We start from the raw sequence: 144179 nt of genomic DNA, 5'->3' as shown, positions 1-144179 counted from the left end.
TTGTATTATAGTGGGTAAAAAAAATTCTTAGTTGTAGAAATATAAATAAGCTGGCTTACCTTTTAATATGAAAAAGTCATGCTATTACACTGAGATCCTGTTTCTCCTAAAATTTTGTGTTGCAAAGCAGTTTAAAGAGCATAAAGGGACAATGAAGTCCCTGTCTAGAAAAAATAGATTAGTCAGTCGACAAAAATAAAATGCTAAGCTTGACTGTCTCTCTTTGTGTTCCAAATAACCAGTTGTTTGTTTGTTTATTTATTTATTTTAATTTTTTTTGCATGGTCTTAAACAATGGCATAAGCAAACAATTAAGTGAGATTTATTGACTTTGCACCATGGAAGTCCCAGCTTCCATGTTATCAGCTCCCATTATTTATTTTCCTTTTTTATTTCTGCAGATGTTGCCTTTATCACAACTGTGACCTTCCTGTGGAAAGTGTCAGCAATCACTGTTGTAAGCTGTCTTCCACTTTACATTCTCAAGTACTTGAAGCGCAAATTTTCTCCTCCAAGTTACTCCAAGCTTACCTCGTAAAAGTGAACATATTCCTATGGTTTTTCACACATGCCAGTCTACATATTGCACATTCACTGTGCTTTTGTGTCTATAGATTTATGGTGGACTAACAAAATAAAAGTCAAAAGTAATAGAGTGAATGGAGCACAAAAAGAGGAAACAGCTGACAGATACTATAACAGAGAAGTACACTAATAAGACTACCAGAAATAAACTACATTTTCTTCATGTTGGTTTTTTTTTACTTTCAGTCGCTATGATTATAAAATAAAATTGAATTTTCTTTGAGTTGACAATGCTTCTGAATGATTTCATTGCTACTGTAAAGGAATTTTTCCTATTGCACTAATCTTCTGCAAGTTGAACTGAAAGCTGCTTTAATTATTACATAACTTCCTAATGAATTCAAGTCCTTTCCTTTAATGTTTATATATAGAAAAGTTCATTCCTCCATACTTACTGTAACAAACCTAGTAGCTGTAAATGCCATTGTCTGTATTAGCTGCTAAATATTATTCATCATCAGACATTGATTAATATGCACTATTTGAATTATGTACAGATGCCTGCATAGCACAGTATTACTTTAGGAGCTGTTGTCCTTTTCTGTACTCTCCATTTCTGGCATCAGTAAATATAACAGATCTGTGATGTTGACAGCAGTTCTTTAAATGCACATTAAAGCCAGGTTGCACAAAATCTGTTCAAAAAATTAAATGATAAAAAATTTCTGTACATAATTCCACTGCACCTTTTGATTTGTACAGAATGTCAAAGACATGGCTGCTCAGTAAATATGTTTAAAAATTCTTATTCATTTTGTATTTGTAAAACTGCAAATAGTGTCAAAGTACATTTCTATATATCAGAAGTCCAGTAAATCTTGTATTAGCTAATATGTTTAAATTGCCTTGTAATCTGTTTACTTAGGTTACTCAGGTAAAAGGAAACAAGATGAACACATGAGCATTATGGTAGGAGAATCTATCATCTTCTAAATTGTAAATGTTATGTTTTTATAACTCAGTTTGTCAGGTACAAACTTGCTTAAAAAATATCAAACAGTTTTTGCTTGTTGTAAGCTGTCAGAGCTAGGTGTCTTCACTGAGTTATAACACTTTACAACAGTTGAATGTTTGTCCCAGAAAGTGATATTCTCCGATCTGATACAATCTGAAGGATCCAAATCTTAGATACTGTACTGGGATAAAGGATATATTACTTTAATTTCCCATTCTGATATAAATTTGCTTTCTCAAGAAGTATATATAACAAATTAGGCATAGTCTGTTAATTGGTGGAAAGGAAAGGCATAATTATCCATGCTTTATTTATTATATATTTATATATGTGTTTTTAAGCACTTAATACAGATGTCACTTTTAAGTTTGACTGTATGCCTTTACAGCATAATTCTTTGTTTAGTCTCTTACGGCTTTTCCCTTATACCATTATTATATTGGATGAGTCATATATATAATGAGAAACATAACTACTTCCTGGGAGAGCAGAGGGAACTGCTGCGGAGCTATTTGGACTACACTCCACTCCATTAATTTTGTTTTGGAAGTTTTTCTTACTAGCTGTTTATCTGCTTTTTATTTTTAAAATTTTCATTCCTCATTATAAAAGCAATAAAGCCTAGTTTCTACCAAATATTATTAATGACACATGTATTGAACTATAGTAGTGTTTCTTTTAATTGTTTAACGTTGCAGTAATGAGACTAGTTTGCTCTGCCCCTCTGCAAGCTCACTTCTGTAAAATCCCCACAAGATGTCACTATTCTTTTGTACTAGCAGAAGCGTTTCTTCATTTTAGGTAGTTTTTTGCAAGGTATCATTCGTTTATATTTTTAGCTTAATCCTGTGATCTCCTTTGTTGCTGATTTGCTTTAATTTTCTGTTTTTCCCAGTAAGTGGTAATTTCTTTGGACCAATTAATGTACTTAATAGGCATGCTAACTAAGAAAAGTCAACAGTGTGCAGTTCTGAGACGTTAATGAAGTTTTCTTCAGACCTTTTTGTCTTATTGGCTGTGAACTCACAACCGTATGGGTAAGATTCAGTGGGTAAGCAAGCGTTTAAAGAGAACTGGTCATCCTTCATCTAAACACCCCATCTTTGACATTAGCCAGAAAATGAGAAAAATCAGAAATCAAATTAGCAATATGAAAGAGATATTACTATCTTAATACAGCTGTATGAGATAGTCATATCCATGTGTACGGAATTTATAGTGTACATACTAATCTTCAGCATTAAAACTGTGAGGTTAATGTGATGGCAAATGTATAGATCCTACACGCAGATACAAGGCTTTCAGAAGTGGGGTCAATTCTCTAGAGTGCCTGCTTAGAGCATTTTCAGGATACAGCAAAGGTCTAGTTTCAGCTAGCACTTTATTTTGAACACTGTGCAGAAGTCTGACTCAGGTGACTTACCTTGCTTTTGAGGGTCAGTCAGTGCAAAACTATCTATACCAGGAGAGTTTGTTTTATATTCATTCATGTCACTCAGCCACAGCCCCATAATGGGGTAGCATTACCTTACCACAGTGGTTTACAGGTAGCAGTATCAACACCGAATTTAAGCATTGTAATATGATATCTTTGAATAGAAAGCTTTAATGTATCATGGATTTGAGTACAAAGTAAATTAAGTACCATTGCAATGCCTGGCTCTCCAAAGAGAATAGGATGGTAACAGGTCTGGTATGCAGGTGAATAAATGATTTCTTGAGAATCTCATTCTGTTGTCAGTTCACATCAGTATATATCAGGAATAAGTCTGTGGAACCATATCAGCATACATAAACAGAGATTTAAGCCTTGAATCTGCAAGTTACACCCATAAGGACCTTAGTTTTATTTGGTATTAAATAAATGTTTACTTTTGTGAGCTGCTATATCCTTTTTTTGTTGTTGTTGGAATGGTAATCATCAATTTGAAAACATATTTAGAAAACAGTTTCAGAATTGGGATAGAAAGAGCGAGATGTGAACAGGAAATACTTCTTCACTAAAATAACATATTTGACGATATCAATCTGTTTAGACCATGTTAATAAGCTTATGAGCTAAACCTTGTCTGGACTTCCTGTGTATTTTGTTGGGAGAACGCAGGAGGAGAGAAGAGATCCTGCAAACATGAGTACTGATAATGATATGCCATTTCTTCTGACACTATTCTAAACTGATGTGTTCCTGTAACTGCTGGAAAACATTTTACTGAAGAAAGTATTAGTTTGCAAATGGAAGCCAAAAATGGAAGCCTTGCATACTTAACATTAAATCTGTGGCGCTTTTCCATGAATGTGAGTGTTTACAGCAGTGTTTTTATGTTCCAGCTGAGCTTTTTGACACATACCATCAAAGTTCAACTGTGTGATGTCTTCCACTTTCTTCCTAAAATTTCTCATAGTGGTTGTCCAAACACATGCCCTTGCTTTTGTATGTACACATGAAGTGTGTGTTATTTTGATTGAAGGCATCCACTTGAGCCAGCCTGTGCTGTAAATGTCCCCTTACCGTGTATCTGTAAAATAGTATGGGCCTAACCATTTTTCAGTCTCCTTTCAAAACACCTCTGCAAGAGGGAACTCTGCAATCGGGAACAGTTTCAGACTGGATACCAGTTCTACAAGTATTTAAGCAAGAATTTTAATATTCAACCATGTAGTTAGACAACTGTTAGTCATGGAGGTCAACCTCTATAGACAAGGAGGAGATAGTTTCCTTATATACTGCTCTTACTGAGCAGTTTGTATGCATTAGAGAGTAGACCTAAGCAGTGTAGTCCCTGTACTCCTTTGCAACCATATTGCTGTGTCAAGGCATTCAAATTACGTTGAGGAAGAACTAGCCTCAGCTTTTCTGCTGGTGAACTAGACAGTGCGTTCCTAGGATCATCCTCCAGCTCCACATGAACATGAACCTCAGCCTGTGCCAGCGTGCAGTGCACTGGTGGCTTCCTTCTCAAACGTCGCCAGAGTTTGAGGCTGTTTGTGCCTGATCACCTTTATACCTGCGTATTGCCAACATGAATGATGGTGAGTCAGGTCTGGGGAAGGGCTCACTGTTTAACTGACATTACAGGCATTCCTAAGAGCCTTTGCAGATGTGCTGTTAAAGTTTCTCTGATGTGACCTCTTTTTCCCACTGTCACAGAGCTCTATCCCTGGGTTTTATATTGGCAAGAGAACATGAAGGAGGTTTGCATCTGCTTTGCACTTGCATCCCTTCATGTTCAAAGGTATTAATGTGGCTCCAACAGCCCCTGCAGGCCAAAGGAATTTAACTTAGAGTTTGTGTAAACTGACAGCAGCGTCTGGGCAGACAGTGTCCCTTGAAAAGTGTCGGCTACAGAAGGCCAAGTGGCCGTTCTGCTCACGCTACTGATGCAGAACCTGCTTTTGTAGGTCCTGCTTTGCCTGGCGTCCATTCCAGCTTTAGCTTAGGTGAAGTTTCTCCTTATTTTTGCCAGTTAGAGCAAAGAATTTGGCCAGCAGTCTCTTATTACACTTCATTTAATAACCTTTCTGTATCTAGGCTGTTATTATTATAACTCAATTGAAACTTGAAGGCAATCAAAAAAGCCCTTCAATGTTAGCCCCCTGTAGGGAGGCAAATCAGTACAAGTGAACAAAGACAACACAGATCGAACATTATATGTAAACAAACAGGAGGCACAATATCTTTAACACTGTGTTAAAAAGCATAGGAATTTCTTTTGTAAACAAAACACACTTAAAGTGAGATACTTCCCAACAAGTATTAACTACCCAGCAGATGCCCTCAGCAGGGTTCACAGCTGTTACTGTGAGTGGGAATTTGCTCAGCCAATTACCAACACAATCTTTCTCAAATAGGGAATCGCACTGAAAGACCCATTTGCTACTCCATCGACCAAAAACATAGTTTCGATCAAGAGGTTTTAAAGCAGAGGTTGTGCAAACTGATGCCTTGAACAGCCTAATGAGAGAGAGCACTTTGCAGTTGCATGTTCTCAAATTCTTTATTCTTCCATTCCTGACCAGGTTTTAGCAAAACTGCAGCTGAGATTCCTCCTTATTGTAGTCCCCTCTTGCCCTCCAGCATCCTTTCAATTTTAGATTGTGATCTGTGACGCTGAACCTCAACTTGGCTAGGAAAAGGCTGGTTCTAGGAACACTTAGTTTTTTTGCATTACTGAGTTCTAAGAAAGGTCATCTGCTTCAAGAAGAGGTGACATTATTTTCCAGAGCTGCTAAGTGTGATAAGTATTTATGGCCTGGCCTTTATTCCTCTAGCAGCAAACTAACAAGGTTTGTTTCCTTTTCTATGGAGAAAAGTACCAATGATTACAAGGACTTTGGTTACAGTATTCCTGTAGCTTTAAGCAAGCGGTATACAAAATAGACCATCGAAATTCTTATTTGTGGAACTACTTTCCATTGTTTCTCTATAATGTACACATTTAGTTTTTCCCTGGTCCCTCTGTGTTTTGTGGTGTTTCGCTCTGGGTTACAAGCATGAATTTGATTTTGCAAAGTAAACACACATTGTGTGGAAGCAAATTATAGATAACTACTTCAAAAGGCTGTTGAAAATTAATTCCTGGCCATTTGGGCTTGGAGGGTGGGGGTGCTAATGGATGTTTTCTGAGTCAACCTAAAAGGGCTAAGAGCATCCCCATATGTTATGTATTTATGATGATCATCTATTGCCTATTTGAAGGAAAGATCTGAGAATTCTCCATCAAGATGCTCCCCTGGGGAAAACCTCTGTGTCACATGTGCTCAGTAGACGAAAATGAGCTGTTGTCTCCCCTACATGTAATCACTGGCTGCTGCCTTCTTTTGCCATTGAATTCCAAGTTTGCCTGCAAGAACAACACTGCTATACACGCACTTGTGTTTCCACCCATGGGCTCTGGCTCCCAAAGTACCTTGTCCTTTTGTCAGGATATTGATTCTTCCATATGATAGTCCTTTGAATAGAATTGCTTATCTTGATCCCAGCCAACTGGAGTTTAACCTAGCTGTAGGAGGTAAGTTTTCTGAGTGTTAGAGGCAAGATAGGTAACACAGATGTGGTCTAGTATGTACTTACCCCTATCCAAATGCAACCAAAGCAATCCTATTGGCAATCCAAAAAATGTCACCTGCTGCTCACAATAACTTAGGTTTGTGATGCCCTTAACTTGTGCAGATTAAGAGAAAAAATAAAAAAAGAAGTGGAAATCCTACCAAAAAAAAAGCCATTTGATAACATTTTCAGAAAATAAGTTTGCCTAAAGAGTGTTTTAAGTTTATGCATATCCCAAGGGAGTAGAACTACTGAGGGAAATCGTTTGTTACAACCAAACTCAGGCACACGAGCCTGAAAGAAACAAACTCAAATGGTCTAAATACTATACCTTTTTGACTAGCTCTACTATCAAGTCTGCCCCTGCTTATGTTATAAGACTGTACATAGACATTTTTCCTAAATCAGAAACAGAGTATGCTCTGCCAGCATTGTCAAACAGAATCCCCACAAATTTGCCTGTTGCAGCACTGCATAGGCATTGTCACGTTATCTTTAGAATAGCAACTGTATAAACGCGTCTTAGCATTTTGGTCCAGCTGCACCCACTCGCATGTCAAGAGACATAGGTGTAAGTAGTCCCTAGCCACAGAACTTTTCCTGTTGTTGAAACAATCAGGTGCTACGTAAACAGGTTTGTAATGCTGGATTGGAAGCAGGGCAAAGAAAAATAAGCTATCTCTATGTAGCCTGAAGCAGATTTCTTTTGACAGGGAGCGGGAAGAAAGCCAAGTTGCTAGTCACATAAGCACACTGCTAGCGTACCATCTGTCCAAAAGCAATTACTTGGAAATGGCAGGTGAGGTGGGAGAAAGAGGTTATACCTCAGTGGTAATGCAGAGCCAGCTGGAGTCACTGATCTACTCAGTAGGGCGAGTCTCTCTTCTTGACATGCAGGTAACTCATTCTGCCATTTCAGACATATGAGCATGGTGAGTGATGGAATTCACTGCTGGAGAATTGGGGAAAGGCTTATTAAAGGAAAGCCCGTCATACAGGCAGCTCTGTCAGGGTACGGGGGCTGTGATGGTGGAAACTGCAGTGCTTCACATGGCTTCTGACCAGCCCCAGGAAATGCTTTCAGAAGCAAAAGGCTGGAGGAGGAAAAAGAAGCATGTGGGAAAACTTAATTTTGCTCTTGACACACAGCAAAAAAATCCCCCCAAAATACTGCATTGCCCCATGTGGTGGAAAATCAAAAATTTTCTATGCCTCTGTATCAGTTCAGCTCTCCACAGCTTCCACCTCAGGTTTGCCAATGTGGAAAGAAAGGATTTACTACTTGGAGGCACTGAATTCCTGCTCTCTTTGGTTACCTTGTACCTTACTACTTAACTCTCAGCCATGGTTAGCAGAGGGAGCAAGCAACTCCTAATCCAGTGGAAAGAAATCTTGCCGTTGCTTGCAGTTATGGTGGAAGAACCCTCAGCCAAGTCCATGCAGTTTGTCTGCGTGCTCCTGCGCTACCCAACACTCAGCATGGAGGTGCAGTCCCCTAAGCGCAACATGCTGCTTTGACCCAAGCAGAAGCCAAACCCAGCACTCATAGCATGCCACCTGGAGCCACCCTGGGCACACTGCGAGGTCTCCCTTGTGAGCTGGACTTACTGCAAGATGTCTAGATCATTTCACTGCCCCTAGACATTCCTTGGCACCTTCTACTGTTTCTACTTCTTTGTTCTCCTGCTCTCTGAGTAATCTGGGTGTCTACATCCTCTTTGAAATTGCAGCCTGCTGATCTGGTAGCTGTTGACTCAAGCATAGTCATATCTGCATGTGGGTCAGCGTTGGTGACTATAGTCAAGACTTAATTTTATTTTTATTGTATTTATTTTTAAAGATGGAACACAAAAATTCCATAAGAGAGAGACTCATCTGATGATCATGTGAAGACAGTGACTGAGCAGCTGCTTGTGGATGATTTTTGGGGGGAGCTGAATTCAGCACATGCACTGCCCATTCAGTCGCTGCAGAAATTTTGGAAGGGAGGGCATCAGGTAAAGAGCCCTCTAGCAGCTTGGGGAAAAACAAAAAACAAATGCCTCTCTATAGCCTTCTTGTTACCTGCCATTCCTGTTTGAATCCCAGACATCTCCTAGCTCTTCTACTTTGCATCCCTCCTTTTCTGGTTTGATAGTGTTCAAAGGTTTGAAAAGTGTGGGAACTTACCTATCCTCAAGAGAGGGAAAAGGTGAGAGCTGCTTGAAAGTCTGGAAGACAGCAGAATTAATCAGCTTCATAGCAGGCAAGTTTCAAAGAGAGTATCAAAACTCTAGGCAGGAACTAAGACCTTAGAAACATGAGGCAGGTTAAGGGGGAAGAGTGTAATAATTTCCATATTCTCTCAAATACAGCAATTGTCATTACTAGTTGGAGGGTTGTCCACTAGAAATGACTGGAGATTTTGAATGCTGCTCTTTTTAAGATGTTCACTTTTAAGTAGGAGTCTGATTTCCAGAAAATGCCAAGCACTCACTTTACTCACTCCAGTCTTTTAAGGGATTTCATGTTGGTCAGCCAAAACTTTCAGTCAGAAGGGAATAGAAAGAAGAGGATGGGAGCAACAAATAAATAATCTTTATTGGAATCACGTTAGGTACAGGCCTTGAGAAGCATGCTGGAGAAGAAGCTACAGGTTATTGAGAGAGAGGGAAACAGCCACGTTATCCATTAAGAGAGTTAGTTACAAGGGAAAAGTTTCTGCCTTCATCGAGAACGGATGAAAGTGGGGAAAGATGAAGAAGAGTCACAGGAATGGGGAGGGTGGGGAGAAGTGGAATTACAAAGCACTTTCAAGCTGAAGTCAGGCAGGTGAAATGAGGCAGTGAGATGGGAGTAGAGAGATAGGTGAGAAGGAGGGTCCTAGGAGCTCCTCTAAGTGACCTTGGAGGAAAGAAATGGAGCCTCTTTCTTACAAGGAGGCAGAGTCTTCATCAAGATGTTAAACCTGTTAACTTAAAATCTTTGGGTGAAGAGGGGAAGGCTGATGTTTAACTTGATAGTGTCATTTACACAAAGTATTGAGCCTTTGCTTTTAACCTGGGACTTTTTCATCTCCCATTTGTTTGAGTGGCACTTTACCTTAGAGATTGCTTCAGCTTTAATTTAACCTTTTTGTGAAAATACAGCGTGGTTTTTGGCTGTGCTTGGGGGTGGACACACTAGAAGTTATTCAGTCAAACTTAGACTCCATACCCGTCACTACATTTTTTTCTCATCTTTCTGATGACTACAACCTTAGGAATAAACACATGAGTCTCTGAGCGTAGGAAATCGGCGTGCAGGGACTTCTGCCCTACTCAGAGCCCTGAGGCCCTGTGGCTTGGTACTGGTGTGAGTGCTCCCGTCTCCTCCTCTTGCCCCCTTACGCTGCCCCATAGAGCTCCCCTCCAGACCCTGATAATCCATTCGCTGCTTTGCCTTTCTGCCAGCGTGTGAACAGTTTAAAAGTCTGTTCCTAATCCTATCAATGGAAAACATGGTCATGCTGTCAGACCTGACTAACACGGACGTAACTGACAGACCTGAAATTTCTCAGCACAATATTATGATTGCAATAGCTGTAAATTACTGCTGGAGAGCAGCGAAAGGGAGGAAAACCTTACAATTCTGCAAACTAGCATGGTTTCATATGCCCATGGGCCTTTCAGCCTAGCCAGGAGTAGCATTCCTACCTCCCTGCAAACTCCTTTCCCTTCTAATTCAGCATTCGCATTTTCAGAAAATGGGGTCAGTTTCTGTATGAATGACTGATACATTTAAGTGGGTCAGAGTGAAAATAAATACACTTTTTTTTGCCTTGCTGTTTTATTTCTAGGAGGCAATTCCAGGAAGTTTCTCGTTAAACCTGAGTTTTTAACAGAAACCAGAAGAGGGCAGTGGAAGCTAACAAATAACTATAAAATCCTGCCATCAGTGTAGTAATAGACTTCTCAATAAGCAACAAAAACTCCCCTTGTTGCAAGGTGCTCGGTACTTGTTTTAGGAAATTGTGTTTCAGTAGCATAGGAAAGAAGAGTCTTTTTTAATCTTAGTCTTAAATCTTTCAGCTGAGGCAGAAATCACTATGATGAGAAGGATTCTTTCCAATATAGTCATGGTCAAACTAGATCATCTCAATACCTACAAACTGAGGTGTGTTCTCTGCATGACAGACTATTTTAAAACAGTGCAGGTGTTGAAACGTGGTGGCGTTTCTGACAGTGGTCTGTCCGGGCTGGGTTCAAACTAAAGTCTTGGGTGTTTGGCACCTTCGCTGTCTGAAGAGAGGCTGTAGTTTCTATCATCAGGTTCATTTGGGGTGAAAGGAGGGGAAAAAAAGCTCTTAGCACAAAGCTATCACAGGTAATATTTACTGCAATCATCTATGGAGAGGGCTTCAGCAGCCATGGAGACAGCTAGGCTGTCAGAGTCTGGAGAGTTAATGTCGAGGCCTGCTTTTAACAGCTTTTTGCCAGATTTGCCAGACAGTAGTGGCTGAAGTCAAAAGAAATGGATTCCCATGTGTGTTGAATCTTAGTTAAAGCTGTTGCCCATGCTCTGCTGTAGGATGGAGATGGGCTAGCAGGGCAGCATGTTTCATGTCAGCAGGATGTTCCCCTCCCTGTCACTTCTGAGTCATCAAAATCCACATGACTGCTTTGCCAGACCTAGCCATGTGGTCAGGTCTGTGAAACCATGTCCTGCCAGCCCTTCCCCTATCTACTCCAACCCTCCTCCACATCACCTCATTAACACCCCCCAAAACACCCTCGGAGAGCCTAATGTTCCCCAAAGACCCTCATGACTGAATTGGGAGTTCATGCTTTGGCCTCTCCACGCTTATCCTAAGCTGGCCTCTTAATACCCTGCCTTTACCCTCCTCTGATCTACCAATGATACCAGCCTTAATGCCTGCCCTGGCTCTTTCATCCACCCCAGGAGAAGCAGCATCTTTTACTGGGCTTTTTGCCCCAGGAACTCTGAACCATTTTCAAATTCCTCCTCAAGACAAATTTTCACTGCGAGGCCACTGAGACTTGCGAACCATGAACTCCAAATGGAGGAGATGGCTCTGTGCGTGTGCAATTTCTGGGGCCTCTTTCCATCTAATCCCCTGCTGTTGGCATTTCAAGAGGTGAGGCTGGATACAGGAGCCTCCAGACGAAGGTGTTACAGAGCTCCCTACAGCCCTGGTCCTCTGCAGCCAGCGTCAAGTGGAGGGGCTTGCAGGGGCGAGAGCAGAGGCTACGCGGGGGTGAGCATGGCCTTGCTTAGTCCTGCTGGAGACTGCTGGCCACTTCTGTAAAATCAGTCTGCGTTTACTTATTGGAGTGCAGCCAGCAGAACCCGGAGCCAGATCCCAGACTTCCAGACTTGACAGTTTTGACTCATGTAACTTGAGAAACACTAAGTGTTTCATTGTGGCACAGGTCTTAGGGACTGCTCTGAGCACTAATGCTGGGCAGCTGAGCAGCAGCCCTTCAGCTAGCAGCAATAAGTGCAAGTGGCTCTGAGCCCCCAGACGCACCTCTGCCTGTGGATTTTCTAGACCCCAGCAGAAGTCTGAAAGTGTCCCATGAACCAGCCTTCATGTTTGGTCTCTCCTTTCATAGCTCTCTTTCCCAGAATAAGGTCTTAGACTCTCATTTTCCATCTTATTTTGGTAAAGGTCAGCTTTTTTTCTTTTTCTTTTCTAGTTTTCTCCCATGTTACTGCTTGGTGGATAGCTTCAGCCTGCATCAGTCGGTATGAGAGGCTGTTCTTTCTCTGCTGTACCTCATAGTTTGCTTAACAGAGGTGTTATTGCCCTGGGCAGCATTTGCATTATCTGGGCTGTTTGGTTTTGCACACAACGTGCACATTTGTGGGGAGCCTTCTTCTCACACAGTTGAGAGGCTTCTTTAATTTTGTAATTTGCTTAGTGTACTTAAAAAGCATCCCAAAGATAAACTAAACTGGACTCTTAGGTGAACAGGAGAGTCCTGAAAGTGAAGAAAAGGAAAGGCTTCTTTTGTATGATCTTCATGGTGTCTCTTCAACTGTTGCAGGGCTTGCATTTTATATATCTGCATTAGCTTGAGAAGCAATGGCCTGCTGATGAGCCCTCAGCTGCAGAGCAGCCCGAGTGTTTGGTGTCATGGTGTTGTGTTGTTTCATAACGCTTGTAGTGTTGTTGCACTGGAGCACAGTTTAGAGCAGAAGAACCAAGAGGGGTCGGCAAGGTGCTTGCTTTCTGGTGTTTTCCTTATGATGAGAAAAATGATTCGTGGGCTTTGCAAAGCTGAGAGTCTGATGCTTAAAATGCTGAGGCTAAGGAGTTCATCCTGAAAAATTTTTGTGGGGCCTTTGAAAAGTTCTGCTTTGCAAATGGTGCTTGCCAAGCAAATGCAATGACTTCATACACTTGTTTTTCAGAGGCTTGACTGAAGGATCCTAGATATAAGTCTGACCCTGCTAATGTTTGCAAATATACTTTGTTCTAGTTGCTAGTGAATTCTGGCTCTCACATGCAGCAACAGATGCAACAGAAAAGATGGGGATCTTCCTGAGACTTTCTAGTTCTGCATGCTCATTTGGAAATCAATTTAATGCATTTTAATTGCCTATTTTTCTCCTTGGTTTTCTCTTTACAGCTACACACCAGAAAAAAATAATAAGCTAGAGTCTAGCCAGGCAGGCTGCTAATGAGGAAGCTTGACTCGAGAAGATTTTAATTTCCAGCATTTGTTCTTCAAGATGGCTATTTCAGCATACAGGGGTGTCACAAAACAGGAATTCTGCCATTAGCTAATGGAACAAAAGCTTTGGGCTTATATGCCATTTTGCTACACGAAGAACTAAACACTTTTAGATCCTTGCCCAAATTACAGAGGCTTGGCAATCCTTTTCAGGATGCTGGTCCCCTTAGCCAAATCATCCCTATAGAGAAAACACCTATTGTACATGAACTATGGTGTGAAAAGAGTCAGGGAGAAAAGATTTAAGGTGTGAAGAGGTAAAGGGATATGTTAAGTGCTCAATCTTTTGGCAGCCTTTCACAATTCCCCTTGGTAAAGGGAAATTTCTGTCCCTCCCAAGCTGATGGAGGGGCTTCGCAGAAACTCCTCATCAGCAGGGCATTTCTCTGAGAAGCAGGATTTAGCCAAGGTCCATGGCATCCCTGGACAGCTAGAACCAGCAGGGTTGCACAGAGCTGTGCTGGGAGCTAGGATCAGAGCCAGCCCGCCACGGAGGCACCCCCTGGCTCCGTGGCTGCTGTGAGTCAGGCACCACCTGAATATCGTATCCAAAAGACTGCCTTCGCTGCTGAAGGAGTATGCTGCTGGAGACAGCCGAGCTCAGGGTCTCCGTCATAACCCCTTTGTTTCCAACAGCACACAGTTTTCTATAACTTTCATCTTTTAGGCTGAAAAGTTACAAGTTTCATCCCTGTCCAAGGCCATTCACTTTGGAAAGACTGAGCAGCTCAATATTTGGTGAAAATAGAGGCAGGTATTCTGCTTTCTACCATTAGGCTGTAGTTGCTCATTACCTAGTTTAAATGTAAAGGATGCTCCTCAACAGTGCGTAGCCCCAGATAAGTGAAAAAAACCCTTGATACCTCATTTCACCACCTGGAAAATGTTCCCTTTCTCCCCCAGTTTCCCACATCCCCTGGGCTGTCCTATGATGCTGAAAGTACTGGGGAAAATTGGGGGGGTTGGTGGGGAGGTTTAAGTATGAACTGGTGTTTGCAAGTATCTGGCACAAGGGACCATGGTCAAAATTGTTGCTACAGAAGTCCAAATCCTAACTATTCATGAAGTTCATGAAGGTGAGCCCAGAAAAGTTTAAAGCGATGATTTTGTGTTTCACGGAGTTTAACAAGGTTAGTGATCATGCATCAGAAAAATGAGGTCAGTAAAAAGTATACAAGTACTGGAGTATCAATATTAGAAGGATAAAAACTTGGGTAGGGAAGAAAGAAGTACAATAAATAGGACCATGCACATGCAGAGAGCTAACAGGCAGGCTCTCCCCAGGCTCAGTGCTGGGACTTGCTCTGTTCAAGAGTTTTATATAAATGAGCCGGAGGTTGGATCGAGTTGCTGTGTGTCCAGACACCGATGACATCATGATAGGAGGGGAGGCTGCTGATAAATTTGAGGAATGCACCAGACCACAGGAGGATTTGGAGCCACTGGGGAAAGGGGCTAATACAAAGGAATTCAATATTACACAATGGAAGGTTATTCATTTGGGGAGAACCAATAGTGCATTTAAATGCAAGTTTAATAAAATAGAACAGGAGGAAACTAATGCAGAAAGAGGCTTGGGTTTGCGGTGAGGACCGGCAGCTGCCTGACAAGTGAAGAGGCGCGCAGCTGAGATTTTGGAAAAGATGGCTCACGCTGCAGCAGCGGAGCTCAGGGCTCCCCATCGGGTCATGCAACTGGGATGCTCCCAGCATTGAACTGGGAGTCCAAAACAGGCCAGTACCTGATTGCAGGGAGGGATGTTACGAAGGACACTTAACCATCACCAGACCCGTTCTGTGAGCAAGGACTTGGAGCCTTGGCACCAAAAGGAGATGGTACAGTAGCACGTGTGTGTTTGACAGAGATGGCCTCAGGTTTGTTTGGGCCCCTGAGGCAGCACCGGGTAATGAGCATGGCTCGACACACGACGCCTTTGGTCTGATTGGCTTGATCTGGGCATCATCTGGCTCAAGGAGGAGATGCGCTCGGGGCCCAACTCCGGGGAGAGGAGCAGGGGGCTGTCACTAAAAGCAGACTTTCCAGGGGAAGCTTACGGGCTTGCCAAGAGGGAAGGGAGCTGCCGTCACGGTGGGAGAGCCGCGCATGGCCCTTCCTAATCGCCGACGAGCACAAGTTCACGCACCGGCACCGGGGCTGCCGGGTGACGTGGTGCCCCGCGCTGCGTCCCCTAGGACTCCCTACCACCGCCCCGGCTCTCGCAGCTGTCCCCCCTCACAGCTGAATCACAGACACCTGGAAAAAAAGTGCTTTGCACAGCCTGAAAACAGAGGTGTGCTCCCTGTGCCTCCGAGGAGGAATGAGGCACAAGCAGCCACCCGCACAGCGTGCAGGAATCAATACGTACCCCAGGCTTCAGCTGCCAGCAGACATCATAAATTTTACGTTTCCATTCCCCCGGGGAAGGAGCTGCTCTGCTGCCAGGCTGAATCCCTGTTTTTCGGTGTACCCAGTCAGGCTTTGCTTGATTAAATATTTTTAGGCGAGGCAAAAGTCTCGTTGCCACCCTCTGCACCAGCAACTGGAGAAGTCTGAAACACATGAAATACTGCTGGAGCTAAAGTGTGTGGTCTGGTAGGAAGCTTTATCACTGCTCCTTTATAAGTCTGCCCATACTGTACAAGTACTAAAAATTGCCAAATGTTTAGTAATATTTTACAAACAAAACCAATAAATGCATGTGTTCTTGTTTGGTTTTTTTTTTAACCGCCCACTGTATTGCATATTTCATTTATAGTGCTCAGGAGGAACAGCAGAAGAGAGTATCAGTATGTTTTAATTTGACAGTCATTGCGCTGTGTAAACGGAGACCCTGAATCTCAGCGGGGGGACCCCAAGGTCATGCGAGAGCGCCCCAAACACGGAGCCAGGATTTCGCCTTCCCACACCCTGTACCGCCACCTTCGGCCAGATCAGACGCTAAGCAGAGCCGCCAGGAACGAGTCCCCGCTTGCCAGCGCACAGGCAAAGCCCCGGGAGCTGCAGCACCCACAAACCGCTCGGCGCACCGCGCTTGCAGGGAGTCACTTCCTCTTCGTGGAAGGAGCACCCTGCCCGGGACTCCGCTTTTTCGATGAGGCAAAAGCAAAGTAAAAGACAGGAGCGCCAACGCCATGTATACTGTTATGGATTTACTTCCCAGAACTGACATCTTTGTTTAATTCAGTCTCAGCTTTCTGCATACGGGCCTGGTGTTGGCTGTCTGATGTCTGTCTTTATTTTAAAAAGTCAGTGTCTGAACAGGTGGCTGTAGCTCCAAAAGGGTTTAAGGTCTTTTGCCTGCAGTCCTTGGCTGGGTTCCTAAATAGTCGTTTAAAAAGAGTCCACTAAATCAAAAGCCAGGTAAATCAACAGAGCACTCAAAGTCGTAATGAGACTGGTTATAAGGTAAATTACAACATTATTCAAGCACACAAAATTCCTCCTCTGGCATTTGTCCTGCTAAGTGTAATGTACCTTAAAAGTGGTGAAATGATTTCTGGCAGCCTCTGAAAGAGGCTGTGTCGGGGGGATGGGAGGCTGCGCCGAGTCCCTGCCTTCTCACCATCTCTTTACTTTTGGGGACGTACTGCAGCGGTTGGCCATTGCTAGCGTGTTTTCTGTGGCTCGTTTGAAAGGTTGATGCACTTTTGCAGTGGTGTGGTACCAGCCACAAACACTGGCCATGTGCTCTCTCAATTTCCCGCAAATCTTGTTACAATTTTCAAAGCGGAGCATTAGAAAGACTTTAATTAGGGACTTGGTTAGGGAGGCTTGAAACTTATAAATCTTTTGTTACAATGAATGAAATTCTGAACAGATGCTGATGCTTTTGAAGCAGCCAAGACCCAAAAGATGGGAGCACAGACCCTAAGAAGATGGCCGACATTATATGTACCAAATACAAAAGGCAGTTTTGTATTTGTAAGGGCAAGACACCCAAAACAGAATGAAATGTCTGTGCATGACACAGGTAGCTTCTTCTGATCAGTGTCTTGGATTATGGGATTCTGCATATTCATTGTAAGAAAATATTTGCTATTGGGACACCGTTGAGACAGTGGTGAATTGGCATCTACTTGTCACGGTAATTAGCAGTTTGTTCAGACGGTGACAGGTGTTAGGTTGCCGCAAACGTGGAACTTGGGTGCAAACCAGTCTGCAAGGTGGGAACAGCAGCCCCATGTGCTGCATGCTGCCACACTAACCTGCAGCCTCCCGTGAAGAGGCAACGGCAGCGTTTCGGCTGAACAAAGAAGGGTGCCCTGAGAAATACTGTAGCCGCTGAACTACTGAACTACTCTGAAGTGCCAGACAAACCGTCCCTCTCGACCTGCTGAGGCCCAAAAGAAAAGGACAGGAAAGTAAAAGGAGGGGATACACACACACTCACACATACACACACACACACGCATGCACGACACAATATATTGTGAAGGTAATCTAATGTGTATGAATCACTCTCTTCTTTGATTAAAACATCCTGTACAAATACTCCACAGTTTGGGTTTTTTTAAGGATAACAGTACATTTGCATGCAAGAGCTGAGGATAGAGGGCGAATTTACAGCTTTACTTGCAAAGATGTACAAAAGGAGTAAGAGCTATCAAAAAGCACATATTTACCCTCGTGGCGGTTGCCTCCTCCCCTCCGCAGGAGAGGGGTGCATGTGGTTGGGGGGGGAGCGCCTGGTGGGCAGCCACACTGCGCGGGGAAAGCCCAGAGCATCTCCGGGGCCTCCGGCAGCTCTGGCAACGGAGGGGAGCAGCCCTGTGGCCGCCCGCCGGCCCAGGCTGCAGGAAAGGCCGCGGCAGCACAAGGCATCCGATAGCTGGGTGGGAAGAGGGAGAGCCAGCGCCTCAGCCCCGGCCCAGGGCCCAGGCCTGGCCGAGGCTGGCTCCTGTCTCGGCGCGTCTACGCGAAGTGGGAAGACTTCTCCTCCGCTCCTGCTGACCTTCCTTCTGTGATTTTTTTTTCCCCTGTGATTTCTCAAATTGTCCTCCCGGCAGTGTCGCATCTAACAGAAAACCAGCCCCCAAAGGCTATGCCATACGATAGAGGCTGCAGTGCCAGCTCCATTCCCTGCTGTGGTGTATCGCCTTCTCCCCAAACCCCTCAGCTCTGGTCAGGTCGTTTTCCCAGGGACAGGAAAGTCATGCCGTACCGCCTCTGCCCCTTTTTCCACCAGCATCACCTTAAAGGCTCAGTCACACAGTCAAGTTTTTCCATGTTATGGGGACTGTGCAGACTGTGCTCAGCCTCATTGAAGGCAAAAAGGTGGAGCAAAGCGGCCAAACTCTCCCTGGCATTTAACCGAATCACTGGCTAAAAGCAGCAAATGCTCTGTTTTGGAGCCTGGCTGTGTTTGCTTACACTCGGTGGGGAGTGAGCACACTGCCTTTGCATAGGAGGGGACGGGAGCGCCCGCTCACCCTGGGACACGGGGAGGCAGAGGAGCTACCCAGGGGAGCCCCTGTAGCGCTCCGTCGTAGAGACAGCGACAACGCAGGGGCTGACACGAGGAAAGCCGGAAAAAGCTTGCTGCACAGAGGTGAAGGAAACGCCTGGGCTAAAAGCCATGACAAGGGAGGGTTTCTGACTGTGGTGCGTGGCCGCTGCCTGCCCCGGCTCTCTGCTCGGCCTTGCACATCAGCTGAGCAGCTCCGCTGCAGCCCAACTGCAAGGGATCAGGGCTGGCCTTTGAATGACCGGCCCGTACCCATGAGGTCAGAGCAGCTGCGTGCAGTGGTCCCTCACATCCAGGCGCAGGCCAGCGGTGTGCAGCTGCACGGCAATTCCCACACCGCCAGGGCGTCTGCGCATCCCCGTCATGCTGTTGCCCTGCAGCCCCGGGCTCCGCTGGAGCTAAAAGCAGAGACTTCCCTCTTTCACTGAGCACTGGGGAGATGAAAAAGTCCTGCAGAAGAGCTAGACGTGACTCCAAAGGCATGGGAGATCTGATCTCAGTTTCCCACTGACCTAGTGCTGGAGGTCACTGCAAATTGCTGCAAATGCTCCGAGGCTGTCTTTAGCCCCCCCTTTTTTTTTTTCTGTGGAAAGAGTCGTAGGTTTGTGTATTGGAAACTCAGAATTAATTAAGACCTATTGTAGCCATAGCAATTACGGGTAGGGTTTAGCCATTAGATTTAGGAAAATGAAGAAAACAATGACTCCACGCCAGCTGCAGGGGCCGGCCAGGCGTGCGCACCTCTGTGGCAAGCGCAGAAGAAAGGACTTGGCGTCTGGGAAGTGGCTTTTAAAAATGGCCAGGGCGCATTTGCTACAATAATCCACTGAAACAACAGCCGTCTAAAAATAGGGTTGTTTTCTGCACTAAGCTCCTTTTAACTTCGTTAGTCATCACCAACTCCTAAAATAAGCCCCGTGTAACAGTCTCTCCTAGTAGCGGCTGTAAACAAACTCGGGGCGGAGGGAGGCGCAGGGGAAGGGGAAGAGGAGCGGCGGCGGCCGTAGCGGGGCGGCCCCGGGCGGCCGCTTGCGCGGGCGGCGGCGGCGGCGAGGCCGGGCCGGGCCGGGCCGGGCCGGGCCGGGGGGGCGGCGGCGGGGCCGGGCTGGGCGGGCGGCGGGGGCGGCCCCGGGAGCCCGCGCTGCGCCGCCGGCTGCCCGCGCAAGCGGCAGGGGCCTTGGAGCCGCGCCACGGTGGTCCGGGCAACGGCATTAAACAGGAGGAAACAGACGGGGGATTCCGTCATTTCAGTGGGGAGCGGGGGAAGCGCGGGGAGCAGGGCAGGAGAGTCCCGGGGGGGGGGGGCGGGATAACCCCCGCCGCCGCCGCCGCCGCCGCCGCCGCCGCCGCCGCCGCGCAGCTCCCAGGGCCGCTGCGGGGCCGCGACGGCTCAAGCTCCGCAGGTGGCGGCGGCGCGGCCCCGCCCGCCCCCGCCGCCCCGCGGGCCGCCCCGTCGGAGGGGCCGCCCCCGCCGCGCCGCGCCCCCTGGCGGCTGCCCCCGGCCCTGCGCCCCCCCCCCGGCGGCGGCGGCGGCGGCGGCCGGGGCTCCGCGCTCGCCGCGGCCGGGCGAAACCCTTGGGATGCCCGCGGGGAGGCTCTAACGTAGGGGGTTGAGGCGCCTGAGGGTTTTCTCTCTCTCTTTTTCAGTTTTCCTTGAAAGACAAGTGTCTGCGTTTTTGCTTCTGTTTTTCCCTACCTGAGCGAGTCTGGCCTTGCTTGGGGAGGGGATAGGTTCCTCGCCGAGCTCGCTGAACTTTTTTTCTGCGATGACTTAGTACAAGAACTTACCCCGAAGAATCAGCTACGGCCTCCTGCTCCCCAGGAGCAGGCAGGATTTCGTTTGTATTGGGTTTATTTTCAACCACATATGGGTGTCATGCACTAGATTTATGATTTCTTTTTTTCACACACCACATACGCTAACCACCCTAACTCTCCGTTTGCTGCCGTCCAATTCCAACAAGAAAGTATGGTCCCCCTCTGCCAGCTGGGGGGGCAGAGGGAAGACGGAGGGGGAGAGAGGGGAGCGGGGGGCGAAGTGGCGAAGCTGGCAGCAGCACGGCCCTTTTCCGCAGCCCCCCCGCTCCGCCCGGGCGGCTCCCGCCTGTGCCGGGGTGTCACGGCCCCGTCGGGGGCCGGGCCGGGGCATCCCGGAGGTGGGAGGTGGGAGGAGGAATCGCTGGGCGCTGGAAACCTCTCCTCCCCCCCGCTATGAAGTGATGAGACACAACTGTGTTGCTGAGATATTTACAGAATAATAATAAATAAAATAATAATAATAAATCTGGAGCGACTGAAACCAAGTCCACCGAGTCTGTTAGTAATTTAGCAGAATGGGATTTTCCTTTCTCTCGCCTGCCAGTTGATGATCTTTTCCAAATTTCCACAGCGGGGGAAGCCTGCGATTTTTTACATAATGATTTCAGCATGCACGGCTGCCTTTTCTCTCTCTCTCTCTCTCTCTCTCTCCTTCTTCTTCTTCGCTTTCTTCTCTCTCCCTGCCTCCCTCTTTCGCCCCAGTCTCCCCCCTCCCGTCGCTCCGTCGCTGCCCGACCCCAACGCGCCGCCCGCTCCCTCGAGCCGGGCACCCGGCGCGGGCGGGCAGGCGGGGGGCGCCCCGCGGGCGGGGGGGGCCGGGCCGGGCCGGGCCGGGCGGCCGCCTTGCCCCCGCGGCGCGGAGCGGCGCGGCGCGGGGCCGCGGCGGCCGGGCCCGTCGGTGCCCGCCGGTGCCCGCCTCCCGCTGGCCGCCCGCCGGCCCGGCTGACATCACGGGGCGCGGGGCGGGGAGAGGGGCTGGGAGGGGGAGGGAGGTGTGTGTGTGTGTGTGTGCGGGGGGGTGTTTTCCAGCTTTAAAAAGGCGGCGCCGGGCGCGCAGCCCTGCGTCAGAGCGAGACTCCGCAGGCTCCGCGCCCTCGCGCCTCCTGTGCAGCCCGGCCGCGGGCACCGCGGGCACCGCGGCACCCCGGGCCGGCGGGCGGCGCGCCGGGCCCGGCGCCCCGTCCCCGCGCCCGCCGCGGGGCGCGGGCAGTGCCGCCGCAGTCCCCACGCACACCCGCCCTCCTCTCCATGACCCCGCCGCGGGCGGGCGGCAGCGGCGAGCTCCGGCGTCTCCGCGGGCGCGGCGCCCTTGCCGGGGGCGGCGCGGCCCCGGCGCCGTCGGCGTGAAGGCGGGCGGGGGGCGCGGGCGCGGGGCAGGCGGCGAGGGGCCGGCAGCGGCCCCAGCCCCGGCAGCGGCGCCGGCAGCGGCGCCGGGGCTCCCCCGCGCCGCCGGGTGGATGCCAAGCGCTGCCCCGCCGGCCGCCGCCGCTCCGCCGTCGCGGGACGCAGCCAGCGGGAGAGAGGGGCCGGCGGCGGCCCCGCGGCGCGGCGGCGCCCGCCCGCCCGGCGGCACCATGAAGGCGGCGGAGGAAGGTAAAAGGGGGCCGCGTTGCGGGCTGGGCGGGCGGCGGGAGGCGGTGTCCCCCGGTGTTTCCCCGCGGCGGCCTGAGGTTTGCCGGCGGCCGCCTGCCAATAGGTGTCTCCTGCGCCGCCGCCGCCGCCCCTGGCGCCTCCCGCCGGCCTGTCCCGGCCCCGGCCCCGGCCCCGGCCCCGGCCCCGGCGGGCTGCAGCCCGGGACCGAGTCGGGAGGAGACGCTGCAAAGTGCCTCAGGGGCTCCCCCCTTCCCCCCTTGCTTTTTTTTGGAGGGGGGCAAAATACGCGCTGTAATCAGGAACGCCCCTCGCTGCTGGCAAAATTGGGGACCTTGCCTCAGGAGCCGGCGGGGGGCGCGGGGCAGCCCCGGCGCGGCGGCAGCGGCGCCCCGGGCCGCGCGGGGCTGCGCCGCCGCGTCCCCGCCGCCCCCGCCGCCCCCGGGGCTCCCTGGGCTCCCCCCGCCTCAGCACCGCTCGCTCGAGTCGGGGTTTGCCCCTTCTTTGGGTGATGCCCTGTGGTAGCCCCGCTCCAAAAAGTGCGCCGCAAACGCACCGGCAAGGTTGCTCGAGAGCGGGACCCCGGGCGCGGGGGCTTGGGAAGTGCTTCGCAGCTTTTTTTTTCGGCAGCAAGGACCCACTTTAGCCTCTTCTGTGCCAGCCGGGACATTTCTCTCTCCCCGAAGCATCGTTACCTGGCACCGCTTTATCCTCTAGTAAAACTTGTGCGCGCACCTTCGCCGAGCCGCAGCCTCTGGGGAGCAGCGCAGCACTTCCCGGGGCGAGCGGGACCTCGGGACCCGGGGGGTCCCCTCAGTCCTGCCCCCCCGGGCTGCTCTCCATCCGGGGGCGTCTTGGCTTTGCCAGGCAGCCAGTGTCCCGCGGGGCGCAGCGAGCCCAAACCCCGTCGGAAGTTGCGCTGGGCTCGGGGTGGGTCGCGCCCCCGCCCGCGGTGCCCCCTTGCCCGAGTTTGCCCCGCGGAGGCTGGACGGGGCGCTCGGTACCCATATTTTCTTTCTTTCCCCCCCCCTTTTCTTTTTTTTCACACAGATGTTTTCACTCCCCGGGTTCATTTCAGTTGACAGGATCTTGCCAATGCAAAAGCTGCAAGTGCTGCTGTGACTGCGGCGCTGCTTTTGGAGCATGCGAGCCCCTTTTGAGATGAAAGTCACTTACTGCTGTTTTATTTAATAGCATTGTCTGAGATGACTTTTTGCGCCTTTCACACGCTTGGACCCTCGAGGACCATACGCACAGTGTTTGCAGCACGCCAGGCTTCAGGCCAGGGAGCGCACCAGCTTATGAAAGTTACACCCAGGGACAGCTCACGCAAAAAGTGTAGTGGGGTCTTTTGTCAAAAAGAGATAACCCCTCTTTATTTTTGTGGCATTTCTGATGCCTGAGTTAAAATCTCGCCAATCCTCCGCGATAGTTCGCTTCAATGTTGATATATTTTGTAAGGGACTAAAAAAATGAGGCCAGCCAGAAAGCGTGACCCAATCCAGGAAACACATAGGGGAGCCCTGCGAGTCAGGATTGCTGTCTGCAAATGAAGGTACCCCTTGATTGCCGCATGCTGACAATCAAAGAAAATACGCTATTTCAGGCTTAGCCCGTGCAGAAACTCCCGCCAGCTGTCCTGGTTGACAACTTACTGAGCGAAGCCTGGTGTATCACAGTCTTTTCTTTGGATCCGGCCAAAATGTGGAGTCCTTTGCGTCAGAAAATAACTGTGGGTTAATGCTACATACAATTTAAATTCTCTTTCAGGCTGCGTGACTAGAGCTGAAGCAGACAGCCTGCTGGGTCAGTTGTCAGACCTGCATTGCAATCAATGGAGTTTCGGCAGTTTAGGTTAACTACGGAGAGATTTGGGGTTGGCTGGAGTTGGGTCGGGAGGCAGGTCGGTTGGCAAAGCAAACGTGCCGCGACCCACGGGGCTTTCCTTTGCCGAAGCGCACCGGTTTCCCCCCAGTACTTTCGCTCTCCCTCAGTTTAACGGCGTTGTTTTAAACCGGATTATTAACTGGCACGACGCTTTTATTCCATCTCCACGTACTGCATCACTCCGGTTTCACATTTCTGTGCATCTTTCCTCTCTCTTCGGGGGAAAGGTGCCAGTCTAAATACTTTATTGACGGCACTAATATTTATGGCATTAGCAAATCAAACCGCCTGCGACCCGCGCTGCTGGGCCCCGACATGGGGAGGAGGAGCAGAAGAGCGCGGCCCAGCGGCGGGGGTATTTCGGTGCTGCTCCCGCCTCTCCCGGGCGCCCCGGCGGGGGCAAACCCCGACGGCCGCGGCCTGCCGTGGGGCTGCGGTGGGTGCAGAGCCGCGGGAAGGCGGGCGCCGGCCCCGCGCCGTCCAGGGCCAAGCCGGGCTGCCCCGTCCCGGGGCAGGGCAGCCGTGGGGCTGCCCCCCGTGGGCCCTGCCGCGGGCTGCCGGCACCCTGCGAGCCGCCGGGGCAGGTCCTGGCTGCAGTGGGGCCCGGCCCTGTGCGGAGGGGAAAAAGCTCTGGCTCTGGCTCTGATGGAAAAAAAATGTGTTTTCCTGGCACTTTGTAATGGAGTTTTCAGCCATAAGCCTGGAAAATGGTATTCCCTGAGTTTATAAGGGAATACCGTTTCCATAACTGCTTTAAAAAAATCATTTCTTCTGAAAATCCGGCCTTAAATTCTGAAAGCTCTACAATTGCAGCGAGCCTTAGCTGCTGCGGCAGTGAGGTCATTTGCAGGCTGGAGACTTTAAAATGGGCTTGTATAATCTGACAGAAGTGTATTTCTAAACAGAGAAAGAGACTGGTTTGTTTGTTTTTTGTTTTCAAGTGATTTTTAAAACAGAAAAACGGTGAAAGGCAGCAGGCTGGGGAAGCGCCCTGATTTCCCTCCCTGCCCGGGAGGGCAGCCCCGGAGGACAGGCCGGGGGTGGGGGGCGCTGCCCCCTGCGCTGCCCCGTGTCATACCTTCTCGGGGGCCGCTGCAAGCCCCCCTCGGGGCAGAGCTCCGGCCGAGGGAGCTTCCCCTCCCCAGCGCACGGGGGACACCGATAGAGTGCCGCTTTACTGCGCTTTTTATAGCAGTTGGCACTAGTGGGTGCTGCAACTAAATCAAATAAATTAATTTTAAAAAAATAAAAAAGCGAAGCCCAGAGCCTCATGGCTCGCAGACGTGAAGCGGCAGGGACCCTCGAAGGAGCGCCGTGCGAGTCAGCGGTATTTCGGAAACTGCGCGGCTCTCCCCTGGGACGAGCCGCAGGCCCGGCCGGGCGGGCTGAGCGCCTCCCGGGGGGCAGAAAGCAGCGCTCCTGCCCCGCGGTGCCCTGCTGCTTCTTGCAGGCGCCCGGCACCTGCGGCGATTGCAATCGCCGCCCGGTGGGAGCAGGTGAAGCCCCATGGCCAGGCTGCCCCCGGGGAGGGGGGGGGGCATGGCCGGCCCCCTCGGCGGGGGGAGCAGCCGGCCGCGGGGCTGCACGCAGCCTCGAGGAGGGGGCTCCCTGCGGCGCTGCTAGAGCAGGAACCGGCCGGGGGGGTGGAGGGGGGTAGGGCATCGCAGTTGTTTGCATCGACCCGGAAACATCAACACAGCGGGGGAGGCGGGTCGGAAGCGGCGGCAGCGAGATAGGCCGGCCGTCGGGGCCGGGGTCACATTACCGCCCGCAGCAGCAGCAGCGGGCCGCCGTGCCGTCCGCGGTCAAGCGCCTGGCAGGGGGCTGCGGGGAGCCCCGGCTCGGCCCGGCGCCGCCGGCAGCAGCAGGTGTCCGGGGCGGCCCGACGGGGCGGGCCGGGGGCTACGCCGCCGCCGGCGGGCGCGCTCGGGGCCGGGCGTTGCTGCGGGCGGCGGGGGAGCCATGACCGGCGTGGAGGGCGAGCAGGAGTTTGATTTCGATTTCCTCTTCGAGTTCAAGCACAGCGACGAGGGCGGCGAAGGTGGGTCGGCGGCGGCCGGGAGCGGGGCCGGCTCCCTCGGGGCCGGCGGGAGCGATGTCCCGGTCGGCGGCGGGGAAGCGCCCGGGAGGTTTTCCCTGCCGCGGGGAAGCCGCCTGCGAGGCGGGGGAGCTCCCCTTCCCCGTGCCCTTGTGAGCACGTCGCAGCAGCTCCTGAAGGGGAAGCGACTCGGGAGGCAGCTCGCGTTTGGTTTTCTTTTTTTTGTGTGTGTGTGTGCGCGTGTGTGTGTGTGGTTGTTTTGTTTGTTTGTTTGCTTGCTTGCTTGTTGGTCGTCCCCCCCTCCCGAGCGCTGGGACTGGTCTGAGCCCTTCAGAAATAGGGCGCTGCCCGCGGGGGCGCCTGGCCTCAACCCGCCCCGTGTCCCCCGAGCTGCTGCGCTGGGACCGGGCGGTCCCCGCGGGCTGGGCAGCGACCCCGCCGCGCTGCCATCGCCCGTTTCTGCCCGGGGCTCGCACGTCCCGGGGCTCCTGTAAAATGTGCACCTGGTGTCTGCTCCCTTACGGAGAAAGGGCAATTCAAAAGCCGCTTCTGTTTTTTTTAAATTATTATTATTTTTTCTCTCTCTCCCCTCCCCCTATAAGTTGGAGCTATTTAGGCTCGGGGTTTTGCTTGAAGGTCATCCCTAAACAAAAATAACGGGCCTGAATTTATCGCAGGTCACACAGTTCCCAGCTCTCGTGTCTGAATTGCTCTCTCTTTCTAACGACTTTTAACAATACTTGAGGTGGAAACGTGGCGCATGAGGCTGAAATTGAGACACGGGGCGGGGGGAAAAAGTTGTTATTGTTTCCTGATATCGGATGGATTGTCACTGCCTCACTGGTGGCTGGTCACCACAGGAAACTTTATATATAAGGAGATGACTTAATGCATTCTTAGAGCTAGCCGGTCTCTGTGTTTTGACGCTTCACCAGAGCTTTTGCCTTTAAATCGCGGGATTTCCCAAATCCTTGCCTGCATATTACAACCTGCCAGGATGTAGCTGAATGTGTAGTGCTCGACTTCCTAATGCTCACCTGTTGCCCTGTTCTCCTGGACATTTTGTGCGTCCAAACAGTTGTCCTAAGCTTCTCAGCTTGGAAAGCATGTGGCTTTAAGAGCTTCGCACCAAGCTTTCAGATGAGTGTCCTGGTAATTAGACACCTGGAAACTGGAGGGACCTAAACAAATTAAGTGCCAATATCCTAATGAGAAAAGTACCTAATTCCATTAGGCGGTTTTGAAAGCGCGAATTTAAACACAGAAGTAGAATTGGCTTCATCTCTGGAAGTGTTAAATAGCCTTTATTTTCTCTAAAGCCCTGGTGAGCCACAGGCGTTCAGCACTCCTATTTAAAGAGAATAAATAGAAGCTGACAGTATTCAGTGCTTTGCAGGATCTGTCCATTAAGGGTAGAAAGGAATGGAACTCTTACCCTGCAAAATTAATTAGGGAAAAAATTATCTGAATTTTTTATGTTGCTACAAAGTGAAATGTAACATGCAAAAGAGTGGCCACAAAGCAAGGGGTCCAGTTTCTGGTCCTAGTTATACATACTGTAAATATGGAATTGTCAGCAGCAGAACTGTTGCAGACCTACGCTATCTGGTACCAGAGTGTGGCTCAAGGTATTAAAATACACCGTTGAAAGTGTGCTGCTAGCAAGCTGTATAAATTAGTGCCTGTTGAACAGCAGCGCAAACATAAGCCCAAGCTTGCAGGCTACGCTGAGCCCGGGGCCTCTGTAGGTCGGAGTCCCAGTAATGTCAGTCAGTCTCTGTATTAGGGAGCAGGGGGAAGGTGTTAGCACCCTTTCATCCCTACTAGTGCTGTCAAAATACTCTGTGTAGCTGCGTTATGTGGTGTCGTTTCATGCCTGTGTAGCTGCCTCTGTCTCCCTTCCCCCTTGAGACTGTCATTTTACTTCTATATGTTTTATTCTGTTTCACCTTTGAGGAAAGGCATCAGCCTGTTGATGAATGCTGAAATGTATGTGTATGATGAATTTCGTAAATACGGAAGTCAGGGGGAAGAATGTGCTTTTTCAGTAGTTGTACTGTGGTTTTTAGCTCACAGACAAAGGACTCGATCCTGTTCCTAGTTCTTGCTTTTGGACGTTTATATTTGGTGGGCGTAATTTCTAAAGGCTGTCTGAAAATCTAAGACACCTAAATATGCTTGGAAGGCTTTGGATCTTACTACTTTTGATTTCCTGTTCGATCGTGTGAGAAGTTGTAGGACACATTGTTTTCCTTTGCCCTTAAAAAGTTGACTTCTTAAAAATATGCATTATTTACGTAGTCCTAAAAGAGCCTATTCTTTGGTACATGCATTAGGAGAGCTTGTTGTTTGGAGCACTGGTAGCTGTCGTTTTGTTTTGTTTTTCCCCCTCCTCTTTTTTAAAACTGGATTCACAAGGCCATTCTGAGGTTTTATATTGCACATTAGGCCCGGGCTGGGATTTTCCAGCAGACTTCAGCACTTGAATTTCACCCTAATTGTGCGATAGATTTCACAGTACCCCTGGGTTCATGATAGTTTTTCATGCAAGTAATAATTACCCCTGATATTTTTGTAATAAATGAAGGGCTTAAGGCAGATCCTGCAATCACACCTAGTCTGGGATGCCCAGCTGGAGCTTGTGCAGTTCTAGGTGGGAGCAGAGCTGGAGCAGCCCCTGGGGCACTGCTGGAGAGGCTTGCTGCGTGGTGGCACCTGCACCTCCTCCATAGCCGGAGGAAGCAGTGAAGGAATCAAGGCTGCTTTGGAGGGATGGGTAGACCCTTGCTGGGCTCATTTCCAAAACGGAGGTGGTACCAGTGCTACCACTGTTGCACCACATTTCTTCCCCCTGCCCATGAGGAGTCAGAGGGCAGGGGTGATGTTTGCGGTGTCTGTGAGTGATGCCACCATGTGGCAGGACAGCCAGAAAAGGGGCCTGATATTGGAAGAAGAGGCCTCTCGCCCTGCAGGCAGATACAGGTCTCCTCACCATCACTACGGTCAGATCACTCTTTTCCAAGCAGCCCTTCTTTTTCCACAGCTCTTATTTCCTGCCTTCCTCATTGTTTGAATAGTGTGTGAAGCTGCAACGTGTTTTGTACAATCCAGTTTCATTTGTGGCGCCTTCTGGTATAATTTAATGAACCTTTCTGGTAAATGCCCAATTTCTGAAGGCAAACCAGAAAGTGAGCGGAAAAGGTGTTGTTTCACATTGGTCATGAATGTTACCTGACATGACGTAAATTGGCTAGAATGTCACAGAGATGCTGTGAAACTGCTTAAAGCAGGTTAATTTTTTTTGTAAGTACCGTTTCTCTTGGAATCGCTGTCAGTGAGAAACACGAGAGGCAAAGGGTGACACCAGAGAGGGCCGAGCCGCTAAACAGCAGAAAGCAAATAGCTGACCGCGCCGGCACAACCCCCTCGGAGGCTTGTTTGCATCCACAGCGCCTGGGGAGCAGGTCGCCTCGGGAGTAACGGCTGTGATCGTGAAGACAGCTTTTCCACATCCCCGCAGGGCAGGTGGGCAGTGGTCACTGCTGAGGGAGTTTCCCTCCACGAGGACAGAGAACCAGCTCTGCGCCTGGAGCTGTGCTGGCTGAGGGGGAGCCGAGCTTCCCTCTGTCCTTGGAGAAGGAGAAAGCGCCCCTGCCGTGACAAAATTCTGGGAGACGATGCGACTTAGAGCAATCTGTGGTTTCAGCCTGACAAAAACCCCCTGCAGAACAGAAATACCCAAACTCAAAGTTCAGCGGCTGTTGTCCTTCATAGAAAGGTTGTGCTGCCTTTCCTTGCAAGAGAGGCTGGCATTAGGGCTCTGACCCATGTGTGCCAGTGCTGCCGAGCCTCCCAGTGGCAGGAAGTGCTTTGGGGGGTGGCTCCCACTCCTGCAGCTGTTCAGAGGACCAAGGGCACGTTGCCCTCCATGAAGGGCAGCACACTTCCCTGCGCGTGGCCCACCAACATCTCTGGACAGCAAAGAGACACCCATGCGTGGTCCCTGGGGTGGGAGGAGTTGAGCTGAAGGGATCCCATGGCACTGGGCAGGCTGGCGGCGGGGGACAGGGAGGGACAGTCTCCTACTGGCCTCGGGACACCAATTCTCCTTAGTGTAGCAGAGGCAGAGGCGCGCGAAGGTCGGGTTGTTCCCCTGCGCTTGTTCAGGGGGACCGTCAGCAACAGTCAGTGATTGATCTGTCACTTTTCAGGGTCTCCACACCATCTGTGTAACTATGCTATTGCTTTAATACGCTCGGAGATGTTACATGGTTACTGTTGGCCAGGAGCGTGCCGGCAGTGCTTAACACAGCATCCGTAATAACCAACAATTTTAATGAAATTTCAGCTGTTACAGAGTAGTAAGACATCCCTGTTTATCCTTCACCTGGTCTCTGCTGGTTAGACTGGAGGATAAGTCATCCCAGAAACCACAGCAGGTCTATAGATCCGTCCTGTTCCAAAATTCTAGTCAACTGGAACCAGTTGGAAACTCGCTGTAATGGAAATTTCAGTTGTGGGGGTTTTTTTTGTTTTGTTTTTTTTAACAGAGTGCAGTTGATCATGTTCTTTGATTTGATCTGCCTCCACTTTTTTTTTTTTCCCCTGCTTTGTGTATTCCAGCTTTGCAGGGAGAGAATTAGGCTCACTTATGTAAAAGTGCATGTCTCTTGGATAGTGCTGCAGTCTCTGAATGCTGAAGCGCTGCTTGAGACTGAGTTTTACTCTTAAGGTCTGCATAAGAAGAGTGCCTTCAAGGCAAACTCATTCCACATACACCCTTCCCCCCCCCCCCCCAAGATAGCTGTGCTGCTAAATTGCCAGCATTTTCAAGGATGATAATCTTGAGCTTCTGATCTAATGCTGCGTGTGCTTGTCTTTTGGGGTGTAAAGGGGCACTATGCTGTTGTCTGTTATGTCTTGTTACTAAGTGAGTATATATGTGCAGCACTTCATATCATTCTTTTTTGTTTGTTTGTTTCTTCCAGAACACTATAATTATACATCTTCAAATGTAAATGCTGGTTTGCCTCTAAGTGTGGCACATTCCTCATTGTCAACTCCATGTCATGGCCTTCAGGCATCAAATCCAGTCATTTCAGTTGTCCCATCAACAAATCATCCTTCTGGATACGGAGGACATATTGACAGCGGGGCCTCTGAATATTATCTGCCTCCAAATATCAGACCTAATGGAGCCCCAGCACTAGAGAGTCCCAGAATTGAGATCACTTCTTACTTGGGACTTCACCATAACAACCAGTTTTTCCATGATGAGGTTGAGGAGGCCATCCCAAACGCGAAGCGACCGCCGTCCACCGCCACGTTGAACTTGCCGAACATCGAGGCATACAGAGACCCATCCTGCCTGAGTCCGGCGAGTAGCTTGTCTTCCAGAAGCTGCAACTCTGAAGCTTCTTCCTATGAGTCCAACTACTCGTATCCATACACTTCACCCCAGACCTCTCCGTGGCAGTCCCCGTGCGTCTCTCCAAAGACCACGGACACCGAGGAAGGCTACCAGCGCAGCATGGTGGCCTGCACTTTGCTTAATTCACCTAGGCACTCTCCATCGACGTCTCCCCGCCCGAGCATCACGGAGGAAAGCTGGCTGGGGGCTCGCAACTCCAGGCCGCCATCTCCTTGCAACAAGAGAAAGTACAGCCTCAACGGCAGGCAGACCTCCTACTCGCCACACCACTCCCCCACACCTTCGCCGCAAAACTCGCCGCGAGTTAGCGTCACGGATGAGACCTGGCTGGGGAGCACCAACCAGTACACCAGCTCCGCTATTGTGGCCGCCATCAATGCCCTCACCACCGACAGCATGATAGATATGAACGATGGGATTCCCATTAAGTCGAGGAAGACCGCCGTCGATCACACCCCCTCCATGACTCTCAAAACTGAACCAGCTGGCGAGGAGCATGGGACCATATCGCCAACTGCTGATTTATCACCAGAAGACTTCTCCAGCTTTCAGCATATCAGGAAAGGAAGCTTCTGTGAGCAGTACCTGTCCGTGCCACAGCACCCGTACCAGTGGGCCAAACCAAAGTCTTTGTCTCCTACATCCTACATGAGGTAAGGCACCCCGAATTTGAGGGGAATCCTGCTAATCTCTTTCTTACTTGGTCTTTCTTCTCCTTCCCATTTCATTCTCTGCTTCCAGCCAAATCTCCCCATCCGCTCACTCCATTTAACTTTTTCTTTTTTTGTGTGTGTGTGATGCTGTCTCTCTTGTTTGTGTGGCGTAACTGTGAGTAAAACCTTGAAGATTAAAAAAAAAAAAAAAAGTGTCAGGAATCTGTCACGTGTGGGTTGTAACAGGCAGCATGGTATCCATTTCTCAGGAGACAAGCCCCAGTCCAGGTGGTCGAGAAATGGTGAATATGGGGCTATTCAGAAACTTGTCAGGCAGCAGGACCATTTGGTACTATCAAACCTTTGGTTTTACTTAAATAGTTCATTATGTCTTAATATTTTTCTTGTTGCAAGCCGAAGAGGTGTTCCTGTTATTGTGGCTGTTACAGGGCCTTTTATATTTCCATTTTAATAGGCAGTGAATACCAACAGAATAGAAATTTGGCTAGCTTGTGCATTACTTCAGCGTTTACTTCACTTCATCTGAAATTCCACTTCATCCAAAAGCTTCGTATCAGTTGTCTTTTCCTATCTGTTGGACAGTGTGTTCCCCCCCCACCCCTTCCCCACCACTTTAATCTCAGTTTGAAAAACAATCAAGCAAAAAAAAACCCCTTTATTGTTAGCTGATAATAAGCAATATATCATTGCATTTATTTATGACACGATGATCCTGCATAGGAAACAACACAGAATAGCCACAATTCGAGTTACATCTTTTACTTTCAGTTTTGGTTCTGGTCTTCATTTTGAAGGCATCCTAAGGCCGTATGGGCAGTGCTGCGTGGCGCGGGAAGAGTTCGGCTTTCCAAAAGTCTGCTGGCCTGTCCCAGAGTCTGATGGCAGCCTCCTTTCCTCTTCCTCCCTGAGCACATCTGCTGTGTTTTTATTTTTATTCTTATTCTTTAAACAAAAAAGCTTTCTTTTTGAAAATTAAAGAAGTGGACACAGAGCTAAAATATTTTCATTATTGACACCTTCCTTGGTGCTCAACCTTGCCCATCCTGCTTCTCTCCAGCCAGCCCCTCTCTGCCACTTGCTGCCTCCAAGGGCTAAAATCGAGTGGTCTGTGGCACTCCACGTTGCAGCACATCATGCTGTGCTGGCTCAGCCCCAGCACTCCTCTTCCTCCCCTTCCTCGCCAGCCCCCTCTTCTCCACCCTGCCTGAGCTCCCTGCAGGATCCTGGCCCTGGGCAGCGCTGGGAAATGCCACGCGCCCTCCTTTGGGAAGTGCTTGCTGCCTTTCACAGCTGCCTTAGAGACTGCCAATGCCAGGCAAATCCTTCAGCGCCTCCCCGCACCTTTAAAAAAGCCTTTTATGTTCTCCCACCAAAGGCATAAAGTAGTCTGAGTTCATTGGAGAGGCGGAAGGTTTTTTTTTTTTTTTTTTTTTTCCGGCTGGTTTTTGCCGAAAACTTCAAGGGAAATAATATGACAGTTTGAGCAAGCGTGCTTTTATCTCTTGGTTACAGAGAGCCACCCTTATGCGCTTTATTGTAGTCGGTGAGAAGGCACCCAGCATTCCTGTGTGGTAACGCAAACACAAAGGTGAAGCGCACAGAACGGAGCCCCAGTATGTTGTGTATTTAACATTTTTTCCACTGTTTTGGTCTTGTATAAAATATGTTTCCTGGTTCGCAATATGTTTCCATGTGATCTCATTAACTCGTGCTCTAGGGCAATTGGAAGTTACTGTAGAAATGTGATTTTAAGTTATTTTACCAATCAGATACACTGACCGTGCTTCCTTCAACCAAAAATACCTCTCATTTTATGTATATGAAAGACTGCTGGGCAACTGAGCACAGACGTCAACAGGATCACAGCCTACGCAACAGAAACTGTTATTTTAAATCTTTCCAAAAAAGCTGGTTAAGAATTTGTCACAACAGATCTGGATTTTTTTCCTGTTATTTTACACATCTGTTCTATTTCAAATGCTAGGATTTTAGGGGTAGGTTCCAACAAACAATTCAGACTCCAAAACCCACCCAGTCATAACGATTTTGAGATAACCATATTTGATTACCTCCTCTGTCTCTTCCTGAATATACATTACAATTTTCATCAAAAGAAAGCATGCCTGGGAAAATCACTGACGCCTTTCCTTGCGTTCCTTTCATGCCACTTTATTTGGGAGCAGGAGAGAATAGGTTCAGGCAGACCATCAGCCAGGTGCATGGCCACGTCCTTTTCCATGGTGTGTGTGTTGTTTGGGTTTTTTTTGGTTGGCCTTTATTTAAAAGGGAAGTGGCGGTTTGTATTGTTTCGAGAATTGATCATGTTTTTCACTTATCGTAATTAAAAGTCAGGTTTAGGCTTTCCAAGTTCTGGAGCAAGGGAACGATAAGAGCAGAGAGTAATGCCCACCTCGACCACAACGGACCCTATCCCATAGGCTTTCTCTGCCTGAGGTTTCTTCTGATTTCTCCTGAGGACAGCAAGATGGGTCCATCCTCAGTTTGAGGCTCTTTGGGGCCAGTCTTGGCTTGCAGATGCCCATGCTGGGCTGTTAACGTCGGGCTTCCTGCCCACGTGGTTTGCTCCAGGGCAGCCCAATGCAGTCGCAGCTTTGGCCTCGGCACTTCTCTTGCAGCCCCAGACCTTGGGCCAAGTCTTTGGGCTGGATGTAGAAAGCACTTAGAAACATGGCTGAGATTTTTCAAGGGAGATTTGGAACAAACTGGGGAGTAGCAATGGGAATCAGACCTTTTCTGGACCAAAATTGGTTACTTTAATGTACTAATCTGCCTCAAAAAAAGCACCAGAGGGTAAATCATTATGCAGAGAGTGAAGAGATGGTCTTGTGAAACTCTGTTCTAGTTGTTTTGCTCCAAGATCTGTTTTATTTCAATATTTTGCTATGCATTGTGTTGTCTTGCCCAAATGTAAAAAGCTTCTGTCAGTAATCCCTCTTCTATAATAAGGGTAGTAAATAGTTTAAGAAGCAGCACTCTATCAACAAGTTATCTCGGGAACAGGTGATATTTCAGTTGTATTCTGTGGATGCTGCTTATAGTTATACATCATTTCTCAGTGTGCTGTAATTTAAAATCTCTTAAGGACAAAAATTCAAAGGCAAAATAGAAACTTGGTTTAAAAAAAATTAAAGGGACTTTCATCCCAAATCATCCTTTTTATAACAAAAAGGATTGGCACTTACGAAAGTGCCGGATTTCTGAAAATCTTGTGCCTGTTTTTTGACTTCCTCTTTAGCTGTTGGATTTGACTAAACACAACTTGAGATTTCCTAGAGGCATTTCTTATTCACTGAAAAGTAACAGCTTCTTTATATGCGTTATAGTTGTTTCAAGTTTAATCAGTTTTATTCAGAAAGTGTGCTGGCCTGTAGCGCTTCAGTTTTCATTAGATGTAGTGTAATTTGGGGGAAGGGGAAGAGAAGAGAGATGGTTAGGTTTCTTGATCAGTTGTATGGCATGTATGAGGTGTACCACACTAAAAAGAGTTTCCAGGAAAAGTCACCCAGTTCCAGGTGGCTTATAAAAGCTCCCTACTGTATTTTCTTGTACAGCTTTTTTTTTTTTTTAATATTTGAAAGCCACATTTTTTCCGCAGTCTCTCTTTCAGCCTCAAAAGCATACATGTATGTTCTTGAACCCACAGATGCAGTGTCATGTATTTTTACATATGGAAGCTATAATTTACATGCAGCAAATGTATGGTTGGATACCTGTCTACCATTTGCAGGAGCGTATTTGGATTCTATCTGCCTCAGTGGGTTTGTTTGTTTATTTTCTGTGGATTTTTTGGATTCCACCTTTGTGACTGTGGCGGTATTGAACTTGAGCATTCAAAAATCATTCATTAACCCCTAAGATTGTAAGATTTTTCTTAAAAATCACAAGATTAAAAAAACATGTTATAGATTTTTTTTTTTTTTATTCCCCCGCACCCCCTTTTGTATTTTTGGTGTGGTTTATTTATTTTAAGAAGTTTGGTCCAAGATTGTGAGATATACAACAACCTTCCTTTGGGGAAGTTGTGTTTCTCACAGAATTGGAGTTTCTGAAGGTGGAAAATGATCATGAGTAGGTAGTCATGAGTGCAGCAACCCCAGATCTGCTGAACTGCATGTTCAAGGTGAACATCTGTATTTCATGGCAAACAAGAGGAAGTTCCTCAGACAAAGCAAACTGGAGCTGTCTGGGCATGACCCCGTAAGCTGGGCACAAGCGGCTGCGCGTGAGTGACCGTCCCCTGGGACCTGTTAGTGTTAATTGGGGTTGGGGATGAGCCCACGGGGCCTCTAACCTTTTTCTCTGTCCCACTAATTTCTTGCCGGATGGGGCATTTTGGTGCTTCACCGAGGTAGGTGGCACACTCCCGGTCACGTTAGGCTGCCCTAGCGCAGGGCTGAGGACTGCTTGGGAGCGTGTCTCCGTAAACTGTATTTTTGTTTGTTTTGATTTCTAAATCCTCCCCACGCTTTCTCCTGCATGTCTTTCAGTTCATTCAAAGTGCCCCGTAAGCTGCTTTTAATACTCCTTCCCTCAACAGCTCATTTTAGCATTGCATAGTACTAAATTTGGGGCAGAGGTGCAATACAAGCCACCTGTTACCTCCATTTCTTGTTCTTTCTGCAAGTCAACAAATGAACCATTTCCTATGCAAATCTACCTTTGAACATTAACTTTTAGGACTGTAGTGTTACGTATTATCTGTGAGCACAAGGATGGCTCACTTTTTTTTTTTAAAGACTTCAACATGAAGGATTTGAAAGGACTTTAATGAGCTAGATAGAGGAGCTACTTGCTCCACGTGCCAACAAAACGCGGCCAAGCCTGGGCTGGGGCGCAGCACCTATTTTAACAGCTCGCAGCCAGATCGCTCAGTTGTCAGATGGGGGTGGGGGGTGGGGGGTGGAATCTCCCTGTGTTTAGCTCGCAGGCCAAGTAGGAAGCTGGTGTATTTCTCCAGCCGCAGCTGGTGGGCGCACCCATACGGATCATCATTGTTTTCTTGCTCTTTAGCAGGCGTTCACTTTAATGCGAGACATAGCTAATAGTAATAAATTGTAACCATATTTGCATTTGGTGCGCAGTTGGAACAGGGGCCAGCAAACTGCCTGGTAAAAGTTTCCACGATGCTGTGGTTTCTCTCATGTATGCGTTTATTTCTTACGGAGCGCTCCCAGTTGGAAAAAAATGAGTTTAGTGCAGGGCGCTGCTGTCATGCAGCTATCTTGGGTCGAGGACAGCGGCACGCGGGAAGGCTCGTTCCCTGCGCTGGCCCAGCAGTCCTCTTGATGCCTTTGTGCACAGCAGCCTGGTTAAGGACAGAAACGTTTGCAAGTCACATTTTTCAAGTGGCCTTGGGTATCTGGTAGTATAAACAGTGAAAGTCTAATGGTAATTTAAATCCTGAATGCACAGCTGCTTTGTGAAAATGGGGCTTGAACACCTTCGCAAAGTTTACTAGTAGTTTTGGGGTTTCTTTCTTGCCAATCTATATTCTAGTGTGCTGCTTAATATCTCTTTTTTTCTTCCTCCTGGTGACTTGATAAATCTTTCTGCTAACAGCAGAAGTCAGCCAGGCTGGATAATCTGTTTTTGATTTAATCATACTGTGTATCTGGTGTATGCAAAATAAATCACTATTCATCTGTTTTGTAATCCGATTTGGGGAGGACTGAGTTATATTGAGTGAGTTTTCTACAGTCTAGCACCAGGTTTTGTGAACTTGCCTTGAAACAACCATCCCTCATTGCTGCATTTAGAAGGATTACAGTAAGATTTTTATTATGGTGTAGAAGGGAATGGGACAGATATTCAGTTGGTGGAAAACTGAATCTAAGGGAAATGCACCAATGTATATTTGATTTGAAAGCTGCTTGAAGATTTCTTCTTGCCCCCCATGGAGGGTCTCTTCTCCCCTCCACGTGATGTTGGCTAGTTGACATAGCTTGGGCGCTTTCAAATTGATAAGGGTTTATTTGCGACAACCAGATTTACAATTTAACGCTACACCATTTGCTTGGGTTTTTTTTTTCCTTTAACCACATTTAGCAGCAGGAAATTAAGTGCATGATGAAGATAACCTAACATAGGAAATAGCTCTGACAGCCCCAGCCCATGACACTGTTAAAGGCATCACTCTGCTTCCTTCATCAGGAAAACTGCCATTAAATGTCAATTTATAATTGGTCAGGTGGTATTTTGGAATTTTGATGATAGATTACAGGCTAACAGCAAACTGTACTTTTATTTTGAGGCTTTATTTGAAAACATGAGTTTTATATCTTAATTGTACTGACACTTTCAGCTGCTCACTTGAAACTTTTTTTTAAAAGATGCGATTATTGCACAGTTCCAGATAGCTTAAAAAAAATAAATAAAAAAATCCCTTTTCACTTGAGGACTACATACTGCTGGTTGGAGTTGTCCTTTTTAATTAAGTGTTAAAAATTTTTAACCTGATATATATTGTGTCCTCAGAAAAAAGATCCATCAAGTGAGAATTTACTTAAAAACAAACATCTGTTTAAAAATGTGTGCTGATCATCACCAGGAGACACAGCTGTTTTGCTCTGCTCTTTGTCATTTATCATTAGTCAAATATGCTTTCTCCAGAAATTTTTTTTGAGAATTTTTCAGACAAAAGGATGTGTACGTAATGAACTAGACAGTGGCTCTATACAGTGGCTGATTGCCTGCAACTTTTAGGTGGTGGCAGAGTGTGCACGAGGTGCTGTTGCCTCTTGTTCTGCACGCTGTTTTGGTTGTGCATGTAAAAACTTGCTTAGACGAATTGCTCCGTATTTGAGGATGCTCCATGTGCTGGAGGCTGGAAAGCAAAGTAACCCAAAACTTGGTGCCTGTGGCTCCCCGAGGGGCGCCCTTGCCGAGGGCTCGTGCTTAGTGGCTCTGGTTGCCCCCCAAAGGCTCCAGCTCACTGTCGTCCAACAGAGTAGCAGTGAGATAATGTCCGTAGTGTCCACTGGGTTGAAGAAGTCACCACTTGTAGGAAGTATAAATGAGTTTAGAAACCCAGAGAGCCATGTTTGTGTAGTGTTTTTCTCATAAAGGGCCCGGTCAATAGCATGGATTCAAGATTTTCTTACAAAAATTGCACATTCTTGTAATGCATGTAGTGTGTGTGCATAGGCATTCAAATTGCGTGTTTCAGTTTGTGGCAAACTTATAAACAAATGAAAGAAGATAATTCATGTAGAAAAAAATCATGAGAGCTATTGGTACCACCTGAAGTCTCACTTGTGTATAGATGCGCTAGCACGTACAAGTGGCTGTGCAACAGGCTGGGGATAAAGGATTCTCCTTCTCTGGAGATATTCAAAAGCCGCCTGGACGCGATCCTGGTCAGTGTGCTCTAGGTGACCCTGCTTGAGCAGGGGGGTTGGACTAGATGATCTCCAGAGGTCCCTTCCAACCTCAGTGATTCTGTGATTCTGTGATTGAATAAAAAAAAAGCCTGTGGTGTTATACCCCGACCTGAAAAGACTTGTGCACTTTTCAACCTTGTGCACCTCAACACTGTAAGACATCTAGCTCTCAGTGGGAGACAGTAGGGATATTTTGGGGGATAGAGTCACAATGCCTGCAGATCTGCAAGTGTCAGGGTAGCAAATGGATCACTGGGTTGGAAAAATGGAGTATTCGGTCTCCAGCTGAACATGTGCTTGTAATAAAGGCATCCAGTGCCGAAGCTCTTTTGCATCCTTTGCCTTCCTTAAAGCCAGCTCACTTCAGCCATGGTTCGCACTGCTCAAATCCTTGTTGCAACAGGGTTATAGCAGCAGGGCAGAGGGCTGGTGAAACCCAGCCAGCCTTTGTACCGACTCGGGCAAGAACTACTTAGCCCTGTAGCCTCCTCATCCATAAAAGGCAGATTGCAAAACCCTCTGTCCACAGCAGGTAATCCTAATCTGCCATACACGTATCGCCGCTGGTATGCCTGCTACTTCAAAGTGATACATGGCCCAATGGGGCTAGGAATGGCGGCTGCTAATAAGTGGCATAAATCACTGCCGTGACTTCTGCAAACAGTGTTGCCTGGCGCTAATGCCTCTGTAAGAGGGAGCACGCAACAGCAGCAACAAAAGGTTTGAGGACCATGATTTTCAGCTTGATCTTCTTCCTCTCCAGGTTGATGGAATAAGTGATAAAGTGCTGTGGAGGTGGGCAGGGTAATATGTTACTGTTGAGCCATTTAACTGGTTGTGAAAGTGTTTGAAGGGCACTCGGTTAGCAGAATTTACTAAGGGAAAGAATATAAGCTAAACATAAAATTAATGTTTTCATCACAAAGCTGTTTGCTTAGATTTTAAAATAAATTTGCATCAGGCCCAACACTGTCTTAACAATGTTTGTTCTTTTATTTTTTTTTTTCCTCTCTCACCCAAACTGTGAGCTTTACATTTCTTACAGCCACACTCTCCCGATGTTATTTTCAAGTGTGGTTTTACTCTGAAAGTGGGTTTCTAAGAATGGCATTTCCCCACCAATGCTTGTTGTCAGGTCTGCTTGCTTTTGCGATAGTAATGAGTCTTTAATATTTTTGTAATTGCAGATTCAATACAGAGCCAGAAGAGTGAGTTGGGTTTTCTTCTGGCTTGTGCATCATTAGTAGGATTTGTAACAGAGTTCTGACTTCAGATCTTTCTTCTTTGGGACACTTGGACCAGAAAAAACCCAGCTTCACTTTGAGAATCTGTGATGTGTTTTCACATTTGGAAGGAAGCTAGGAAATGGCTTTTTTTTTTTGTCCCCCCCCGCCCCCCCCCCATGTAAGCTAAGCAGATTTGTTCAACTCCATTAGATTAATCAAATGCAGAACTTCTCCAGAGCTCACTTGGCATTCACTTGCACAGTGGAAGTACTCTTTCTTAAATTCCTCTGTCTTTCTGCCTACTTCTGTCCTTTTGGTTTGGGATCAATATAATAAGATATTTGTAAGCTGTGCCTTAAATGCTTTACCATTTTGTTTACAAATCTGATAGCATCTGGGCTATCAAATATGCTTGACCCATAAATCTTCATAAAATAACCATTGCCTTCTAAGTTACTTATGTCATGGCATTATCCATATTGATGAAATTTTAAATGTAAGATGGTAAAGGATGAACTGTGAAACATGGTCTCTAAAGTAATAGTGCTGGATGCTTGTGGTTTGCATTGTGTACTTGACGTTAATTTTTAATACGTTTTTCCTTTCCATTATAGCCCATCCCTGCCTGCCCTTGATTGGCAGTTGCCATCTCACTCAGGACCTTATGAACTGCGTATTGAAGTGCAGCCAAAATCCCATCACAGAGCTCATTACGAGACAGAAGGAAGCCGAGGGGCTGTGAAGGCATCTGCTGGGGGCCACCCCATCGTGCAGGTACCGAAACGTGTAATGGCAGCAAAGTCTGTTTATCTTGACACCCCCCCCCCCACCCGCTCTGGTGAGCACCCCTTCTTTTGCAAAACTAAAAAGTGCCAGGAGATCTTTAATGAATACTGCATGTGTGCATGCGCCCAGAGCACATTTTAAACTTGATGGAACAAACCTTTATTACAGACAAGATGATTTGCTTTCTTCCTTTCCTTTTCCCAACAGTTAACTCAGCAGTTCTGGCAGCAAAAATAAGGCACAAATGCACATCTGCTTTGTACGATGTCTGCATTAATGTGCAACTTGATAAATGTTTAGCTGGCAACTTGTTATCGCGGACTGATTTGCGCAGGCAGATTCCTGCCATGCAATTTAGGCTGAAATCAGCTGGGAACATGTCGTGGTATACTTAGTCCTTAACTTGAGGTTGGATCTAATCAAAGCTGTGAATGCATGTCAGAGGGTAGAGTTGTAGCAGTGGTATGGAAGTATGTTGCTGATTTGGATATTGCAATGAATTTGGAGGAAAGAGATGCTTTATAAGTTTAACTGACACTGTTCTGTTTAGTTCCTTAAATCCTTCCAGCCACTCTGGAAAGTATCTGAGGTCTGAATCTAGTTTCATGAATTCTACTAAACTTCTTATTTTTTCTGTATAAAGTATTTAATTTAATAATACTGTAAACTGACCCTTAATCCACTTACATATATGACTAGTCACATTCATTTTTAAGGGAGTTTTCTCAGGACCAGGAAGAAAAGATTTAGTTGCTTAAAAGAGTGGGAGAGAACCAAACTGCACCCACCCCTCTTCAACTGCTGCTTTCTCACCCAAAAGTTAAAGTTTTGGTGCGTTCTGTCAGAGTTGTGATCCTGTCTGGAGTGGATTCCTGGTCTTTCCACTTTACTTGCACTGCAGGCTCCACTGGTGTCAGCAGTACCGCTTGCGCAAGTGAGGTGGAGGCTGCACCAATATTCGGGATACTTGTGCAGATCTTCCTGTAGGAACAGCAGCTTTTCAAAAGTCTAGGTGACTCAAGATCACGTCCAGACCACACGTGCAAGGCTTGTGTGCATTTGTTTTAAGATCCCGTTAGCTGACGCCTAGTTTGAAGGAATGATGCAAGTTTGCAGTGATGTTCAGCGGGGAATGCCTTTAAAGATTTTGTGTACGACTGCGACAGCTAGAAAAGGAAAGTGAGGTAGAGTTGTCAGAGGTGCTCTCTATCTCTGGCAAAACTCATCAGCGACACGGGATTAAGAAAGTGATCTGCTGAAAGACTAAAGGTTTTAGTGGAACATTTGTGAATGACATTAAAGAGGGGTTTGTGGCAAGGCACTTGATGACAGTTAATACCTACTCTGCTCATGGCTCAATGCAAGGAGATGTAAATGGGGATGCATCAGTCCACAGTGGCCAGCCTGACGGTTAAAGTTTCCTACATGCTTTTGGAAAGACTGAATGTGGTGCCAACACGTAATTGGACTAATGTGTCCAGACATTTCCCCTGTCATCCCCTGCCCCAGTCTGCCGGGACTGAGCTTGCTACTTCCAGAAGACATAGTGTCAGAAAAGAAAAGAGAAGAGGAAAGGAAAAGGTGAAGGGCATTAAAGGAAAGGGGAGGAAGCAGCCAATCCTAGCCTTGCCAATTGACTCCAACAGTTTAATAAAGATTAATGCAGTTTTCAGCCCTTTTATTATAACCTGAATATCCTCTCCTCCAAAAGGAGGAGAAAAATAGTGTCAAAAGATGCTTTTCCCTGCTAACGTTTTCATCCCTACCAGAGTTATCTGTTTGAGGAAATACTCAAGAATTTCTGCTGACTTAGGTCAGACTTGGATGGATGGATGTCAGAAAAGAAAACACTTAAAAATAAATAAGAGGAGGGGGAGATAATCAAGGGGGTAATTACTGACAAACCTGTTACTGACAAAAGCAGTAAAATGCAGCTCTGAATCAACACATTTCCAGATGTTGGGAGTGTTTGGGTCAGAGGTTTGCTTCAGGCCATTATGTTATACAAAGAGGGGCCCAAGCTTCAAAGTTCAAACCCAAGTATAGGCTCAAGCAGTGTTTGGGTGTCTTCAGGTGTGAGATTTTTGGATCAGGCTTTTCCCTCTTATATTTCCCAGTGTTTTCAATTGCGTTGACTCAGTGAAATCCCTCGTAAAACTGCCCTGACCCCTTCCGCCGCCCCTCTGTGTTCTGCTTTCCCCTATGGACAGGCAGGTCTCATGTCGCTACTTGGGGGAAGCTTGTTCAAAATCCTTCCTTTGTAAAGCTCTTTCTCCTTTCCCTTCAACAAGAGGAAAATGCAGAAGAAAAGATCTTTTATTCCTCCCGTCTCCATTTTTAGACCCCTCTCGCTAGAATCCTCCTTCCTAAACCACAATAAATTTTTTTTCTTTTTCTCTTTCTTTTTTTTTTTCCCCCTCCCCTAAAACCCTCACTGTATCTGTAGGGCGTGCTAGCTCAGAGAAGTAGTAAATCCCAAAACCGCTTGCCATTTGTGGTATGGTTCCCCAGCAAAGGCTAAATGCAGATTGCCGGGGGTGGCTTTCTCTGCAGATGGAGTGTGTTTATCTTTTTTTTCCAGACACCACTAGCTCCCTCGCTGCTGCTCTGTCTCCTCTCATGGGCGGTGGAGAAGTCCAGCAGCGACCGGGAATCGAAGGCCAATGTGCTGGCAGAGGAGAGCAGCTGTGTAGGAGGGCAGGCGTCTCTCCTGGGTGTGACACCAAGTCCGGGGTTGGAGACCAGTTTTTTCCGTGGCTCTTGTGGCTCTTCCAGCCTCATGACCTTTTCTCTGGAGCTGGAGAGGGCCGTGCGTAGAGCTGAAGAGCTTTATGCTGGGACGCAGCGATGTGCTGAAGGCATGTCGGTGTATGAGATTACTCTCTCCTCCCAAACCTGAAGCAGGGGTAGGGTAAGCAGTGCTCAGCATGGCAACCTGCTCTGGGTGTTGATACTTTTTAGCAAAGACAAGCCTGGCAGATGCTGCCTGCTTCCCCACGCGGCCAAGTCTGCACCCCGGCCCGCTGCTGGGAGCTGCCCTCACTTCTTGCCATCTCCCCATCATCTGCACAGGGTTTGCTTGCTGGGGACTCCTGCAGGTTTTCTCCTGGTGGCATTTCATGCCAGCAGGATTTCCTATGGATTTCTTTCTGTGTGATGACCGCACCTCCCTTCTGCATTTATGAATGATAATTTTTTGAGTGTTTAAAGATGCCTGTGAGGGCTTTTGCTAATGATTCTTGTAACGCAATGTTCTCCTCTCGGAAATTTTTTTTTCCCCTTTACCTGTTTGGCTGCCACGGCAGCCCCAAGCTATCGCTGTTCTTGGTTGCTAAACCCTTGGAGAGTGGGACGAGCCGACACACCTCGGGAGCTGAGGGCTGCTGCAGAGCATTGGCGCGGCCGAGGCTCCGGGGAGCAGCGCGGCTGAGCTCACGCCTGGCATGGCCTTTTATTCGTTGTGTGCTTGCAGTATTTTGCTAGTTGTAATTGCCTTTGGTGATTTCAGTCTGGGGTACTCTCCCCTCTGAGTCACAACCGAGCCAGGGCCCCAGCTGGTGTCAAAAATTACTCAGCTGCTCTAGCCGTGCCAGATTAGGTTGAAAACTTGGGACTCTGTTCCCTTTGGGGAGTAAATTCGAGTCCGTTATTGCTGTGCTGGTACCTAAACATTTGCAGGAGTTCAAAATTAGCATCAGGGTTTATCTGGATGAAGTAAGGCGCAGGGATGGGTACTCTAGAAAACCTGCAAAGGGGCAAGAGCCACATTTTTTAGAAGGGGCTCGAGCCACATTTTAAGAATGGTGAATTGAATTCGAGGGGATTTGCATCCAGAATGTCTTAAACTTCCTCCGTTTGGACGTATTTCTCATTTGGAAAGTGGTGGTGCATGGTTGCACAAAACGGTGATTACATTCCAGGCAAAGATGGCTCTGTTTCAGTTGCAGGTAAGTAATCTAATAGATAAAAGTCTGTGTAGCACTTGGGGATCCCTGGGGAGGGATGGCACCAGATTATAAGTATATGGTGTATAGTTATTCTAATTAATAACTCCTCTTTGGAATAACTCAAGTCCTTTGGCTGCTAGAGATGGAATTTTTACAAACAGGGTGTGGTATATCTGTGAGATAAAATCCAAATAGTCAAGAATGTTTAATTAAAGCATATGAATTACTCCTGTAGAAGACTGGACCGAAGGGTGAAAGAAAATACTCAAATGAGCAGAACAGGCCAGTAAGCACTTTCAGAAATCATGCTTGTTATTGCAATTTGTGTAGATAAAATATGTCAGGAATTTTCTTTGAGATCAGTCTCAACATGAGGTAGATAAATGGATTAGAAAAGGGAAAGAAAAGGCTTGGTAGGGGTTTTCCTTTTTTATCTAGGTAACCTAGTGTTAGCCAGAATTCACGTTGCTCTTGAAAAAATAAATTAATATTGAAGATGCATGGAATACTGACTTGCCTTTCACTGTGTCTCATGTCCTGGAACAAAATGGAGGATGTCACATATAGCTTGCATGGTCCGATGTGGAATTTGGTCTGAGCCTGTGAATACATGAATAATCTGAACTCCCTCATTTTATAGTCAGAAAAATTATTTGTCTGCTGATTTACATAGTTAAAATGTTGTCTGTGCCAAGAGGCCCCCTTAGCAAATACAGAGCCTTGGATATTAAACCCTTGTAACTTCAAGAGGGAACAGTCACTTCAAGGAGCTGCAAATGCATTCAAATAGGGCTTTTATATTTTGACAACACAATTTCATATAGCACTTCTCATATACACTGTTTCACAAATGGTTGGCAGCATTAGGCAATAGGGTTGCACAGTTACACAAGCAATACAGGAAGAAGAGAGAAATTAAGAGGTAAAGGAAAAGATTGAAAAGAGGTGTTCACAGCTGATGACAGAAAAGAGATGAAGGGATAATGAACCGGAGGGAAAGATTCTTCCAGGCAGAGCAGGGCAAGTCCTTTGCAGTGATGCTCTGACAGTGCATGGCAAGAGTGAGCACATGGTTAATTTTTAAGTGCATACTATGGGACTTCTCATACCCCTACATTTTGTGTGTAAGTGCTTTTCTTGGTAGGGGTCCTTGAGTGCTGTGAGTTTGTTTTAAAAGACAGAGCTGCCACCATTACTGGGTAAGTCAAAAGAACTGAAGGAAAAACAGTCCAGGGTGGGTCCAGCTCATGGCTGTCTGACACCTGACAGAGGAGTGGATCTGTGTGTGGGGGGGAAATCACATTAACAGTTTTCCCCTTCCCTCTCTTGATCTGTAAGAGCAGAGAAAAGGCCATATTCTCGTTAGTAAGCAATGATTCGATTTATCGTGCCACAGTGGACTTCCTCTCTGTGCTGTTTTTAACTTCTTTTAAAAAGACAGCGTCACCCTTTTATCCAGATGGAAATATAATCCTTTCTTATGGGGAGAATATAAAGACATTGGCAAGCACCTGTTAGCCAGGTTGCAATTAATAGCACAAAGCCATGCAACCACACAACAAACCAGACAGGGAGCCTACATTTTATAGCCTTATTTTAGACAGCTGGTACTTCTTAAGAATAAATCTAGAGCTGAATGGCTTTCTCACGTCTTGCATCTGTATAGTTAAAGCTGACCTCAAACTAGCAGACAAATAATCAAAACTGAAAAGTAGAATGATTTGGCAGATGTTTTAGGGCTGCTGTTGCACCTATAAATCTAACAAATGGAAGAAAGCCCACTGAAAGATTTTTATCACAGCTTTTCATCATTAGAAGATCTTATTTTGGGAAGGAGGGAGTTTCTCTTTTGATATTTCACATAAAGCTGGTCCCACAAGGTAACTCTACAAGCACAGCCATATAGGTAGCTTATAGCCACCCTTAGAAGGGCCAAGAAGAGAATGGAGCAGAGCCATTCTGGAAAGCAGGTTGCTGTCAGCCAGTTGAGATTTCATGACCCTGAAAACGCAGCTTCAGCTCTGATTTATGAGCAGCCTTGGGGACAGGCCTCTGCTGTTTGGAACAACAGCCCTTTCCAAATGAAAAACAAAATTTCCACCAGCAGTGGTTGGGGGATGCACTCCACTCTTCATTTAAAAATGATCCCTTGCCCATGCCAAGTCTGACTGACACACCACAGTACATATCCCGGCTGTTAGGATGACAAGATATTTAATCTGGCTTTCCAGCCTGAAGAACTTAGTGCAGCTTCTCAGGTTTGCCTATAGTCCTATAGCTCAGAATTGCCGACCCCCAAGAAAGCACAATGCAAAAGCTAGCGTTTTTATTCAGAGGTCAGCATCACGCTTGCAACAGGTTCTGCATCATAACAGTGAATAAAGAGGCTTCGTAGCTAGCATGCCTATGAGCCTTGCTATTTCATATGTGCCTGCCTTCTGCCTGCGTGCATCTGGTTTTGGTTTTACGCCTAGGTTGTTGTTATGTGGGGCATGGTGTGTCTCTTCAGTCTCTGTGCAGTGCTAAGCACCGCTGGGATCCTGGTACTCGAGCTGCTACAAGAATCCCACTGGATTGCTTGCGGGGCTGGTCTTCTCCAGGCTGGGTGCCGGAGAGGAGAAGAGCACATGCTGGCTGGCAGGTCTCTGCATGCTGTGGGAATGAGGCTGCTCAGCCTCTACCAAATACCTCAGCAAGCCATTTTGGCTGCCCAGAAATTTCCTGTAGGAAGGAGGGGTTGAAGCACGTTCCTGCTCTCCCACCTTTGCTGTCTCTAGGAATTCTGTTCCCTGGTACAAAGGAGTGATATCAGCTGTTTTCATCTTTCTTGGCCTGTCCTGGTTTCCCTTCTGCTGAGCTTTTTGAGGCAAGGGAGACGGTGGTGTTGCTCTTGCTCTGTGGAGTATCTTCTAGCTGTCCTTTGGCAGTAATTGATAAGTTGTAAACTGTGCCCTCGCTGTTTCGCGGTACCTCTTTTATACAGCTGAGTGGATATTTTCCATCATGGTTAGACCTAGAAAGGAAGCAGAGGAGTCATCTTCATCTCTGCTGCTGCTCGCAGAAGCTGTTACTTCTGCTCCTGTTGTCCAGCTGGTTTCGGTGACTGGCAGCACGTGCACCCTAAATGTCTGGAAACAGTGTGTTGAGAGTGTTTGTAAGACCAAGAAAAATGGAACATAAATGTAGTAGTATTTATTTTCTTATGCCTCATTTACTTTGTACTCAAGTCTCATATTGCATCCTTTCAGTTGCTTGCAGCATGGACAGAGTTTTTTCCAAATTTTGTCCGAAAGGGTGATTCATCATTATTTTGCAAGCATACCTCAAAAAACGTACTGCTGCTCTCCAGGGAAGAATTGTAACTCAACCTTGACTGTTCAAGAGTTTCTTGTTTTCCTTGTCCTTTCCATCATTCTTTGCCACCTGCTTAATTTGTATTGCCCCTGCTCGGTGTCTCTTGCTCTGTCTCGGTTTTCTCCATTAGTTGCCATGTCCCTTTCCCACCAGCAGGCAGGTCCCAAGCAAGAGGGGGAAAAATTCCGCCCACCCTGTTTGTCCTTATAACTAAATAAAGTGCAAGTGTGTCTATGGAACTGGGTGATATCTGGCATCTTCCAAAAAATTTGGGAGGGGGGAGTGCATATAAAGGGCTTTTTTCTTCTTCTTCTTTTTTTTTTTTTTTTTAAAGCAATTCTTTGCTGCCATGTGCTAAGAAAATAACTGTATAAGGTGCAACAGTCTAGCAAAGGCATTTGTGGTGCTGCTGGTGAGACTGTTGCAAATGTGCTTCCAGAGCTGCACATTCCTAGTTCCTTTCACTGTGCTTGCAGTTGAGATTTGTCAGAGCCCAGGAGTCCGTAGTGTGATTTATTCTTAGTCTGCTTTCAAGCAAGTTCAGCTTAAGTCAGACAAGAAGAGAAAAAGAACAGCCAGTGAGATTCTTGAGGGTTTTGGCACCTGTGAAGGCTTCAGAAATGGTTATAATGTAAAAACAAAAATTGGCAATTGCTTAATTATTCTCTAATAGATCTCTGTCTTTTAGGAACGTTATTTGAATGTCTGAGCCATTCATGTTGAAAAATGGCCCTTGCATCTATACAGTAATTACTTTCTCACAGGGACAATTGGTGTGGGGGTTTGTTTGTTTGTTTTCCAGTAACTTTGTGGTGGTAGGCACCCTTCCACTGAAAATACATGTATCGGGATGAACACTTAGAAATGATCAGAGTCACAAAATTGGGCTGCGGTTCTGCAGACTTCACTCAGCTCAGATAGCTCTTGTTCTTCCTACCAAAGGTCTGGGCATGAGCTGCAAACCTTTCTTGATAGCCAAAAGAAGTTACCAGCAATGCTACGAATTAACACCCACAGCTGTCTTTTTCCAAGGAAAAATACAGTATGGATAGATTTTTGCTTGCCTCAACATACCAAATACCCATTCCACAATCTGTAATAAGAAAGTGATTCCTCCATTGATCTGTGGCAGGAATAAAAACAAAAACCAACAACCCTCCCCAGCCCACCCTAGAAATGTCCACAAATGGACAAATGGTCTGTGAGGGAAACCCCCAAAAATGTTTTGGGCCAGTTTTTGCAGAGTTTTTTAAACAGGAAGTGTCCTCGCATGCTCCTGAAGTCAGCCGAGCATGTTGAATTCAAGCACGTGCTTAGGAGTTTGTTGACTCTGAGTTAGTTCAGCTATTATTAAGAAAGTAAGACTCAGGCTGTTTGAGAGCTTGAGGACTGGGTTTAAATGACTTTATAGGGAGGTTCAGTAGATACATGAGGCAGAGCTCTGTGAATGAGCCACAATTATTGACTTACTCAACTGCAGTTTTAGTTACAATTCGGAAGATCTACACCAAAGTTACAAATCGGTAAATCTGCTCCAGACTTGTCAGATTATTGCATGTTGACATGCGCCCAAAAGCTGAAATGAAATGCAGTTAAAATTAAAATGCAGCTTTACCAAAAGCCAGATGCTTCATTATGAGCTGTGCTAACCTACCTGCCAAATACTGCTAACCTGCATGAGGCAAGTGATTAATTTTTTACAAGTCTGCTTCAGCAACTAGACATCTGTCCTCTATTCCTAAAGTAATATCTCAGGGCAAATGATTTTTTTTTTCTTCCTTAGTACTCCGAATTGCATAAAGTGTATATATCATGAAAATTACACAGTGTGGTTTCTGTATGAAGGTATACTGGGGCCAGTTCATGTTTCAGATCACTTTTACACCAATGTAACTCCATTGGAATAATTTCTGATTTATATTTTTAACATTTTTACATGTAAGAAGAGTAAAATCACATCCATAATGTACATTGCAATCTGGAATGTCAGTGTATGTAGCTATAATATAGATTTTCTGTTTTAATCACTCATTGTTCCAACTAACAAACTGAATCAGTGGAAAATATGGGTGTCAAATTACTCAGTTGCTCTCTAGAAGTGCGTTGCAGCTTTCATTATGAGCAGGGTTTATCATTTCTCTCATTGTGAAGAATAGCTTGAGAGATCTTCTTTGATATGTGCCATGAAAGAGAGATGATCCACTGTAGCATCTGCTGTGTACATACTTATAAGTAAAGTATGTTACATGTTTTCAGTGCAGTGAAATCACATAAACTTTCTCCTCCCTGCACGTTTAAGAAATAATTCAGCAGGAGTTGCGTATTTTCACTGAAACAATTGAAATGAACTGGTGATCAATTTACTTGCACGTGGTAAAAATTATACAGGTTGCAGACAGATTTGTAATAGGGTTTTTAAACACCTGTTTTTAATGTTTCAATACCCAATAAAACTAGGGAACTGCTGCTTTTGGTTTGCCTACAGACATTATGTGCATTAGGGCTTAAAAGTCTCCTATATATTTTTCAGACGAAGCCCCATTCAAAGCAGTTAACAACACGGAGAGTTACAGCGTGGCTGTGTTACTGGGGCTTCCTCACTCCGCAACACCGAAGTCTGCTACAGGGAGTTTTGCTCTTTCAGCACTGATTACTGCCAAGTGCTGATTCCCACTGAAGTCGACAGCAAAAATCCTGTTGTCTTCACCAGAAGGAGATTCTCCCTTACCATTTGCAATCCTATTCATGCAAAAAATATTGCTGTTACAGTTTTGTGTAGCATAAGAGGAAAAAGTGTAAAAGAGATTGAGCAAATTGATATTTCTATTACAGTGTAGCAGAGCACTTAAGCACATCCTTAAATTTTAATAAAGTGGGATTAAATATTGGACAAGTGCTTAAATCTTCTACCAAACAAGGACGCATTGATCAATTGGCACTTAGCTGGGTTATTTATTGTTGCTGAGGTTTCTCAGCTGCAAAGTATGGATTGATACGCTTTCCCTGTCTTGCATGAGTGCTGTAAGAGACTGGGTGTCATACGTGAGCTTGTGTGGCTGCCAGCTGCCTGCAAATGGCACAGAAAAGGGCAGCAAGGAGCAGCATCCGAGCTCCATTCTTGCAAACCTCTTTGCTGTTTTTGAGGAGATTCTTTGCATTTTCCTACTTCAAATCTCATTTACTTTGGGCATCAGTTGCAGGGTTCCCTCCATGTGTTACTGATTTCTTTCCAATGATTTTGAGGTGAATGCTGTTAACTGGATCCTCCTCTTCCTCTGTCTCTAGCCTGGGTCCCCTTGATTTTGGGATCCACAAGGGTGGTTACGTCCTCTGGTGCATTTTTAGTTCTGTCACCATTGTGTGGACCCGCTTGCCTGTCCGCGCATGAAGTCCCCGTGTCGTTGAAGCGTTAACTGGTGTGCTTGAAGCCAAACTTTGCTGAAGCCAAACTTTCCATCACTTTCCAAAATCTTCCTGTTACTTTCCACTGTCTTTGGGCAAACTGTACCATTCTCCATGTCATTTAAGTCTGTAACTTAGATATGTCATTTAAGTCTGTTATGTTTATAGCAGATTCTGGACCCTGCGCCTGCATCAAAATAATATCAGCATATCATGTGTTATATAGAACATGAATGTCCACCTTTACTGTACATAACAAACCACACGTTCCCGTCCACTTGGCTCCCTGCCTGTGAAGGGATGGAGGCTACGGTTTGGGAAGCCCACGGCATGTTGTGGCTCTTTGAATAGGTAAATAAATAGAAGGAAGTGGGTCAGAAGGGGGATCGCGTTTCATTGCTGGAGAGCTGCTGGGAGCTGCTGCGTGCGTGAAACCCTACCCCAGGCCAGGAGCAAAGCGCTACTTTGGCGTTTTCATCCACTTCTTAATGTGTTCATCCGAGCCTGCCGCTCGATTTAACACAGCCCCACGAGGGCCCGGCGCCCGAGACGGTTGCGGCACGTCGGGATTAAGAGGCTCGAGCGGCACTATGCGGAAAGGCTTGCGAAACCTCTGCCCAACTTTGCCTTGGGCCAGGGCTGTCAGCTCCTTTGCTTTCCCTGCCCGCGTAAATCAGCGCGCATGCTTCACTCGCCCGCTCGGGGGGCGGTCGGGGAAAGGGCTACGAGCCTGTAGCCAGGCTGAGGCCACCTGCCGCCGAAGCGAGCGCTGGTGGCAGGGTGGCACCCACAGGCCAGGCGCCCCTCAGCCCCGCTCCCAGCACGTCCTTGCCCGGCGCCTGGTTGCGATGACTGCTATGGAAATAGCTTCAATATGTTTTGTAGTTCTGCGATGCTGTGTCGTGCGTTGTTTGGCTCGAAAGCTGCCTGACTGGTTTTAGAGGGTGGCTGTACATGCACAAACACTAGCGTGATTTTTTTTTTTTCTTGGTAGGAGATTCGCAGCATGTTTTTAATTAGAATGGCTCATTTAGGGTTTCACTGCAGTGTGTTCTTTACTTGAAAGATAATTTAATTTTCTTTGTTTTGGAAGATTTTCGTGCTTGTCTGTGTGAAACATCTTTATTTACTCTGCCTCATTGTGCTTTGTGCATAGCTTTGATTGTGAGTAGATCCAAAAAACAAAACCTTCCCTGGGCTGTATTATTTTTCCACCTGCTGTGGTTTTTAATACAGCCTCACTGCTGTCTATGTACCAAGTGCCTGGATTTCTAGAAGAAAAATATACCAGAGCAAGTTGGCAGAGCATGTGGAGTTCGATTTAGCCGTAAAACTCTCATTGACTTGAAGAGGAGTAACACGTCTGAAACTCTGTGAAGTGCTTAAGAAGTGCAACTGGTATGGGTTGGCTCTTCATTACATGGGCTGTGTGTGTCGTAGCTCCCACTCTGCAATAATAGGGTATTGCTGACTGTAGAATCAAATGTAGCTACTGAACGTGGGTTATAGAATATTATTGGATATAAAATGGCGCATAGTAATAGAATATTCCCCAGACTCCACCCATCGCTGCAAATACGAGCTGCCAGGGACAAACAAATTTAGACCACAACTTGCAGGCACATGTGCTAGAATCTAGGTACACAAGTAATCTCAAGCACATGTCCTGAACACATCAAAGCCTCATTTTCTAATCCCTCCCGGTTGTGAGGAAAACCTTAAAATATGTGAACTGACATGGCCCCGCTGCTGGCTGCAGGAGCAGGAGATTGAAATGTAGGCAGGTTTAAGACGTTTTGCGAAGAGTGAGACAAGGCAGCGGGGATGCTATTGCTAAGTTAGGGCTCTGCAGTTTTGCTAGTGTAAATGAAGCCCCTGAAACTTGCAGTCTGGATAGTTTCTAGATGTGCAGTTGCTCTTATCAGAGTGCAGCATTAACCTCGAAGCCTGGTGATAACAGCAAATATTTTTAGCAAAACCGTTTGAGTAAAAGTATTCTTCTGCTCTTCCAGTCTCAAAGAAAAGAAAAGAAAAAAAATCTGGCCTTTAACCAGATCTCTCTTGTTATTAGCCCAATGGTCTTTTCCTTTTCATATTAGAAAGATATGTGATGTAAGTTTGCATTCAATATAAAAATAAACATTAGCAGGAATACTGTTTGGGATAGCCTTTTTATTACAATTTTAACATGCACTCCGATTTTAAAATAACAATAAACCATCCAAAATTTACCGGAAGCTGCTCCAGAATTTCTGGTGTGCTCCAGAATTAAGATCTGGAAAGCTGCTAGGAAAGCAGTGGGATTTTTGCCATCTTGTATGTGACTGAATTTATCCTTTCAGCACCTTGTCTGTGAGAGGGTGGTTTTATTGGTCCTACCTTAAACATGGGGAAAGCAGATGGAAAGAGAGGCAGAGGGCCTTGTGTGCTCCCAGCAAGGCTGTGGTGGGGCTGGTAATTGTCTCCCAGGCTCTACCAAATGATCCCCTTCTGTTGCTGCCACAGCTAGGTCTGGGGTACGTAAGGCCCATAAAAATCAGTGTGGAGAAACCAAAGCCCTGAAATTAAGCTGAAGTAATGCTGCCTTTGACCTTTCCCTCCAGGAGCGCAAAGAGTTGCAAAATATCACATTCAAGTTAATAGGCTGGTACCCCTGCTTTGAAAAGGTGCAGGCAACCGTGCAAAACGCATGACGGTGAAGGGGCAAGTGTTATGTTTAGAGAGGACTGTGCCACTGCGAGGATATTCTCACAAAAGCTTGGCTGCAAGTCTCTTGGGGTTAAGTTCAGTGTACTTTTCTTGCTGCCCTGGATTTGTGAGACTTGTGCTTTAAATTGTGCCTGGGGTTGCTCGCAGGGCAACTCTCTGTAGGGTTGATTTGACTAACCACAGGTGAGTGCAGATGAGCTAATTGCCTTAGTTTCCCTTCGTAATCACTGGAGAGCTTTTCAATATGGAGTTTAGGGAGCAATTCATTTTATGCTGCTGTGGACCCATGGGGAAGCTGGGAGAAGGCCCTCCCTCAAAGTGCTTATTTTGTGCTGGGGGCTGTGGAGCCAGCCCCAGTGGCTAGGCACAGTTGCTGTCCAGCCTGTCAATGTTAAAGTTAGGGGAGATGAATCACCCGCCTTTGTCCCTGCCTGTCTCTGGTGTGATGCATTATGATAATTATTTATCCCTGGACCTAGCAGTCTTACGGGTTAACCAGGGCTGAGATCCAGTTCTTAGGTTAGACATCCAAGTAAAACTTGAATAGGATGGGAGGGAGCGCTGGCTTTGAAGAATTTGCCGTTCTTATCTGTGACTTAACCCGTGGCTGATCCTCATGTTGGAAGTCCACAGGTTGATATAGATACCGTCTTGGTTGAGATGTGAAAACGCAGGTCCTGGTCACCTGCAGTCATTATATCTGCCTTTGAACGAGCAAGTGTTAGCCTCAGCATCTTCCTCAAATTCCAGTTGTGTAATTACATCCAGTCTCCTAGGACACCCCGGCAGCTTCAGTGAGATAGTATATCCTCCTTTACATCACCGCCAGAGCCCCTGCAAGGTGCTTTGGTGAATAGCTATCAGTTACTACAATCCGTCTGAAGGTAATTGCATTTCTGTGATGGGTTAAATGATTCACTGATACATGTTTGTTTCTTTTAGAAAAAGAAAGGTGTTATAACTTAGAAAGATGTGAAATTATTACTGGGACCTAGATGTTTTCAGATACATGTGTATTTATTTATTAAGTGCGCAGTATTTTGGGAAGCATATGTACAGCACCCAAAAAGAATATAAAGATTTTTAAGTGTAAAGAAAGTTGCCCCAAACCCAGTGCCCAAAGATGTGTGGTAGTTTGCCTGCTTTTATATACCGGCGTAAACTGATACACTAACTGCTGCAAGGTCTCATCCATTTAAAGCAGCAGATAATCTACTCGGTAACACTTTTACTGGCAAGTTCTGCCATTAATATTTGCAACATTTTATTTGGCCATCTAATTAGCATTAAACAGGGTTGTGGTATTAGCTTGTCAGTATTTGGATGAAACTCTACTGCAACAGCTGTTGCTAAATAACGTTACTAAACTTGACAGTATTTAGAATAATTGTTCGAAAATAGTCCATGTATCTTTGAATCTAGGAGTCTTTAACACCTATTTTATTTACTAGCTGTTGGAGATCACAGGCCTTTCAGTTTCTTTGAAACCTTGGAGCCCATGTGGATAGAGCTGTCCACATTATGCTCGTCAGTTAGAGAATCTGGTCTATTGCATGCATTTTTTAAATTCTGTTTTTCTCAAAATTCAAAGGCCAAAAGACTACATCATTTTCATTAGAGGTTTAAATGTCACAGAAATTTTTTTGGGGGGGGGGTAAAACAGATAACATCAGTCATTAGCATCACCATTTATCTCAAACAGTTCAGAATATGGAATCCGATTTCTTTGAAATTTTCAGTTTAATCAGACTTTTGGGGGAGGTCAAAACCCTGAAACTGAGCTATAATATATACCTGACCTATTTTTATTGCTACATTGAGATGCTTTCCATGGAAGGCATGATCTCAGATAAAACTACAAAAATAATCGGAGCTCTAGAACTGGGTGGATCAAAGGTGACTTATGGAAGGAGAATAGGACCAGAAGTACGTAGTGACTTGACAAAACACATTTCCCTTTTTGTGCTTTAAGACACACGTCACAAATAGGATGTGCATGAATGTCATGTATATGATGAAAACACTTTGGTACCTTTTTTCGATTGAGCAAATGGAAGCAGAACTTGCCCTGAAGAATAAAGACGTGCAGATAATGCTTTTCTGACTCTAAAGAACTAGGGAGTTGCATTAATCTGTGTATTCCTTCAGGAATCCAGATATAAATTACCTGCTAGGATTAGAATCAGATGGTTTGGAAATGCTGAACTTCTCACAGCAAAGAAGGAGTTTCTATACCACATAGCACAGTTACTGTTTTTATTTCATTTTATAAGACGGCTGAAGCACTAATTGATTAAACGTAGGGCAGACTGGAAATATATAAAACTTGTTACGAAATTTCCTCTGCTCTAGTCAAGTAATGTGTCTGTGATCAAGCAAAACCAATCCGGCACAGCTGAGAATAGGAACTTCGTCAAGCTCTGGTCCTTTAACCACAAAGTCATCCTCGTTCTGGACTTCTGTAAAAATGTGGTTAAAATGCATCCCTCCTTTAATTCATTTCTACGTAGATAAAATGAACAGAGGTACTGTGAAATTTGGAAGGCATCAGTATTCATGTGACTCACAGAAGAAGCAAGGAGGTTTATTTCAGCGCTTCAGACAACCTCCTGTCCCGCTGCCCCCTTTCCCCAAACATGCAAAGCAGTCAGGGCTTGACTCATGGACTGTCTGATTATAATAAGTCCCACTTGGGACATACAACTTTATAGCATGCTAGTGCACTACGTGCTTTGTCTGCTTCTGTCATGGAGTTTTCAGTTCCTGCACTGTGCTGTGGCCTTTGACTCAGACGCTAATTAAATAGTACGACATCTTACGTAAGAATTATTTTGTCTTTTAAAAGGAGCTCTTGGCAAATCAGTTAAAGCGCAATGAGAAATTAAAAGTTGAAAATGTATTTGTAGTAATTTTCATGGCAACAGAACATTAAGTCCAATATTCATATGATGAGTATGGCTAGGTATTTATAGCTCTCCAAATATTTACAGAGATAAAGCCTTTAAACATAGCTTCAGCTTTCTGTCTTCAGTAGTAGTTTAAATAAATGTCATTGGCACAGGGGGTAAAATTTAGGGGGAAAGCAACCAATTCTGGTCTAATATTGTCTTATTGGCCTCTCTGAACTTCAGATGTGTTCCACCTAGGACTGTGTTGCCCCATCACTCGTGAACCAGAGTTCATCTTGGTGTCTGGGAAAACCACTCAAAAGCTTTGACTCCTAAAGGTATAACCCCTGGGGGTAGCTGGGGATGCCTTTGCCCCAGACTTGCAGGAATGGGAACTCAAATGCACATGCTTACCACAGCGCTAGTGAGTAACCTAGTTACAGTAGGGTAGTCAAGGAGTCTCAGGTTTGGAGAAGTTGCTGAGGAATAATGGCAGTAAGACCAAGTCTGCTGCTGTGCTGTCATTTGGATGGACACTGGCCCCCCTTGAGAAGACAGCAGTATAATAAGGGCCTAAAGTCCTTCCCGCTTGGGCTAAAGGCACCTGAGACACAGCTGAGGATCTCAGGCCAGTTTGTGCTAATGCACAAGTGTGTTTTTTTTTTTTTTTTTTTTTTTTTTAATATGAGCGATGCATAAATGGCATGATGGAAGGCATGTTTGCAAGTATAAGCTTGCCTGGGGTATTTGCCTAAGAATATATAAAAAATTCCTGTTGCAGTAGTCCTACTTTATTTATTTATTATTTATTTAACTCTTACCTGGCCATGGGTATAGCTGTCCAAAGTGAAAGCTGTTACGGATGCTGAAGGAAAGAATTTGAGTGGAAGCCAAGTAAATCTATGTATAGCGTAGTTTCAGGATATAATGATAATAATGGGAGAGCTTTTTTGCAATGGGCTCCCCCTTCTCCCCAAAGTCTTAATGTTGCTTGCTTTTGTTATATCTTCTTAAAGCAAGATAACTGCAAAGAGGTCTGACCTCAGCATAATTCCAGTGACTTCAGCCGAGCGTGGTATGGTTTAGTGTCAGTGCAGACTCAGGCTCTCTCCTCTTCCTGTTGGAGACCTGAGGAGAAGCACCAGGCCCCAGTTTTTAAGCTGAGGTTGCCATAGCCCCCCCCTTTCTGTTGGCAAAGGGAGTCTATTTATTTGCAATTTGAAAGTCTCCCATGCTTTAGCTTCATACTGCTGTCACTCCTGTCCAAATGAAAATGTACACAGCCAGCTAGGGTTGAAAGCCTTAAAGGTCACACATGGGGGACGTGCTGCCAGCCAGGCAATCCAGGGGAAAGGTTATCCTCCTGCTCGCGGGCCAGCTGCAGCCCCCTGCCGAGGACCCCAAGGCTGCTCTTGAAGAGGACAACTTACCTGAATGGGCCAACCTGGCCTTGGTCCCTGCTCTATTCCCTCCGTGGGGACAGCTCTCCCTCTCCCTGGCCTGCTAGAGGATGCATGGAGGTTTTGGAAGCTCCCACAGCTGCCCAGCTAGGTAACCCCCTGGGAGATGGGCTGGATAGCTAGAAACGAGGAAGGACGTCTCCTCAGTCTCGTGGTAGAAGATGGCCTTCTACTTTGCCATTGCCATGTGCTGAGTGCAAGAACAGCAATGTTTTTGGGCGTCCGAGTGAATAAGGTGCCCAGGACTTGAAAAATTCTTTCTTTTAGGTAAGCTAGCAAGGAGTAACTCCTTTTCTGGTAGGCATCATTCTCATAAGTCTAACGCTTTTAAGGAGGAGTGTGAGTTGAGTTGGTTTCTATGTATGTCTATTTTTGAGGAGGAAAATCCTTCCTAGAAACAGGGAGCAGCTTCTTGCGTCTGTTTAGGCAGGGAGATTTCATGGCTTAGCTGAGAGCCAGCAGCCATGAAGGCTGTTTTTCCCTGGACAGAGACCTAAATGCCTTGTGAGCCAGTGACTGAGTGCACAGCATCTCTATTACATTAAGATTAATAATTCCTCACAGCATATTTGCAGCTGGAAGTTTTATATAGATCTTTATTCATCCTGATGTGAACAGCTGCTCTTTTGCTGCACTGTCGAAGTCCAAGTGGCAGCACTCGAAAGTGCCACATAAAACACGCTCCTGCTGCTTTCCATTCGCTCCTCGTCCCGTCCAGCTCTCGCCCTCTGCCCAGACTTAGCCCTTTGCAGGAGGAAGCCATCTTATTTCTATTTGCGGACCAACTCTAACTACATTTGGATCTTAAAACAGAGTTTGAGCGAATCCAAGGCGAATGTGTTTTAGTAAGGAAAAATAAATCTTGAAAGCAAAAAGGAATTCCTGTTGAATTTCTATTTGGAGTAAGAGAGGGACTAAGAGGTAGCATTTCAGTTAGGTAATACGAGGCATAAATTATATTTTGGTTAACTGTGTTAGATAAAATTCAGCAGAAGTTATCATGGCCAGAGGGTAACCTCAGCTCTTTTAAAGAGGTGACTTTTTTTTTTTTTTTTTAAACTCCCAAATCTGCCTGCTTTGCTGTTTTGAATAAGACACTCCTCTTTTTTTGGCTTACGTGCTTGCCAGAGATCACAGTGCATCAGAATTGCCCAAGTTTTAGCACCTCCTTCCCCCCCCCCCCCAAAAAAAAAAAGGAAGAAACCACAGGGACAAGTGGTCTTGAGCCGAGTTTTGCCGCTAATCCAAAACTTGGGAGCCCCAGGTGCACGCCTGGTTCCTGGCAAGGCAGAAGGGGTGCCTGCCGTATTGCTCCGGCGGTGTGTACGGGGGTGCTCTTGGCCACACTGGCGTGGGCACCCCTCCTCACCTCCTTGCGCCGTGCCCTTGTCCCGCCAAGCCGGGGCGGCTGCTGCCCAGGCCTGCGCCTAAATCCCGGTTTGTAGTGCAGCCCACAGCTGCCCATTACGTGGCTGTTGCCTCCCTCGGGCAGCGCATTGCACCTGCTGGTTTGCCCGAGGCCGCCCAGGGTTTAATTTTAAGCAGAGAGGTCTGGGCTGTTTTGAGTCCTGCTTACTTAATAAGCTGTCTCCCATGACGCTTGGGGTCAGCGGAGGGGGGCTGTTAAGTGCAAGGTCTTTGGCTCTGAGTGAAGAGCCCCTAAACTGCCCTGTTCTGTCCTGGAGGCTCTGGGCGCCAGAGGTGTGCTTTTTTCCCTCAAGCCTACTCTAGTAGAGGGGTTCAGAGTCAGTCCTGAGGTGAACAGGTGGAGCGGATGAACAGGACTGTCTTTTACGTCCCCTTTTTCTGAAGGGCTTTCTGAGCGTTGCGGAGAAGGTGCCTTGGCTGCTTGACGCGGGGAAGCTGAGGCAGGGATGTTAAGTGACTTGTCCAGGTGGAGGTCGGGCAGGAGCTCCCTCGGCAGTAACACAAGAATAGATCCCCTGGTCTCCTGACCTCTGCCTCAGCGCCTTTGGTTCACATGACAGTCAGTGCCCGCACGACCAACTTTTTCCCTCTTTCCATTTAAACCCATGATGCAACAGCTTGCATCTCCTACTGCTTCTACGGGGAAGCTAAAAGTAATTTCTTTTCTTAAAAATCAGATCAATGATCCTATTTTTATGCGTGCTTGGCGTTCACAGTGAAAATCAGTACTTGAAATGTTTACGCACTTTCTGTATAGTTTAAACAGCTTGATCTTCAATTTGTTTTTTAAAAAATCAAGACACTGAGCACTCACTGATGTTATGTTTTTGAGGTCATGTATTAGGCACATTTTTAAAACATAACAAATTGTTTCATTTTATCATTCATCATATGCAGTTACTGTTTAAAAAAAAAAAAAGACCTACTGATTCAGAAAGATTGCAGTAAATTATCCCATGCATAGCTCCTGAAGCTCTAGCTTAAAGGGACACACAGCAATTACTTTGAAGTTTTTACTGTTTTATAGTTTTTACATTATCCTGTTCCGCCTCTTTTAAAACATTTAGGAATTACATTTCAAAACTTTGATGGGAAAAAAAACGACAACGCCCCCTTCTACTAACTGGATATTGTCTTATTAATTATTCTCTCCAGACTGATGCTCTAACTCCTTTTATTCCTTGAATAGTCCTAAAAATTCGGTTGGAGCAGATTGAAGTGTAAGGCACTGCTGAGTGTACTCTCTGTGGTACCTGCTGCAAGCACTATAGCCATAAATTATATGGTTGGGGAAGAAAATGTGGATATTGTTACTACTATTTTTAGAGACATAAGTGGATTTATTTACATGTCTTTTTTTTTTTTTAATGTATCATCCGTATAAAGAACAGAACAGGCTCACACATTCATAAACATATTGCTGATATAGACATTACGTATAGATTTTTTTTGTGCATCGTTATCAATAAGGACACGGCACCTAGTAGCCTGGAGAGTCTCAAACACAAGCTGCTGACTATTTTAGAGGAAGGATATTGAGTCCCTGGTCCTGCCCCACTTTGATATTAGTGGGAGCTCTGCCCTGCATGCACTGGGATGGGCTAAGCCCTAAATCAGCGGCTACATTCGTTCAGTGTATTTACAGAGTCAGTCTGGAGGAATGCACCGTCTCCTGGTGAGCTCAGTTCCTGTGAAAAATAGGTATGGGGGTTTCCAAAGTCTTTTCCCAGAACTCCCTATAAGTACACTAGAAAGTTACTGTGTAGCATAGCTCACTTTTTTCCTGACAGCTTTGATGGGTGCAGACCGGAGCACCTAGCTGGTGCACCTGGTCGCAGGGGCTCCCTTCAGAATGGGACCCTTCCTGCTCCTGCGCAGAGGGCTCCTTGTTATGACACGTAGCTTTCTGAGCGTTTCAGCAGATACTTTGACATGCCAAAAGCATAAAGAGCTTGGAAGGAAACACATAGGATCTTTCAACTGCCTTTCTTAAAATAAGTGTTGTGACTTCAACAGTAGAAGTTTTCCTTGCAGTCTTTAGAACAACCACCATTGCCGAAATAGCGTTTGAGATATTGGATGGGACGCAACATTTGCAAAAATTCTGCAAAATTCAGTAACTAGTGAGGCTTGGGTTTTGTTTCTAATGCTCATGTTAAAAACATCTCGGCCCCTTTCTGCTCGTAGTTTTCCAGGGCCGTTCAGCTCTGATTGCTTAAATTTTACAGGCGTGCACCAGGTGCATGGTTTGGATCCAGACAGGTACATCCTACGGTCGGGTGTGCTCACTTCTGGCAGTCTACCATAGAGCAAGGACTAAGTCAAACACTACCTCGCAATCCAGCGTTTGCTCTCAAGGCAAGCCGGCGTTGTTTTCCTCGTGCTTTGCTGGCTGTCAGGGGAACAGCCCTTGGCATGCCACGCCGCGGTGCCCGAACGTGCTGGAACATTGCGCCCCGTGTCACTTCGTGCTGGCGAGGCTGGGGTTTACTTTGGCACCGCACGTCAAGATGAGCGGCAATGTATTAGTGAAAATCAAGATGCGTCAGTGGGAGAAAGTGTTGTGAAAGTGATGACGGAGAGGTTTAGGAATTCCAAAAAAAGCTCGGCTCAGTAAAGTAATCACCCTGCCAGTACAGTCTTTTCCTCGCTCCTGCATAAAATGATGTAAGGTGACAAAGAGCTTACTTGTGATCAACCCTGTTCTGCTGTTAATTACTGGTGACTGCATTGCTTTCAGTAGAATTAGATGACTGTAAAGCAGGCCCACAATTAAGTCTGATTTTGATCTTAGCAGCTTCAGACAATATAAATGCAAATATCATTTGAGGCTGGTTCAAATATTTTATACAACATTGCTCAAAAAGGAGAAGAGCAGATTAGTCAGTGGTCAGTCAGGACAACAGTGTGACCTACTTTCACTTCAAAAGTAAAGACATGGGCCACGGAAGTCTTACCTAGGTCTTACCTACGTACTCAAGTTTTGCCTGCATCCTTACTTTGTGATGACACAGGGGGCTGTTGTAGCCTCACCTTGATTTGGGAAGGAAAACCCATTCAAAAACATTGTGCCCCTGATTCTTATTTGGAGCCAAGTTCCAAGTGTAAGCTTTCACAGCAGGGGAAAGTATGGCTCTTTCCATTTGGATCCAGGGCTGCCAAACAAAGCGTGCTCCGCGGCAAAGGCAAACCCTTTACTATGAGTGCGGCAGCTGGGAGCAGCCTTTGTCACCAGTACACAGCCACAGAGGTATTAAGAGAAGAGCTTCAGCTTTGGGGCTGTGTTACACAGAGAAAAAGATAAAAATAGGGTGCCTGACGCATGCATCCCAAGTCGCAAGCCAGGAAACAGAATCTTTATACCAAATACAGTATTCCAGAACATGCATGGAAAATATGCATGTGTGTGAATGTGTAAAATTTTTCCTAAACAATTGAAATATTCAATCCCCCTTTTCCCCCCCTTCCCATTTTATATCCATCTTGTTCAATATTTCCTTTACTGTTTACAAACATAACAGCCAAGACTATTGCAGCGTGGCCTTTACTGCCACTGTGCGCCTCTGTTCTGCTGAACGATGTGACAGTAATACACTCTTCTGTATTTTGAGGGAGCCACAGAATAATCTTTCTGCACCCAGCTGAGAGTAAGTAAAATCTAGCCCATTCTCCAGACATCTGCAGCATGCCAAAATCCCTCCCAAAGCTGAGCATTGTCCATCACAGCCATCTTGCGTTGGGTGCAAGATCTAAAATTAGTCCTCCACAGTATGTGCCCCTTTAAATGTTAATCCTTGCAGTGTTATTTTATTGCTTCTGTTGGCATACAAGATTATGTGACATAATATAAAAGTAAATAATATGATGCAATGGGTAAAACTCAAAGGGAAATACATATCTGAGATCAGATGCCTCCTACTCCAGAGTTTAAAATAAAACTTACACTGGAGTGAGAATGAGGATTTTGCCCGTGTTGCGGACAACAAAATCAACGGTGTAGTGATTAGACTAGAAACTAGTCTTTCTGAATGATTTTTACACTTCTCAGCTCCTGAATACCTGCGTTCACTTAATACTCTAAATACTACTTGTCTTCACATTCAGAACTAAAAGGCAGGAAAAAGCTGCTGGAAGAGCAACTAACCATTAATCGATACAACAAGAGCTCAGGACTTAGCAAAGCCCAACAGGGCGGTAGAACTGGGACCTAAAAAAACCCCTCATGTATTTCGTTTAAAGATCGCAAGCTTTAAAAAAAAGAAAACAAAACAAAACAAAAACATGCATCTGAAATCTTACTATTTCTTTTCCAGCATCTGAACGCGTCATGTGGGGGGCAGGGGTTTGTAGAGCTGCGAACTTGATATGTTAACTTGATTCCTGGTACTGAAACTGTAAGAAAAGCACGAGTATCATGAGCTGAGACGCACAAATAGGTTGCAAGATATGGCAACAGCAGAATCCTGATTTAAAAATAAAGCTTTGCATAGCATAAACTAATGCAAGACTAACATTTTTTCACCCCATGTGCCCCAATTCAGTAAAACATATGGGTATCTGAGTGTGTGATTTTGCTTTTGCTGAGTTGAGGTTTTAGTTATTCACCAGTCTATTTTTATCTTTTAAACAGCCTTGTAATTCAATATGTGTTTGTTTTAATTTTACACTGCCCATAAAAAGCACCGTCCGTAAAAAGCTGGAGAAGTGACCGTTGGTAATGCATAGTTATGTTTTTATTTCCTTCCAGGAAATTCCTGCAGAAACTTAATCCGTTTCTGTGTCACACTGCATTACTTTTTTCCCCACGAACCCGTACGTCACTTTTGGTGGAGAGCAGGCAGCCGCGTCTCCTTGGCCCCTCGCCTTGTGGCCAAGGCTGGAAAGGTTGATGCGGCGCATGGCGAGGCACAGCCGAATCCAGGTCACCCTGCTGGAGCCCGCTGCCCAGTCGGCCTGTCGTCAGTGGCTCCGGCTCCGAGGCACGCAGGGATGGCACAGGGCTGAGTAAGGATGGGGCTCGCCACGTGGCCCCTGGCGGTGCTAGAACGGTCTTTTCGGGTGGTCGGACTCTGTCATTGCCCTTGAAGCACTCGGCTTTGCTCTTCGGATACTAGGAAGCACAGCTGGCAAGTGCTATTTTTGATGTGTTAGTGCAAATGTTCGTATCAAGGTCTTTCTGCTGCTCCACAGAGGAGCCAAGTGTTTTGTGTACAGTGCCGTGATTTTGCACTGAAAGTGCCCAGGTGTAATGCAGGTAAGAGTAGTAGCTACGAATGAGATTGACAGCAGGTGTCAGAGGCGCAAGAGTTGTGTCGTCGCAGTACCACTAAGCTCAGCCTCGTGGCGGATGTGTTTAAAATGCTGCCCAAGACTCCCACTGGAAGAAAATACCTTTGTTGAGATCTCCCACTGAAATCTTGGAAATGCAGCTTCTTACACTTACTCAGGCAGCAAATTAGAAATTCGCTGCTACTGTTAGTTTCTGACTCGGGAGAGAAAAAGCCTTTCCCCTGCTGCTTGTGGCTGCGAGGCTGGTAACTGAGCTAAAGGAGGCAGCCCATGGTACCTTTTTGAAGCGAACACTTAAACTTAGATCTCTCTTTATCTCCCTGCTGTTTTGATGCTATCGCCGTGCTTTGTACTGGGGAAGGTGAGGAAGGCTCAGAAGAATTAATGAAAACTGTAGCGCTTTCAGCCGCCTTCATAATGAGCCTCTCCTGCGTGCGTTAATGAATGGTCATGGTTCCTCCTGCCTCTAGGTTCACGGGAGAGGCCCGTCAAGCAAACCCTCTGGGGAAAAATAAATAAAAAGCGAGGCAGGAGGGAATGGCAGAGAAGCAAACTGAAAAGTCAGATTTTCAAACTTCTGTGAATGCGTTTTAGATTTGACAATGCTGGTATGTAAAATAGAGTGCACCCCCCCCCCCCCCGGTCCGCTCCAGGCTGCCTTCGTGCAGTGTCTCAATAGTATGGGTCTGGAAAAATATTGTAGCTCTGGAAATCAGTCTCTTCCTTTCCCCCCGTGTCCTCCCAGCATCCATGCACTTCAGCTAAGAATGTAAAAATTGCTTATACCAAATAAAACTGCTTGAAGCTCTTTTGTTTTCTTCCCAGCCAAAGTGTGGGGTCAAAAAACTACAGTATGCCTGATTAGTGATGGAAAGATGTATAGGTACAATTTTCTCCCTCGCTAATGTATTGATTATCTTAGGACCTGAAATATTACCATTCTCTATTACCATAAGTGTGTTTGATAGCAATATAAAGGTTTTGTGTTTGCATTCACCAGATTTTCCTGGTGTTCAGGGACTAAAATGACTTGAGATCTATGGTCTCAAGTTTTAAAAAGAGAAAAAGCAAGCAAAACACAGTACTTGACACCGATTACACCACTCGCTTTCAGCTTTATTTAGATTTGTTTGGACTTGCAAGCACCATAAATCAAAAATGTTGCTACGCACCAAATTATAATTGATGGTATAATTTTGGTATATCAGATTTAGTGATGGTGCAACGATAGTATATAACTGATGAAAACCTGGCCAGTTCCACCTGAACCATTAATGGAGGAAATGAAACCTTTCCTGAAAGTGAGGAGATGTGCTCGGTGATAGCACGTCTGTGGTGACAGCCCACCTTGCCCTTGCTCCTTCGCTCTTCCGTAGTCGCCACATCCTCCCTTCCCTAGGGATGGAGCCTGGCAGTGAACGAGCTGGAGATGATTATTTTCATAAGACTTCTTTCCCAGCATCAGGTGACAACGTTAGGAAATGGAGCAGCTGTGGGAGACAACAGCTCTATTTTGCCTGCGCTCAGGAGATGCGAGCCCAGAGCCCGTAGGCATCCGCGCAAAGCTTTAATCAAGCTGGTTGAGGTACCAATAACACTGAAAAAGCGGTGGCACCAGTTCTGCTGAAGGCTACGGCAGCCAGCGCCAGCTCCCAGGTACATACCTGGGTGGCTGAGCTGCGCTGCAAGCTCTGCGTCACTACTGCTGGGACTAAAGGCACCGGGGCTACCTGGCTGCAGTAAAGGTGTTGTGGGCACTGCTCTGACGGTGGTGAAGACAGGCCAAAGCCATCAATGAGGGGAAGCTGTAAAGCCTCTGTGCCTGCCCAGCGCACGTTTTGCATGCAGCAACAGGCTCCTCTTGGCACTGCGCTAGCAGCATGAGCCATCACCAGCTCCAGCTCGCCTGGTGTCTGCCAATTTTAGCCAGACACTAGAGCAGACATAGCCAATTAGGAGGCTTCCTCCCACTCCATGCCCTCCTCATCTGCCACTCAGAGGGGTCTGCTGAGCTCACCCCTCCTGGCCCCGAGCACGGCCAAGCCTCGTCTCTGAGACCCTCAGAGGCTGAAGGTGACAAATCAACCAGGTGAGCCAAACCAGCAGTTGTTGAGCAAAATTTCTCTCTGCTTGAAGCCAGCTACTGTTAGTGAGAATCTATGGTATTCTCATTCTTCTCTGAGTTTAGATTGGCCTTCATTTAAATCCCAAACTATGTGCGGAGCTAAGGGGAGCTGATTTTTTGGAAAAGTGGTCTGTTAATTGCACAAGAGCAGGGCATGCTAAATTTGGTCAGATACACAGGTTGTGTCCCAAGCAGATGTTCTCCTTTGCAGCAGGATAAATCCAGAGTAACTCTTCAGCACAGCTGAGTGATACTGCACTGGGTGAGATCAAACTCTGCTTCTGCTCCCTCCTCAGCGCGTAGCAGAAATAACTCTGTTGACATCGGAGTGGTCACTGTAACATGGATGTGGTTCAAGTCAGGCCCAGTAGCTTCAATGAGATTTTTGTGCAATTATACAAGAATTTAACACACACAGTGAGCAACTAGTCTCGTACATATGATCTATCTCTGTTCTATTCCAGGCAGTCTTTACCAGCATAAGAAGAAGCATCCTAAACAGCAGCCTGCTGTTGGCTAGTGGGACAACCCTGGAAGTCCAGAGACGAGCAGTGGTCCTTTCCAATGGCAAGCCCATTGGCTTTGCCACCCTCAGTCCTTTGAGGGAACATTGACCTCGTTGTTTGTCTGTTGAATGCTGCAACAGAATTTACACAAAGTTTTGTATGCACATAGCAGGAGCGTTCAAAAGCTAACCCCGTCTGAAGTGCCTCAGGTCATTTAGAATAATGAGACATTTTCTGAGTGCACCTTTTTATTGTACCAATATTATGTTACAGGAAAAATCGAAGGGGGGAACTTAACACATAGCACCTGTCACAAGTTCTCTCCTTGAATTAGACTCTCTTGCTTATAAAAATTTAATTGATTCCTAGCAGTTTATGTGTATGGTGCTCAGTGGGCTTTTTCTGTTCTCTTGCCAGCTACATGGTTACTTAGAAAGTGAGCCGCTCACACTACAGCTGTTCATTGGGACTGCAGACGACCGCCTGCTGCGACCCCATGCTTTCTACCAGGTTCATCGAATCACGGGGAAGACCGTTTCCACCACCAGCCATGAAACAATACTTTCCAACACCAAAGTCTTGGAAATCCCACTTCTTCCAGAGAACAACATGAGAGCAATGTAAGACCCAGACACTATCTGACTGCTTAGCAGTTTCCTCTTGGTCTTGGTCTGGTCCACTTGATTTCTTCTATTCTTTTTTTTCTCTTGTACACTACTTTCCTTTTCCTGCCTTTTTTTTTTGGAAGTTCTCTCTGTAACAGTAGGTTTTTGCAAGTTTGTTAGGAAAAAAACTGCCCCTAATCAGCTTAACAACAAAATGAACTTTGCAAATATTTATGACAACTGATTGCTTTCATTCTAGAGTTTCAGCTAATGTGCTTATTTGCCATTTAAAATAAGTATCTCAGTTACCAAGCTGTAAATATCTCCTACCTCAGCTCCTGCGTTTAGGTTCTAAATATGACACCTCTTACTCCTGTATGCACTAGCTCAAGGAACAGGGTCTGCTGAAATTTCTCTTTGGATTTCAAGGGAATCTCTTAGACAGCGTTTCCAAATAATCTAGCCTTTGCTGAGACAAATAAAATCACTCTTATTTATTATATAATAAAAATTGCATTTTGCAATGGCATTTATTTGGAAGCCAAACTTTTAGAACTAAAGAAGTAAAGTTCATATGACTTATAGACTGCTGTTATTAAACTGCAGTAAATTTAGTCGTATGCAGAAAAGCAAGCATCAACATCTAAAAATCTCTGAATTGATAGGAGTTTGAATGGTAATTAAGTGGTCTATAGGACCATTACACACGAGTGAATTTCATTGTAGGATTGTGTAGAAAGGGTGCAATTTTCTTCTATGAATGTGACATACGTGAGAGCCCCCATATCATTTAATCCCTCGAGTTGAAATGGTCCTGACAGTTATTTGAGTTGTCTGCCTTGGGGTGAATTTGTTTGTGCATACATGCATGTAAGTGTGTGTGTGTGTGTCTAAACATATATGCATACATATCTACATACATATATATGCATGCGTATTTGTGTGTATGTATAGGTAGATAGAAATATAGGTAGGTAGACAGGCAGAAGGCAAGCAAGCAAGGAAGAAATCCTGACCCCACCAAACCAAAGACTATGGGAAAATCTACACTAAGATCAAGATATCACTCCTGTTATTCATACGCTTTTTTCTGCACTTTAACAAAGTGAAAAATGATATCAGACGTCTGAAGTTCTTCTGCACGTAGCAGTTATTAGAAGCTGGTTTGCAGCGTCATGTACAACATGCCCTAGAGTACATCATGTAATTATAAGAGCTAGAATGGGGTTAACTGCATTGCCAACCAGGATTAGGGTGATCACTCAAGGTGCAAGGACCTCTGTCCTTTCATGGCATGACAAGCCTGCAAAATCATTGGCCACATTTTCTGTCGTTGCAAGCTGGCACAGCTCCATTGAAGTTATTGAAATTTCACCAATTTATACCCATGGACTATTTATTTGGCCCTTTATTTACCCAGTTTGAATAATATTTTTGGCCATCGAGGAACATTATTACTATTTCTATCATCTTTCTCCTTATAATAAAGATAGTTACACAGTTCGGGAGCCAAACTGAATATTTTCATGACATGCGTGCCAGATCGTAGTTCTCTCAAGAACCACAAACAATGCTTTGGCATATATAAGCCTTACACGTCAGTAGTCTAAAACCTCATGTAGCGTTAACAATGAATTGAAATTTGGAGCCAAGGACTTCTCTCACAGATGCTTTGTGTATTTAGGCATTGATTCAGCCCTGAAGCTCATCTGCACATTTTAAACTTTTGCCATTCAAGTACTCCTGTTGATTTCAGACTTTAATGTCTGTGACTTTATGAGCCTGACTTTAAATGCTTTATCATGTCTGAAGTTTAAAATAGAACCTAAATTAATTGTTGTTAAATTTTTTTTTATTTATTTTACAGCTGTTGCTATAAAAGAGACAGTAGCTAGTAGTACACTTTATTCTGTGTCGTATGAATCTTTTTACAGAATTTTGACATAGGTGCAAATATTTCATAATTCTTATGGCTTCATTTGCAAATATACATTGTTAAGAAGCTTTAATACATTCATTAGTTTCTTTGATCGTATCAGCAAGGGCCTTTGTTACTCTGAAATCCATACTTTAGAAAGAACGCAGATCAAAAATAGGCTGCCATAGCTCTTTGCAGTTTGCTTCAGAACTGATCTTCAAAGGTCTGGAGGGGGACTTAAACTGTTTGAATGCATTTACATGCATGCTGACTTATTTAATCTATGTGCAAAATAAAATTACACTATGCATATTCAGTGTAATAAAATGCATGCCAGAGATCTGTAACCAGAAGAAATTGCCATGCATGCTTTGTAGTCATGGCCAAAGCAGAGGTATTTTTGCAGTGGGTTTTTGAGTGCCTATGTTTATGTATCTTTTGTTCTGTGAACTAACTTCCTCTTTTGAAATTTGCTTTGACACAAATTCCAACTTGTAGGCCTATCCACAAGTAAACAAACAAAATGAAAAAGCGGGAGAGAGAAAGAGAGGTCAGAAATGGTAGTAATTTTATCTGACTAAAAGCATGTTTTTCCCCAAGGTGGAGGGAGGACCCTGAGTTTAGGTTTTTCATGCAGAGCTTCAGCTCAACACTCATTTTGGGAGTCTTTCCAATTCCATTCAAAGACAAATACATTCACTGCCGAACTGACCTCAATGAGAGCTAGGCTTATTAACAAACATTTGACTTTGCTCTAAATCATGGGAGATTTTAATCCAAATTAGCAATAACAGGTGAAATTGTAAGTATCCCTATGTTCTAGGTTGGTAACACTTGGCATGCTACTGTGTCATTCCATGGACTTTCCTAGCCTCAGTGGCTGTCACTTGGGGCTTTAGTTAATCTGTAAGCTCCATCCTTACAGAGGGTTTTGGGGAGGGAGGATTTTTTGTTTTTTTTTTCCTTTGGGAACTGAACTGAAAGCTAACAGCCCAAATTTGCATGCTCAGCAGTGGTTATTACGTGTTACTCTAGATAGCCCCAACAGAGATACTTGTGGGTAAATGATGGTCTGCAATGTTTAATGTGGTCATTGGGCTCCATGTAAGAACTCCAATGTCTGACTCAGTTTTTAAAGAAAAAAACATAAAGGAGAGAGGGAAGAAACTGTACAGTTGTGTTGTTCTGGAGTTCAAATGAATTGAATTGCTCTGTTTCGTTTTGGACAGCATTGACTGTGCTGGAATATTAAAACTGAGAAATTCTGACATTGAGCTGCGGAAGGGAGAAACGGACATCGGGCGGAAGAATACGCGAGTGCGCCTGGTCTTCCGAGTTCACATCCCGCAGTCCAATGGGAGAACTCTGTCTCTGCAAGTAGCGTCCAACCCTATCGAGTGCTGTAAGTAGCAACAGCCGTCTCTCTCTTGCCAGGGATTGCACCACGTGACATAAAATCTTTGTCCGTAAACATGCTAAACCTGGCTTTTGCTTTACCTGTTTATTTCATGAACCTTGCTCTACTGCTCAAGAACATGTATGTATTTGTAAAAAATACCCTTTTTTTAAGAAAAAATGTTTAGCTTTCCATGCATTGAATTTTGTAAGGAAAAATGCGCTTAAAAGGAGAGTTATGTTAAACTAATAGTGGATCTGGAAGTGAGAAGATTTTGGGTTTTAGTGCCTCCCTTTCATACAGGTAACTGCTTTAGAAGTTTTGGAAAACTCCTATCGTGTCCTGTTCACCACTCACTCCCCAACATATAGCAAAAAGCACCAAACAAAACCCCAGCCCCTTTGATGAGGAGCTAGAAGCACGCTAAAGCTGACACATCAGCACATGCTGCCTGTGGCTTCAGAAAACCTCCAGAAACTGGGTTTCCGCGTTGGGGTCTCTTTGATAGAAGAAACTGCTTTTCATCAGATGCACTACTGCAGTCTCCAAAGACGCCTGTATCATTCAGTCAGCCTCCCCCCTGCCACATACACAAAGCAAAAACAATTTGTTTCGTGTCGCTTTAATGGTCCCATATAAATGGTGAAAACTGAATTTCAGTTTAACTCCTGTTGCTAACTTGGTGTGCTGGGTGTGACCCAAAAAGTTGTTGAAGGTTTCATTGGATTCAGATTAGTGGACAAAAGCTCGGCAGCTTTTTCACTGAAAATTTGGCCGTAGTCCTCACTGGCTTCTTCCTGTTGTCCCACTAAACCACTGTGCAATTTGCAGCGTCCTCTCCCTCTGCAGTCTTCTCAAGGGAGTGTGTGTCGGTAGTCACGGAAATAAACCATCCTCTCCTACCAGATGTCGGAGTGGGGGGACGGACCCGGAGTAACGATGAGTCTCAATATGAGTATGGTCGTTCTCCCTTTATTAGAGCTTACACAGAGTACATATAGACAAGCAATAAGCATGCACTAGCAGTAGCTGTATGATTGGTTTACAGTCTCTGTTCACGCGCCTAAAGCGAATACACGATTGGTGCAAAGTTGCTGTTCACGTGGAGGGGCTTGTCGGCCCCCTCCTTGACTTGTTTACCACTACTTGCCTTCCCCTTCTGTAATGGTCTAGGAATGCTCAAGGACAGTTCACATAGCCGTGGGATCCTCCCTTCATCATGAAGGCGGGATTGCTCACTTCTAAGAGATCATGCCCTTTCTCGCTTAACCATTCTCCCACAAGTGTGTGGCTCTGCTTCATTGCCCCAGGGAAAGTCACTGTCTCTACTGCACCTCCGCTTCCCTGGCCGTGCCGGGTGAACACTTTGTGTGGGAATGAGGGGAACTGATTTCTAAAAAGTGGATAGTTCTGATGCAACCGGGTCAGGAGCAACTTCATGTCTGGTGGGTAGGCAGGGGTGGGAAACTTGTCTCTCTGCCATTCCCAGGCTGGAGTCCCACACCTCAAGCCTGGCAGGTCCCCAAGCATCCCCAAATGGGATCTTCTTGGAAGCACAGTGCTTCTTCAGGGGCTGTTAGCAGAGAGGCTTCAGGAAGGACCATCCTTGAATTCCTCTCACAAAAGCAGTGGTATCTGTGACAGACTTTCAGACCAGAAACAATGCTCCATCCTTTAATTTAAAATAGCATTGCTGCCTCTCTAGCAGTCTAAGTCTCTAAGAGAGGCAAAGTTTGTAGAAAAGAGTAGTGCAGCTAGTCCAATAGTTATAACCTCCCTCCTTTGGTCATTCATTTAAACAAACAAATGAACACTGGTGGTGGGAAGGGAGTAGCTTTAAGATAAGGCTATGCTATTAATGAAGAACAGCAGAGCCTCCTTGCCTTTAACAGCTAGACTGGCATAAAGCCATGTCTTCTGTCCAGGGTATGTAAGAGAGAATTTTTTTTTTTCTTTTTCAAGCTCAATTGTCATCCCAGGACAAGTTCTAGGCTAATGTGTAAAGCAAAAATGCGAGGAGTCATGGTTTCATCTTGCTCCTGTTAAAGTTGATGAGAATTTTGTTTGTCCTATGTAGCAGGATAAGGCCACAAGCTGAGTACATCCTGAACTGGTCTTCTGTGCAACCATGCCAAGTTCAGGAAGCCACTAAATATGAAGCTGCTTGTATTTGCATCAGTGAGTTGCAGTTCTGAGGACTGTGTAATGAGCAAAAGTGTGATGTGCACCTCCTCAAAGGAGCGGAAAACAGAAGAAAAAAATAGGCACAAGTGTTATTTCCAGTGCAGAATGTGGAATAAGCTGGTGCCAAAAACTTCATGCATCTCTTAGTGCATGTGACAGCAGGAGGAACCATGTAATCTGGATAAAATGTCACATCATCCTTTGAAGCATAGGCATGCAAACTCAGTATCGCAGTTGAGAGTGATAAAATATGTGCCACGAGAATACAGGATTCTGTCTGCCTGATCCATATGCGTTTTGGCACTCAGGTGCTGGTGGAAATATGCTGTCTAAACTGTGAACTTCTGCTGGATTGTGAGGCTCGTGGCTGCTACTGAAAGGCAATTAGCAGAATTGAAACCCTGAATATAGTGACTAGAACATGTTTTGGACATGGATGGTCTTGTTCTCATGTGTGCCTTGTAAACACAGGACATATATAGGATAGGTTAAGCAATCTTTTGTTTTTTTACAGGAATTACTTTAAAATGATTAAATAAAATAGTTTTTGAAGTAGTATAGATCAAGATGACTTTTAAAATTAAATAGCTTGTTCTTTCTGTGATCCTTTTTGATCTGTAATGCCATATTTAATAATAGTATTGTTTACTATCAAGGCACTTTACCAACCATATTTCCCGCAGACCTTCTGACCTTTCTTTGTTTCTGTATCAAACTCAGCTTAATTTATGAAGGTAAACATTAAGCTACTTACTAATGCAGTATTTACTTTTGTGTGTGTGTGTTTGTGGTTGCTTTTTTTTTCTTTTTTCTTTTTATAACTCTCCAGCTCAGAGATCTGCCCAGGAACTGCCTCTGGTGGAGAAGCAAAGTATTGAGAGTTTTCCTGTTATTGGAGGGAAAAAAATGATACTGACTGGCCATAACTTCCTGCAAGACTCCAAAGTCATCTTTGTGGAGAAAGCACCAGGTATTTCCTTTCGATCTAGACTCATGTCTGCTTTTTTCTCCCTGTTTGAAAATCTTAAAAAAAGACAGATCATTTGCCAAATGATGATAGCATAAACACTGTAATCACATTTCTTCTGCATGTAATAATAATATGTTTTCCATGTCACTGGGCAAAGCTGTGAAAGTGATCTGAGCCATGCTTAGTGCTGAAGTTTCACGTAATAGCCGTTGTGGTTACAGGTAGACAATGGTGACATTGAAAGTCAAAGTTTGGTGTTTGTTTTTGTAGTAAACCACAGTAGAACCTGCTAGGATTTTTTTTTTATTATTGTACCAGAGAAAAATGTGCTAAGCCTCTCCTAGCATTTCCGTGTAAAAGCTACAGCATGATGCAGCTTGTTAAACCTTTTTAGAATTTGGGGAAGAGGAAGCCATATTGGTGATACTGTGCGTGTGCACCTTTTTTTGTGGTTAATTTTTGGATGGCAATAGAGCCTTTTGAAGTCATATAGCAAATACAAACCCTTGAGGAGCTTTGACAATTTACAAGCCATTTATTAAAGAGGACTTGCAGCGTGGACTCATTCATTCAAAGACAATGTTTCAGCTTTACGTTGAGGATTCAGGGGGGACTGTTGCCTCCTCCTGTTTCCACAGTCCCTCCTCTCTGGGCTTTATTCATGCAATTGGTGATGGGACTGCTATTTTGAGGGAAGGGTCTCCAGCCGAGGCTAAAGCCAGCGTAAGTTGCAGGCTGCCGTTCTGCAGCATCAGGCATGATCTCAGATTTCGTCAGAAGACAGCGGCAGGAGTTGTGGGTCACATGGCAACAGTGCCTAACGTTACGGAAAAGACGGTGGGAGCGAAGCTGCGAGTCAAAGTCAGGCTTGAAATGAGATAGTTAAGGATAGTTTTGAGTCTTGTTTTGGAAAGGGTTTCTGTGGCGCTGGCACAAGCCGCGGATTCCTCAGCTGCCGGATGAAACCCCCCTGAACTTTAAACCATCTCCTGCACTCCTCCGGCACACCACGTCTCCCAGCCGCGCCAGCGCAGGCTCCGGCACTATGTCCACTTAACCCTCAACTTTCGTGAAGTTCCCATGCTGTTCCCCTGCTAGCAGTACAGTAAGTCGGGGTCATGGGGAAGGAATGTCATGGCGAGCAGGGGAATTGCTGTATGCAAAGAAATCAAAATAAATGTGAGTCTACCTCAGGGAGGGCCTTTTCAGTTCTTAATGGGCTTAAAGGAAGAGCGAAAGACTTCACTGAAATTTCACAGTAGGGTCCTGGTTTGGTGTAGTTCAAGCAATCAAAAGTATATGTCAGTCAGAGGCAACGTCCCGGCTCTGCAGCCAGAGTTCCTTTGGCCTCCAAGCACTGCTCTGCACTCAGCAGGGCTTTACTGATATTCCCCTGGTGAGGAAACGTGATCCACATGAAGTCACAGCTGTGAAAAAACGAGAATATCCTTTTTGTACCTTAAGAAAGTTTAAAAAAAAAAGAGAAAGGAAAAAAAAGGGTATTTCAACTTAAAGAGACTGAATGCTGCTCTTTGAATGGGCTTAGGAGAGGGAAGAATGCTGGTGTCTACTTTATAGTTAAACTTCCTTCCATATACAGAAATGGGTTAGTGTGACATTTCAAGAGCGAAATCCCAGATTTGCCTCATTACAGGAAGGAAGCCATGTTAACGGGTGCTCTCTTTCATGCTTATTTTCTCTCTTCTTTTATTGAGCTGGAAAAATTTTGAAATATCATGTCCCAAAGGATTGTGACTGTGAAGCTATTCACTTGCAGCAGGTAGCACAGTCTGGATATGAACACTATCTCCCTTAGCATTAAATACACAAAAAGCAAAATGTTCACTCTATAGCCTTAAATTGCAAAAAAGCAAAATGAGGCCAGCCCTGCACTTCTTAACCAGGTAGATACCTCCCTTGAACAAAAGGAGTTTGAGACTGCACGAAGGCAGCAGATAGATAAATATCTTATATATATGACAAATATTTTATATATGTGACATTTTTTAAAAGTTGTGAGAAATCAAAGAGCGTATGGCTGGGCACTGGGCATGCTGGGGAAATAAAGGATGTTTTACTTGATCTGCTCTCAAGGATGTAAATGATCAATAGGATCTGGAAACCCATGGTGTGAAGTCCTTGGGTGTGTAAGTTGGCAGGATGGCCTGGTGCAGGAGTGTCTCTTCTCCATAAGAAAGTCACCTGAGATCCCTCTCCACCCTTGCCTGACCCCCAGGGATGAGGTGGGGAAACGCTGTGGGAGTCAGTCAGTAAGCTGGTATCATTGAAAAGTAATCAACAGCTTTTAGGAAGTCCATATTAAAAGGTCAGAGCTGAAACTGTTACCACCCAACATTAGTAGTATCATGGTAGGTTTGTTGTAATTGCAGGATGGTACTGCCTCATGCAAGTACACTGCAGGCATTGAGCTTTTAAGGTTGAAAGAGCTCAGCATCACAAGGAATTGCTCAGCCCAAAGGAGTCTCCCAGCTTCCCCACTGCTGATTCATATGGCGAATGTGTCACTAGGAACAGCCTACAAAAAGCAATTTTGTGGACTCATCCGGACTGAGCGCTTTCTGGGGATCCTGTGATGAGTTGTGTGCTGCGTTGCCTAATACAGCTTGACACATTTAAAACAGACAGGCAGGCTGCATCATTGTCTTAGTGGCAATTTTTGGGCAGAGTCACCTTATTTAATATTGAATGAAAAGCAAAGCATACCAACCTTCACTTTTGAAAATCAGCCAGCAGTGTTTCTTTCCCTTTAAGCTCTTACATGACTATGAAAGTAGGTCAAGAGAGGGAACACCAGCATAGTTTTGCTTTCTCTTAGAAAGCTGGTTATGAACTTCGGTGATTAGCTGGAGACATTCATTATTTTTGCTGCTGCTGTTGCTTTTGTTTTTGAATTCTAAATGTTAATCATGTTCCTAGTGGGCAGCAGCTTTATTCAGCTATTAGAAAGTAATAGATCACAGGAATAATTGCAGTCCGATAAGGACTGCATCTCTTGTATATAATTTAAATATTAGATTATGTGAGCTCATTTCTTTCATCCTCACTTGGGCAAAATCCCCAGGCCAGGAGGTAGTCTGTGCGAGCTGGTCTAATTCATGCTAGTCTGCATAGTTGGTTAACGCAGTGTTTGGGAACACTTTTTGTCTGTTTGTTTGGGTTTCTGTCTGAATAATTTCTTTAAGTCCGCTGAGTGTTTTTCCAAGCGCAAGTCTTCAGGGCTAGCCCTCAGCTGTCCCGGGAGGAATGGCATTATCCTGGCCTCCTGCGTGGGGAGTCTGTCTTAACAATGACTCATACAAGAGGGAATCCCTGAAGAATGATCAAATCAATCCTCGAGCTGGCGAAGCAGCGCTGCACTTTCGGCTTAACCCCTTGTTGACTTCTTTTCAGCCGCAAGGCAGATGGAACGGAGCAAAACGTGCTTACCGGCACTGCAGTACTGCGTCTCTCGCAGGGACAAAATTAGGCAACCAAAAGACCAAGATGTACAGAAAGGCCCGTGAAAGGAGTGCCAGGGAGACCTTGTTTGAGAAGTACGATCCTTTATGGTATGGTGCCACTCTAAGGTGGAAAGCACCCTTTTGGATAAATAATGAGCTGTTCCAGAAGCAGACTAAAATTTGCTCAAGCCTTTTATAGTACCATAAAAAAGTTTCACATGTTGAAACAAGTCCTTATTTTAAGGGATTCTGGTCAATGTTTTATTGCTTACACATCAGACCATATTTTCCAGTGATGAAAGACAGCATTAAACGACCATCCAAGAAACTTAGTGGTAGTAAAAATGTGAACACCAAATGTGCTTTGAGAGATTCACTCTTTTAAGTTCAGGATTTCTGTAGACTGAAGAGTCCCACAATGCTTTGCCCCTTCAAATTACTCTGATTTTTTTTTCTTTCCTTTTTTCAGTTTCTGTCTCTCTGTGTAGTCAAGGATTTGTCTTCCTGAGTTTCAGAAGTGGCCTGTGAGTCTGCGTGTCACAGTTGTTGGGTGCTAGCTGCAAGACACCCAATAAAAAGCTGATTTTCATCAGAAGCATTAGTACTTTCAAAAAATATGTGTTTGCAACGTGCAGCAAGGAACTTTGATGTCTCTCTGCTGGAGAGTAGAGAGAGACTGCTCTGCTCTGCTCTGCTCTGCTGTCTTCACTGTGGAGGCTAGGTGTACACTTTGGTTACAAAAGTGGATGGAATGAAGTTGATGTTTGTTAGCTATGGAAGGTTAGGAAGCAATAAAATATTTTTTGTCTAACATGCTGATCTAAAAGAGTACAGATCTTGATCTAGAATTGCAATAAGTAACACTGACTTATATACTTTTTTTTGAACTTTTTATTTAGTTTCTAGGTGGTAAATGTATCAGGCAACAAAAATCATTAAGGACAGTTTGAAAAAAATGCAATAATCTTTTGAAAGTATGTTTAAAGAGTATATATCTGGCGATTACCTTTTTTGTAACAACTGCTGCAAACATCATACATTTGTTTTCAGAGCTGTATTTTGGATGATAACATGAGTTGCTGAGCACAAAGCAACACAAAAGCCAAACAGAAGTGAGCAGACTGCTGGTTCCTAGTATATCAGATTAGAACTGGTGATCTATAAAGCTAAGCAAAATGGAAAAATCCTAGTGCACAAAATCTTTCTTGTAACTGACAAATGAAAAGTCACTGATTAGACACAAAGCTGCTCTCCCAAACACCAAAGCACAGCAAAGTCATGGGTATATCTTTCTGGCATGCTCTAGGACACTATAGAGTTGCCCAAGGTATTCTAAGCATTAGAAAGAGCCTAGCACTAAGATTTGAAGGGGTTAATTTATCCAGATCCTCACTTAGCCCAGACATTGCTCCTTGCTCCTGCAGCTAGAATGCTTTTGGCACCAGAGCTGGCTCAAGTATTTCTAGACTTCACTGGTTTGGCCAGGTGTAGACATACCTAAGAGACCAGGTTAAACTGATGAAAATGTTCCTTGTTAGTAAGTTGTGGTCTATGGGAAGAAATGGGTATCTGGTATATTACTATTAAGTATTATTCATTTGAGCTTCCACTAGCTAACTTAGAGGTCCACACCAACTTACTTGATTTTGTGCTTAGTGACAGGGCTTAGTGACCGCAGGGCAAACATTTTAAAGAGCAAAAAAGGTAAAAATGTAACACCTGAGCTCACTACAGAATTAATTTCTGAAGCAACACTAAATTTGAAATTCTGGATCTTTGTTGTTAATTTTGAGGGCCATTTTTTCATGGTCAAAAGACATGCACTTGAAATTCGTTGTGACAAGTGTGCCTCTCTGAAAATGCATCACTCTCTTGGATAGATGTTAATAGAGTTCACAATCTGTAATGCTGTATTTCTGAATAACTCCTGGTTTATGGACTTAATGGGTTTGAACATGCTGTTCCTAGCACCCACATACTCTGTAACCTAATTGCATAATATCCCCAGCTATTGCACCTAAAGCCTTTGAACCTTAAGCTGCCAAAAGATAGAGTAGTAACCAGTGCCTAAACAGCATTTCATCCAGTGATTTCCTCCTCTTTTTGTTTGTCAAGTATTCTCAAAGAATTAAAGAGTTTTTCAGATTTAGTTATTGTTTCACTGTTAATTCCATTGTTTTTATTTTGTTAAATGGATTTACTCTATCACAACTATTCCTCTTCCTTGGCTGAACACGCTTGTGATGTTAGAACGTAAAGACGCTGGCATGACATGGTAATAGTTATGCTAGAGCAGGTGAAAGATAGTTAGGCAAAATCACCAAATTTTTGGTGCATATGCTGAAGAAAATCATGCTTTTTCTGTAGGTACTTCAAATAGGAAAACTTACTTTACCTGCCATTGACAGTGTTGTAAAACTTGGCCAGCTGAACGTTTGCATAAAGTAACTGCAAGATGGGAAAGAATGAAGCCGGATGAATTTAGGTGCCCACTCAAGCATTTCACAGGGTTTTTGTTCCTCTCAAATTTCACCACTTCTGGCAAAGAGTAGAGTCAATTGGTTGCTGCTTTAGGGTAAAGATGTCAGTCTGAAGTCTTGAAGCCCTGTCGAGAAATTCAGTTCTGTTTCCTATACATCGTGTGAGCAAAAATTACCTTTTTATACAGTAGATACTCAAGTGCAGTATTTTAATGTAAGGAGAACTTGCAAGAAGTTGTGGAAAATGTTGTGTCTCTGAGACATTTGAGTGGCATTTGGATGGAGCGGACACATTGGGGACGCATGTGGGCTTTTTGGTTTGACTCAGCTGCACTTTGGAGCCCTAGGTTTGGAGTCTGTTTTGACGTGATGTGATGTGATGTGATGTGGAGACTGGTGACCTGAGTCTTGGCAGAGCTCCATTTGGTAAAAGATCTTACATTCTCGGAGATCTTTCCATTGCTCTTTCCGTTGCCAGTAGCAGTCACAGTTTGGGGGGCAACTGGCCAAAAAAGGGTCATGTTTCACACTGGTAATCATACTGTAGCTCACATAATAAATAAGCAAGTGGCAAAATTCCCCTTCTCCCTCTCATCAGATGGACAGATACTACATAATTTTGTCTTTATCTGTCTATTTATCTAAGTTCAGGACACACATTCCAGTTGGCAGTGAGAGGTTATACACTGACTCATGCGCAGTGAGGTTAAAAATTCTGGAAACTAGATAAACTGGAAACTTCAAAGGCATACAAGTTGGGAGCAGAGAGTTCATGCGAAAGTCACTTGTACCTATTTCCTATAGATAGATGTATTGATAGCTGAAGGGGTTTCTGGCCATTGCCCAGAAATAGATATCCTCGGGCAAATAGTATCATCAAGTGATGGAATCATTTGATGGTGGAAGCCTTTCACGCGCATGCAGTAGCAATGATACAGCTTGTAGGAAATGTCAGCACGTTTCAGATTTTCCTGGCTGTTTAGTACAGGGAGTGGCAAAGTCAGAGCGGGACAGCAGCCATACACATGAGATGGTATCAGCAGCAGCAAGCCTCGTCCTGGGTGCTGCTCTCACAGTTAAGAATGATATCAATCAATCACAGGTACTTACTGTGGACAGAGAAAGCAGAGAAAGACAGAGAGAAATGTGAAGTGTCTAGTTAAATTACTTATTTATTTGAGTAATCCTGTAAATTTTTAATTATTTCAGAAACTGTGACTGAATGCTTGAAGTTTCTTTCGTGTCTTTTCCACACTAAGTGGCTTCAAGCAGCTGTATCTGTGCAATCAAGGCTTTGTCTCTTAACTTTATAAGTAGCATAAGATTTCAGATAGTTGTTATTGTTACCATTCCAGTAGGACCCACTGCCCAAACACACAGGAATTCATAGCCCTTACCAAAAAAGCTTAGAGTCTTATGAAGCCACTAACATGTAAAGCCATTAGAGGAAATGCAGCACCTCCAAAGTAGATAGTTTTTGCAGGGATTGTACACATCTTTTGCAAGAACACCGTTCATTCTCTCCTGCTACTTCCCTTGACTGGTCATTAAGAGTTGGTTCATGTCTCGGGTAGACAACACAGTAAATGTGGGGAGAGTTGAAGGAAAAGTAGCATGTCCTCTTTAGGCCTGTTGAAGGAGTAAGATGGCACCTTCAGGAGCGTTGTGGAAGAAAGTACAGTGACGTTTAAGAGAGGAAGAGAGAGATAAGGCATTTCCAAAGTGTGCTTTGTTGTGAGGAAGCTGATGTCAAGGCAGATAATCAGCGAAGAGGAGGAGGGACCTTTAAGATTGAGCCTGACCTTGCAGGGGAAGGGAAACGAGTGGGAGGGACACGAGGGGACAGTGAGTTGGAAAAAATCAAAATGCTATGCAAAAGCTTACTCTTCAGACTCTACTGAAAAGTCATGATGGGGTAGCCAAGATGATATGTTTCTGGAAGGTGAGAAATTGTGGCCATGTAGATAAAATGAAGAGTTCATCTCTTGAAAATAGTTAAAAGCAAGAACTGAAAACATTTTAATCAAACTTAGCTATAAGACAAGGAGAAAAAAAAAGAGAGGAAGACAACTTTGTATGTTTCAGGCCTGAGAGTTATGGGGCAGGTGGTGGTGGTGGCATCAAATACAGAAGAAGTAGAGGAAAAGAATTGTTCCTGAAAGGAGAACTTGGAATTTGGTTTAAACTGGATATGAGGTTTGTTACTCTGATAGTACGAGAGAAATGTGAGACTGAAGATTAGACCGAAGAAAATGGATTGGGATTATTCTGCTCAGCTTCAGCTACGAAGACAAAAATTCAGCCTACTACTACTAGAGGTTCCCAGAGGAAAATAAAATTGTGAAGACAAGGAAATCATGCGTATGTAACTGAAGACAGAATGAAGTCTTGTCATTACTGCTGATGGGTGGCTGTGCTGGTGTGCTCAATTTGACCTGCCTACTCTAGAGAGCTTTTTCAGGGATGTTAAGCTGCAGTTTTCCTTCTAAGTTGAATGTCTTAGACCTGGAATTACTGAGAGCTATTAAATAAAACCCTAAGACCAATGGTAATTTGAATAGGGGGAGGTGTCGGAGAGCACCAATTGCATAACCAGCTTCCATTCTGCAGAAAATAGGTCCTGGCAGCTCATTCCAGATTGTTTTGGCTCCCAGTGAGCCCTGATCCATCAGTTTTCAGCACAGTGCCTCCTTTTAATTACCTGGGCCAAAATTACAATTAATTTGAAAACACTTACTTACAAAGTCAGTTGGATGTACTTTGGTAAAATCAGCTAAAAAGGCTCACAGTTTAGGCAAAACGAGTCCCTCAGCTATTGGGCTGCCCAGCTGAGCAATCAGAAAGGAAGTTGCATTTCTGGCACAGATGCCTGTGTACTGTAAGGTACTGTTCTTACTGGATTTTTATCACCTGGTTCCTGCATGACTTTTTTCTTATTGTTAATTTAAGCTTAAAAAGCAAAAAAAAAAAGGGTAACTCGAGAGCAAAAATTTCCCGCCACATACATGACAGACGCACACGTAAATATACATAATATTCAGCTTATGACTACAAAAATGTACAGCAGAACAAACGTGCACAAAGTCCATATGCTGCAAAAGTGCCTATGAGGACAGGCAAACAAATATAGCAGCTTTGTTGTGGCAATAAGAATAGGCCAGTTACACATGAACCCTGATGCACATGGACTGATGCATGCCAGAAGACCCGCCAGTGACAGGGAACCAAACTGCGGCGGGGGAATCTCTCTGTAGCAAGACAGTAGGCTGTGAGGAGGACAGGGAAGAATAGCTTTTTTTTTTTTTTTTTTTTTTCTGGCAAGGAAGAGGGAAATAAAGTAGGGGGGAAAAAAACAGTGACCGCACGATCCTGTAACAAAAGAAGCGGAAGAGCAAAGGGGAAATCAGGGTAGCTGGGGAGGGGGTGAGCTGGGTCGAGGTGGTGCGGGAAGCGAAGCGAGGGGAAGGGGCTGAGGCACCGGTGGTGGGCAGGTGTGGGCTGGCAGAGCGAAGCAGCGCCAGCCGAGGAGGTCACCCACAGCAGCTCCCTTCACGTTTCTAAATGGTTCCTTGCTCTCTTCCTTTCCCATCTTCCCTGTGCATCCCATGCCAGGCTGCTTAGCTGCTCTCGCTAATGCTTATAATCTGTCCCTCGTAAATGTCTTTTAAAATGTACTCCGATGCACAGTGTGTAAACACTGGGCTTGACTCCACCCACGGATAATTGGGTTTGCTGGTATCCAGTTAGGAAAATGTTCTTCACAACGAGGCGCCTGCATTATGTAATAGATCAGGCTGGAAAAGCATCCTGGCTCCCCTTGTATTATCCTCAAATCCTAGAGGCTGCTGCCTCTAGAGAGAAATGTGGCAATAATATACTCATGCATATGTGCGTTACCCAGTAGATGAGGGAGCATGAGCGGGTCTCGCTGAGCAGGGGCTTGGGGGAGCACTCTGCTCCAAGCGCCCGACCCACCTCTTCTCCTCTGCAGTTCCCAGCCCAAGCACGGATCTGGCCTAACCTGCCTTGCACATGAAAACTGATAGTATCTCAGCACAAAATTGAATGGCTTTACATCTGAATGACAGGACTTTGTCGTAGTGTTCATTCTCTTCTCTCATTAAAAAACCTATCCCTTACTTCCGGACATATTCACAGATCTATCATCTCGGTGCCATGAGTGTACTTCCCAGGGAAAAAGGGGTTGGCATGCAAACTGCAAACTTGCAAATCCTTCAGTACTAAAGGATTTGCATATACATTAACAGAGCAAATAGGAGGGTAGGCAGCCGTTGTGGAGCACCTTAAAATTACGCTGTATAACCATTCTGCATTGCATTTGTGTCCTACCTGTTGCAGACATGTTAAAGTAATCAGGGATGTATAGGCATGATTGTTTAGGGCAATCTCACAACGCATTAATCAAATACTGCATTCTTTTGGGGGGATAGGATTAGTTTCATTGTCTTGCAAATATATCACAATGGAAATGCACATTTACAGTCAAGGCAGTGCAGTCAAACTGTTGAGCCTCAGGCCAGAAGAGTATAAAATGCACACTATGTATAGGCAGGGAAATCCTAGATAATATCTATTCTTCTCGTATCTCAAGTGAACACAGGACTACTAAAGAATATAGACTGTTTTAACCTACTGTAGTAAAGTGAGATCACTTAAATATATCTAAACTCTCCTATTATGCCCATTTCGTAGAGGCAAGGTTTAAGTGATTGCCAGATGCTTGCGTTATACTCTCCCTAGTTTCCAGTTTGGGGTGTTTTTTTGGTAACTTATATTCTTTTTGCCTGTTGTCATCCATCAATCTACCATGAAATTTAAAGTGGTGGTTTGACTGTTCCGAGCTCCCAAACCTGTGGTACCATGCTTATGGCTCCCTGGTGCACAGGGGCTAAATGTAGATCTGGAAACCTTGGATGACCCTTCTTGATGGGCAATGAGGAGACGTAGAAGACAGTAGAAAACTTATTTGGAAAGTCTTTACAGCTCTTTGACTGTGTTACACTTCTATGAAAAAACATACGTATTTTGTGGTTTGTTAGGCTTTATGTGTGAATAACTGATGCTGTTAGATTTACACAACTACTTTTTAGTGCTGCTTCTGTGTTAAAACAGGCCTCTACAGTGCCTTTTTATGTGGAAATCTTTTAGATGGGTGTGGTGGGGAAGCCGTTTCTGTGACTCATGCTGCAGGGATTTCCCTAATGAATTAGAATATTTTTACTTCTGGACTTCTGCACAGTTTCCTTTAGCACTGGAATAAGCAGTTGATAAGAGCAAACTACAAAGGCCCATTCACCGTTAAGCTGCTCCGTTTCAAAACTGACTGTTTATATTTTGAGACGCTGAAAATCCACCCCGAGCAACGTGGTAGGTTTGTGGTATTTTCCTCAGTAGTCAGTCCAGGTGCTCTAAGTGTCACTGAGGAAAAAAAGCTGAAGCGGATTGTGAGGAAGCGCACCCAAAATGCTATAAATAACAGCATGTCGCAGTGATCAATCTTGAAATGTCAGAAGTCCTGACAAAGTGTGGTGCCTTCAGCTGAAGCGGGTGCTGATGGCCACCTGTCAGGGAAGCCGTGCGCCGCCCCGAGCCCGGGGCCGGCTGTCATGGCTGGAGAGCCCCCGGGAAACGGGGGGTCTCTCCCTTGCCGAGCACAGCCGCTTGCAAAGAGCAATGATCCAAAGCTCCTTCGAGCCTGTGGCGCGAATCCCCGGGTGAAATCTTGGCTTGGGAAAGCCAACTCCTGTCGGCATTGATGGAGCGGGGATTGCAGCACAGTAATTTGGGAGGGCTTTCCCCCACCAGCTGGTCTGTGTGCGGTTGCTTTGTTTTTTTTTCCCTTTTGGTAAAAACAAACAATAAAATACCGGTGTAATGCCTTGACGCAACTTTATAAACTTTATAGAAAGATGTCTTTCTGTTCAAAACATTATAGTATAAATCTTAAATGCCAAAACAAAGCCAGGCATTAAATTTGGGGAAGACGCTTCTTATTACTTTGTAAAAGTAAATAGCAAAATGAAAGGGAATGAAATAAGACCTTTGGAAAACCCTTTTCTCCCTTCTCTCCTTTCCTCCCTCCCTCCTCCTCTCCTTCCTCGCCTGCCTCCCCCCTCCTTCCTCATATAACAACTGCCCATTTGGGTACAGTAATTCCAGAGAGTAAACTTTAACAGGAATGCCTGAAATGTGTCTGCTTCAGCTTTGTGTTATGTCTGTAATTTGAATTATTTGCATTTTGGAAAGGTATAAATTGCTCTGGTGTACTTCTGTTGGCCCCCGGCCAGGAGGGAGTTGCCTTGGGCTCGAAGGCGGCCAGGCGGCTGCAGATGTGGCAGGCGTACAATGGAAACTTTTGTGGTTTATCAGTCCTCCCTCCTCGCGCACACTCTGACAAGAGACGGCATCCCGCCTGCTGGGTAGGATCCCCGGCGTATGTGGCAGCGGGGGCAAAGCCGTCTTCTCCCGCCTAGGCAGATTTGCTCGATGCCTTGAGCTCCTGCAGACTGCTCTGCAGCCATTAGTCCTTTCTCTTTTTTAATTTCAGCTGTACTGTTTAAATCTGCAAAACATGTTTACTGTAAGAGGTTGACGTAGTGGTCTAAGGTTTCCCTGCTGGAGTGGGTCCCAGTCCGTGGGCGTTGAGATTTCCCTCTTGTTTCACCAGACGTAATGTGAGGAATTGTCTTTTTTTTTTTGTCTCTGCTTCATAACGACTTTTCCTCCTTATGTTTTTGTTAAATGAAATGTCACCAGCTCTTAATGAGCTGTCTGTTCCCTCCTTCTCCGCTCTCTTCTGCCCCTCCAGTCGCAGAGCAGCATGGTCTGGACAGTCTCAGGAGAGTTTCTTGGAGCAAGAACCGTATTGTTCTTATTAGCTTCCAAAGACAAACCACGGCTCTGGATTTTTATTTTTGTAATAGTTTAGATTATAGCATTTAAAATATTTCTGAACAAACTCTCTTTGTCATCATAAAAAATTCAAAAGCGCATAAAGGCAGTGCTGCTTGAAGTATTTGAAAGATTAGCTAGAGATGGAGTCATTTTGAATTTTGCTAAAGTATCAGCAGGAAATAAAAAACAGAAATCCGAATCAGATCATTCATCTCACAGAGTAGAAATGAAACATAACAAAAAAACTGAGGTTCTGGTAATCCATTTAACAAAGGCAAATTGAACACGTAACTACTAGTCTGGACTTCTTTAGATTTAAAAAAAAAAAAAAAAAAAACCTCTTTGCAAAGCAGAAGTTCCTAAGCTGACTATAACTTCGAAAATGTGTGATGTTGTCAGTGGTGTGTTACATTGAGAACTGATTGAATTAATTTGGAAAGGGGGCTGCGAGAGCTTTCTAGGGAAGGGACAGGAGATAAAGGAGGCTGCTCACAGACAACAGATATGTCTTGGCTTGCAGAGTTTTGGTCAGGTTTTTTTTACTGACAGCTTGGGTGAAGCATCAGTTGGATAAATTGTGAAGTGATCTCCAGTCCTCCTGAGAAGTCTGTTTCAATTCTGGCACTCTTAAAAGGCATTGTTAAGGAGACTGGAGCATGGTCTGGCTAATCCTCCTCTTCCCCCACCCAAACGTGGCAGTACCTATTAAAGGGAATCCTTTTCCAGTGTCACAGTTTAAAATATAGGAAGAAACTAAGGGTGGATCTGCTAGTTGTTTCCTACAGAAAGGCCTGCCAAATTTGCTGTGCTATTTGTGCTGCTGCTTTCACGTTGCGCTTCTTTCCATACGTTAAAAAGAAATGGTTTTAGACTTTAAAACAATCGCCAGTGCTAGTTCCTTAACAACATTCCTTTCACAGTAGGACAGCTGTACACAAAAATATTATTTACAGACATTTGTGATAAATCAGACAGTCCTAAAGCATCACCTCTATCCTGGCCATGAAAGTGAAGAGAGAAGAAAAAGTGCATTCACTCTTTTACCTAGCTGAAAGCTGGTTTTTTAAGGCAGGGCCACGTCTATGTGATGAAGTTCAAAATAGCTAATATTTGCATTTGTATGTCCCGATGCTGCAATAAATATACAAAAGAGATGACATAAAGTCTAATTTTCTCATTCATTCCAGTGACATCTGACAATGGTGGGACTCATTGAGCGACATGCGTCCCTGCTGCTGAACTTAGCAATCTGCTCGTGGCCTTTCATACATGTTTTTGTTTTTCTAGGCCTGCAGAATGGAAACCTTACATTTTGTATTATTTTTCTAATTTCTTTGCTGTTGAGTTTTGAAGCTGCAAGGAAGAAAAAACTATTATTGGCCAATTACTTCAGTATCAGTGAGATGTAGAAAGAAATGAACAGACAAAACTAATTTCTTTAGGTCCCTAGAAAAACTGATAGTTAGGCTTAAATTTATTTTTGCTTGAAAACACAAATCCAGGATGTCAGAAGGACCCAACACACCACTGGAAACAGCTCCAAAAAACTGTAGGTTTGATCGACTGAGTTGAGCTAAACCAATCTTAAAGTGGAGTCATGATCCACAAAAACTATATTTCCCAACATATTGTCTTGCCTTTTGATCCAAGCAGCAAAATTAGGACAAATTAGATTAGGAGTATGTTAAAATGAAATACTGCGTGGCCAAGGAGCTTCCTCAGTACTGCTTTTGTTTTGTTTAATATTACTGTCGAACACTTATATGGCTTAATGAGTATGTAGTGATCAAAAGACCTGATAGATACTAGTATTTTTGTCTGAAAATCTGGGAGGTTAAAGCATACAACAGTTGCATATTCTATTCAAATTAGCAGCAGAATAAAATCCCAGTGGCTTTGCCCCATTGCAGTATTATGTGCTCTGGTCTGTGGTTCCTCCCATAAAAAATGTTCAATGAGATCCTGTAGCAGGTTACACAGGTGACTTCCTGGTTGGGCAAAGTTTGGGCAAAGTATTTTGAGAGCTGGTTTTCATATATGCAGTGCCCCTTTCCATCAAAGAGATTTTTTTGACAAAGTTGTTCTTTTGTAGGCTCAGGAGAGAAAAAAGGACAGAACTAGATATCTTTTTCTTTTGTCTTTTAGATGGTCACCATGTGTGGGAAATGGAAGCCAAAACCGACAAAGAAATGTGCAAGCCAGTAAGTCTGCCTTAAATATTTTAACATCAAGATGAAAAATATATATTGCCTTCTCTAGCACTATTTCTAAAGAGGGATTTCCAAGGCTTTGGCACTGTGTCTCCCCTCTGAAACAGAACAAGTACTTAGGCATCCCCTCCTGGATATCTTTCTTTAATGGGAGCACAGGGTAAAAAACCTTCATCGGAATCTATCCCGAAAGGAGGAGAGACCAGTTGGAAAATATTTTTTCATTGTCCAGGATGGGCCAGCCCCATCTGCTCATCTTCTGTCTTGCTGGGTCAGTTCTTCTCTCTGCTCCCAAAGCAATTTCTGATCATTTTCCCTAGCTTTCATGGATCTTCAGCAGAAGAAATGTGAGTCTCCTCACAGTTAGAGAAGTGTGACTCACTCACCATGACTATAGGTGGGAAATACGGCAACTATTCTAGCTCTGCAGCAATATGCAGCAGTTTGTTAGCTGTGATTCTGCTGGAGACATGCAGGCAAACAATTTAAAGACCTCAGTTGAAAGCAGGCCAAATGTTGAGCTTAACATTCCCTTTTACTCTTTCAAAAAGTGCCAGGGGAGGTTTTGATGGTCACAACAGATTTTACTGCTCACTTGTGTAAGCTGGCAGCCAAGTCTTTCCTTAGCCCCGTGCTGGAGCATTTGTTTTCTAACAGTGAAAGATCATCTCCACAATCTCCAGTGCTCCTTCCAGTGGTACTAGATCTTCTTGTGAGATCTCCCTTCCACAGAAATTAGCCTGCTTAAAACTTCCTGAATCATTTTGCAAAAAAAGACATTTCATTGTGGAAAATGGAAATATTTGAATAATCATATTCCTGTCCTAATTCGCCTTGCAAAGGAAGTTATGTTAGGGCAAGGTATATTGGAGATGACCTGCCAACTGAGCGGTTGTGCTTTCTACTGCCAAGTTGGAGCCCACGATTTGATTGTGGTCCCTGATTCTTGTCTGAAGTGAGAGAGAGGGGCTCTGTCCGTACACAGTGTCATATTTGCTATCCAAAGGGAAGATTTGAAGGCTAGTGATTTGGTAAAGACCTGAGCCATGCCAAAATCTCATGGCCCCACTTCTGATATCCTTCCCCCAGGACCTGTTTTATTCCCCCTAGTTTGAGCTCCTCAATCCCAGGTTCGGGGTCCTCCAGAGCCCCGCTCCACACAGCCCGTGTGCTGCTGCGTCTCTTGCAGTCCCACCTCGCCTTTCCTCTCCCAGGAGTGTGCCACTCACCAGCTGTGTGGACAGATGGCCCAGGCCACCTTCTGTATGTTTGTCTTTATACGGCACGGGCATCCTTTTGGGAAGCTAGCAGGCCTGTGCCTCAGCCGCTTTGATATCTCTCCATAGAAGTGAGCTTAACCACGCTAGCGGGTGAGGCAGAAGAGAGACTCAGGGCTTATCAAAATTGGTGTGTTGTTAAAGGTGCAGCCTTCGCTGGTGCTCCATGTGGCCCATCTTCAAGGCCCAGCCCTTAGCAGCCCCACACCCCCCATTTATAAAGCCAGGGGGCCCATCCTGCTTGCAAGCAGGTCGTTCCTTTGCCAAAAAGGCTCAAACCTGGAATAAGCTGATGGGATTGCCTGCCACGAGGGCACCTGGGGCAGCAGGAGGTAGTTATTGCAACTCACTGGTTGCCCGTGAAGGCCAGCCCACCGTTCCTCATGTAGAAACAATGTTCTTCCTTGGGGACATCCCTCATAGGGTTAATGTGTGCATGTTATTGTGCAGATTGACTGCCTTAGTCATGCCCTGACTTTCTGATTTGTTTTTGTAGAATTCGTTGGTGGTTGAGATACCACCTTTCCGCAATCAGAGAATTACCAGTCCTGTTCAGGTCAACTTCTATGTCTGCAACGGAAAGAGAAAGAGAAGCCAGTACCAGCTTTTCACCTATCTTCCTGCTAATGGTAACAAAATACTTTCCTTATCTCTGATAGTAAAAACGAGAGAGAATGATGATTGCTTAGAAAGATGTATGATAATTCTTTAGTGACCTTAGTAATTTGGAGGCATACCTGGTGCTGTAAAATGAGAGTGAGAAACAAAACACAAGGGCTGCCTTCATCCGTGTTGCCCACAGAAGAGGCCTTCTCTATAAATTACTTTCTTTTTTTACTGGGGACAGAGACTTGTTGGAACAAAGACTCTTTCTGCTTGTGGGAACGTAACAACTCCTGCACAAACTCACATGTATACCTGCAAATTGTGAACCTACTGAGCTCTCTGTTAAGTTTCTGTCAAACCTTGGTCTGACCTTGTAGCATCAGAGGGTTTATTGGATTTGAATAATACTTCTGAATTCATACTGCAGCATTGCAGTGTGCAAGGCTCTGAGTTGGAGTTGGTGTGGGAATTGTCCTTCTAGTCATCCTTCACCTTGCTGTCTCTCTAGGGTTGGAAGTAGAGCTTCAGGCTGGTGCCACTCTTGGTGCAGGGATGATGTGCACGGAGATCAGAATGTTCCGTATAAAATGCTTAATGTATATGAAATGTTTTGAAACAAGTGTGCCAGTTTATTTTGGAAGCTTATATTGGTAACTCTGCAGCGCCAATAAAATGCTCTTGCTAGTTGAATTCCAAGTAGATTTGTATGAAGATTTTAATAAGTAAATTTAGAGTTTTTTCTTTTCATTTGAAATGGCTCTTTTTCTGAGAACACTTTTTTGTGAAAGTAGGAGAAGAGGGGTGGTTTGATTGTTGTTGTTGTTTTGAGGGGAAGTGAAATTAGAAAAATGATTAAGCTCATATTTTTTGTAGACTTTTCAAGTGAGAATAGTCCTTCTGAGGGAAATCCCCACAAAACAGTACTTAAGTTCTGTCACATGACTTGAAGAAACCTGCCAACATTTTGCAGGTGAAATCCCATAAAATACACATTTGGAATTTCACACAGTTAGCATGCATGCACTCCAGACTTTTATCAGGACTTTAATTTAAAATAAAATTACAGGAAACCTAATATGGGCACCTGACTGCTTATAGCATGTGTGCTGAGTAGATATGCTTCACTAAATCAGCCTACTTATGCAAACTTCATCCCCAATGGGTAGGTCTGTGTATTTTTAAAACCTCTTCATCTCTTACACTGAAAAGAGTTCTCTTGCACAGTACTTTTCAGCAACAAAAATCTGTCGTAGAGGCTGACAGGTAGTGCCTTGCCACCCAAGCTACCTTCATAGGTATTTAAAATACATGCCTGTTGTTAACTGCTGAATATTAAGCAGCATCTTGCCTCCAGTATTTGCATAGGCCTTTTTTCATTGTATTCTAAACCATGGGAGTAGTAGTCGCTATTGCAAAGTTAGCTTATGATCCCATCATTCTGAGTTTGAAACATCTGATGTTTGCTTGGCGCTCTGTGAAGTGATGGGAATAGCTACCTAGTGACAGGCAACAGAGAACCAGCCCAGACTTTATTCTGCAAAGACATCTTTAATTATGGTAATTTTTTGAAACATTTGTAATCTTGTTTAGTTTGTTATACTGATTTAAATCTCTGTGAAATCTTTTCACTTCAGTGTAGAGTAACCTGAAAGGACAAGTGTAAAGCCAGAGTAGGGAAAGGGGAGCTAGAATTTAGTATCAAATATGCCTTCCTTCTATTCCTGTTTGGTTCTCCACTCACATTCTCTTTACATATTTACGTATATATGTATATAGGTAATTGGAAAACAAGCTTACTTTCTTTGCAAGCTCTCTCATAACAGTAGTAAGAGTGAATATGCTTCTGTAATCATGAGAAATTGATAATATATTATATATTTATTCTAGCTGCGTTGTAGCTCAAAGGTTTTGCCTTTGTGTTGCTGGTGGTTGTTTCCATTGTGCCTTTTAAAGACAGATATGATCTCCTTGACTACCTATTCAGAAATCACTTGCAATGCCTGAATTCAGTCATTTAAGATGCTGTATTTCTAGGAAACATTTTTAGGATGCTCTGTTTTATTTAATATCAGTCAAAAGGATTCTTGTAGCTTTTCAAGACATTATAGAAAACCAAAGCTTAGCTCATTAAGAAAAAAAAATAACTGAGCCAACCACCAATAACTAAGAAAAATATAAAGGAGGTGAGCAGTGTATTGGTGAAGACAACACTCTGTCTCTTATTCAGTCAAATCCCACAAATATAGAAGGTACAGTTTTTTAACAGGCAAACGTCAAAGTAATCATCAAGTATAAGACGTGATTTTACACAAAAGTTTTTTCTGATTTTATGCTTTAGAAGCAGTCAAAACGCTAACATTTCAATGCATACCATAATTTTACAGATTTTTTTTCCATAAGGAATCTTTTAAAAGCTGCAGAACACACATTTAGACATATTTTACAGCTCAGCTAGGCTGTGCCAGGACAAAATCCCGCATGTGGACTACAGCCTGAGTGTTGTGTGAGCCGACCGGCGGTGCTCCTGGGGTGGGTGCGCATGTGCGCTGTGGGTGCCGCCAGCGGTACAGAGGCACGTGGCGCACCATGGGCCTCCGCCTCTCGAGCCGCCGAGGACTAGTGTTTTCCTGTAGCTCCTGTTTCTCCTCATTCCATAGGGGAAAACAGCCAGTGGATCCAGGGACTCGTGGCCTCACTCATCCCACCTCCAGTGAACAGTCCCATGGCGTCTCCATGGAGTACAGCTCTGTGACGGGCGGCCAACAAAAACCACCCTCTCCTGCACGCTGTTACGGCTCTGCTGCCCTAAGGCTTCGCCTTTGCTGGGGAGAGGCAGCAGGACTGTACATTTCCTCTGGGTTAATGCCGGCGTTTTGCAAAACGGGGGCTTGCTTGGTGAAGATGAGTTCCTGCCCTGGAAAGAAAGAAAGAAAAAAAAAGGCTGTATAAATGAAAATCTTACTGCTGTATAAATGAAAAGTTTAAAAACTGAAACAAAGTAGAGGTTTCAGAAAAAGGGAGACTAGGTCTGGAAAAGGGGCTAGCTTAAGCCTTCAGCTTGGGACAGACTGTAAACCTAAGTACTCATAATCCACTTTTAATTGAAATTTTGAATTACTGGTCAAATTCTGCTGAATTTCAACTATCCCCAAATCCTCTATTTGCCTGTATTGTACATACATGACTGCAATGTCATTTTTTTAGTATTGCTTCAATATTATGCATTGCTGAGCAATTACATACCAGTTTTGTCCTGGAGTCTGCAGGCTCTAGACTCTTGAGACTACTCACCAGACACGCCTGGCCCAGAAATATAAGTAGTTTTCTTTAACATTCTGGCGTAGGGGACTCCACGCAGCTCATATGGTAAGTACTAATACATTTTGCATTGCCACATCCCATTAGAGTATCACAACGCTAAGACCCAGTACCAGACACTGCAGCCAGGAGTCTGGGTAAAGGGAGATGAGCAGATGCAAGAATATTCCGCTTTTACCATCCCTCCACTGCTGCTGCTGTTTGCAGCAGCGCGCTGTAGGCTTCATTATGCACAGCAGTATGTTCTGGGAAACCATTAGTGAACCCTGCAGTTGCACTGGATTTTCATCCAGTAGCACTTTAGATGAATGCTTTTTTCTCATTTTTGTTTGTGACTGCTTATCACTTTGTTTAGATGAGTTTATGATACCATTGGCACATATATGCCTTTCGAACAGGAAGAACAGTCTTCTGAAATCACTAGACATAAGCGGTAGCATTTGAGGTATAAACTAATCTGGAGAAGATGAAGAAGCATGCAAAGCAACCAGATATGCATGCTGTGGTTCAAAATCCTGTGCTTTCATCTGCTAAGAAAGCTGAATGAGTTCTCCAACTCAGAGGCAAGAGTGCAGATGACTTTAAATAATTCATTAAATGATAAGGGTTAGATCTCTGTTTACTCAGATTTCTTTTGAATAGGCACATCAAAATGAAGGAAGCTTGTTGAAGAACTTGTTTTTTGCAGATAGGAGCTAATGCTCTCTATGATTTCTGTTATCTGATGAATATGGATATCAAGAATGGTGAACGTAGAAGAGTTTTTCTTTGAATTATATTTAGACAAGTAGTGATATTTGACAAAGCAAAGGCAGGCTAGTTTGTCCAGGAACTTTTTAATAAGATGGAAGAAAGAAAGTTGATGTAATTCTTTTACTGGAATGAAAAATATGCTTTTGCAAAGAATTGATGATAAAATGTTTCCTGTTTTCTGTTTCTGTCAGGCTTTTTAATTTTTAAAGCATTATTAAAAGATCGTTTCACTGCTGTTAGTATTTATTAAAATGGCGTTGATGTGCTGGGAACTTTTGTTTTCACTTTGAGACATGCGTTTTGCCATCTGTAGGGCCAGATTTTCAAGTGCGCAACCTTCATCTGTGTAGCCAGCTTTTTTGAAATGTCTTTGCGCAGGTACCAACATAAGCCCCCAAGGTGCTGAGCTCTTCTGAAAGTCTGGCCATTTGGACAAGTGGCTCAGCAGGAACGGAGTTCCTTCAAAACCTGGCTACTAAACTGTCTGAAAACCTGCCCTGTGGTTACTAGTACCTTATTATTGTTTACAGCACAGCAGTACGAAAGCAAAGAAAGTGCTTAGTGTGCTTCTGAAAATGGTGAGCGGTGCCCACTGCACGTTTTTGTCAGCATTAACTTCCTGCCTTCGCTCTAAAATTATCTCTTGACTGTGCTATAGATGAGTGCAATCAGCAGTTTTCTAGTGATTACATTCAGCCGCCATGCCTCTGTTTCACCTCACCTCTTCCGCCCACAGCTCACTTTCTAAGTTAAAATGCTACATTGGTCACATTAGTAGAGAACAATAAAATGAGGATGCAGAGCATTGCCACTCTAATGTGACACAAGCGCTGCTTTTACTGATCTCCTGACACCTTGAAACTCGGGATATTTGTGGAATTTTTGTGTTTGAGGCTGGCAAAATTATTGTAACCTAACTGTGTCTGCAAAACGCTCATAAGACGAGAACAGTTGGGGGAGGAACGGGGGAAATGAGGCCAAAATGCAACATATGTAATATAATCATTGCGAGGAGGAACTGTTCCGCCCTGGACTCGAATGATGAGACAGGCGAAAGCGCCGGGCGCTGCAGGAGGCGGTGGGGAAGGGGCAGGGAGCAGAGCAATGGGCAGGCCAGCAGCATGGGGGGCCGCTGGGGACGCGGGTGCCTAGTGCTCGTGAGCAGCGAGCGCCTGCCCCCGAGAGAGCCAGGCAGAAAAGGGAAGTGGCAGCGTGGAGCGCCTCGGGAGCAGCTTGCAGCCCCCTCGCGGAGCTGGGGAAGTGGGCACCTACGTCAGTAGGTGTGCATTACTCGGAGACCTGTTTTAAGTCATTGCTGCGTTGGCAGGGCAGTGTGAAAGAGGGCCAAGCACAACTGAGAGTCAGGCCTAAAGCCTCAGGTCTGCTGGAAACACTCCCGTTGGCTGCGGCGAGCCAGGAAGCAGCGGGATTGCAGCTGGGGGCATGATAAAGGCTGCGCAACCCAGGGCAGAACAACACAGAGGAAGGAGGGTTGGCTGCAGGGGGGTTATTTATTTTTTTTTAGATGAAAATATGAATCATGGTTGCTGGGTTTTACACTATGTACTGTTACAGTTTATTTCATTTTGGCTGCTAGGTGGCTGATACTTTTGTCATTTAACAGGGTAACAAAAAGCAGGCGAGATTGTGTCAGAGTCCTGTCTCTATTTAACAGGATCCCTAAATTCATCATCGCCATCAGGGCCCATCAGCCCTTCTGCTCCCATTCCAGCAGTGGAGTGGGATCTGTCGTGACAGCAGAGGAGACGCTCACGTTTGTCCCCTTTTTCTCCAGCATTGTGCTGTTGAGGGCTTCTTCTCCTAGTTGTTTAGTCCCCACCAGAATTGCCCACACTTTGTCCCAGTGACAACCTGTTTTAGCCACCAGCCAGAGCCTAGCTAGCCCCATCTGATCTTTAATTAGAGGTGAACTTTGCTTCGCCATGCAGTGCCCCATCTTCCTTTAGAAGACTAAGAAGGAGCACTACCTGGTGTGAGGTGTCTGTTATAGCAGAGGTGGACTTGTACTAGGTAGAAGACCCTGGATACATCTGACCAGCAGGCCCCCTTGTAGCAGCAACGATCACCAATAATAGTTAACTTCCAGCATATAAACTTACATTTTGGCAGTACCTCCCATTTCAAATACCCCCGTTCAGAGGATGAAATCCAGCCTGTAGTTTTGATCCCTGAATCCCTCTGGATTGGCTTTTCTAGGACTGCTTCCCTTGCATCCCAATGACTTCACGTGCATATGTTAGCAAGGTTGGGCTTTAGAACCTTCCAATTAGCTTAAAAGCCAAAAGGTAAAACTTCTGTAAGGGAGAAAGAGGTATAGAATTACATGGGCTGAATTACAGGAGATGTTTATTTTTGTTCTCCTCAAGCAGCTGATCATCATAATTAATCTAGCCCTGTGATTGATCCTAAAGGGGATGTCATTCTGGTGGTTGCTCTAGATAAAATACACAGGAGAGGATGCGTTTCGCTGGCTGCAGGAGGGACTGCATCAGTCTCTGAGGAGAAGGAGCCTGTCGGGGCTGAGATGACCAAGAGCAGCAGGGTTCAAAACGTTCTGCAAAGAGGGTGGAAATGGTGCATTGGGAGGGAGCCAGGTCTCCGGCTGGGGAGCTCTGCGTGGACTGCCTGCAGCTGCTGAGGGACTGGGAGAAAAGTACTGGCAGGGCAGAAGGAAACCATCGATGGGCCAGTGAGACCTTCGCTGAGCAAGCCGCGGCAGCATTGCCCTACTGCAGACTGGTGCCGGCCACCAAATCCTGGGAGAGAAAGAGAACCTGGGGGGGTGAGAGTATGCGATACACCTGAGAGTGTATAAATGTTTATAGTATACAAAGTGAATTTTGTGAACCAGTTAATTCCTCAGTCAGCATGACTGGAAATACTCTACTGTGAGTATAGCCTCGGGGCAGGACCTCCACAGTAAGTATTGTTTGGTACCCGTCAGCGCTTCCCACCCGGACCGTGCGCCGCTGCCTGGGGACAAGAGGCTGCATAAATGCTGGCCGCCCCCACGTTGCTGCCCTTTGGGGTCTCTGCCCACAGCCTTTGTTTTACCGTCCCCGTCTCCTCGTTAGGAAAGCGAGAGTAACGTCAGTGCTGCTGGGGTAATGTTGTGCTCTAGTGACGAGCTGAAAAGAGCTCACCCCTGTGAGTTTTGGCACATCTGACTGAAATGACGTAGAAAGTCACGGCAAATGCAGCCTGGATGTGCATGGTCAAACCTCCAGCTTGAGACAGCTCATGAAGCAGGGTGTTACACGGTGGGAAGGATGGCAGAGCAGCCCCGGTGGGCCTAGGGCAGAAGAGCAGGAATTCGCATCAGGAGGCATACTCTCAATGGAAGTTGCTGGTGTTAGTTTTTATTCCTTGCTAAGCTGAATCAGCCTTCTCCTGCGTCAGGAAGGAATATTTGCCACAAAGAGATATGATCTCAAGAAATTCTGGTGAGAGAAATACCATTTTTAAGACTAATCTGGTTCAGTCAGGCCTCTAGTGTGAACTCCTGGGTTTCAAGCCGTGTTCCAACAGCTCAGGCCATGTCATCTTTGACTGCAACTGCTTCATACAGGCAAGGAGACCAAAGATTTGAAAACAGGTGTTTTGTTTAAAAAAAAAAAAAAAAAAAGCAAGCACAGCTGTAATTTGTTTCACAGGTCTAGCATTTCCCTTAGAGGAGAAAAAAATAATTTGACTTAATTTATCCTTTTCAGCATTGTAAGATTTAATAAGGTCTTACGGTAGAAGAAGAATCAAGTCTTTTAAAAAATTTCCCCTTTTCGGTTCAAAGAAATATCATGCGTATCTTGTCTTCTGTACCAACACACAAACCAAATGCCCTTAGTCTACCTTCCTCTCCTCCCCAACCAAGCTACCATATATAATCTTTTGTTGTCTTATAAATATATGTTGAATAACCTAATGGCTTAACAGCTGTTGAAAAGCATTTAGTAACTGAGTTACCTGGAATCTAATCAGATAATGGCACTGTCTGAGATTATAGACTAAGATGTATGTGCAAGGCTCCCATCCACCTAGATGCTATTCTTATACAAAATCATACATATGTGCCCAATTCCATAAAATTATATACACACAAAAACAGAAAGTGCAGGCAGGCGTGTGTTGGAGGTATGTACCCCTCCTATTGATCAAGAGAAACAGCTTGGAAAGCGGCATTTGCTCTTTCTGTGGAAGTGGCCAGCAGTTCTGTGAGCCCCCTGAGGCAGCGCTGAGGTGGGGGCAGCCGGACAGCCTGCGAACACCCTGGTTACCGTTGGGGGTGGCCAGCCCCTTCCCACCTGGCTCCACAAATGCCTTGGTGGCGAGGGACTTTGGTCCTCCTCTACTTGCTTGGCCCCACTTGAGGTGCAGAGGGCAGCCACAGTGCTGACAAAGGAGACTGAATGAACAATGCATACTAAAAAAAATTTCCTTCTTTCTCATTTCCCAAAACAATCCCTTTAAGGGATTTTCCCCTCTTCTTTCTTGTGTTAGGTAGAAGAATGTGCATTTTATAGAATAGATATATTTTAATGGTAAAAGTTCCAAAGTCTTCATTCTACCTCATTAAAAATGCCTCTTTGGCTAAGCAGGGTAAGATAGGACATCCAGCTCACATATGCCCAATGATAGTAACAGAACTGTAGGTTGGCCCACTATTTTCCAGAGAAGTATGAGGTGTTGACGCGCTAGCAGGAGCTTGAGATACCAGACAAAATAGCCTGCGTGGCCGTGCATCCCTCAATCCCTGTACGCCTCCTCAGAGGCCTAGGTCTCCGCAGTGTGGTGAGTAGTGTAGTTCTCTATCTCACCAGGATACTACAGCAATAGTTAGTTAAAAGTCTGTCGGATGGCTCTGTTCACACTCTAGCAGGAGAGGGTGAATGAGCTCAAATGCTTATGTAGATAGAAGCTGCTGCTTTACATGTATGCTGCCTACAGCTTCTTGATAGCTTGTGATTCCCTTTGTTTCTGAGTCATCTGTGCTCTGATACTATTAACCGAGAAGCAATGATCTGATAGTAGCTTGACCTTTAAAAAAACATTTTGATTTGAGTTGGTGCCCAGTTAAAAAAATACCCAGTTTGTGGCCCACATCTCAAAGGGCCCCTTTAGTGATGAGTGCCTGTCCCTTGGTCACGGAGATTACGAGTCCTTTGTAACCTGGGGATGGAGATACATTGGCAGGGTGTTTGAGAAAGTTTTGCCCGGATACTGCTGCTCTGATGTGGCAAAACAGAGAATTTCAGTTTCTGAAGGAACATCTGGTTCTTGGTAAAGAGGGTGTGCTATTTGGCTCAAAACTGTTGTACAGGGAAGGTTTTCAAGGGCACAAATGGCATTTAGGAGCTCAACTCAGTAATGGAGATTCGGCCATCTAATTCCTCAGCTCTCCTTGGAAGTCTCATCCTAAATTCTTTACCAATTATGAGACATTTATTCCAGAAGTTGAAGAAATGTGCGTGTGTGTGTACATGATGAAAAAAGTAGTGTTTTGATTTTCATATGCTAACCAAAATATGTGCACTGGTGCCAGAGAACTACATCATAGTCTGCACCATGAAAGGTGGCTATTTTGTTTGATAGCTTCAATCAAACTAAGGGCAAAATAAATATATTTTAGTGCCATAAATGTCTGCATTGATAATACTATGTGGAAATGTGAATTTGTTAGTTTAATGTTAATCAGGATAAACATCTGTATAATTTATATGATTATATCTTTTCAGTTCACATATTTTAATAGCACCCAAAAAAAGAAAGGTTTAAAAACCCATCTGGCTTGCTAAAGTGTAAAAGCAAACAGACTTGTTAGAATTGTCAAGAAATATGTATAATTTATACTTAAGCACTTTCTGACTGCCTCTACTGAATGTGCGTGATTTATTGTTTTTCTTCAAGGCTTGATATGTTAACGTTTTACCTGCTAGCAAGGCCTTTCATTTAAACTCAGGCTCACAGAACTGGCTGCAATGTTTCTCCCGCGCTCTGGTCCGCACAGAGGGCCATTGTCTGCGGCCCAGTGACTTGGTATGATGTCATAGGACTAGTCTCTGAGCAAGAATTGGAGGTAGCTGTGATTTATAGCTAGGGCTGCTGCCAGCACATGGCTCTCAGGACTTCATATTAAATTAGATGACATAACGACACCAGGCCAGAGCCTAAGGAGATGTCGTCAAACCATTTAAAACCAATTAGCGCAGATTAAGTTGCTTATCAGGCTAATTTGGAACTTTGAGTGGTGTCACATTTTAGTATTTGGAATTGAGGACAATTGGAGATCATCTGTTGGCCACCCTAATGCATTGTGAAATAGCAAGCATTTACAAATTCACTGTACTACCGAACTTGCGTTCGTTTTTCCTGTTTATAGGAAGGGCCTGATCCTCCAGTAGTGCAAGGTCTCCTAATGAGTAATATTACTTCTGAGCCTATGTAAAAATCATGCATTGTCTTCTGTATTTACAATTTCACAAACTCTGACTTCATTGCTCTAATTTATTATTGGCAAATCTCAGTGTATGGCAAATTCGGTTATAATTTTTCATTCGAGTCAGCTGAGAGTCCGCAAAACTGAGTGTTATCTCACCACCACAGAGCAGCTCTAAGACAGAATGTGTATTACCATTTGATGTGGCTCTGTTAAATTTAAAAAATAGTCCAGTTTATGCTAAAAGTGCTTGCAGATTCTGAACAGCTGTAGGGCTTTTCTGTTGTTTGCCAGTCTAAGCCTGCTTTGTGACTAGGAGTGTCTCTTTGAGCTGGCAGTTTTTCACAAAATCATTTAAGATGATGGCTGATTTTAAATATTTGAGCTAGAAGTCAGCCAGGTTAATACTGTTCTCTGATAAATATTAATCCAGAGAAAATTAACTGTATTCTGTATATCACATTGCATCTCCCTGTGTAAAATACTCACTTCTGCAAGTGAATGACAGTGAAAGTGGATAGGCTTTATGGCAATTAGCTTGTTGTGCCTCTACAGGGATGTATCTGAGAATGAAAACCCCTTTTCTGGCCTCAGGTTTTCGAAGGTTGGAAGTTAATCTAACGTGAGTCAATCGGTAAATAGTAACGTTAATCCGTTACTGGCTGGTGATCTTCCATGACTACTCTGAAGGAACTCACTAGATCCCTGCCTAGAAGCAAATGGTTTGATAATGCAGATGGGCCCCAAGGTCCATATCCTTAGGTGCTGTAAATCAGTTAACGCTGTTTGTCCTAGCTGAGGATCTTGGCCCAAAGAAGGGCAGTGAGGAAGGGGACAAGGTGCATCAGGAACCTGGTAGCTGTATTACATGCAGAGCAAGTATTTTAGCTCATTTGAGTAGTGCCATAGATGCTGTGATGGTAAGTGGGGAGCCAGTGCATGGTGATACAGAAGCAGGCTGTGCCAAAATAAAGTGGTTTTGCATTGGTTTCAGAAGGTTTGCCTTGAAATATGCAGAGCTCCTGCCTTGGGCTCTGTGCAGTCATTTGCAAAGTGAGTGTAAAATACTGCTTTTTTTGTTTTTTTAAAAAAAAAGAACATAAGATGTTTTACATCAACTTTGGACACAAAATCCTTTCTAAATGACCAAAAAGTCAAACCCACAGCTCATTTGAGTTCCATTTGAAAAGTATCAGCATTGGCAAATATTTTGGGCCTTTGTTATTCCATTTGGTGAAGTTATATAGGCTGGAGAGGGGCAGATACTGGGTAGAGTGTCATAAATAAACTGTTATCTGGCATAATGTAGCAATTTGTGGCATATCTGTCTTCTGCAAGTCAAGTAGTATAGTTATTCCCGAAAAATACTAAAGCTGAAGTCTGGTCAGAAAGTGAAATGTTAATGTCAGCATTTCTGCTGACATACTCAGCTTTGCAGGTTTGATTCCAAGTCATCTGGGTCATTAGTAATGATTTCTCCAGGAAAAAAAAAATCCTACAGAGCCTCGTTCTCCAAACTGGTACACTGTGAAGACATTTACACTTGTTTAAACTGGAGTGAATGGCTGTCATCCCAACTTGGTAGGATCCATACATTCACTCTTTGCAGTGTTAAGTGACTATACAAACTGCAAGGCCCTGAAAAATCAGATACAAATCCCTTTGCAATTTCAGCATTCATACTTTTTCTATATTTCAGGGAAACACCTACATCCTAGCAATGAGATTAGCGCACAAACAGCGTATGTGATATTTAGCAAAAGGAGACCTTTTTATTACACCAGAAAACCACACTGAGAAAAGTAATGGACACAATTCAGTTGAACGAGTTTAAACCTTAAGTGCAGATAGCAACTGTTCACTTGGAAACACTTTGTTTGCCATCACATGAAATGCCTGAGACTCAGGAGTATCAGTTCAGAGCAATGCAAGGGGATGGTATAAATTGATGTCACATAAAATGGAGGTACTGCTTAATCTCATATTCCTCCTTTTTGTTTCCCCCTCTTGCTACCAGCCCACCATCAGAGCACAGGCTATCTTGAGTTACCCTGACTGATTCCTGTGATTAACACCAGCCTCTGTTTTGCCTCTGAACTCCGAATTTGCTGTAGAGGGTAGTCAAGAATGTCCTTGATTGCTGTCACCACATCCAAGAGAGTCCTTGCCTGACATGCCTGGGGTCGTCCCTGCTCGTGTCTGGTCCTTCACCTGGTACAGAGTGGGACTTGCTGGTTATCCTCAATTTGTTGCCACAGCTGTATTTTAATGCAGTGGCAAACAGAAACTTAATTTACAGATTCCCAATGTTTGTGGCCACCAATCTGACCTCCAAATAGACCACTGATGGCATTGCTTTTATAAAGAAAAATTTCAAAGGGACGGGACAAAAAAGTGGCTGGTAAACCAAGTAGGAAAGAAGTGCCATAGAAGGGCTACAAAGAGAGATCAGCCTGAGATCAGGAATGTATCTTCCTTAAAGCTTCCTGCCTCCAGCCTGCGTGCCACCAGGGCAATAAGCCTACCCCAGGTTATAACAAGTAAGACAACCCACGGTTTACTGGAACTGAATTGCCAGTGGTTGAGCTTGGAATTATTTAGCACAGGTGTTTCTATAACAGTGATATATTGGGAAAATTCAGTGTTCAACAACCATCATATTTCCAGCTGTGCTGTGGTTAGTGCTAGTACAGTGATCCTAATATAAAACATGTGAGAATATTTGCTAGCTCAGGAACTTGTTAAAGGTTTTTTCTTACAATGTCTGAGCTGCTATGTTTATCTAGGTGCGTTTCTTTGGTCTTGTATTTTCATAAAGGGTGTGATATTGGTTTTATAAAGCTGTCACTGAACCTGGAATCTGCTTTTCTGCAACCAACTGCATTAGTAGCCATGCTAACTAGCGTGCAGCACATGAGCAGGTGAAAATAAGATTATGAGGAATCCAATGACAGTCCATTATCCTTAGTACATTCATCTTGAGCAGCACCTGTGCATCTGTTACATATATAGAGACATGTTTTTACTAGGAGTGCTAGAAATCTTAAAGCAAGTGTTGCAAGCATCTATATTTAAAAGAACATAAAAGGAGCAAAGTTAACAAGAGGCTGGGTGCTGTAAAACAAGGGTAGTGAAGTGCACTCACCAGCAGCAAAATCTGTGAGTGTTAAAAGAGATTTTATATGCACACATGCACACACGTGCATTTTTAGGGGTTCAAAAGACTCATGCACAAACATAACAGTAAACGGCTTGAGCATGTTTGAGGGTGTTCGTAGAACACACATTTGCAAATATAAATGCAGGCAGAAACGCATGTGCTCTGAGCTGAGTTGTCTAACTATGTTTTATTAATAACTTTGTGCTGTAACAGGTCAGTTATTTTTATATTCTAACAGAAATTCTCTGATATCACCATAAGTTTCCAACAGTGCTTTCAAGCTGTGGCTGTTCCTGTGGACCTCTTTTTGGGAAAGAAGATAAACTCTACCATGCATTCAAACTCAATTGCTCTATGCATTACAGTTGCACCTGGCTAGAAAAAATACATCTGCTGACTGGCTTAGCCCTGCTATTTATAATTTTCCTGATACAGAAAGTGGGTGTCGTATACCTGTGAACTGCATGTGCTGTGGGAGAAGCAGGAAAGTCACCTCCCTCTGATCTGAGAGAGAACGCTGATGTGAAAAAGGTGCTTTTATTTGAGGAAGGCCCTCTTCTCTGATTTGAGAAAGAAAGTCACATTTTTCATAACTGAGCTGATGCTACTAGACAGTCATTGTGTTCATGAACTGGTAGCATTTACAGACCCGGCTTGACAGGTCACTTAGGATCTCCTTTGGGACAATGGGTGGAGGAAGCAGAGGTCTAGAATAGGAGCCATTCTTTTGTGGTAGGCAGAGATTGAGTTAACATTTTTTAGGAGCTGGCATTGGCAGTTTGGATCCAGCTTGGAATCACTGAGAGCTGGATGCAACTTGCTGCATATTTTACACCTATTGGCTGGTTAGTAAGATTAAACACAATCATGTAAAAACAAGTAAATCAAATCCTACTCTTTCAAAAAAAACCCTTGTAATTGAAAACTTCTTGTTCATAGTAGTTTGTCATTTATCTTTGCCATTTTACTTTCACTGAACTCTGAAAGCCCCATCTCTACCTTATTATGCTCGAGTTTATCGAACGCAAGCATTTATCAAATGGGCCATCAGTAGCCGTAGAAATCCAGTAGTATCCAAGTTAAAATTCTTGCTTTGATTACTACAAATCCATGGAGCCCTTGGGTCCAAGGCTTCTACTGAAGCACAGCTATTTGCAAATAGATTTTTATAGCACATTAGTGCTGGAGGAGAGTCCAAAGAAAATAGTCCTTTTCAATATTAGAACCAGCTGTGACTTTCTTGTGCTGATGACTCATTCATTTTTTTTTTATAGGGTGGGAGAACTAGGCAAAAGACACACAGAGTCTTATTCAAGACGTTGTTTGTTTTGCAAAGGGTATCCTAGCCACAAGCCAACTTGATCATACCAATATGCAACTCATGTTTATTTAAAACTTTTTTCTTTTAACAGTTCCAATTATAAAAACAGAACCCACAGATGACTATGAGCCTGCTCAAACCTGTGGACCAATGAACCAAAGCTTAAGCCCTCTCTCTAAACCGTACTACAGCCAACAGATCATGATGCCCCCCGATCCTGGTTCGTGCCTTGTGGCTGGCTTCGCCTCCTGTCAGCAGAGAAACGCTGTGATGTCACCTTCTCCCAACGCAAGCCCCAAGCTGCATGACCTTTCCTCTTCTCCTTACAAGTGCATCCCCAACCCGGGCCACGGCCACCTTGGACTTCAGCAGCCTGCTGGAGGTGTCCCCACCATACAGGAAGTGCCAAGGTCTATAGTTGTGCACCCAAGCTCTCCCGAGCAATCATCTCACATCATGCTGCAGCCGCAGGTGAGTCAACATCTGAGCAGTAGCTGTCCCCTTGGTTACCAACAAACACTCTATCCCAACAGTCCCTCTTCTCCAGTTCCATCTGTTACCCAAGAGCCAACCTATTTGCAGTCCTGCAGTCCAACTCACTCATCCATAATGGGTCAACAGCAGCAGCAACTGCCGAAGGTTCACAGAAATGAGTCTCCAACAAACCAGCCACTGTCATTGCCAGAGTTGCATGAGGAAAGTAATCATAATTTGGCCCCTATTCCTGTAATGATCAAGCGAGAACCTGAGGAATTGGACCAGATGTACCTGGACGATGGTAAGTCTTCCGCAGCTGTAGAGGTTTGCATTCAACCATGTTGCTATATCAGTGAGTTCTCTTAACCCCTCCTCCTTTTGAATCCCTGTGGAAGAAAGTTCAATTAACAGCCTTGTGGAATGGTGCAGAGTTTTGCTCGGATTTTCTCTATATGGGAACGGGTTCTTGAGTTTTGTTTGCAATAATGAAACCAAGTCATTTAAGTATTACATGCTGTTAGTTACTGTAGAGCTAGCTGCATGACCAATAGCTACATTGCAATAATCTTAACTGTATGGTCTTGGCTTATGCCTATGCCAGTGACCCGTGGAACTGCAATGATAACATATTTAACGTTGTCCCATCCATAATGCAGTGAAACTTCTGATAGGCAAATCTGTTCACTGGAACTAAATGATATACTACTCTACTTCAGTTGAGAAAGTTCAAATTAAAAATGGAGGCATATCTTTCAGCGTAACTTTTCAGTCTGGTGGCATCTGGCATTAAGACTACTATTTCTTCAGTTCTTATTGTGGACTTGCTGCTGCCTTTTTTTTTTTTAACATTTGTAAGATTTTATATGTATATATATTCTACACGCACGACTGAAATGTTAAAATGCTGTGATGAGCTTGTCAGACTCTAGTTTCCAAAGATTTATTAGCTGAACATAATAAAAGGGGTAATCTGGAATTTGATTATGTGACCTCACTGAACTGTGATTTAGCACTTACTGCTAAGTATCCCAGTAGTATTCTCAACCCTCACCATAATGCACTACGTGCATTCCCTTTCAAATAGCCATATAACTTTATATAACATACCGTGCTATTTGAAAAAGAAATGCCTTTGAAGTGGCTGCATTGAAACTAATTGGTGCCAAGGAACATCTGAATGTGATTGTCTTTCAGGGAGAAATTAAAGACAATTCACTACACTAAAAAAAAAAAAGATATTTAGTCATTCTATTTTAAACAGCATGATACTCACTGAATTAGGATTACAAACAAATGCTTTGGAGCTTGAGTAGCAGCCTATTGCTTTTCAGCTCTGGGAAAATGATTTTCCTTAACAGAAGTTATTACTGGTTACATGATAGACAGGTCTAAGGAATTTTCATAGTTAGGAGTTCAGTTCACTAAAGTTTTGCACAACACGCCTTTTGTGACAAGGTTTTCTTCATATAGTGTGCATTCTTACCACATATCTATGCTGCGAGGAGCAAGATTTCAACAAAAATGTACACAAACCAAAACAAAAAGCCATGCCCAGATTCTGGCTTTGAGAGAAACCAGAAGTTATCCAGGGAGGGAAGAGATTACAGCTAGAAACCAAATCTAGTCCATAGCTCTACTTCTAGAAAAGCACAAAAAATGAGCAGTCTTACTGCCTTACCTCTCCAGAATCCAGCAGCCACTTCTCTCACAGCTTTTTCAAAGCTGCCTGTGGCTGGTTTCTGCCGGAGGGATAGGACTGTGGCTTGGGAGTGGTGGATGAAGCTCCTCAGTGGTGTTGGTTCCAGGTTTCTCCTGGAGGAGCAGGGGAACTTTGCTGTTACGTGTCCCGGAGCAGAGGTTTTAATTTTTTCTGCAAAGATTTTCTCTCTGACGAAACAAATGGCTTAGTCCTACCCAGCCCTCTTCAATCCCCGGTTCTGGACATGCATGCACACCAGTCCTCTGAAGCAGAAGTAATTGTAGAGGCTCCCCCTGTACACTTACACGGATATTTAGGGTTGAATTTGAAGTCCTTTTCAACCAGCCAAATCCAGATAACCTTCCCTTTCCCATCCAGTAGGCTATGAAAACCGTTTTGTGGCTGACCACCAGAACTGTACACCAAGCAAAAAATTTATAGACGCAACAGTTGTAACAATAAATAATAGAAAGCAATTAATTTATGTAGTTCCAAAAACTAAACACCTACCCCTCCAAAACTGGTGGTACATTGCGATTGTACAAGTAATTGAGACAAAGGAAATTCTCCCAATTATACCAGTTTCTAAATCTTAGAAGCATACCAGAGGGGTTGATCAACTTTTATTCTCACAGTTGTAGTAGATGTCTTCCTGCTCTTACCTTTGTTTTCTTTTCAATTAATTTACAGTATGTTATCCCTTTGCTGCCACTTTTAGCAATGTTATTACTACTTATTGTTTTGATTACACTCTGTATACTAGTGCCAGCAGGCAGTAAATATATTGCTTTTGTATGGGTTACTCTTTGTATTTAAGAAAAAGCAAATTCCCATTCCTTCATTGTCCCCTGGTACAGTACCAGTTCCCACTGAGGGTAATCAGAAATGGTAACCAGAGTAGGTCCCTTTTCTACATCTAAACTGATATTTAGGTTGTCTTAGAGGTCACACTGATGCAGCCCAACCCACATGAGCTGCTCTTACCTATCTGTGCCTTCCTTCACTGCTTGAAGAAAAGGCCATCCACTCTGCGCTTTGCGTTGACAAAGTGAAGCCCTTGTAGAAATCAGGAGTGGACTATTACTGTCTCCTTAACTGTCTTTCTATATGGGTAGTTGAGAGTGGAAGAGTGCAGCAGAGGGGCTGAAGGTAGGAACTGTGCCTTGTGGGGTTCGTGCCAGCTAAGACCCTCTGCTCAAACGTGTAGAGCCCGGGCAACCCTCAGACACCCAGCACAGGAGTGCGAAGCTGCAAGTCTGGCTGGAAGCCCGTTTAGATGTATGCTATGTATGTACATGGAGGCAACCTTACAACTACCAGTGCCGTGGTCTCATGTTACATTGGATTTGGTGGAACTGCAGTGTGTCCCTGGAAAAGGTGGCCTTGTTCCCTCTTGTCCTTAGCCGCAGGTTCTCGCTGCTTCCTTTGAGTTGTGTCTATTGATTACAGAGCAGCAGAGCGGGTTAATGGCAAACTAACCTGTCAGAAATAACAAAAAAACAGTCTTCCATTGAGTCATGGAACCAGGTTGCCCAGATGGAATAGGTTCGTCCAGCCCACGAGAGGGGGAGGAAACCTGTTGTTGCAGTTCAAGGAGTGCAGCACCCAGCCCATAGGCCGGAGTGAGCATGACTTGAAGCCACGTCCTATGTCATCTTATCCTCCACAGCTACAATCTAACTTATCCTGTCTCAGTAAAAATTCCCCTTCTCATGCTCACCTCTTAGTTGTGGAAGGATGACGTCTGGGCTTCCTGCTGCAGTCTCAAAGGGCAGTTTGGCCACTGCAGTGATTGCCTAGAAACCAGTGTAATTGCTTCTGGTGTCCCAGTAGGTGCTATTGACTCCATGTACCTAGCGCCTTGGTACCTGGTGCTGTTTCATTCAGACTTCTGGCAATAACTGTGGAGTAAGACACTACCCAAAGAAAGAATGGGTGTTGCAAAGTTGGTCTGACGGAATAGACAGCTTATTTTTCATATGCATGATTTTTTGGAATAGGAACTTTTAAACCTTTGACATTGCTTCCTGTTAGTACTGTATCCATCTTTAAATGTTTTCCTTGTTGGAGAAATGGGTAGGCCATTTGTGCTTTGTGAACGTATTCTGAAAATCTGAATTCAAATCATACTAGTGAGTAAGGACAGTTGCTCTTTTTTTTAACAGATTGCTGCACCGTTTCTTTATAATTTGTTGTTTCACTGATTCAGTTCAGATCCCTTCACATAGCATGTTTAAACTCTTTTAAAATTTTTTTCAACGGTGGCATATGTGAACAATATGAAAGCCAGACAGAGATTGTATGTAATGCACTGCTTTCTTTCCCTTTTACTCTAAATATACCAACTCATTCCCCATCCCTGAAGTAATTTAAAAGTAATGCAATATTTTAATGGCATTAAAAATTAAATTCTGAAAACATCACTACATAAAAAAGTGTCAGTAGCTTCACAGTGTCCTCTAGCTATTTATTACCTCCAGTTTTACCTGAAGGTACCTGTGAAAAATGTAAGGTAGACATCTAACGTACTTATGGGACTACTGGACAAATAAAAAATATCCAACTGGTTATGCCAGGTGATATTTGGTAAAGATTTTGATTACATGTTTACCATTTTGGACAGGTTTGATTTATGTATCTAATATACATTTAGTAATCTTGGACCAGATATAAACAGAAAATTTTTGGTTTCAGCCTGTGAGATCAAAGCAATATTCATTCTTTTTGGTCTGGAATATATCCAGATATAGACCGTCTATACTGCAGAGTTCTCTGGAAAAAAGCAGTCAGTGAGTTTATATATATTCTGTATATGAGATTTCTCTGCTTCTGCAGTGGTGGGCAGCTGAAGTGATATGAAGGGAGCACTCGAAGAGGCTTCCATTTTGGCAAATAAATTTTGGTCTTGGCAATCTTGCTTTAAATCAGAATCTACAGTAGCCACCTGGGCTACTCATTAATGGGCTCTCCTTTTCAGTATGTGAATATGTGATTCAGAATGTAGAACATACTTGAAACTTACGCTGTAAAGTGATATCTGATATATTATGTCTCTGCTCTTGATATTGAAAGGCATCTGGCTTGTATACAAGCTTCAAATAATTCTGAGTTCAACCTCCAAACAAAGATTATGACCGACTCCCTGTGCCACTTTCACAGCAGTATTTGATGTACTGTGTAAAAGCATGGTCCGATGAAGCCATTGAAAAATGACATTTCTGCCTGGGTCTGGTTGCCCGCGTGAGCCCATGTTGCTTTGCAGTGGAAGGGGAGGCGTCTCCTGTCTTCCCAACTGGGAGCTGAGCACCGCAGCATGTGGGCCGCCCCGTGAGCGAGAGCCGCTGCACCAGGGCCAAGGCAGCTCCATTTGCCACTGCAGGCACTGCCCTAGGCACAGAAGGGGATGAGACCTTTTCCCTTTCGGATCTAGCCTGGGAGTAGAGCAGGGTGCTGGAGTGGTGGAGCCTGTGGAAGAGCCTTCGGCAGGCAGACAGGTAAACTGATTTATCAGCTTGAGGCACCTCTTCAGTACAAGACCATGTATGTAATTGCTGTTAAGACTTCAATGTTTTATTTGGGGATCAATGACTTAATGGGCTGTACAGCCCTTTGAAGAATAAAGTGTCATAAGTATTGCCCAAAGAGGCAGCCAGTTTGGGGAAACCACAAGCTGATGAGAACCCATCCTGGTCCCTTGAACCAGTGGTTCTCTCACAGGGATGTGCAAGATCACCTAATTTATATCTCCCTTTTGAATATGCTCCTCCTTCCTGCCCCCAAACTATGACCTGGGTCAAAAGCTGTGGTAGCCTATTCTTGAAATATTCCTGGTTCATTTTTGCTGATCAGGCCAGCTCAGATAATTTTTCCAAATTTTGACTGCTTTTTTCAGTGGTACAAGGAGCCCCAAGTGAAAGGCAGTGGAATATAAGTTCACACAGCTTTCAGAATGTTCAGGCAGCCTGGGGACTGGCCAGGCTTGCAACAGGAGATGCTAAAGGTGACTCGAAATTATCCTCCTTATCCCCGTTTCCCTTTCGTGGACCTAGTGTAGCTTGGGTGGAACACAGAACTGAGCTCCAAATCTTTATTTCACCAGGATGGAGAGAGTTCAATTAGACATGCTAATGCCAAGAAACATTTTTCAGGTTGTAACTGGCGCTCCCACAAGCTATTACATTCTTTACGTGCAACAGAATGACACTCAGTTGTGAAATTATTTCCTGACATTAGAAACATTAAAGAAATTCATTTTCATTGCAAATGAAAATGAAGCCATTTCTAAAAAGCAAGAGGGAAACACATTGGTACCAAGAGGAAAAAGACATAGGACTTATTTTCTCATCAGATTTCAAGTGTACTGTATACGCTGTGATCCCGTTTGTTATAGTAATGCATAGAACTTAACAAAACTAGGTTTTAATGAAAATCAAAACATTATCCTGGAGAAGTCTTTAATAAAGCTATACTTGATTTATGAAGCTGAAGAAGCTCTCAACTTCTTTAAACTTTGCCCATGTTCCAATCTAAAATTTTTGAGATTAAATCCCAGCACACTGAAATCAGTGGTGAACTCCCATGGACTACAGTGGGGCCAGGATTCCACCATCAGTTTAAAAAATTGTTTTCCCGAACATCCTGAGTTCTCTGATAGATGCCAGAACTGGGATAACAATATCTGAAAGATAGATCTCTTGTCTGAAGTTTTGTATATTAATTCAGCCTCCTCCTCTCCACACAGACTCTTTCATAAAGGTTTGGATTCTGATCTTGACTTGATCTGACCTATAAATCTTTGTGCAGCAAGATGAAAATATATAGATCATAAACAAAAGTATCTGATGTTTAGATATGTGGCTAGCAGAAAGTATCAAAACCACATCATCATCTTTTTTAAAACAAGGAGGCTTTTGTTCTTGTGATTGTCTTTGCACAGCTGTGAGTTTTATAGTACTGTGCCAATGAATGCACCCTTTGCAACTTTTATTTTACTCTGAAAAGGTAAATTGGGAGCATTAAGCCCCCAATAAGTACATAAAAGTGGCAAAACCACAGGTAAAGTGTTACTGAAAGCTGCAGCCCTGCCAACCATTTCATTTTAAACATGGCTCTTTTAAAAATAACTTTTGCAGTAAAAGCTGTAACTCCTGGATGTAATATGAGCTATTGCTAATGTCATTCCCATGAATTGCTTACAGTGTTGAACTGTTAGATGTCTGACAAGTCCATATATCTCCTATACAGTATATATGAAAGTTTTTTGCCTCTAAACCATATGTTCTTTTTTTTATTCCTCCATATTCTTCCAGTGCACGTGGTTTGGTGATATAGTTTATTTGAACAGGAACTATAGCAGACAGAATTATTCTTTTGCTGAAATGTATCCTTTTTCATACATCTCAGCTTCATGATTAAAGTGATTGGCTCTTGAGGCATTAAGTTTAGTCTGCTGCTGCCACAATTATGCCTTTGAAAACTTCTGAGTGCACTCTGTGATTTCCAGTAGTCCAGATGTCATTAGAACAACATGCAGGTAGTCTGCAAAGTCCAGTAACACTGTCTACACTTCAGTCTGGATTGTGTGAGCTTTTCCCTCCCTCCCTCTTGGCCTAGCCTCGCAGCTCGGGGAGAAAACAAATAGCTTTCCTCATGGAAAGTTTTACTTAATCTGGCTTGGTGCCTGAGTCTAGACCCTCCTCATTTTTAGTGATGGTTGAAAGTGTACATGCTACTGTGATAAAACATGCTGAGTCGTTAACATTCGGGACATGGGTTAGATGTGATGAGTAAGGGAGGATTCATTAGCGTCAGACCTTTGGTGGGCTGGCATGTCTAGGTTTGAGGGGTGCCCTGTTACACTAAACCGCACACCCTCAGGACGTCAGGGATGAGGTTTTGCCATTTCTACTGGGGTTTGGTGAATCGGGTCTCTCTGGAGGGTCGTCAAAAGAAAAGCCCCGGGAGGATAAATGAGAAGAATAGGTGTCACTTTCTGGTTTTCTGCAGCCTCAGGTGCACCATTGCCCACAGAGCAGACCTGCCTACCTTTTGGGTGCAGTACACTGTGAAATCAAGCCGTGAACTTTGCTTTCTTTTAACATTAGCACTTAGATTTCCAGGGAAGTCTTTGAATCTCAGGCTTTCAAGAAAGTGTCCAATCCCTTCAGAAAAGTCCGGAGTGCCTCCACCTTCCTTTGGTGATCGTGGACACTTAACAGGGCACTGGTGGGGGGCACAGGAGGTTGGCAAAGCAATAGAAAAGCAGTAGAAAATCATCAGTGCTTTGCAGTGTTTTGATATCCCAGAGTATTTTTGGTGTTCGAAACCCAGCATTTGCTTGGTGTGCATCTGCACACACACCTTCGCGTTAAACGTTTCAAGTCATTAAGTATACAGCTGAAGCCATGATATACCCCCTCTTTTCAACTAAACACCAACTTCACACTGCAGCCCTAGTCCTCCCTGTGCAATTAACTGGGGAAGAAGTCGCTTCTCACCTCCATGTCTGATTCATTCTCTTGTTTCCATAAGAATGGATATTGGCATTGCTGTTTCAAATGGTAAAAGTTTTGTGGGTTATTTTTTGTAAGTTTTCCTTGGTGGTCAGGGGAGAAGAAGTTGCAGTATCTGAGCCTTTGTGACATTTACATCTGCCTTTAAGCCTGGAGGAGTGCCAAGGAAAATACGTGGCTTGCAGAAGCACAAGCTTCGTGAGAAAGCTTTGTTCAGATGCGATTCATTTGAGGAATATGTTTGTTTGAAACATTTCTGCTGAGCTGTGCAGAGTTGCCTGATCAGGTGTTGCCATGTGGCTCGTGCATGGCCTCAGTGCTCTCGTGTCTTGAACCCAACTTGGCAAAACACTTTGGGGGAAGTTGCTTTGTAAAGATCCTTCTTCACCAGGGAATGGAGGATCATACAGGCGCCTGCTGCATCTAGGAAGAGTTAGACTGAACCAACCTGCGTGTGCAGCCCAGCAAACACATACGTGCCAGAGAAAGAGCTCTCATGAGTAAACTCACTGCCTTCATGTACAGCGAATGCTGCTAAACATTAGCAAGCAGTAATGTTACTAGACTGCAGAGCAGCGAAAGGCTTGCCTCTGCTCCCACTTAAGTCAATAACACAGTTTCCTTTGGCATTGCGAATAGGACCAGGCGTACGGCTTGTAGTTAAAAGGCATAATAGCTGCATTCATTGAAATTGAGTTGTTGATAGACATTCGGAGACGGAGTCTTTTTCTTGGAGATTTATATGCAGTACAGTCAATTGTGTCGTCTGCATCTGCTGGACAACTGGGGGGGGCTTTCAGTCCCAGCGCTTGCAGTGGGCCTGATAGCAGCTTGACCATTGCCATCCAGAATGGGCTGTTTGATAACCCGACTCCTGGTCTTTCCTCTTTCCCGAGGAGCTAATACTGATTGCTACCCGAGGGGGAACATGCTTTCCACACGAGGCTTATCTCTGGGCTGGGAGGAAGCTTATCAAAAAACCCAGCCCCTCAAAATATTCTCCTCCTCCATAACTGGGAAAGTCTGCAAAGTCTAAAAATTTAAAAAAACTATAAGCATTTGGTAAATTAGAAATATGGCAGGGAAATTATTGGCCCATTCCTCGCTGAAAAGCCTGGCTGGTTTGTCCGTAACCCAGCAAGCTGGCCCAGCACTCTGCCTGCTTTACAGGCTTGGCTTTGTCAGTACGTCTTTTAAGTTTTCCACAGCTTTAAGCCCTCTGAAAGATGTATCAGAAAGCAAAGTGGGATGGTGCTGAAAGTATACAGAAACTCCTCGACTTGTCCTCCCTAAGCACATGAATTACAATTTGAACGTTTATGCAGTCTTGAAAAGCATGCTACAGGCTATCAAAGTCTGTAATTAATGGATTAAATTCTTTGGAGTGTAGTTTTAACTCAGTCTTCCAAGTATCATGAGAGTATAAAAGCATTATTCTCCTGTCTGGACTTTGCACAACCAAACCATGATTTTGCTGCTTAATTTTGGCCATTCTGCAGCCATATGAGAATGTAGAAGGTAAGATTTCACTCTTCATGTCTACACTGTCTAAATTCCTCTGCATGTTAGGGTTCTGTGGGCACTAGGGCTAAAGGTTTGTCCCATTTCATAACTCTTGTGATATCTTTGCAGAAGTGCAATAGATGATACTATTTAATCTTGATACCCTGAGAGCAGCAGTCAGGTTTTTTTGTAGTGCCCCAGAGAAAGTACGTGTTTCATTGCTGCTTTGTGAGCAAACTCTGCTACAATCTACTCTGGAAATAGGAAAGATGCTATTTTGGGCCAAAAGTGAAACCTCCAAAAGGACAAAACTGCAAAATATTTATTGTAACTTTCATTTTATTTCTATCCTGTATATGCAAATCCATACACATAAACAAGTATCTGTATACGTATGTGCACTTATATATAATGGGATATAAGACACATTTAGCATAATAATTTTTTTGCTTGTTTGAAAGTGTGTGGTGGGTGAGAGCAATGTATGTCTCTTCTATTCATGACTGACTTCTCTGAAAATCCTGCAGATGTCTGTTGAGTAAAACTTCTCAGAAAGGTCAGGTGAAGAACCCCATCCTATGGACCTTCTGTTATGCTTAGTCAGTTTCCAAACCAAAATGCATATTGGAGCTCTGAAATCTGGCCACATGCTGTTGAGCTGCAGTTGTGACTGTTGCTGAATGGTTTTCAGGCATCTGAGCATTTGTTATCCAGCTATTTTTTCAGAAAACAGAAGCAGCTGGTGAAGATGATCTCTTCATTATTAATTAGCCTTTTTTTCAGTCCTAACTGTAATAACTGTTTGCTCCATACATTCCAATTTAAACTTAGACTAAGCTATTCACTTGAAGGCTTTTACGTCAGTGCATCTGCATGAACCGTTAACAACTTCCCCTCAGCTTCTCCTCAAAGTAATACATCTTTGAGCTAGTAGTGGTGGTAAGTTGAAATATGTTTCTCAATCTAAAATGAGTGTGTGTGAAATTGTCATATGAAAAGAGGTTAGCAGAGAAACTGGTTCTGATTTTTTTTTCAATTATTCACAATATTGTTTGTATTCTTTCTTTTGAGAAATTGTGGTAAACTTTTCCCCAGCTCATTAACTGTTTAACCATTGCACAAGACTATACAGAGTTGTCCCTTGGGTCACAGTAGTAAAAGGCTTGTAGTGGTGCTCCCAAAGTTGCTAGAATTGATGCAACATAAATTCAGGTTTTGCCAAAAGATCTAATGACTCTTAGCTCTGGCTAGGCATACTTCACCCAAGCACTGCACAATGTCTCTGAAAGGCGGCTCTGGAATAGCCACCAGCTATGCAGGTAGCTGCCTCTATTCCAGTCGCTTAATTCCTAGGTAACTTTGAACGTGTTTTCAGGGACTTTTGCACTTGTTTTTTTCACTTAAAGTGTATGTTAGGATGATTAGAGAACTCACAGTGAAAGAAAAAGAAGCAAAACTGATTCCAGGGCAGAAAATCTCTTGCGTTTTAGGGAGAATATGCTTTTGGCATGAATGGACAAACAAGGCAGCAGTGGCTGCTTCAGAGCACTTTCCAGGAATTCACCCATTGTTCCCAGAAATGCAGGCTGGACCTTGCACGCCAGAAAAGAATTACTTCAGTGTATTTAAACCATAGACTCAAATTTGGAAATACTTTGCCAGATCACCAATTGGTAGGAACCTGCAAAGCTCCATTGTTGTCATCAGTCAAATTGTGCTGTTTTCTGCCCTATTCAGCACATAGCCAGAATTATAGAGATAATAGTGCGTATATCCTTTGCAGAGGGGTTAGACTTTTCTTCTTGCAATCCAGAATCCCAACTACTCCAGGAAAACTTAGAGTATTTTAACGATAACACTAAAGCCCTAAAGAAGAACTAGCAGTGCTGAAGTCTAGGAATAAGGTTTGCTGGAAGGACGTGCTCATGTGAAAGCATCTGCTTGCATTATTTTAGTAGATAGTTTAGAAATCCAGAGGTAAATACAACCCTCAGCTGCTGCTGTTTTGGGGGTTTTTTTCTAATGCTAAATGAGCAACCCATTGAATTAGTGCATCCTGGCTGGCAGAACGAGATCTGTGTGACAAAGCTCCAGAAGTTGCAGTCAAAGTGGTGCTCCGCCTGGAGCTGCTCAGGGACAAGGATTCAGCACGGCTGAAGGATCGAGTGCTTTTACAATAAATGTAAGCAATTGCATGTGTGTATATGTTTATTCTGTTTGGAGAACATAGTAAAAGAATGGAAGCTTTTCTCATGATGCTGTGGCATGGTTGGCATACATTTTAAAGGTTCAGGCTTAGAATATGGGCTGATAAAGCTGATGTAAACTACATGGTGGTGTAATTAGAAGGAAGGAAAGACTGGGCAAAAAAAAAGTGAAAGGAAAGCTAAATATAATATCTCCATTAAAAAAAGATGAGCAGAGATGAAATTTGGAAGTAGAGGGGAAAGGGTATACATGTATGTGAGAGAGAGAAGTTTGTCTGAAACTGAAATAGTACAAGTAAATAATAATAGCCTAAGATCTGACTACCATGAAAAAGCTTATCTAAATAATTCTCCACTTTCCCCCCCAAAATTGCAGTGTATGAGAGGAAATGATGAAATTAAAAAATGTGCTTATTAAACTTAAGAAGATTAAATGAGACCTGAAGCAATAAAAGAGCTTTCTTGAATTGTTGCTGCCTGATATAATCTCAGGATAAACATGAATCACCTTTGCCTTGGTCCTACTAAATTTACACAAGTGGGACTAATACTGCTACAAAATAGAAGTAGCCACTGCTTATTGGTATTGAGCTTCGATTACACTACTGAACTCCATCTGGATAGGAGGCAGTAGTGGCATGGCTCCCCTGGAGCAGACAAGGCACAACCATCCTCAGGGACACAAGAGTCTCACCAGGATGCCACGCTGTATCACCAGGCTTTCTAAGGAGCAGGGAAAGGGCTTCTGCTCCTCAAAAAATGTTTGAAGTTGTCAGTGGATGGAGAGAGCTCCTGTAGGGAGCCCAAAGAACTCTGAAATCTGGTAAAAAGGAAGGGTGGGGGTACGCTCTGAGTAGACACAGTAACACCACCCTGTCCCACAGTATTGAGAAAATTTTAAGTTCATTTTAAGACTTTTCTTAAAATGTAACAGGGCATTCATTGAAACGTAGAGTCCAATTAGAAGTTATGCAGAAAAAAATAGTACTTCTAGAAGGAGTAGAGATGATCAGCCTTTGACAAGGCAGAAAAGGATTTTAAAATGTTCCATTTCAAGGTTATTAGATTGAGGAATAAAACAGGAAATGCAGCTTTAGAAAGATGGTATTCAAATTACATTTAGGACATAATCCGAATGCCATGAAAAATTTTTCCATCAGCTTCAATGTATGTTCTAAAACAGGATGTGTTAAATCAGGGGAAATAATAACAGAGTCACAAGTAAATTAACAGAAGATTCATAATACATTATGAATCACTATATTAAAGAATCTATTAGAGTTGGCTGTTTAAATAAAGGTAAAGTAGTAGCAAAAAAGAAAAAAAATTGGAACTAGAGAAAATTAGAACATCTGCTGAAGTTTCCAAAGGTATATTTAATATTAGCTTGGGAAAAGTACCTGGACTGAATGTTGTCTCATCAAAAATTTGTGACTGCTTCCAGACCAAAATCACTCTGATACTTGAAAAAAGGAAAAAATAAATAAAAACATTAATCTACTCAACTAAAAGAGAAAATTCTTCTCTACTGTTCAGTTTAGCTATAGGGACTATCTTCATCTTAAACCAGAAAAGCAATAAAATGCAAGCATTTTCATATGATCCAAAGCTTTTTGTTATTGTTAAGATCTACTGCCTGTGGTCTGTGTCCTGCTGGCTGCTGCGTGCAAGCTGCGTCTTCTACCCCTACAAACTAATTTGCTAGACCAAGGCCTAACCTTGTATAGCAAGCAGTATGATTAGCTAGTAGTAGGGAAGACTTTATTGTTATAACGAATATTACGGATTCAAGCACTCAACACAAAGGAGAGTGTAAAAAGTGAGCAGAACTTTGACAGGACTGATCACGGTTTTCTTTTAAGAAAACTACAAATGGATGGACCTTTTCTTTGGTTGTTGATGAATATTCAGAAGATCTACATCTGAAATTTAAAACAGAAACTTATTATCTCATACTTTAGCATAAACATGGTACAGACAGGACCTGCCTATGTCCTTTCCTGTGAATTGTGGCCTTAAAAACTTTTGGCCAGTCAGTAGACATCAGCCAGTCATATAGGTGATGATTCAGTGGCTAAATCTGTGATTTCTCTGATGAAATTTAGATTTCTGCAATAATCAATGTAATTTCTCTGCTGTCAGTTAGGACCTTGTTTCAGGGAGGAGTTGGCAGATGTGTGTGACTAATAGCAACCCTCCAAATAAGGCTGTATCACGCTTTCTGTTGTGGATGGTCCCATGAGCAATCTCGGCCACAGCCCCCTAGTCCCATTTTCTGAAATGTCAATGTTCAGAACGTTACGTGAAGACAGATATTTATATCAAATGTAAAATTTCATAGAGGGGAAGCACCATTGCGGGAGAAAACCCTCGAACCTTGACAAACTAAAATGATGGTGAGAATTCTTTTAAGATGGATATTTCTCATAACATGGAAGAGACATCTGTGTTGTACATTGCTGCTGCAAAATGAAAACTTTAAAGAGTGGGAAAACTTGCCTTCAGTTATCCTGACAGAAGCAGCTAGAAGGATTCTTCTCTTGTGTAACTCAGCAGAGATCCATTTAAATGTAGTGCAGCTGCACTGATTTCTGTTCAGAACCTAAACTGATGTATTTAAGAATGAGTTTACTCATACAGCTGCAGGGATGATTCTGCTAGCTACAGCCTTACTTGAGATTACTCCACCTTTAAGTGCAAGCAGAAGTTTTTGTGATCTTTTTCTTTCCTTCTTCAGACTTGTATTCATGTATGTGTCCGTATCTCACATGCCAATGGAAATCAGGAAAGGAAATTAATTTGTATGAATGGACTTCATAAGTTTCACGGTATACCAGTAATGAAACCCTGGTTTGTGGAATGAGCAATAATAGCACTTTTCCAAAATATTTTAATCCTTGGCTATGATTAGTGGCATAAAATGAACCATTCTTTCCTATGTGTCTAAAGTCCAAGTTCTGGTACATGTAGCTATGTGATATTTTTTCCAGTCTCATGTCAGTAAATAATTGCAATACTGCTCCTTAGCCTGTCTCTGACCTTCACTATACTTGTCTTTTCTTGAACAAAAGCTGACAATCATGACAGATTGATCTCCTTCTGTGATCTAATCCAATCTAGTGTGAAGGGAAAGTTCATTAATCCTACTCCCAAATTCCGTAACAAGTTTACCATAAATGTACTACTCCGTAAGCGTATGTATTATAGCACAGCCGTAGCGGTATTTAAAACTGGCTTAGGCAATATCTCATATTTTCTAACTTCTTGTACTTTTGCAGAAATACAAATTCACATTCTTTTTATAGTCAAGACTATTTTCTTGTAAAAAATTGTTTTTAACTGGTTTAGGTCTTAGAATTTTAGTCTACAATGTTGTCTACTCTGCCTAAATTTGGCCAGTTTGTGTAGTTCTATTTGGTGTTACCTGAACATGAACCAAAAATGATTCATGTTTTAAAGAACCTCTTTGAGGAATGGGAAGGACCAAGTAGCATAACATCATCTTGTTTTAATAATTAATAATTGACAGCTGAGCTGTGTACTCAAGCTAAATAATAAAGGATTTTTAGGGCTAGAGTAGCAATTGGGAATTTAGAGAAAGAAAAATCACATTCCACTAACAACCCTGTGTGTGTTTTTCACTATTCCCTAGAAACAGGTTAGGGCTCTGGAGTTGAATTGCACCACCATGCATACACATTAAAGCCAACACACTGAAGTAAACACCAGAAATGTCACTGTCTTGTGTGAGTGGTAGGAATCAGAAATAAGTCTGCTGATGTCAGAAAAATTACATATGCTTCAAAATTCATGCAAAGAGAAATGAATAGATCCACCTGTGTTTTTTCCTTATCAGTGTTAAAACGTTTCAAATAATGTGTAGGGGGTAATCAGCAAAATAGGGTATTTATTATGGTGGTCTTGCAGTTACCTGCAACAACAAGGCCTGTATTCAGTGACTGATTCTTTCTCGCAGACCCACCAGACCGATACCCCGTGCTTTTGTGGGCTCACCTTGCATTATCTGCCTGTGTTTAATAGGGACTTGTTCCAAAGCCCATTGAAGTCTATAGAAATTCTTCTGTTGTCTTCTCTGCTCTTTGGATCAGACTCCTACTTGCATTCAGACAGAGATATGATCACTTAATGCTCTTAAAAAAAAAACTTTATTAAAAAAATAATCATATTCATGAAAATCTCTAATACTAGATGAAAATTTAAGGGCCCCAAAGTTGATGCTGGCAAAGTTATAGTTCCCAGAGCAACCATAAAAGATTTTATTACATTAATATGTAAAGGTTAACAGCAAATACAATAATCTGAAATACTGTCTGTATTGTATATGTAGTGTGACTGACTCGCAGAGGTTTTAAGAACTCTCACTTAGTTCCCTCTGTTGCTTGTGGTGTGCTAATATTTAAAGAAATGATTGGATGGGTTACAGGTTCTAGGCCAAAAGAAGCTCAAGGAGCCCTGAGCTCTCAAACGTAGGAGAGTGGATATGTACATCTGGGGTGAAAGCTCCGCTCCTGTTTCTGTCCTCATTTACACCAGGAGGAAGGAGAAAGTTCTCTCCTGGAGTAAATGGAGTTACCAAGCAGTTGTTTAACATCAATGTTTGGCAAATAATTTAAGAGTTCTGCCCAAGCCTTTGCAATGTTACCCTGGCCAGAAGTCATACATTTTCATCAGTGCATCTTAGGTCAGTTTGTTTCTTTTGGGGGGTTTCTTGAGTTGCTATACTCATTCTTGATGTCTGTATCAAGACCACATGATAGATTCACTATGGAAAATGGAATCATTTCAAGAATTTTCCATTTTCTGTCCCGTTTGTCTCTTAAGTGGGGGCCTTATGTATGTGCACAACAGCTTTCTATTGCAGCTATCCATAGATAGCCATGACAAAGAGAAGGCATGAAAGCTGCTCGCTCCGAGCATTCATCCTTGCTTATCGGGCCCTTGGAGACATTAGCTAATCGAGGCGTGATACTCTGTACAATAGGACAAGTGCTGTAAAGCTACCTCTGTTATCCCAGTGAACATGAAGACTTATCATTCCCATGGCCATTTTGCAGGATTTGTTTTGTTCTGACAACAACGTCCACGGCCTCCACTACTATCAACTGTAACAATGAATCTGATGCTGGCTATGTGTGTTATCAACTCCCTAATAACTGTCTTTTTTTTTTCTTCTTTTTTTTTTCTTTCCCACCCCATTTGTGAGAATTTGTCCCCTGGAACTCTTCTCTATCAGGCCCCTGCAGCTGCTGTTATTTTAGATATGGCAGGAAGTAGGTACCGGAAAACAGCAAGAGCTCACAGCACTCAGAAAAATCTAGAAATTCCTCTGATTTACCCAAGGCTCTGGCTCCAATCAAAGCCAGTTACCAAAAAAAAAAAAGAAAGAAAGAAAGAAAGGCCCGAGCAGACAACTGTGTCTGGGCCGCGTATGTCAGAAATGAGAGTTTTAGCCATCACCTTCTGCAGGGTACTCCAGAGTTATTCGATACGGCTGTGTAAATCATGAAGTACTTGGCCGGGAGCTGAGTTCCCCTTGCGCTCCACTGCCGAGGTGGAGCTGACACGTGTGCAGTCCCGCGCCGGCAGCCCGCCACTTGCCTGCGCCTCCACCAGCTGAGAAAATCCCCTCGCACATCCCCGGGGATGAGCGGGTCAGAGAGCTCGTCCGTTTTGCCACTCTCCCCTCTTGCGTCCGGTGGACGCGTGAAGCGGATCGGTTTACGGGCTTGGCCAGCGTGCGTCTATAAATGCTTTTAGCAGCGCTTAGAAAAATGCGCCAGCCAAGGGGACTGATGGAAAGTCGCTAGAGCAAAAAAATTTACATCACTGTTATTATTATTATTAGTAGTAGTACTACTATTATTATTATAATTTTAAAGTTCAGATGGAATACTACTTAGTCTGCTAAGCAAAGACATTTTTAGCCGCTTTGAATACCTTCACTTTTAAATCAGGCTAACTCTGGAAATGACTTCTAAAAGAAAAAAAGAAGAAATGAGGAAAGAAATACCTGAAACCTTTCAGTTCAGCAAGTGGTTTAGAGAAAAAAAAAAGAGCACTCCGCCCCCCTCGCCCCCCACACACACATATGCGGAAAAGATACTACCTTTTAAATGGGTTTTAATAAAGAAATCTTCCTCTTTGACACAGCAGATAAGGAAGAAGATGTCCGCCCACAGACATCTTACACCATTAGCCATCTAGTTAACATCTGTAAATGTTTTAGGGAAAGAAATTACACTTTAAGACATTTCTTTTTTAATTACAGTCTCCAGATGAGATTTGTTAGAGCAGGGAAATGTATCCCATAGCGACTGATGTCAATAGCAAGCAGTCCCTAAAGCCAGCCAGGACTGGGAAAGCCATGCTGTTTGCTGCTCTTGGCACTGCTCCCTGCTTTCACAATGTCAAACTTAGAACCGCCTTTATATGCACTTTCCATTTTTTTTTCCACAGTAGCTGCTGCCAGCAAGCTGTAAACTACCGTATATCACTCAGATTTAAGAACCTAAACTTTAAAACAAATTAAACTCTTGTTGACATTGTAATAAAAATCAGAATCGAACTGAACAGCTCAGTAAAACTGCACTTCAATTATTTTATGGATTTAAGATTGTTTTCTAGGATTCCCAGACTCCCAATACAGTGAAGTTATTTCCTCTTGGCAGATGTCTGGAAAAAAAAAATCATTGAATGGATAAAATTATGTGGCAGACACTAGGTTGAAGCCTAAAGGGAGGAAATGGTGTCTCCCCAGCACCTGTAAATATTTGCTCTGTGTCTTGACCAGAAGAGCCTTTCATCCATACTTTGGAAAAAAAAATCAAGGTATTTATTGTGTGAGTTTTTAAGAAAATAGAATTTTCATCTGTCAAAACCAGGTTCTTAACTAGGTGTTTATGTGGTTTTGAAAGAGAATGGCAAATACAGGCCTGACCCGCCCTTCAGAACCTTGTCCAAATGCAGGTAAATGCATGCAGTGCATTAATTCTCCCAGTCGCTAGCCTCTACTTATCTTTCATCTCCCTATTTAGCAGTTAATGTTGGGTATTCTTTTTATAATTTTTTTTCCCCCCCTATTCTGTAAAATGGAAACAGAGGTTTCCATCTGATTAAATGCCAGGTTTCCATTCTTTATAATGTTTCCTCTCAACACAGTTTGGAATGAAAGTATTTCAGAAATGTGTGCAGACGGAAGCTACTGGAGATAATAATTTGCTACATGTAACTGTGATTTACAAAAGGTGTGGTGCGCTAGAAAGGCTGTGGTGTGGAGCAAACAACAAGCAGCTTGCACAGTCTTTCATCAAAACCTTTGTTGCTGTTAACTTCTTTTCATTACATCAGTAAAATGTCCTTTTGGGTCCTAGGGCCCTAACCTGAAAAGTGTTGCATTTCTAGAGAGGTCAGGGAGAGCTGGAAGGGCTCAGCAACCTGCTGAATCATGCTCATACCTCCTGTCACAAGGTTACTTTTGAAGATAAGGCCAAATTTTACCCATCTGCCTGCCCACAGCTGAATCCTTGAGTCCCCGTGGTCTTGCTGAACTGCCACTGGGGAGCAGGGAGCAATCTAGCCCTCTGAGGACTGTGAAATGTGAATTTTCCAAAGTTGCCATGCAAGATTCCTTGTGTTAAATGGCTGATCTTTCACCTGAACTGACTTAACGTTCTGATATAAGCAGCCAAGTTTTTTTGTGGTGGCATTAATCAGTTTTTTTAAAGCTAGTCTTGAATTACTTTTAAAGCTCTTCCGCTCATTTTGTTGCCTAAAGCATCTCTCAAAGTGCAAGCCAGATTCCTACCGAAGTTTTGATGTGCAGCCGAACCATAACCCTGCCCCTGGAAGTGCCTTGTCATTTCTCAGCTACCAAGATGTGAGGTTTCTAGAGTCCAAGTACTCAAAAAGAAGCAGAAAAAAGGAAGTTTGTCACACATTGCAAGTGGTTGTTTAGAAAGTGTAAAACAAACACGTTGAATAAAGTTGCAGGTCCTTAAACGTGCTTGAAAAATGAATGTTCTACGTCTGTGTTTCTCAAGTACCTCTTTCCTAGTTCTTTAGTGCCGGAAGTTGTGTGGCAGGTTTGCCAGTACTTCATTTTTGTGGCAGAAGAAATTTGCTCTTTAGTGGACAGCACTGAGCTCAGCCTAGTTTTTGTGTCGAGCATTAAGCTGCGAAGGGGAAGATTTCTTCACTGACAGCCAGTCTGTGATACTCAGTGATTTTTTGCGGTCATATCTGGTTCTGTTGACATTGCTTTGTCAATCCAAACAAAGGAGCCACTGTGTAGGTTAATGCAGCATGTGGGAGAAGGGAGCAGAGGAAAAGATATTTTGCCGTGTTTGCAGCTCTGCAGCACTGGGACCGTATACAAATATGAGTATTCTTCCAGCTGCTCTAATTTGAGCCTGCTTACTATAGGCAGTTTTAGCATACAGGGAGTATTGGAGTTCAGCAACTGTCTGGACCCTCTGCTTTTCACAGCTGCATCTTCTGTGCCAGTGAGAGCACCTATGTAATACTGAGCTAGTGGTTTTCCAGCTGTGGCTCAGAATAGGCTGGGGCCGCCTCCGATCTCACTCATGTTGATAAGTGCCTAGTGTAGCTCCCCTCAAAGCAACCTTTGGAGAAATCCTCCTAGCCCAACTGGAGAACAATGGATTTTTGTCAAGAAAAGGTTTTCATCTCATATAGTTAGTGTGGTAAAAATTCAATGCAAGAGTAGCATTAAACCCCATCAGTGCTCTTCTCCAAAGAGCTGTGATAGAGAGAATATGTATTCCTTTGAGAAATGCAGCCTTCTTCACCAATTGATGCTACTGTGGTTAAAATGAAATCCTACAGAATTATGTATAGCTCTTGTTATGGTGGGGGCCACGTCACCATGCCACAAACAAATTTATCACATGACTCTGCCTGTTTGGGTTTTTTGCAGGCTATTTGTAACCACCAATGCAAATTCCTAGAGTTAACCCCTAGTTCTGTGCCTACTGCTGAAAAGAAGCAAACATGTTCCTTGACGTAATGATTTTCCCCAGGTAGTGTGACGTTTCCAGCCTAGCTTCCAGCAGGCTCAGAGGTACATTTTTTTTCCTTATCAGACACATCCTTTTCTTAAAAGCCAGATCAGCCCCACCCAATCTTTCTCTCCCACAGAGAAAGTCATATCATGGCCGTCACTTTCTCATCATGAGCACAAATGTGTGAGTTAGGGGTTAACGAACAGAGCTCAGCCTTCCCCACAGGCTAAGCGAGAATGTGGCACAGCACTGGTCACAAGGCATTGCACACTTGCCCCTCCCCCAAAGCAAGCACATGGGCACATCATGTGTAAGTGGCAGCATCCCAGTCTTATCCCTGCCCAGGTGTCCTTTTTGCTAAAAGTTACAAATAATGACATTGATCTTTTCTATTAAGCACTTGCTTTGAGGTTTGCTGATGAAAAGGTCTGTGAAGGAAAGAGGTATTGATGATGATGATTTTAATGGGGCAAATACAGGGTAGGATCCACTTCAGAAAACCCTCCTTGCTCAGAAACAGATCAGATGCATCCTGTTACCTGTTTCAACCTGTCTCCATGACACTCCAGGTCTTGAGGCTCGATGCTACTAAGTCTGTGAGACTTCACCGCTGATTCAGTAGAAGTAGAGCAGGATCTCTTACCCATTCTCTGCTGTGGAAAGAAAGGGGCATTTGACAAACACTCATGTGTAACCCCAAGGTGCTTTTTTCTTCTTTCCATTTATTATTTCTTTGTGGTATTTGTTATGCCTAGCAGCAAGTGAGCTAGTATTTTACGAACAGTAGTGCAAGGTGGCTCCTTTTAGAGGATTCCAGATGATCACTGGGGGCCACACTGTTGTTACATAAAGTCAATTAAAGAGCATACATTCACGTCCCGTTGATTTGATTTAGAACTAACTAAAGCTTCAGTAATGTGCAATTACAAGAAACTTAGTGACCCCTTTATATCGAATGCAACTTCTGTGGCACCTAATATACTTTGATGAATTGTTCATTATGTGCAATGTTAGAAAAGCTTCTATAAAGTTTAATAATTGCATAATCAATACAGGAATTCAGTCTTATCTGGCTTTTTTTTAATTCTGAAATCTGTAAATCATAGAGATTATGGACCCTTTCTTGCTCCCTTCTTTCCTTCTGTACCCCCAGAATTTTTTTCTAAAGCTAATCTGTTGCTTTTCCTGAATATAGAGAAACTCCTTCCTACTGAATCCTTGAAATAAAAATCAATCTTTTTCTTATTCTTACTACCTTCAGCCATCTTTGTGGCACTGAGGTAGGAGATTTCTAGGTAACTGCTATAAACTAGACTTAAATATCTTGCTCTGTGCATAATCTAGATGTAAAATGGAAATAGTAGAGATTATAAATTGATCCAGGCTTCCTGCTACCTCGAAAATGGTGAACAAGGTGCTATGAAGGCCAGCACCAGAGCTCTACATCACTGAGATCATTCTTAAGAGAAACGTAAAGAAGATACTGGCCTCAGCATGGGTGAGTTTCACTTTTTAAGAGATGTCAAAGAAAGTTTCAAGAAAGGGAAAATGGCCGAGCACTGCTCTTAGCCTTTAAGTGGATTCGTCACCATTGCTCTTTCCTTTCTTTTCTTCCCTTCCCCCTCAAAACTTAGGTTTCGGAGATAGATCTGATCCTATACAGGATAGCGGGATAAGATGCAGGTGGCTGGTCGCAGCTGCAGAGAGACGTTTCTTGTGCTCTGTTGCGTGCAAGCGAATGGGAGACTCCCCTCAGCATCGTGCAAAGAAAGGCAGAGGAGGAGCAGCAGCCTCCCGTGCGGCGCTCGGCAGCCTCGACCGTGCCTACTCCTCCTCTGCCATTCGCTACCTGAGAGCTGCGGTAGCTCCCAGCTCTTGCAGTCGGCAGGTGGGCTGTAATCCTGGTCTTAATCGGCGAGATGCTTTGAGAGCCTTGTATTTCAAGTATTGTCCGCTCCGCAATTGATTGCAAGTTGTGAGATGCAGCAAACCTCATGAGATGGAGTCAGGAATACGACAATTAAAAAAAAAAAAGGGAAGTTTCTCTTTGTTACATTCAGGGTCTAATAAGTACAGCCAGAGAAATCTGGAGGCTAAAAAACAGAGGCAAATACAGAGACCTCAGAATTGCTTTAAATTTGTTTCGATTTTGAATTCACTCTTGTCATGCTTCAGGGCATGATTCATGAGTTTTAAATACTGGGGGTCGACAGTACTATTTTAGTGTTCGGTGCTAAACTGGAAAGTAACCTTGATCATCGGTTAGGATCAGTTCGTATTACTGTATTTTGTATGGTACGGGCAGCTTTCTGTTGTCTCTAGCTAAACAGCACATGTTCTTCCTTCCTTATTCCTACCTCATTTCTACCCCACCAGTCTTCCAACAGCACCGACCTCCGGCTTTGGCAGCGCTAGGTAGCGTTTGCATAGTTCTGCTGTTGTGTGGAAATTTTGTGTAAGGCGTAGAAATATGTCTATTTTGTTTCCCTTACAAATGCTCTTAGGAACATAAACACATAATTTTGGTTAAAATGTGGTGTATTTGTCTGTCCCCCAGCCCTGCTCTCACACTTGTGTGTATGCATGTGTCAAATGTGGCTTGCATCATGCCGGGACAAATCCTCCAGCATTTGCCTAGACCAAATCCCAGCTGAACTCCAGGGGAGTTGTGCCCGAGTGAGGGCTAGTGAAAATTGCCTGTTGACTCTTTGATTGTCAGAAAAATTAATCCTCTTGAGCATTGTTGTCCTCAGATTTGCAGTAAAAACAAGCAAAGGTTTTGACCCCAGTGTGTGGTGAATCACTGTGGCTCTGTTGCTTTCTGTGTTGGTTTGCAGCAGCCGGGATTAAGCCCTAAGTGTTTGCTGGAAAAGAGACTGAGAACGTTCTCAAGGTTTCACATGAGAAGGATAAAAAACACAAACCCGGGAGTTCTTGTGTGGCAGGATGGGACTCATTTAGAGCAGGCACCAGTCAAGAGTCGCAGTGAAATTGCTGCCACAGCGTGCTGTCATCCCACTGCAGTGAGGAACCTTCCCCTTAACCATCCGCAACCACCCACTGGGGGAGATTTTGCATTATTTGGAGTTACTGAGCTAAATAAGGCAAAGGGTATAGCAGGTAGGAAACTTATTCCATTTTGATGGCTGTCATGTATAACAATACTATTCACCGTGCCAAGCCTACACTCGTATGGGAGGATCATGTTTTATTAAAACCTGCTACTTGTTGTCACTCACTTGCTCCACTGTCCTATTCGCTGTCTCCAAAAATAGCATGCCCTGTGGTGGTGGCTTATTATGATTAAACAGATAAAAATAAGTTTAAGGTTTAAACACATCCAGGACACCTGAGGTAATACAAGATCTGACTTCTTTATGGAACGTGTGAAGTTATATTTTCCATTGCTTCACAAGACTTGTTTTGTTTGGCTTTTAAATCAGTAAGGTTTAATATGATCTATAGTTTGCATTACATGCTGGCACCTCAGGAATTCGTATCACTACTTTCTGATTTTTTTTCTGATTTTTTTTCTAATTCATAGCATAGTACTAGCTTTGAAAACAGAATTCTGTAAGACAGTCTTATTTTTTTTCCAGTGATGAAGTAATAATTCTGTATTGACTGTTACAGCTTTTGTATGTCAGAGAGGATTGCTATTTATTAGCAGTGGGGAAGTAGGTGTCCAGATAAAAACTATAGCATTTTACTCCTATGATGGAGTTTATAGCAGGAGCTTCATTTGTTAACTGGCTGTCTGTGGGCTTCTATTTAGCCATTTTTTTTCTTTAAATAAGATCTGTACATGGAGATAAGGGAAAACATTTTTTCCTTCTGTGTTTCTGCTTCCTCTGTATTCATTTGTGACTTCAAGTTCCTCTTCAGACATGCATTTCATCTGAAATAAGGGCATATGAGAGCACAAGAGGTGCTTCAGGAATGTAGCTCGATGTGACATTGCTGGTGGAAAAATCTGAGGGCAGTAATTGTAGACAGCAAAGTGAATGTCATCCTGTGAAGCGTTGCCGCAGGGTAGCGCGGAGTTAGAGTCAAAGTCTTGAAGACTCCAAAGTTCTGTTTTAGTATCACTGTTCATATGTTAAATATGGGATATGTTAAATAGTGACAGTGGGATCAGTGTTGTACAAAAATGAAGAGGAAAACACAGTCACTGCTCCACGCTGCTTATAACCAGTGATCTGTTGAAGACAATGGAAATTCAGAGCACTTCAGCAGTGTCTGCTCTGCGTAGGGAAGTATGGGAGAGATCCCTGACCTGGGAGGCACTCTTGTTGGACCAGTGTAAGGCTTGACCTGAGCTAATGAATTCTGTTGAAAGGCAAAAACAATTGGCAAAACTGAGGCAGTTTTGATTTCAGGATGAGTACTCTTCTCTGAAGATTGCTTAAATGTGCCATGTAGCTGTACAGTTTGATCAGAGCCAGGCCGTGGAGCTCAGACATGATAAGCGTGTTGGTTTTATAGTTACACCCATTTGAAAGGTGAAGTACCCTCTCAATATACAGCAGAATCCATGCATAATTTCACACAGATTTTTCACGCATGCAGGTTGAAAGATGCAGCTGGTGATTTATTTTTATTTTCCATGATACATATACCAGGCAAAGCAGATCACTTCTGTACTGTTGCAGTCAAAGAGCATTACAGCATCTGAACCTCCTGCTTCAGTTCTGTTCCACCCTGAAGACGATGGTCCCTAGGGTTCAGAGATGGACTGAAAGTAATGAGCAGAGGTTGGTTACTGGGTTGTGAAGAAAGCTTGGTGTGAACCTGAAGGCGTAGATGTCTTGAGCCATGCTGTGTGGCTGTTCCTATCGATAAGGGAGCCATAGGCTGGCCCAAAGGATGAATGCCTTCATAGCACTGAACTGACACCATCTCAACGTATGTAGGAACATGAAGACGTACATGTTCGGCGAATCACAAGGCATTTGCTCTGCACAAAAGCTTTCAGTGCCATCTTGCTTTAACTGTATCATGCTCCTTAAAAAAGATTGACATAGAGAACAGTAAAACTCTGCTGATCAATATAAGCCCTCAAGCGTTTCCTCTGTAAACCTCCATTAGACTTCCTCTTAGAATTACCTCACAGCTTTTCAGTGACTCTTGCACAGCGTTACTGGTGTGGGCAGGAAGGCAGATGCATGGATGGTGGTGCAGATGGCTTGAAGCAGGGCCTGTGACTTAATATGTGCACTTCTGTACACTGCCGTAAAGTTTTGGGAGCACAGAGAATCCATTTATGTCTTAACATAGGACAGTACTGATAATATCGGTCTGTGTCTCCTTTTGTGACAAAACACACAAAAGAAGACCCCAGAAACTCCATTTAGTTTCTCATATCGCAGTGCAATCACTTATTTATATAGTGTACTTGTGCAGGTGGTTTCGTTGAAAAATTGCTTCTTGCTCAACACGAAAAGATACTCAAGTACTTATTTGTTTACTTACTTATTTTGATTGCAAGTGAAGTTTGCAATCAAAAAGGAATGCGACAATAAATATAAACCACAACTCCGTTACTCATTCTCATTATACAAACCTCTCTGGGCCAGTGCTGAAGTAGCTTGAAGTCAATGGAAAGACAGTCAGTGACTTCCGCGGCCTTTGGGGTACGATGTGAGAAGAGACTGCAGCTTAAACTGGCCAGAAACGGAAACCCTCATCAGAAAAGCAGGAAGAGCTAATGGGTGAAATTCAAAGGTCTGTATTAGTGTCAGACTGTCTCTTCCATAAACCTCTTTCAAGATTAATTAAAAGGTGAGCTATTTTTTCATGTTAATAGCTTCTGTGAGAACAACATAGTTAATACAGCGCCTGCTTCTTGTCTAAAACAGGCTAAATCTCCCTGCCAAAACGAGAGCAGTAGGAAGCTCTGACTGGACCAGAAACGGCACTTTCAGGCCAGAGCCAGGAGAGGCTAGTCCCGTGGCATTTTGCTCCTGAACGCGAGAGGAACACTCTCTACTTGCCTTTTCGTAGCTGACTCATTGAGTGACATTTTGGTAGTAGGTGTTTCCATGCAGGACTATTGCTCATGTCACAGTGCAGAAGCTAGAGAGTGCAGGCAGAGGGGTGTTAATGAAGTTAAAGATGAGGCTACATTTCAAAACAGGAGAGACAGCTCTTCACAACTGTATTTTTGGTCACAGCTCTACATTTGCCTTCTGTTTTTAGATTCTTTGGAACATTTGCCTTTAATAGTACAAGGTAAAATATTGCAGTCACTGAGGGTCTCATCTTCGTGTACCAAAGAACTTGCCAGTTACAGAAGTCCTCTACGTTTGCCTTTTTCCTACTTCTCGCATCTCTGGCCTTGTCACTTCTTTGATGTGAGTGGGATCAATATCTGAGCTGAAAGGCAGAACTTTGTCCCAAAAGGAGAGTGATCTTATTAAAACAGGAGGCCATAATGTTATCACTATTCAAATTAGTAGTCAAATATAAGGAAAGCAGAAGTCAGCAGAAATTTAAGCTTTCAACAGTTAATAGAATTCATATGTAGCCCGAAGTTTTAAAAATATTTCATTTCCTATGAAGTTTGCATCCATATATGGAGTCCTCATTTGTTTAAATGTATCCGGTTGTCCTGTTTCAAGCAGGAACTCAAACTATTGCATCAGTAAGACATTGATTTTGCTAATTAGTAAAACAAAAATTTCCATTGCAAGGGCATTTAAAAGCAAAGTAAAACACAAGAAGAAAAAACTCCTTATTAAACTAAAATGTGGTGTAACAGCTCACCACATCCTGCTACCGTGGCATCTGCTGTTTAGCAAAGGAAAGGTTCCTCTTTCAGACGCCTTGACAGGTAGAGAGGTCACGTGTTACCTGCATTTCTCAGCATTATTATTTTTTTGGCTTTATGTCAGTGGAAAAGCTGAACATGAAAATGGAAAGTATCAGTTGAGGGAAGGCACTGTGGGGAACTGTAGGTGTTAGCTATAAAAGCAACAATGGCCCCACTCCCCAAAGCCAACAGAAAAACAGATGAAAAAATCTGATGACAAAAGTGCTGTAAATCATTGTACTCAGCTGTTTGATCTGCTAGGGATGAACCTATTGCTTAAGGGAAGTGTTATGCTGATATATGCGTTGAAAATTAAACATTTTGCCTACTTGCCTACTATTCCAGATCTGCTGCTAAGCTGTATCTGGCACCTCCACAAATCAAGTAATTCTCTGACTCTTGTCTGTCCTGTCTGTAAAATGGGTCTTTTTGAGTACTAAGGTTATGTTTTTTAAAAGATGAGCGCAAACCCTTTGCAACCTTTCTCTGAAAAATGTTACACTCATTCAACATACAACTGCTCCTGGAATGTTACTACAAATTTGAATGGACATGTATCCAAGCAGCAGCTCAATCAAAGACCAATGTTTGCTTTAGAAATGAAATTCAAACCAAGGCCAAAATACTACTCGTATTGAATACTGCTGTTCTGTATAACACATACAATACTGTTGTAGTAACAGATTTGTAAGCCAAAACCGGAGCACTCATGACAGCAGCCGGCTGACTCACCTCAATTATATAATAAGTATTTTGTTAGAAAGGTGGAAACTAAGAGAAAAAAATCAATTACTGTCTCTGTAGCAGCAGTATCTTGGACCTCTCTGAGGAATTGTCCAGTGGCCCTACAGTACTGCACAGAGCCGAGAGGATACCAAGTGGAAGGGGTGTGATGGATGGCAAAGGAGGTGGTGAATGGGGAACAATCAACTCTTTCACCCAATACAAGAATGAAATTATCAAGAAACAAGTTTAATAGAAAAGGAAGCACCTTTTCACCCAACACATCCTTAAACCCTGGTACCTATTGCTGCAGGAAGTCTCAAAGGCCAAAACAGGTTCAGAACTGTTTAGACAACTTCATGGAAGAAACTTCATCAAAGTTCACTAAAAACAAAGATGCAGACCTCCTGTGGCTCGTGAAGCCCTCCACCAGTCAGAAGTTATGAGTGTACTGGAGAAAGCAGCACTGGAGGGGTGCCCTATTTTTACATTCTTTCCTGAAGAATTGGCTACTGGCCATTGTAAGAGCTGTGGCCCTGGCACAGACAGACATACAGGATGCTTCAGCAGAGCCCTACTTGAGTAATAGCTTTTTTGATTTATTGGTGGGAAGGATGATTTGGGGTCAACCCTAAACAAAAGTATTTTATGTTTTCTTGCCCCCCAAAAAACAGCTTGGGGCTCAAACAAAACATTTCATTTGATCCAAAATAAATCATTTCCTTTAACATGCAATAAAAATTGTAATGTGTTTTAGAGTCTGGGGGTACTATTACCCCTATCTTAAAAGAGATACATTTTGCAGAAATCTAAAACAAAAAAAAATTGATGTTAAAGACCTTTCTTTCTCTAAGCCAAAACTATTTGAGAAATGTCATCCGTCTTTTCATGTCTGACCCCAAACTTAACTTTTCCCACCAACAGGTTTCCCTTGAAAATCCGTTTCTCAGAGCTGAAGGAAGAGTGGGGGGTCCTCACGGGAGTGCTGGAGCTGCGTGGCTGGAGGAGGCTAGGCCAGAGCAGGCATCAGGCAGTGCGCTCCCCTTCAGCCCTGGCCTGCACAAGTCTGCTGCATGATTTGGCTGTGTCCCCCCACCACAGGGTATTCCCTTGCAGGCTCAGGTGCTCTGGCGGGCTGCGAGGGAAAGCCCACACTCAGCACACTTCCCCTTTCATCTCCTCAGACAGATGCTACTTCTGAGCTCGCTCCGTATTTGTAGGGCGATATCGGCGGCTACGCACAGACAACGTACTGTTTCACTTCAGGCCTTCTGCTTGTACCCCTGTTCCTTTTTGTCATTTTTTTTTTCCACTGTGCTATTGGGACTTTTTGTGCCCTCAGCACCGTGGGAGATGAAGGGGGATGGATGAAGGTGAAATGAAGAGGCCCGTGGATAAGACCTGGGGACCTGTCTCTGAGCCACACTGCCTGTGGGTCATCACAGGAGAAATGCTGAACCTCTTGACTATTTTGGCCCCATTTGTTTGTGAGATCTGGAGGCAGCGGGTGCACTGTAAGGAAGTTTCAGTTATCTCCTGAGTACATGCTGACATTGGGTAGTGACTGTTGCTAAATATCTGTTAAATGTTATATGAGGACGCTAGACCTGTCTGCATCCATCAAGATTGCAGAAGTCCATCTCTGTTGAGAAAGTAACATATAATAAAGGTGAATAAAATAGTTGAAGGTCAAATCCTTATCCTGTTGCAGTCAATAACACAACTGCAAGTGATTTCAGTAGGACACAGATTGGGTCTTGTCACTGCTGAGCCTCCTCGCTGAGGGCGAGCGTTCCCAAAGGACCGCAGGCATCCTGTGGGCCACGGCCAGGCAGGTGGGCTCCCAGCTGAAAGGAAAAGGCAGGTCATTGCTAGGGGTAAGCAGTGTTGCTGGTAGCACTTGAGTGACGAAGGATTCATCTGAAGGTACCTAATGTGACTGAAAAATGCAGTCTCTGATTGCCTAAGCCGCTCCTGAAGATGGATTTGGGGCTTTTAGGTCCTTATGCCACTGAGTTGCTTTTGAAATACTTTTGCTAAATGCTTTAGTAGGGGGAGGCTTAGGCTGGGGGAGGAGGCAGTATTACTCTTGAAAATTTTACTGAACAAATCGAGATAAAGTACTATAGGTGTGCCATAGTGTTAGCCTGAGATTCAAGATACCTGAGTACTAATCCTGGCTAAGATGGGGAGCTCCTCAGCTTTTCTACCTCCCTGTCCTCATCTGTGAAATACTGGTGATACTTATATTCCTGCTTTACAGAGGTGCTGTGAAGATTCATTATTTAATGCTTCTAAATAATATATGTACAAAGACTAATGAATGATTTTTTAATTTTATTTGATGTAATGGAAACCTACAGGGAAAGTTAACAAAAGTGTAACTCTGGCCCATATGAGAATTTGTTTTCATTGCCACACTCGGCACAAAAATATCACTGTGTGTTTGCTCTATACCCAATGTTGGTTTGAGAAGTTTATCTAAGAAACTGTCTTTACAAAAGCATCATGGAAAAATCATCCCACAGAAGAAAGAAGTGCATTGTTTGCATTCAAGATAGAGATTCAGTTCAGAAAACTGTCCAAAGTCTTGTAGCATGTAAATGGGGTAGCATTTATTACCACATTAGGATGTAGGCAGGGTATTCTTTGTCACAGAGCAGGACTTGCAGCTTAAATTTTTTTCCACTGTTTTGTAATATTAAAGATAAATTCCCCAACACTCTCAAGAGAGAGAACTGCTTTATCTTCACATCTGATTTCCATACTGCTCTTAGTTTGCTGCCATAAATAGGTAATTACAAATACAAATGATATTTCCTTGTTGAAGTAAGGGCATGCATATCCATGGGTATAAGTGGTTTCAGTGGCCAGGACCTGTGACACAAATCCTGACTGATTCATGTGCTGCAATTACAAAATGGGCAATAGGTCTGCAGAAGAGAAAAAAAAAAAACCAACTAATTGCTTCAGGAAGTTGGTTTTAGACAGGCTTGGCCTTTTCCAGTAAACACGTGGAGTTATCTGCATGGCTGTGAACAGCAGCCCACGAGCAAAGGAAAACTTAGGCTTTTCCATGGCAGTTCCATGACGTGGGCGTGTGTTTCCCGCTCCCAGTAATGCTAGGGAAACTCAGCAGCAATGATAGCCTTCCTGATGGCATTTTGTCTATCTTCATGTAAATCAGGTGGTGGCAGTCGCAGCAGGGAGGTGGGGTGGAAATAAAAGGGATGTTGTGTAGTTCACTGTAGATGGCCTTTGCCAGGTTCAGTCATTTCCTGTCCATCTGCCAAAAATCACAAGCTGATAAATGGACATAATTTGAGTGTGGGAAACTGTATTGCTTGATGATCTGCAGGGGAGGGGGAAAAGAATGAAAGAAGAATCATGAATAAAGAAAACAACACGTTATCAGTGGAGATGCAGTCTGACTGGCTGATGCTGAGATAACGGACCTTGTTTATTCCTTTCTTCAACTCTTGCCAAGGGTTTTAACTCACCCATCCCCTCCCGTCTGTCTTTATTGATAGGAGCAAAGGCTGCATGTCCATGTGTGTTGGTCAACATGAAAGGAGTACACATTTATGCATGTTACCAGCTACCAGGAACGGGCAAGCACATGGCAGTTTTGTTTGTTTCTTTCTTTCTTTCTTTCTTTTTTAATCATCCCACAGCGGAATAAATCAGCACGTGAAGTCCTATTCTATCTAGGCATTGCAGCTTCAAATACCCTGTTAAGCACCTGACAGCTCGGTGCCATTAGCATGTACCATGGCTGACATACTTTCCAAATGGCTCTTTTTCTGGAATGGGTAGTTTATTCAAAGACTTCCTGTGGTGGTTCTTTACTTGAAGTTTGAGAGCCAGTTGTAGAGCAAATGAAATGTTTTATCTGTAACTGGTTAAAATGTTAAATATGTTTGATGCAATCGAGGACCCAGGATGCTACTTTTCTTGTTTGGTTTTACACTATTTAGCATGTTAATAACCTCGGTTAATGCTGTTGTTTTGCACTGTGGCCAGCCTTTACCAGCTCCTTATTGGTGTTATGCTTAATGTTCAAGAACCATATGGAAACTGTGAAGAAATGGATGCAAGTTTTGGGGGGCTGGTTACTGAAAAGACAGGTCTGCAGCAGTGTGATTCTAATCAATTGCTTTTTTCTTGTGTTCTTTCTTTGCAGTAAATGAAATTATAAGGAATGACCTTTCCAGTACCAATGTCCATTCATAGCTTGCAATACTGGCCTAGTATGAAATCCACACTTTTGACTTAGCTGGTGTGTCAGCTAGAGCACAGAGACACTGAATAAACTGAAGACGTTGCCTGGTACCACTCTGATCTTCCACCTTACTGAATGTTAAGAACTGAAGATTTACCTCTTGCTTACAAAGAAATGGTTCTTCAGCTGATTAAATACCTTCTTTAAAGAAAATCATCTCAAGAGGAAAAAAAGGAGGAATAAAACTCCAAGATGGCGCATTTCATGGGACAAAACTAGGAAACTCAGCAAAATCTTATTGCTTCTTCCCAGTGCTGATCTTTTTGGCATGGCACCGCTGGAATACAGCCCTGGAAGTGCCTTATTTTACCAGGTTGTGGCATCAGGGCATTTTTAATAAGCTTTGAATTTGCTATCATTAAAAGTGCTGGTAGGTGCAGAAGCGATAGAGCTTGCATTCTGGAGAGTGATATTTGGGGAAAAAAAACCATAAGACTGTGTAGCAAAGTGGGGAGAGAAATCCCTACTCCAGTAAGATGTGTTTATGAATTCCAGAATTTCTTCAGCTTTTCCTCTGCTGTAATGTACAGCTTGTTGCCTTATTCCCAGTGCATTTCAAAAGCCTCTTGATTTGTCATCATCTCAGCTCTTTCTTTTTCATATTGTCTTTATTATGTGCTAATGAATCATAGGATTTTTAGTAGTAGCTTGTTAAGATTTTGATTTTAATCTGGCTTCAGTCATGGCACAAGTGAGTTGAATAGCACAAAATAAAAAAGGTTAATGGACAAAAAAATTGAAATCTATCTATTACATGATAGATGAATGTGTATGCATGTACATACATACTAGTATATATGCATATATTTATATATGACAAATAATATAGATGATTGCTTAGTGAGGGCACTGAATTTAGCAATAATTTCAATTTCTGAGAATGCATTTCAGATCCACAACAAATATTTCAGCTACTTCTTTTGAGGGTTTGTTGCACCTAAACCAGGTATGCATTTTCTTTCCTCATGCGGTTAAGCAAGCACTTTAGATAGGCAAGAAGGATGCATACAAGATAGACATTATTTACCAAATGGCAAAATATGAATTAAAGTAACTGTAAATACCATTATGGAAGAGTGTAAAATATTTGTTCAATTATAATATTATTATTCCACAGAAGCCTTATAACTCTCTGCTACATGTATGAAAAAGGATATTACCAAAAAACCACAAAGGTTTAATATGCAGCGCTGTATAGTGTGTTTTCAGATTAGCTGATGTTTCTGGAGCTACAGATAGGCATGTAGTGTAGCCTTTAACATTGTATTTTTTACAATCAACCACTTACTATATAACTAGAAACAACCTATTATTTCATATAACCAAAAAAAAAAAATAGCATGACTTAAATTAAAAATGTTTAACATTAATATTGTGCCTTAGGAATCTATGCCCCCTTCTGGAAATACACCTGAACTACACCTCCATGTTGAGGTAACTCATTAACAGTAATGCAATGAAGATTGAACAGGTTTCACAAAAAAGTGAAATCCTCCTAAACGTTTTTAAACATTATTCTGTATAATTATGTCTTACTTTCTTTTTAAAAAAGCCATATTTGTCACATTTGCACATTACTGTGAAGACATGAGAATATAATATGGCTATATGTACATAATATGCTGTTATCAGTCCTAATAATAGTCTGTTGTTCCTCACCTGTTTAATCCCAGTTATTTACCCTGTATTTAGCATTGTAGAAGTTGCATGAAACATTTCTTATAGACTGCCATATGAAAAGTAAAAAGCTTGACAGATGTCAGCTTGACTTGTAGCTAGAAAATAGATCCAATAAAGCAAAATGTTTTGCTGGAAGCTAGTCTTAGAGTGGTTCATTTTATGTTATCTTGACAAATCTTCCTTTGTCATATAAAATAAGCATTTTTACATTATATACATATATATAAATATATATCTCCATCTCTTCTATTTGAAGCTGTTTGCATCCTGCCGCATCCTGCTAATATAACCATCTTAGTATAGAAGCAAAAGTCTCTTGTCAACAGACTCTTCTTTATTTCCCCCTGCATTTAAAGACATCTCTGCCAAGGAGAGAAAATGATTTATGATAAAATTCTCAGATTTTATTCTCTTGGTATTTCAGAAATGTCAATAAAGTGTGAGGGGAGGAATCTCTGGTTATGCCAAAGCGTTTTCTGTTCATATGCCTAAATACCTTGGGTGAGGCTTTTACAGCATAGGACAGCACACACACACAGACACACTCTCCACCACGTTCGCATTTCAGCAATAATTTTAGCAAGGTTTTCAACTGTACAGTTTGGATATGTTGCACCTCCTTCATCCTTATTTTTATTTTCATCTTTAAGCTATTTTGAAAAACAAACTGTTACTTTTAAGCCTGGATAATGGAAGATTATGCATCTCTTGTATATGTATTCATAAAATAAAAACGGAAGCAGAAATATTTCCCGTATGAGACTGCTATCTTGTTTTTGTACATGTGTTATAGTTGTTCCTCACAGTTTATGAAAATGGTTTTCATCAACCTTTTCTGAAAACAAAACAAAACCAAAAAGCCACAACGCTCTGAACTTAGTACTTAAAACATAACCCTATAGGTAGGTTTGAAAAGACTTTTGCCATGGATGATTCTTACTGTTAAAACTAGTCATCTGGATGAATTTTAATGGTAAAATGAACTACCTTACTAACAGTGCAACAAAGTACTTGTATCTACTTGGAAAAAAATGTCTTTTGCTCTGCCTTGAACTACTTCTGAAGCGTATGGGTTGCTAAGAGCAGGCTTTGGTTGGATGGTCTTCCATGCAGGATGTGCGAGAGATGTTTTGTTTAGGCTGGAGGCTCTCGTACCCTGCAAAAGGAGGGCTGCCCACAGATTTGCAGAAGAGGATGACTTGCTAGGAGATGCATATGATCTGTATGAAGGCACCTATTCTGGATTTTTTCCACCCTTGAAGGAAAAGGGGTAACAGGAGGATGTCAGCTTAGCTAAACTCCTGATTTTCTAATCACCTTGTGAGGTGCTGTATTTGTATGTAGCAGCATGCATCACCTAATGGGCCACATCATACAGAAACGCTGAGAAGACTGAGATAAGCTTCTTCAGGTTATTCTGGACCAAAGGCAAGTTATGAGATATATAATGCACAACAGTATGCCTACCACAGTGGTGTTGATTTAGGTAAG

At 43.9% G+C, this 144179-nt stretch overlaps 2 protein-coding genes across 4 annotated transcripts in view; both read left to right on the top strand.

The window, feature by feature from the left end:
- Positions 1–816, top strand: part of ATP9B (ATPase phospholipid transporting 9B (putative)) — a 177416-nt gene extending 176600 nt beyond the window's left edge. Inside the window, exon 29 of the mRNA XM_067290949.1 lies at positions 402–816. Coding sequence (XP_067147050.1) covers positions 402–538 — 137 coding nt within the window. The 3' untranslated portion in view covers positions 539–816. The remainder of the gene's footprint in view (positions 1–401) is intronic.
- A 25211-nt stretch (positions 817–26027) lies between these two features.
- NFATC1 (nuclear factor of activated T cells 1) lies at positions 26028–143438 on the top strand. Of its 3 annotated transcripts, XM_067290948.1 has the most exons (11): positions 26028–26100; positions 26494–26511; positions 31092–32187; positions 41449–41608; positions 69146–69348; positions 72481–72653; positions 75661–75801; positions 90803–90858; positions 92641–92773; positions 107845–108531; positions 140910–143438. In XM_067290948.1, exons 1-11 carry the CDS (start codon positions 26028–26030, stop codon positions 140957–140959), a joined length of 2790 nt encoding a protein of 929 aa, XP_067147049.1. In that variant the 3' UTR covers positions 140960–143438. The 3 variants fall into 3 exon arrangements, with proteins under 3 accessions (XP_067147049.1, XP_067147048.1, XP_067147047.1); XM_067290947.1 differs by lacking the exons at positions 26028–26100; positions 26494–26511 and having other exon boundaries at positions 31555–32187; positions 107845–108224; XM_067290946.1 differs by lacking the exons at positions 26028–26100; positions 26494–26511; positions 140910–143438 and having other exon boundaries at positions 31555–32187; positions 107845–108224; positions 108301–108443.
- Positions 143439–144179: the final 741 nt, after the last annotated feature.

Source organism: Apteryx mantelli, chromosome 2 (assembly GCF_036417845.1).
Source record: "Apteryx mantelli isolate bAptMan1 chromosome 2, bAptMan1.hap1, whole genome shotgun sequence".
In the NCBI taxonomy this organism is placed as follows: domain Eukaryota; kingdom Metazoa; phylum Chordata; class Aves; order Apterygiformes; family Apterygidae; genus Apteryx; species Apteryx mantelli.
This window is presented reverse-complemented; position numbering and strand designations above follow the sequence as displayed.

What these genes read in the sequence shown, in the direction of transcription:
- NFATC1 (XM_067290948.1), top strand. Translation starts at nt 26,028, where the DNA reads ATGACCGGCGTGGAGGGCGAGCAGGAGTTTGATTTCGATTTCCTCTTC. An exon ending in GAGAACAACATGAGAGCAAT is followed by an intron (nt 69,349 to 72,480) that starts GTAAGACCCAGA and finishes CGTTTTGGACAG; the next exon opens with CATTGACTGTGCTGGAATAT. An exon ending in CTTTGTGGAGAAAGCACCAG is followed by an intron (nt 75,802 to 90,802) that starts GTATTTCCTTTC and finishes TTTGTCTTTTAG; the next exon opens with ATGGTCACCATGTGTGGGAA.